This window comes from Melanerpes formicivorus, unplaced genomic scaffold, assembly GCF_026170545.1.
Source record: "Melanerpes formicivorus ecotype bairdi unplaced genomic scaffold, bMelFor1.0.p_v2 SCAF_121, whole genome shotgun sequence".
In the NCBI taxonomy this organism is placed as follows: Eukaryota; Metazoa; Chordata; class Aves; order Piciformes; family Picidae; genus Melanerpes; species Melanerpes formicivorus.
In genome coordinates this window covers 2284-142285 of record NW_027142473.1, presented here as the reverse complement: position 1 = coordinate 142285, position 140002 = coordinate 2284, and the positions used below count along the sequence as shown (strand labels likewise).

The 140002-nt window shown below is 53.1% G+C and overlaps 4 protein-coding genes and 1 pseudogene across 6 annotated transcripts in view; 2 read left to right on the top strand and 3 right to left on the bottom strand.

Moving 5' to 3' along the window:
* Positions 1-2133, bottom strand: part of ATOH8 (atonal bHLH transcription factor 8) — a 28122-nt gene extending 25989 nt beyond the window's left edge. The window contains exon 1 of the mRNA XM_068167681.1: positions 1447-2133. Within this exon, the coding sequence (XP_068023782.1) occupies positions 1447-1845 (399 nt within the window). The 5' untranslated portion in view covers positions 1846-2133. The remainder of the gene's footprint in view (positions 1-1446) is intronic.
* A 27535-nt stretch (positions 2134-29668) lies between these two features.
* LOC137456322 (protein unc-80 homolog) lies at positions 29669-78791 on the bottom strand. The gene is made up of 4 exons (XM_068167651.1): positions 78714-78791; positions 62195-62343; positions 60020-60186; positions 29669-30007 (listed from the first exon to the last, which is right to left on the bottom strand). Exons 2-4 carry the CDS (start codon positions 62258-62260, stop codon positions 29995-29997), a joined length of 246 nt encoding a protein of 81 aa, XP_068023752.1. The 5' UTR covers positions 62261-62343; positions 78714-78791; the 3' UTR covers positions 29669-29994.
* Positions 56111-58162, bottom strand: LOC137456326 (uncharacterized). Its single transcript, XM_068167659.1, has 2 exons — positions 58114-58162; positions 56111-58020 (listed from the first exon to the last, which is right to left on the bottom strand). The coding sequence occupies exon 2, from the start codon at positions 57628-57630 to the stop codon at positions 56431-56433; it is 1200 nt and encodes a 399-aa protein (XP_068023760.1). The 5' UTR covers positions 57631-58020; positions 58114-58162; the 3' UTR covers positions 56111-56430.
* On the top strand, positions 70994-77786 carry LOC137456304 (bile acid receptor-like; annotated as a pseudogene).
* Positions 78792-79321: 530 nt separating the features above from the next.
* On the top strand, positions 79322-102619 carry SYCP1 (synaptonemal complex protein 1). Of its 3 annotated transcripts, XM_068167612.1 has the most exons (30): positions 79322-79488; positions 80768-80855; positions 81026-81072; positions 81217-81273; positions 82076-82240; positions 82956-83023; positions 83177-83250; positions 84836-84894; positions 85909-85978; positions 86545-86618; positions 87442-87550; positions 88410-88504; positions 89127-89311; positions 89854-89921; positions 91354-91415; positions 92491-92595; positions 92722-92825; positions 93272-93389; positions 94241-94311; positions 94951-95032; positions 95875-95937; positions 97865-97981; positions 98600-98710; positions 99224-99316; positions 100233-100307; positions 100558-100617; positions 100762-100941; positions 101187-101330; positions 101708-101794; positions 101877-102619. In XM_068167612.1, exons 1-30 carry the CDS (start codon positions 79378-79380, stop codon positions 102018-102020), a joined length of 2886 nt encoding a protein of 961 aa, XP_068023713.1. In that variant the 5' UTR covers positions 79322-79377; the 3' UTR covers positions 102021-102619. The 3 variants fall into 3 exon arrangements, with proteins under 3 accessions (XP_068023713.1, XP_068023715.1, XP_068023714.1); XM_068167614.1 differs by lacking the exon at positions 89127-89311 and having other exon boundaries at positions 89861-89921; XM_068167613.1 differs by lacking the exon at positions 100558-100617.
* The last annotated feature ends 37383 nt before the right edge of the window (positions 102620-140002 follow it).

The window sequence follows — 140002 nt, the reverse complement described above, 5'->3', positions numbered from 1 at the left end:
CTGAGTCTCAGCCTGCACTTCCTACCAAGGCAGGGGCTGGAAGTCTGCTTGCAGAAGTAGATGACTGGGAACAATGAACTCACAGGGCGCAACTACCCAACACACAGTTGGGTAGGGCTGCAGGCCCAGCTCATTGGGAAGAGCTGCAAGCATCCCACCTATGATGGGAACAAAGCAGAGGTCCTCTAAGCAGAAAACAGGACCAAGTCCTAAAGCAAACACACTTGGGGAAATGGCTTGGGTAAGTAATGTCTGAAAGAAGGTAGCCAAAAGCCTGAGTGTGTTACTCCCATGGGGCTGGAGGCACCATTCTGGGAGGAATGATGTTCAGTATCTCCCACAGACTCATCTGCAGCTCAGCCTTCCAAGATGGGCAAAGACAGAGAGGCTGGGACAGCTGGGCTTGTGCAGTGACAGCACATCTGCCTCTGTCACTGAGCTATGACAGGCTGCCCACACACAGAGAGGAGCACAGGGCTCAGTAGAGGGGCCAGGGCCAGGGCACTGATCCACCCTTGTGGGAACGGACCTGGATCTCTCTTCACTTTCCACAAGTTGGGAAAGTGATGGGGGAATTTTGTCCAAAACTACATTTACTTTTCAGAAGCTCCACTCTGCCAGCAAGAACATGTCTATTATTCTCCAGAGATGACCACGAGTAATTTCAAGACCTCTCACCCTAAAAGGTCTGTACTGTACACAGGACAGTCAATATAACCGCAAACTTAACTAGCAGGGAATCACAACGTAACTCGAGTATCCCGGGCAGATGTAGGGGACACAGAAAATTTCAGAGGTCGCTGCAAGTGCCTCAAGGGCCCTGAAGGATCAGACACCCTGCAAAACGCTAACGGGAGCATGCTGCTGCGCAAACTACCAGTGATCCTTTGAGGCAGCCCACCCCAGCAGGACAGCGCCGAAGTACTTGCGCTCTTGATCCCGGAGCATCGTCCACCTCACAGCTTGGCCAAGTGCCTCTCCCCACCCTGCTTGCTCACTCCCAGTACTCACGGGCTGTTTCGTTTCTCACACTTCCCCGCCCCCCTCCCCGGGCAATCTCTCTCCAAGGGGAAAAAAAAAAATATAGTCCAAAAGTTTCTAACTGCAAGCAAATAAGCAAATTAGAAGCCCTTATTTATTTATCTGGAGTGTTAACACAGTTCTAGGGTTGGTACTTCCAGGCATTTTGAGCCGACTTCCCCTTCTGTCAGGCGGCCACCGCAGCCTCCCGCTTTCGTGACCTGCCCTGGCCCCGGCGGAGCCGCGCTCCGCAAGCCCCGCTCAAGCCTCGGCGCCACTCGGGTGGTCCCGCAGGGGCAGCGGCGGCTGGGAGGCGGCAGGAATTTGCAATGCGGTGCCGGGCACCACCCACCGACCCTCCCCATCGCCCGCCCGCGAAGCCGCGGCTCCCGGTGGGGCCCCGACGCGCCGGCCGGCGGCAGGTACCTGCTTCCGCAGCGCCTCGAAGGCGGCGCTGATGGTGTGGACTCGGGTCCGTTCGCGGGCGTTGGCCAGCAGCCGTCGCGTCTGCTGCAGGGCTTTGATCTCCGGGGAGACGCCGGACGCTTCGCCCGGGCGCGGGGAGGCGGCGGGCGGCGGCGGCGGCGGCGGGCGGGCGGCGGGCGGCGGTGCGGCGGTGCAGGCGCTGCGCGGCTCCCAGGCGGGCGGCGGCGCGGCGGGGCGCGGGGGGGCCCCGCGGAGCGCCGTCCGCCTCCCGCTCAGCACTTTGAGTTCCACGCGAAAGCCTCCGCAGCTCTGCTTGCGCCGCAGTCGCCTCAGCCCCCCGAGCTCGGCGGCGCAGAGGCGCGGCCACGGCTCGCCCTCCGCCAGCGGCGCGCTCCGCATGGCGCTAGGCGCTCCGCGGGTGCGCTCAGCAGCGGCTGCTCCGCCGCTCTGTTCGCGCTGCCGCCGCCCCGCAGCCGCCGCCGCCCATCTGCGCCCGCTCGGCCCCGGCGGGCAGCGGGAGCCCCTGCGGGCAGCGGGAGCCCTGGCGGGCGGATTTCTCAGTCCGTGCGTGCGTGCGTGCGGCCGCTCGCCCGCCCGCGGCTCTCCGCAGCCTGCCCCTGGGCGCCGGAGCCGGCCCGGCGCGCAGATGAGCGGCTTTAAAGAAACAGGAAGGCTGGCTTTTTTTTTTTTTTTTTTTTTTTTTTTTTTTTTTTTTTTTCTTTTTTTTTTTTTTTTTTTCCCTTCCCAAAACAGCTGTGCTGCCAATCTCCTTTGTTCCGTGCCCCCACCTCCCCTTCCCCCCTTCCCCCTCCCCTCTACTCTCCCCCTCCCCTCTACTCTCCCCCCTCCCCTCTACTCTCCCCCCCCCTTCCCTCCCACCCCACTCCCACTTTCTTCTTTAATCTGCCTCTTCCATGCGATGGAAGAGAAATCCTGCCCCCCGGAGACTCCGCGACGCACCGTGTGCGCTGCCCCCCTCCCCCCCGCCGCCTCTCCGAGGAAATCGGCGATTTGCTTTGGTTTCCAACCTCCTTTGTGCCGCTTTCCCCCTCGTTTCCCTCATCGAGATCCTCTTCTGCGAGGTGGGGGGGTGCCTGACTTAATGTTGCCTTCCTAAATGTGCCCAGCAGCGCTGAGGATTCCCCGGTGGGATGGAGACCCGGGGGAAGCCGGGGAAGCTCCAGCCCCTCGTAGATCCCCTCCCAGCGCCGCTTCGCCTTTCACGGCTCCCTGAAGCTTTTGGCTGCTGTTTTGCTACTTTATTTTTTTTTAGAATAAACCAAACCAGGTTGGAAGAGACCTTCAAGATCATCATGTCCAACCCATCAACCAATCCAACCCACCCAAACAGCTAACCCATGGCACCAAGCACCCCATCAAGTCTCTTCCTGAACACCTTCAATGACGGCGACTCCACCACCACCCCGGGCAGCACATCCCAATGGGCAATCACTCTCTCTGTGTAGAACTTCTTCCTAATATCCAACCTGAACCTCCCCTGGCGCAGCCTGAGACTGTGTCCTCTTGTTCTGGTACTGGGTGCCTGGGAGAAGAGACCAACCTCTGCCTGTCTACAACCTCCCTTCAGGTAGTTGTAGAGAGTGATAAGGTCACCCCTGAGTCTCCTCTTCTCCAGGCTGAGCAACCCCAGCTCCCTCAGCCTCTCCTCACAGGGCTGTGTTCCAAACCCCTCACCAACTTTGTTGCCCTTCTCTGGACACGCTCCAGCAAGTCAACCTCTTTCCTAAACTGAGGGGCCCAGAACTGGACACAGTACTTGAGGTGTGGCCTAACCAGTGCAGTATACAGGGGCAGAATGACCTCCCTGCTCCTGCTGGCCACACTGTTCCTGATGCAGGCCAGGATGCCATTGGCCCTCTTGGCTGCCTGGGCACACTGCTGGCTCATGTTCAGCCTGCCATCGACCAGTACCCCCAGGTCCCTCTCTGCCTGGCTGCTCTCCAGCCACTCTGACCCCAGCCTGTAGCACTGCATGGGGTTGTTGTGGCCAATGTGCAGAACCTGGCACTTGGATGTGTTCAATCTCCTGCCCTTGGACTCTGCCCATCTGTCCAGCCTGTCGAGGTCTCTCTGCAGAGCCTCTCTACCCTCCAGCAGATCAACTCCTGCCCCCAGCTTGGTGTCATCAGCAAATTTACTGATGATGGACTCAATGCCCTCATCCAGATCATCAATAAAGATGTTAAAGAGCACAGGGCCCAGCACTGATCCCTAGGGCACACCACTAGTGCCTGGCTGCCAGCTGGCTGTGGCACCATTCACCACCACTCTCTGGGCTCGGCCATCCAGTCAGTTCCTAACCCATTGCAGTGTGCTCCCGTCCAAGCCAGGGGCTGAAAGTTTGGCCAGGAGTTTGCTATGGGGGACGGTGTCAAAGGCCTTGCTGAGGTCCAGGGAGACTACATCCACAGGCCTCCCCACATCCACCAGGCGGGTCACCTGATCATAGAAGGAGATCAGGTTGGTCAGGCAGGACCTGCCCTTCCTAAATCCATGCTGGCTAGGCCTGATACCTTGGCCATTCTGTAAGTGCTGTGTTATTGCACTCAGGATGACCTGTTCCATGATCTTGCCTGGCACTGAGGTCAGGCTGACAGGCCTGGAATTCCCTGGCTCATCCAACCGGCCCTTTATATGGATGGGCACAACGTTGGCCAGCTTCCAGTCCTCTGGGACCTCTCCAGTGAGCCAGGACTGCTGGAAGATGATGGATAGTGGCTTGGCCAGCTCATCTGCCAGCTCTCTCATCACCCTAGGATGAATCCCATCTGGTCCCATGGACTTGTGGGGATCCAAGCTGCTAAGGAGAGTTCCAACCACCTCCTCATGGAACATAGGGAAACTGTGCAGCTCCCTGGCTCCTTCTGCTAGCTCTGCAGGCCAGCTGTCTGGAAGACATTCTGTCCTTCTAGTAAAAATTGAGGCAAAGAAGGTGTTAAGTATCTCTGCCTTTTCCTCATCCCTTGATACAACATTTCCCTCCATGTCAATCAGGGAGTGGAAGTTGTCCTTTCCTTTCCTCTTGCTATTAATGTATTTACAGAAGGACTTTTTGTTGTCCTTCACAGTAGAGGCCAGTTTAAGCTCCAAGTGTGCTTTTGCCTCCCTAATTTTCTTCCTACAAGACCTAGCAACATCCTTAAACATTCTATGGGTTGCCTCCCCTCTCTTCCAAAGGTGGTACACCCTCTTTTTTTCCCTTAGTTCCATTAAAAGTTCATTAACCATCCAGGCTGGCCGTCTGCCCCAGCAGCTCACCTTCTAGCACATTGGCACAGCCTGTCCCTGAGCCTTCAACAATTCTTCATTGAACTAGGTCCAGCTCTCCTGGACCCCTTTATTATTAAGGGCTTTATCCCATGGAACCCTCTGAATTAGTTCCTTGAGTAACCCGAAGTCTGCCCTCTGGAAGTCCAGAGTGGAGGTCTTCTTGCTGCCCCTCTTGGCTTGACCAAAACCCGAGAATTCAATTATCTTGTGGTCACTGGACTCCAAACACCCTCCGACCACCACATCACCCACCAGCCCTTCCCTGTTGGTGAAGAGGAGGTCAAGCATAGCCTTGGCCCTGGTAGGCTCTCGCAGCACCTGGGATAAGAAGCTGTCCTCCATGCATTCTAAGAACCTTCTAGACTGTCTCCTCTCTGCTGTGTTGAGATCCCAGCAGATGTCAGGCAGGTTGAAGTCGCCCATGAGAACAAGGTCCGGAGATCTTGAGACAGCCCTAAGCTGCCTATAGAATGCTTCATCAACATCTTCTTCCTGGTTGGGTGGTCTATAACAGACTCCAACCAGGGTGTCTGCCCTGCTGGTCTTCCCTCTAATTCTTATCCACAAGCATTCAACCCGATCATCCCTAATCTCCATCTCAATGGCATCTAGTGCCTTCCTGATGTACAGGGCCACCCCTCCATCCCTTCTTCCTCGCCTGTCTCTCCTGAAGAGCTTGTAACCGTCAATTGCTGCGCTCCAGTCATGTGAGTCATCCCACCATGTCTCTGTGATGGCAACTACATCATAACTTTCCTGCTGCATCAAGACTTCCAGCTCCTCCTGTTTGTTACCCATGCTTTGTGCATTAGTGTACCTGCACATCAGCTGGGCTGCTGGTTTCACCTCCGACTCTAGCTTGTCGCCCCCAGACTCTTGTTTGAGGGGACTAGTTTCAGCCCCTTCCCCCTTCGAAACTAGTTTAAAGCCCTGTCGATGAGACCTGCCAATGCCCTTCCCAGGATCTTTTTACCTTTGGGGGACAGGCCGTTCTCATATACAGTGACCTTTCCCCTTCTCTGGGACAGATGTACTCTATCTGTTACCAGCTGGCCTGGTGCAGTAGAAAGTTTCCCAATATCAAAAAAACCAAAATTCTTTTGACTGCACCAGCCTCTAAGCCACTTGTTAACTATAGCTGCTGACCTGTTCCTTACTGTATTCCCTCCTGCAGTTAAGGGTATTGATGAAAAAATTATTTGTGCCCCTGACCCCTCAACCAGGTCTCCCAGGGCCCTGAAGTCATCTTTGATAGCCCTGGGAGTTCTGGTTGCAACATCATCATTCCCTAACTGCATAACTAGTAAAGGGTAGTAGTACAGAGGGCTGCACTAGTCTAGGCAGCCTACTGGTAAAGTCATTAACTTGGGCTCCTGGCAGACAACAGAGTTCCCTATGAGATGGGTCAGGCCGACATATAGGGCCCTCCATTCCCCTCAGAAGGGAATCACCAATAACAATTACCCTCCTCTTTTTTTTGAGGGAACAGGTCCTGATGCCAGCGGAAGGCTGTTTAACCTTAGGCTGCTTTGCCTTAGGCTGTTTAACCTTAGGCTGCTTAGCCTTAGGGAGAACCCCAGATGGTGTGTCCTCCGGCATCAGGACCACCTCACCCTCGGTCTCCAGTGCTCCATATCTGTTTTCCAAGAGCAGCAGGGAAGGTGAGGGGAGGCAAGGAGGTTTAACTTTGCGTCTTTTGAGAGGAACCCGCGTCCATTCCCCTCTGCTTTTTGAATAACCAGCCTCTGCTGGGGGAGCCTGCACAGCCTGCTTACTCCGATTCAACTCTTTCCTCTTCTGATTCACCTCTTTCCTCCTTTGGTCCATCTCCTTCCTCCTCTGGTTCATCTCTTTCCTACATTTCCTTACATTTCTAAGGCTAGCCAACTTATCCTTCAGCCTGGCCACCATATTAAGCAGATAGTCAACCTGCTCACACCTTATACAAGAGTTGCCCCCACTACCCTGCATCTCAAGTGCCAGGCTCCAGCATTCTCTATAGCCAGATACCTGGACAGCTACGTGCTTCTGTTCTACCTCGGTCTGGGTCGACACTGATGTTTGTAGGGAGATTTTGCTGCGAGTTACAACCATGGCTGTCCCTGGCCACAGCACCTACTGCCAATTAAAAAAAAAAAAGAAAAAAAGTGGGGCGGCGCGTGAGAGCACAAGAGAACACAGGAGAGCTGCCCGGCGAAGAGAGCCCCCGAGCCGCAGCAGAGCCTTTTAAATTCAGCTGCTCCCGCCGCTGGGATCACGAGTCTGACCACGTGAAAGGGCGGCTGCTCCTTCCTCGCGGCAAAACTCGGCAGCGATGGCGATTCCCGCAGCCCGAAAAGGAGAGCAGCGGCTGGTCCCCGGCGGTTGCTGGTCTTGGTCTTGCTGCTTCGGACCCGCTGGGAAGAATTGCTCTGCAGCAAGGGGTTTCCCTGTTTTTTTACAGGGACAAGAAGAGAGCCCAGACGCCTGGGTAATTGCTACCAGCCATAGGCTGCCTGCTGCTGGCTCTCTGAAACCCACACCGGAGGGAGCAGCCACAGCTCAGCAGGGCCAGGGGTCTTTGCAGAACTAGCAGGATAGGAGAGAGGGATGGAGACATGCAGGGACTTGCCTAAGGTCACACACAGAGCTGTGGCACGGGTGAGAATGAACTGCATCTCATGGGATTGTAGGAAAATTTAGAACAGAAGGGATCTCAGGAGGTCTTCTGTCATTTTTAAAAGTATCTCTTATCTAGAAGAAGTTGTGCCTGCCCATGACAGGGGAGTTGGAACTAGAGCTTTAAGGTCCCTTCCAACCCTAACCACTCAATGATTTAGGCACCTGGCTTGTGTTTTCAAATTATCTTAAACTTCAAGTCATATTGAGAATCAATTGGACACAAGCTATGAGATGCTTGAATTCACTGCAGAGAATGGACGCTGGCTCCTAACGCTCCTCCTCCCACAGCCTGTCAACCCTGCAGCCATTGGCGCTCTATGGCAAGAGAAGAGGGAGCTTCTATTGACCTAGTTGAGGTCCACAAAGCAAAACACGCTGTCTGGTGGCTGATGCCCTCTGCTTTGTGCTACTGTGGTCAGTTTGCTCCACAGCAGACAGCAAGGACCTCTTCAGGCTGAGGAACTAAAAGTTTTGGAGACCAAACTAGAGAGGATATGTTGGGTCTTGGTTCAGCACTCTCACAGCCGTGCTGCCTCCTCCATTAAATCCTCTGTCCCAGGTATCATTGCAGTTTGATTTTTACAGAAGGACTTTAGGTGAGTTAATTGAACTCAGAAGTGCCAGACTTGCCAGTGTGAGTGGCATCACCCTTCCTTCCTGCCTTGTGGTGGTGTAGGCAAATCCTCAGCTAGAGCCTGTGAATTATTTCAGCTAATGCCAGGGCATGCCCCAGTGATGTTTTTTTCCAGCTTTGGAGTTCATCTCAGTTCCTCTAACTCACAGAGGTAAGAGCCAAAAAAGAGATTTTTGCCTGACCTGGTTTCTCCCAAACCTCCAGTGAGCTGCAGTAGCAACAGCCCCTCCAGCAGGGCCTTTCAGTCAAAGCCTACATGGCTGCTCTTCTTATGAGAGGGAGGATTAAACCCAAGAGCTAGGGCAGATTTCAGTCTGTTATTACATTTTGCCTACCTAAAATCCCTGTGCTGCTCTAGCTTGGCTGTGTGGGCTAAATCCACTTTTGGGGTCAATAGATGAAACCCATTAAAACCAAGGGAATTTGTAGCCAGTTCTATATTTAATTGTTCACATCTTGCCCTTAAGGCACATATATTTTCTGTGTGCTGGTTATATAGCCCCCTTAGCTGTAGCTGCATTACGGAGTGCTTCCAAGAGGAAACCTAAACCTATGTGTCCCTAAGTCACATAAGTGCCTGTGAGAGCATCCGCTTCGCTCATTTTAGTAGCCTTGTGGAGATGGGTATCACAAGAGAGTTGAGGAGGCCCAAATCAGGGCTGGGTCACGATGGTCTTTGTACCTCACAATGAGGTACACACAATGGAGCCAACCACTGTCTGTGCCCTGTTTACAGGTGCAGGGCACAGACAGCCAGTTTTTACAAACCTGCCCTGTGTGCATACAGCCTGCAACGTGTGCATGTAAAACCCGCACTGTGTGCATACAGCCTGCACTGTGTGCATACAAGCCTGCACTGTGTGCATACAAACCTGCCCTGCATGCATACAGCCAGCATTGTGTACATACAAACAACCACCGTGTGCATACAAACCTGCACTGTGTGCATACAAACCTGCACTGTGTGCATGCAAACCTGCTCTGTGTGCATGCAAACCTGCTCCGTGTGCATACAAACCTGCACTGTGTGCATGCAAACCTGCTCTGTGTGCATACAAACCTGCTCCGTGTGCATACAAACCTGCACTGTGTGCATACAAACCTGCACCGTGTGCATACAACCTGCACCGTGTGCATACAAGCCTGCACTGTGTGCATACAAACCTGCCCTGCATGCATACAGCCAGCATTGTATACATACAACCACCGTGTGCATACAAACCTGCACTGTGTGCATACAAACCTGCACTATGTGCATGCAAACGTGCTCTGTGTGCATACAGCCTGCACTGTGTGCATACAGCCTCCACCGTGTGCATACAGCCTCCACCGTGTGCATACAAACCTTCACTGTGTGCATACAAACCTGCTCCATGTGCATACAAACCTGCACCGTGTCCATTTAGCCTGCACCGTGTGCATGCAAACCTGCTCCGTGTGCATACAGCCTGCACTGTCTGCATACAAACCTGCACTGTGCATACAGCCTGCTCTGTGTGCATACATACCTAGCCATGTCCATACAGCCTGCACCGTGTGCATACAAACCTGTTCCGTGTGCATACAAACCTGGCCTGTGTCCATTTACCCTGCACCGTGTGCATACAAACCTGCACCGTGTGCATACAGCCTGCACCGTGTGCATACAGGCTGCACTGTGTGCATACAAACCTTCACTGTGTGCATCCAAACCTGCTCCATGTGCATACAAACCTGCACCGTGTCCATTTAGCCTTCACCGTGTGCATACAAACCTGCTCCTTTTGCATACAGCCTGCACTGTCTGCATACAGCCTGCACTGTGCATACAGCCAGCACTGTGTGCATACAGCCTGCACCGTGTGCATACAAACCTGGCCCGTGTCCATTTAGCCTTCACCGTGTGCATACAAACCTGCTCCGTGTGCATACAGCCTGCACTGTGTGCATACAGCCTGCACTGTGTGCATACAGCCTGCACTGTGTGCATACAGCCTCCACCGTGTGCATACAAACCTTCTCTGTGTGCATACAAACCTGCACCGTGTCCATACAGCCTGCACTGTGTGCATACAAACCTGCACCGTGTGCATACAAACCTGCACCGTGTGCATACAGCCTGCACTGTGTGCATACAAACCTTCACTGTGTGCATACAAACATGCTCCATGTGCATACAAACCTGCACCGTGTCCATACAGCCTTCACTGTGTGCATACAAACCTGCACCGTGTGCATACAGCCTGCACTGTGTGCATACAAACCTTCACTGTGTGCATACAAACATGCTCCATGTGCATACAAACCTGCACCGTGTCCATACAGCCTTCACTGTGTGCATACAAACCTGCACCGTGTGCATACAGCCTGCACTGTGCATTCACCTGCTGCCTCTTCAGCAGTTAAAGCAATGCAGAGTGTGCAGCCTCTCGTTATCATCTGATTGGATTGCTCCCCTTTACCCTGAGGGTGGTTGAAAGTAAAGCTTGCTTGAGACTAAAGAGAAGGGAGAGAGATTGAAACTGCAGTGAAGTAATCCATACAGCATTTACCAGCTGAAGTTATTTAGTCAAAAGTTACTCTCTAAAATAATTTCTCTGCAGAGTTAACCCCATCCTTCAGTGCCAGCCATGGCAGTCCCAGAGCCATTGGCACGCTTTCCACCTGCAGTGGAGATGGACAGTGATGCCTGCAGCACAGCAGCAGGGCTGTGCTGAAGTAGGGCAACAAAACTGGTGATGGGTCTGGAGTACAGCCCTGTGAGGAGAGGCTGAGGGAGCTGGGGTTGCTTAGCCTGGAGAAGAGGAGGCTCAGGGGAGACCTTCTTGCTCTCTACAGCTCCCTGAAGGGACATTGTAGCCAGGTGGGGGTTGGTCTCTTCTCCCAGGCAAGCAGCACCAGAACAAGAGGACACAGTCTCAAGCTGTGCCAGGGGAGGTTTAGGCTGGAGATGAGTTCTTCCCAGCAAGAAAGATTGGCTCTTGGAATGTGCTGCCCAGGGAGGTGGTGGAGTCATCATCACTGGAGATGTTTAGGAAGAGCCTGGATGAGGCCCTTGGTGCCAGGGTTGAGTTGATTAGATGGTGTTGGGTGATAGGTTGGACTTGATGATCTCAAATGTCTTTTCCAACCTGGTTAATTCTATTCTATTCTATTCTATTCTATTCTATTCTATTCTATTCTATTCTATTCTATTCTATTCTACTCTACTCTACTCTACTCTACTCTACTCTACTCTACTCTACTCTACTCTACTCTACTCTATTCTAAGTAGGATCAGTGGTGTGGGGGGGAAATAAACAACAAACTCCCTGTTTTTATAGCTTTAGGAAAATACACCTTAAAAATAATAATTTTGAGATTATAGACAGGAAAGGCAAAAAAAGTGAGAAAAGGCTGCTGAAACACATCTGTTATCTGTAAAAAGAAGAAGAAAACCCTCCAGCACCAGGAAAAGCCTGCAGCATTGCTAAATACCCATGCAGTGTACCGTGGGAGGTGCAAGAACCAGGGAAGTTGGTGGTCTCCCATCATCAGGGTTTTAAAGCTATTTGGAGACTTGTCACGTGCATAGGCAAGATTGTAGGCTCTTGGCTGATATGAAACTGAGGAAGGATATTGAAGTGAGGAAAAAAAGAAGAAATGCTCACTCCCAATGTATTTCGGGGTCATGTCTGTTGCTGACTTCAATCTGGATTTCTTTTTAAAGTCTTGGGTTTTACTTGACAGTCAATATGCACTCCGAGGGAAAATGCTTAAGACAGGCTGCAGCTTCATGTTGTTCTCTTAGACTGAATGATGATATTTAATCCTTTCCTCCTCCCCTCTTTCCCCTCCCCTCAGTGCACATCTTGGTGGAAGCCCCTGGGTGCTTGGGAGGCTTGCAGGTGGGTTTGGATGTATTCTGCTACAGATTGAGAGGAGCAATCTTATAAAACCCATTTTTATTTAAAATTGTAACCCCCCTGGAGTTCTCAGGCCCAGTGGAAGTGTTACATCACTTGGACTAATGCCTCAGTGCTAAGGCAAGGTATAATATATGTCTACACTAACCTGCCAGGAGGCTTACACAGATTCACAGATTGACATCTGGTCGGAAGAGCCCTTTGATGGTCATCTTGTCCAACCTCCTGCAGGTAGCAGGGACACTTCCAACTAGAGCAAGCTGTCCAGGGACACAACCAGGCTGATCTTGAATGTCTCCAGGGACAGAGCCTCAACCCCATGCCTGAGCAACCACTTCCAGATTTCACCGCCCTCACTGTACAGAATGTCCTCCTGATGTCCAACCTAGATCTCTATCATTGATTCTGGTCAGTGAGAGCAAGCTTGTTCCTTTTCAGCTGTTCCCCCCCATCAGCTGATATTCTTGGTCAGCTTCAAATCCTGTCCAATTCTCTCTGCAGCTCCCTGAAGGGAGGTTGGAGTGAGGAGGGGGCACAGCCTCTGCTCCTTGGTGGCAAGGGACAGGAGCAGAGGCAATGGTTCCAATCTGCCCCAGGGGAGGCTCAGGCTGGAGCTCAGGAAATCTTTCTGCCCTGGAAGGGGCCTCAGAGATTGGCAGAGGCTGCCCAGGGCAGTGCTGCAGTGCCCATCCCTGGGGGTGCATCAGCAGCTGTGGAGCTGGTGCTTAGGGCCATGGCTTGGTGCTGAGCCTGCAGTGCTGGGTGGAGGCTTGGGCTGGATGAGCCTGGAGGTCTCTTCAAATGGATGTGCTCTGGGATTCTGTGATTCCTGCACTCTGAAGTACTTGGCCAACTCTGTAAAACAAATGGACAAAAGCCTGGGATGTCGTAGTTTGGGCTGGGTGCCCTCTGCTACCGGGGTGTTTCCTGTGTCCAGAAGTCCAGCCCAGTGGGTGGACACAGGAAATTAGGTTATTTCCTACCATGATCCCTTGCACCACTATAAGTTTCACGGCGGGGTCTGGCGCTTCCTCTTTCCTTCCTCTTCGCCACCTCGTAACTGGGGGAGAGATCTCCTGGCCATGGGCCTGGTTAGGCCCAAGGCCACAGGGGGATGGGCAGTCTCAGATCTGGCCATCTGAGACTAGTTTGCCCCAGCCCATTACAGATGTCTTTGGATAAAGATGTCTTCAGTGCCATGCTTAGTGGCAAGGGCCAAGCAAAACCAGAATATTAAGAATCTCTGCAGAGAAAATGTGGCAAGAAAGAAAAGAAAAAAGATGAGGTGTGAGAATGCTGAAGTCTTTCACTTGACATTGCTTTGGTCTAGAAAAAGGACAGTGGACCTTAAACAGAAAACAGGTACAGGACAGTACAGAACACAGGTACAGCACAATCTCAGTTTTAGTTCAGACCTCAGTATTGACTGATGTACCTGATGGCTGTGCTACTCTTCAGTGAGATCTGGAGAGGCTGGACCACAGGGAACCTAAGCACCTGAAGAGGAACAACCCCATGCACTAATACAGATTAGGGCTTGACCTGCTGGAAAGCAGCTCCATGGAGAAGGACCTTGGAGTCCTAATGGACAGCAAGGTCTCCATGGGACAGCAGTGTGCCCTTGTGGCTAAGAAGACCCGTGGTCTCCTGGGATGTGTCAAGAAAAGTGCGTCCAGCAGGTCTGGGGAGGTTGTCCCCCTCTACTCTACCCTGTTGAGGCCCCATTCTGGGCTTCCCAGTTCAAGAGGGACAAGGAAATACTAGAGAATATCCAATGGAGGCTATGAGGATGATGAAGGGAGTGGCACATCTGTCTGGTGAGGAAAGACTGAGAGCCCTGGGGCTGTTTATTGTGGAGAAAAGAAGGCTGAGAGGGGATGTGATCATTGTCTATCCGAGGGGTGGGTGTCAAGAAGAAGGGGCCAGGCTATTTCCAGTGGTGTGATAGGATGAGGGACAATGCATACAAACTGGATCCCAGTAAGTTCCACCTCAACAAAAGGAAGAATTCCTTTGCTGAGAGGGTGCTGGAGCCCTAGGGTGGGGTGCCCAGAGATGTTGTGGAGCTTCCTTCTTTGGAGAGATTCCAAACCCATCTGAATGTGTTCCTGTGTGGCCTGCCCCTAGGTGATCCTGCTTTGGTAAGGACTCAGTGATCTCCAGAGGTCCCTTCCAACATCACAGAATGGTAATTCTATGATTCTATGATTTTTGGAGTTTGGACAGAAGTTTACTTTTGTGGGTGAGAGCACAGCAAGCACTTGTCTACCAGATATTTTTTAAGGGTGGCTGTTTAATGTGGCTTGCAAGATCCCAAGAATTCCCACTGACTCAGTGGTCACAGCAAAGGAAGTGCAATCAGAGACACATTTATTATAGACTCTGTTCAGATGCTCTGTTCAGAGCTTTAAATGGGGAAAGGGAAGAGTGCTGCCACTGAGAGCTTAATTTAAATGAGCTGAGTACCCATATCTCCAGTGGGCAGTTATCACCATGGTGCAGAAAGGGAGATTTTGAGAATGTAAATTCTCAGGGAGTCTCATCTTCGTGACCTGCTAAAGTTCATTCTTTTCTGCACTTAAGCCCTTCACCAGAAGGACTGAATTTGTTATTAGAGTGTATTAATAGTGTACTTGTTATTTTCCAACACAACTTCACGTGGCACCTGGTTCCTGGTTAAGTCTGAGCTTCACATTAATTCAGAGGCACGTTGGTGAATCCCAGAACACATCCAGCTACAAGAGATCTCCAAGCTCATCCAGTCCAGCCCTCGACCCAGCACTGCAGGGTCCCTAAACCATGTCCCTAAGCACCAGCTCCACAGGCTGCTGGAACACCCCCAGGGATGTTGACTTCAGCACTGCCCTGTGCAGCTACTTCCAATCTCTGGTAACTTTCTCTGTGAAGAAGTAGGCCATGGGAGTCGAGAATCATCCTCTGTAGGAGTTATAAAACAAAAAGACTGTAAGAAACTAAATTAGTAAGAAGCAGGTTGAGTGGAGAGACTTCTTACCTGTGTTACATCATCTCAGCTTCTGGCAGTCAGCAGCTAAGGGAAGCAAATCCTAGACTAAAGACTGAGTTTAGGCTATGGTGTGGGTAGCTCTGCTGGCCTAGCCACCATTACTGCTTTAAGCCATTTTATACTCCTTTGTACTTTTTTCTGCACGTGGCAATGAGTCTCCTAGCTCATTTGCCAGGACTGTCTGTTCTGAGCTATGATCATGTTTGATGTTCTGAGAAATGGTGCACAATTGTTTCCTATTCATCTTCATGCAACTTGTGACTCCACAGACCGCTCTCAGATCTCCTCTGTCTTCTTTTCTCTCAAGATGAAGGATTTCAGCCTATTTAATCTCTTCTCATCTGGGAACTGTTTCCTATCTCTAGTGTCTTGTTGCCTTTTCTTGCCCTTTGTAGTTCTGTTTTGTCCTGAATGAGATCGGTGCACTGGAGCTGTGTGCAAAAATCCTTTATATTGCTCTGAAGTATTTTCCTGATGCATTAAGTTTAGTCCTTGCCTTTTAAATCCCCACATAGCATCCAACCCACAGTAGCTCTAACTCACAGCACTCAGAGCTCATTACTGGGCATGTATCCCTAGGATTGCCTTTTTCTCATTACTTCTATTGCTCTGAATGTCATCTTCATTTTTTTGTGTGTAGTCACTTAGCACTGCAAGTCCTTGTGATGGTCTGAGCCTATCCAGTTGACCACAGAGCACCGAGCATCTGCTTGCTCACTCCTGCTCCTCTCTGGTGGGATGGGGAGGAGAGAATACAAGAGCTTGATGGTGCAAAGGGGGGGGGGGGGGGGGGGGGGAGGGGCGCTCACCCACCAGTTACTCACCAGAGTCACAGCCTGCTTCAGGATCAGTCCCTTGCTCCAGCATGTGGTCGCCCATGGGCTGCAGACAGTACTCAACCACTGATCTCTAAAGGCTGTGGGGGCTTGGACTGTGAGCTCAGCATGGGCCTCAGGGGAATGGCTGCTCTGGTGTCCCTCCTTGCCCCTTCTTCCCTGACCTGAGCATCCTCGTGTTTGTCTCTAGGCTCTGTCCCACTCTCCAAAACAAAAGAGCTCCCAAAACAAAGGGGGTTGTCCAGCAGGTTTTCCCCTCTTAAAAATGGTATTGCAGAGGTGATGATCGTCTCAGCATTGGCCAGAGGAGGGTCCACTTGAGAGCTGAGGAAGCTTCTCAAAGCCCCTTCCCCTGCTACCAGCCCCCACTGAAGCACAAACCCAGCACAAGCCTTCTGAATTTCTTTGCTCACAGTTTTAGTTTGCGCTACTTCAGATGGTTTAGCATCATCATTCATCTCTCTGCTTTTAGCTTCTTACACCTCTTCAGAATTAATGTGTGGCTGAGCACCAGAGCTCCCAGCAACATAGACCCTCATCCAGTCTGGCAGATAGGCTCCCTTTGTTATGAAACCTGATCATTTATTCCTTGTTTGGTCTCCCAGCTTTAACCAATTGTTGACTTGCAAGAGGACCTTATCCTTTTTAAGAATCACAGAACAGATTAGGCTGGAAGAGACCTCAGAGCTCATCTGCTCCAGCCCCATGCTATGGGCAGGGACCTTTCAACTAGCCCAGGTTACTCAGGGCCTCATCCAACCTGGCCTTGAACACCTCCAGGGAGGGGGCATCCACAAGTTCCCTGGACAATCCATGCCAGAGTCTCACCACCCTCGTAGTGAAGAATTTCTTCCTATATCCAAGCTAAACCTGTTCTTCAATTTAAATCCATCTCCCCTTGTCCTATTGGGGAACACTGTCCCGAAAGGACAAAAAGCCTCAGAAATGCTCTGAAGCAGACCATGGGGCAGGAGCCAGCAGCTCTGGTTTTTTCAGGTAAATGCCCATGTTGCCCAGGCTTGCCTGAACATGTCCTGCAGCCCAAGTGGGCCAGGTGTGTGTGCCTTTGGCCACCTTTGGAGAAAAACCTTTCTATAGGTTACAGTGTCAGGGTTTTCTCTCTCATTCCGTGTTGTCACTGGCAAGCATTGTCTGGGGAAATCTGTAAGTACCAGCCCAAAGAGCCAGAGCCTTGCCTTGCAGTTGTCCACGCTCTGGAAGGAACCACAAGCTTCGCTTGGAAGCTGAGCTGTGTTTCAGTTTACCCAGACAGGACTGCAAAGACTCTTTGCTGGTTTCAGCGTTGTAAAGCCCAGCAACAGACAGGCGTCTTGCCGGGCCGAGAGGCGAAACTCCAGAGGAGCTGAGTCCCTGGCACAGTTTGATTGGAAGAGGCAACAAGTGCCCTGCGAAGGATTGCAGCAGAGGAACCTCCTCTCTACAAAGCTTTCAGCTACAAATCCTTCAGGAGTAAATCCTGCCTCAGCAATAAGCTGCAGACACCAACAGAAAGTGAAACTCTGCTCCTGCAGCCTCCACGTGGTCGAGGCCATCTTGGTTTTGTTTAAATCCTCATGCGTGCCACGAGGCACCAGGATCAGTGAGGGATTACAATATCTGATTTGTATAAGCATCTATTGAGGGTTTGGTGCCCCAGGGAGTCCTGGAGCTCCCCCCTTGTGAGCCATCGCCAGCTCCATCGCCGAGGTTCCCTCTCTTCACAGTTTCCAGTGCTGTTTGTTGTGTCTGGATTTTTGTACTTATTGTTTAAATTGTTAGTTGTTCCTGCTGGGGAGGGATCTGTTCCACCACCCAACATCTCCAACCTGGAAATAGGTTTTATTTAATATTTTTTTAAATTTTTATGATTAATAAAGTATTAATATTTTTATGACTGGCTCTGCTTATGGACTATTCAATAGCCATCATAACAAACACGCTTGTAAAAACGTTCCTCTGCAGCTTTCCTCTAGGATCCTGTAGAATAGCCTTTCCCACAGAGGGAAAAGTGTTTTAGGAAGGCAGTTGCCAGGACTTTAAACTAGATTTGAAGGGGGAAGGGGCTGAAACCAGTCCCCCCAGGCAGGAGTGATAAGCTGGAGGTGATAAGATGGAGTCAGGGGTGAAACCAGCAGCCCAGCTGATGTGCATGTACACTAATGCATGAAGTATGGGCAACAAACGAGAGGAGCTGGAAGACTTGTTGCAGCAGGAAAGTTATGATGTAGTTGCCATCACAGAGACGTGGTGGGATGACTCACATGACTGGAGCACAGTAATCAATGGCTACAGGCTCTTCAGGAGAGACAGGCAAGTTAGAAGGGGTGGAGGGGTGGCCCTGTACATCAGGGAGGCACTAGATGCCATGGAACTAGAGATCAAGGATGATCAGGTTGAGTGCCTGTGGGTGAGAATTAGAGGGAAGGCCAACAGGGCTGACATCCTGGTTGGAGTCTGTTACAGACCACCCAACCAGGATGAAGAAGTTGAAGAATTATTTTATAGGCAGCTAGAGGCTATCTCAAGATCACCAGACCTTGTTCTTATGGGTGCCTTTAACCTGCCTGATATCTGCTGGAAACTCAACATAGCAGAGAGGAGGCAGTCTAGGAGGTTCTTAGAGTGTATGGAGGATAGCTTCTTATCCCAGGTACTGTGTGAGCCTACCAGGGGTAAGGCTCTGCTTGACCTCTTTTTACAAGCAGAGAAGGGCTGGTGGGGATGTGGTGGTTGGAGGCTGTCTGGGGTCCAGCGACCATGAGATAATTGAATGTTCAATATGCACTCAAGCTAAGAGGGGCAGCAACAAAACCTCCACTCTGGACTTCTGGAAGGTGGACTTCAGGTTACTCAAGGAACCAACTCAGAAGGTAACTTGGGAAACAGCTCTTAAAAACAAAGGGGTCCAGGAGGGCTGCAGCTGCTTCCAGAAAGAACTCTTGAAGGCTCAAAGCAGGCTGTGCCAATGTGCCAGGAGTTGAGCCCCGGGGCAGACGGCCAGCCTGGGTGGGCAATGAGCTGAGTGAATTAAGGGAAAAAAAGAGGAGGTATCATCTTTGGAAGAAAGGAGAGGTGATGCATGGAAAGTTTTAAGGATGTTGCTAGGTCATGCAGGAAGAAAATTAGGGAGGCAAAAGCACATTTAGAGCTTAGCCTGGCACTGCTGTGAAGGACAACAAAAAATCCTACAAATGTATGAATGGCAAGAGGAGGGCAAGGACAACCTCCACTCCTTGCTGGACACGGAGGTCAGGCTGACAGGCCTATAATTCCTTGGCTCACCCAAACGGCCCAGGAGATACAACCTCAACCCAGAAGGATGTTGAGGAGCAGAGAGGAGCACTCCTTGAAGCAAACCTACAAGAAAAGTCTAAGCTGTCTGTGGACTGGGTTTTTTTTTTTGCCTCCTGTCTACAGAACACAAATTTCAGTCTGAAGTCAGCACGGGTATGGAAAACATTTTGGGATGTAGCCAAACAGTACAGGAGAGAGAGTGGCAGAGACTGCAGGTCCTGTGGATAACTCTGAGGATGAGCTATGAGCAGTCCCTGGCAATTCCTGGTTGTTTTTGATTGCAAACTTGATATTCAAAGCAAGAGCAGCACTGGAGATACCCAACATAAGTGTTTGGATAATATTCTACCTCTGGTATTTCTTAACTTCTCTAACTGTAAGTAGATCAACCTGTTCCTAGGTGTTCAGATATTTTCTTCAAATGTGCTCACTGCTGCTTGAGTCTTGTTCAAAGGAGGAGCATCCTCCAGCAAAGCTGCAGACAGCACACTTCTAAATTACATCTTGCACTTTAGGTGTGAATTAAACCCACCATGTCATTGCTTTGCAGAGGCTTTTGGAGATTTGCCAGTGATCTCAGGCACAGAAGCAGTGAAGGATATGAAGTGTCATATAGTGTTAAGTGAAATTTCTTGTGTCTGGAGATAATACAGAAACCCTAAGTTGAATGGACCCAGAAACTGCTGCATTGTGATTCTCCCTCTGTACTGAATGTCAGGATGGCTCAAGTAAAGGTCAGGGACCCACTCTACCACCCTCTGTTCCACTGGTGGCTTATAAAATATTTCAGTCTGCATTGAGTGGGCTGTATGTGAACACTCTGACTAGTTTAGCAGATGTCACCATGGATGTCTACCATGGTCTGATGTCTTGTCCTTTGAGAGCCGTTCAAAGAGCAGGCAGGAAATTGCACTGCTGAAAACTAAATTGGATATTAACATAGCAGAAGGAGCTGATAATGTTTCTCTTTGTGATCCTGGGCTGAACTGATCAGCAGCTAACCTTAGCCATTCTGAAATGGGAGCCTACTGAAATATGTGGTGTGGACTTCAGTCCAGTTTTCACATGGATATTTTTGTTCTTGTGCTTTCCACCCACTTTTTAGCTGAGCCAAACACAATGCACAGTCAAGCAAGACACGGAGGATCTTTCATTTTAGCATTCACTCTGACTTACAACCAGTTTTCTGCTACTGATTGGTCCTACAGACGTTCAGAACCCCTGACAGGGTCCTGGAGGACTCGTCTGCTTTCACATCTGCAGGTACATATCATGGTAAGTATTAAGTCTGGTCACAATCAAGGTGAGGAAAGCCATAGAATCAGTATAAAGATCTATTGCTGAGCTCACCTGGGACTGAGGGTAAAAATAGATTTCTCTTTTTAAAGGTCCAGATGACAGTGTTCCAACTGAATGACAGTGTTCCAACTGACAGTTAAAATGCTTCCTGTGCACTGAACTGAGTGTCCTGGATGAGGCATTAACAAGACAGCTAAATCTGTTTTGAGCCACTGCCCCTCTCTCCTCCTTCTCTGTTACAGGGTCCGAATTGAGGTCGAGGACCCTAATATATTGGCAGGTGCCATTAAGGCTGCCTGAAGGGGGGTGGAGGCTGAACCCAATCCCCAGGCCTCACGTTTCAGAGAGGCGACTGCAGGTGTCAGATGCCATGAGAGAAGGCATGTGCAGGTTACTCGCCACATAAACATTGTGAATGGCTTGGTGGGATGTGAATGGCTGATGTGCCATTGGGCTCTTCCCTTTGCAAAGAGGGAATTGATAGGGGAGACCTCGTATGCTTTTTGCTTGTTACGCTCATTCCTCGCATGCTTGTTACTGTCTTACCTCTCTCCCCTGTTTGTTGATGGGATTCCAGGTGGTGACAAGCACCCCATTTGCTTTATCTTCGGGGTAATTAGTTTCTTTTGTTTTAGCAGCACAGTGCTGGAGCTGGGCCTGCAGCAGCCTGCTCTCTCATTTCCTCTACTCTTTGGATACTGCCCTTCGGACTATACCTACGAACTGGAAACATCTCTTTGTTCAGCAAAGGTTTTGGTCGGTAGCAGCTCGGCGGTTTGTGAGTGAAATACAGCAATTTCCCTGGTTATTCCCAGGGTTTGTAGCCTGTTACCTGTTGGTCAGCTCTGCTGTGAACTCGAGGCGGTTCGCTTGTGCCACCCGAGGCAGCAGTGCTGTTTGGCTTCGCGCGCATAGGGAGATTCCAGTTTGTTCCTCTGTATTCCAAGTTCTGATTGTTCTAGACTGTTATTCTACTGTTTATCAGCCTGCTAGCGTGTGTAAGCAGCCTGTCATGGACTGGGCAGATGAACCCAAATCAAATTGGCTTGGGAAAACGATTTGTGACATTTAATAAATCACATTCATCTTTTATCCTATTTCTGACCAATAAATTTATCAACTAAGCCTCTAAGCTGGGCAAGAGAGCACTTCCAGGGCGGCTCCACAATGGTTACCTCTCGCTTTTTTCCTAACAGAAATCAGGAACAATTACAGATCAAATACCTATTTTTTTTTAAGGGTCTGATTTTGGCATCAAATGTAGATCTTCACTAAATCTCTTCACCTAAAAGCAGGAAGTTTACTTTCAGCCCCATTTTTTTTTTCCAAATAAAATTAGAGTTTTTGTGAGAGAAGAGGAAAACTCCATTTTAAGACCAGCTGATATCCATTCACTCTTCCAGATGGAGAAGAGCCTGAATAATGGCATTTAGAATTGCCATTTGGTGCTGAGAGAGCTGGCAGATGAGCTCCAAGCCACTCTCCATCATTTTCCACCACTCCTGGCTCACTGGAGAGGTCCCAGATGAATGGAACCCGCCAAGGTGATGTCCATCCACAAGAAGGGCCATTTGGATGAGCCAGGGAATTATAGGCCTGTCAGCCTGACCTCAGTGCCAGGCAAGATCATGGAACAGGTCATCCTGAGTGCAATCACACAGCACTTACAGGATGGCCAAGGGATCAGGCCCAGCCAGCATGGATTTAGGAAGGGCAGGTCCTGCCTGACCAACCTGATCTCCTTCCATGCCCAGGTGACTGCCTGGTGGATGTGGGGCAGGCTGTGGATGTAGTCTGCCTGGACCTCAGCAAGGCCTTTGACACCGTCCTCCACAGGAACTTCCTGGCCAAGCTGTCAGCCCCTGGCTTGGACAGCAGCACTCTGAGCTGGGTTAGGAACTGGCTGGAGGCTGAGCCCAGGGAGTGGTGGTGAATGGTGCCACAGCCAGCTGGCAGCCAGGCACCAGTGGTGTGCCCTAGGGATCATTGCTGGGCCCCATCCTGTTCAGTATCTTTATTGATGATCTGGAGGAGGGCATTGAGTCCATCATCAGTAAATTTGCAGGTAACACCAAGCTGGGGGCAGGAGTTGATCTGTTAGAGGGTAGGAGAGCTCTGCAGAGGGACCTCGACAGGCTGGACAGATGGGCAGAGTCCAAGGGCAGGAGATTGAACACATCTAAGTGTCAGGTTCTACACATTGGCCACAACAACCCCATGCAGTGCTACAGGCTGGGGTCAGAGTGGCTGGAGAGCAGCCAGGCAGAGAGGGACCTGGGGGTACTGGGTGACAGCAGTAGAACATGAGCCAGCAGTGTGCCCAGGAGGCCAAGAAGACCAAGGTGTGGCCAGCAGGAGCAGGGAAGTCATTCTGCCCTGGACTCAGCACTGGTTAGGCCACACCTGGAGTCCTGTGTCCAGTTCTGGGCTCCTCAGGTTAGGAAAGATGTTGAGATGCTGGAAGGTGTCCAGAGAAGGGCAACAAAGCTGGGGAGGGGTCTGGAGCACAGCCCTGTGAGGAGAGGCTGAGGGAGCTGGGGTTGCTTAGCCTGGAGAAGAGGAGGCTCAGGGGAGACCTTCTTGCTCTCTCCAACTCCCTGAAGGGAGGTTGGAGACAGGTGGGGGTTGGTCTCTTCTCCCAGACCCCCAGCACCAGAACAAGAGGACACAGTCTCAAGCTGTGCCATGGGAAATTTAGGCTGGAGGTGAGGAGAAAGTTCTTCCCAGCAAGAGAGTTGTTAGCTGTTGGAATGTGCTGCCCAGGGAGGTGGTGGAGTCACCATCCCTGGGGGTGTTCAAAGGGGACTGGATGTGGCACTTGGTACCATGGTTTAGTAGTCATGAGGTGTTGGGTGACAGGTTGGACTTGATGGTCTTTGAGGTCTCTTCCAACCTTACCCTTAGTAGGGTCCTTTCTAGGTATGTTTGGCTCATGCCTATCGTGTGTCTTCACTCCCTGCCATGGGACATGTCTGAAATCTCCTGTAACAGTTTCTGACAAGGTCCATTAACTGTGGAACTACCTTTGGTGCAAAACACATACTCATGAAGACTCTTTGAAAGCTTCTCTTTCTTAGGTGGACTCCAAATAGCAGGGTACACAAATGGAAAAGTAATCTACTATATTGCCTCAGGTCACAACGATGACCCTTTTTGTGACCAGCTACTTCTGGTGCTCAGTGCTGACAAGAGAGTTCATTCCCACCAGAGTGTAGCATTCTGATGTGCTGCCCATCTCTGACTATGTATACCAAGCTGAGATGGTTGGTGGATCACACATCAAGATGCCTTGAGCAGGCAGGGTTATTTCACTCTCCTCAGTGCCAAATCCCATGAGATGGATGAATCCCAAAATTAGTATGGCTAGAATGCTGCTGAAGGGATTTGAGAGTATTTCTCCTTGGACAGAGGGGTTTGTGCAATGTCTCTGGGGGAGGAGAAACCTAGTTCTGCAAATAATAGTTTTGTACATCCTTACGTGATGGTGGCTATGGATGTCCTATTTGTGACTGCTCATTAGAAGTTGTGGCACGGCATTTCAGGACTTTAAGTTCTTTCAAGTAGTGTGTGCTCCTCACTGGAACTGAGCCTCCAACCCTGAAGTTTACAACTAAGAAGTGCCTGAGAGAATGCTGGGTCCTTCAGCTATCACTTCTCCAAACACTGATCATCCCCCAGAGCTGCAGCTAAGTGTAAGGCATGGTGTCCCAAACCATGCAATGATACTGTGAGCCTGCATCATCTATCCCAGCACCCAAAGGATTTGGGTATGTGTCTCCATCCATGGCCTGCTTGCAGTACTTGGGGTCCTTGTTTGATCACTTGGTTCCACAAACAATCTTGCTCCCTCCGCAGGAGGAATGACCCTTTTTTCATCAGCTGATTTTGGATCTTCTCAGTGGAAAGCAATCCAAGCAGGGAAGAGCTCTTTAATCCTGTAATGGGTTGGGGCAGACCCCCTCCCCACCACTCGCAGAAATGACGACTCAGACAAACAGATTGCAAAAGTGATGGAAAGTTTAAATAGAGAACAGTGAGTGTGTGCAAAGAACTAGAAACACAGTGACAAGAACCCCAAAACAGACCCAGAAAGATCCCATCCCCACCTGAGGGTGCACCCAAAACCCCCAGGGCTCCTCCTTCCCCCCCCACTGCTAGGCTAGTCTCAGCTGGCCAGATCTCAGACTGCCCATCCCCCCGTGGCCTTGGGCCTAACCAGGCCCATGGCCGGGAGATCTCTCCCCCAGTTACCGGGTGTTGGGGAGGAAGGAAAGAGGAAGTGCCAGACCCCGCCATGAGACTTATAGTGGTGCAAGGGATCATGGTAGGAAATAACCTAATTTCCTGTGTCCACCCACTGGGCTGGACTTCTGGACACAGGAAACACCCCTGTAGCAGAGGGCACCCAGCCCAAACTACGACAAATCCCCATCAGCACAGAGCTGTCCTGAGTAAACTGACTCACAAGGTAGGCCACTGAAAGTGTCTGCATGAAAAGGAGGTGTTTGATTTGTCCTCCTGGGGCTGATGCACAGCATCTCTTTTGCTGCTCAATTCTCATGTGTCACAGAGCATTGCTTGCTTACATGGCATGCAATTGGCTTGGCCACCAATGCGTTGGCTTTCTGGGGGCATCTGGTAGAAGTGAAGTGGGAAGCCCAAACTTGAAGGCATCCTTCCCTACTTGCCAGAATTAATCATTAAATCATCTGCTTTTACAAACTATGGGCAGCTACAAGCACTGTTGGAAGGGGAGAATTCACTCTCCTTCTGTCTCCATGCAGCCACAAAGGGCCAGATGCTTGCCTGGTGCCACTGCAGTGGTTTGCCAGCAAGATGTTCACTCTTGCCAAAACTAAACTAAAAATATTTTGGTGGTTTGTTTGGTTTGTTTGTTTCTCCTCAAAGATGATCTCAACCAAAGTTTCTTGATATTTTATAAAGTACCTTTGGGGAGGAGTGAAGAACATCTCTTGCTATATCTGAGAGTCTACCAAGAGATTACTCCCACTAGCCTGCCCTAGCCAGACAGGGTGAGTAGGGCAGGAAGAACAAGGAGGCTTCTGCACGCAATCACAGAACCACAGAATCATAGAATGGTCTGGGTTGGAAGGCACCTCCAAAACTCATCCAGTCCAAGCCCCTCTGCAGTCAGAGGGACAACCTCAGCTAGATCAGGTTGCCCATAGCCCTGTCCAGCCTCACCTTGAATATCTCCAGGGCTGGGGCCTCAACCACCTCCCTGGGCAACCTGCTCCAGTGTTCCACTACCCTCAGCATAAAGAATTTGTTCCTCACATCGAATCTCAATCTGCTCTGCTCTTGTTCAAAGCCATTGTCCCTGGTCCTGTCCCTGCAGGCCTTTGCAAACAGCCTCTTTCCATCCTTGTAGCCCTGTTCAGGTACTGTCAGGCTGCTGTTAGGTCTCCCTGGAGCCTTCTCTTCTCCAGGCTGAACAATCCCAGCTCCCTCAGCCTCTCCTTGTAGCAGAGCTGCTCCAGCACCCTGATCATTTTTGTGGCCTCCTCTGGACCTGCCCTATCAGGTCCATGTCCTTCCTGTACTGAGCGCTCCAGAGCTGGACACAGCACTGCAGTCTCACCAGAGCAGAGTAAAGTGGGATGTCCCTTTTTAGTACAGGATATCTTTACTCCCTGGCATGCAGTGATCTGCCAGGAAATGTCCTGAGTCCATTTAACATGAAGTTGTGCTGCTACACTTGGCTACAGATGAGCTAAAATTATCAGATGTGGTTTTGTTCTGTTGAGTGCTTCTTCTTGTAGGAGGAACTTAGTGAGAAGATTATTTTGTTTAGACTGAACAAATTCTCTAAGCACAAGTTCTTGAGAAGTTCCTAAGCACAAGTTCCTTCAGCAAAGTCAAATATGGTGACAAGCAGTATCTGGCAAGCAGAGTCTTTGATTCTCTCATGTAATTTCCTTTTTTAGGTGGAAGCAAAATGATATTTCTGTTTTTCTCAATTATCAGGACAAGAGAGCTTACTTTAATGCCAGGCTGCAAAGGCGGAAAGGCACAAATGCAACAGAACACACAAAATCCCCATCGGGCTGTGGACATCAAAATACAGAATAAGGACTTGAGGTGCAGAATAACCATGACTGGCACATGGCTTACTAACTCTACCTATCATGTGATCAGCCCTTAGCTAGTTATAAACATGATATTAAAACAATTAGTGAAACCAGATGGATTGCACCCAGAATGTGGTGAGGCTGTGGCCTGAAATAAAGAAGGAAGATACACAATGGCCTGGCATTAAAAATCATCTCTGTGCCAGAACCAAGAACTGATCAGGGAAAGTGGTAAAAGTCACAGTGCTGTGCACATGATGCCTGAGAAATAATTTTTTCTGTGTCTCAAGGCACCAAAATCTATTTCCCAAGAGTCTGTGGACCATGCTGGACTTTTCATCCTGATGCTATCTGTGTTAATGAGATGGTGCTTTTTTTGGGGTCAGCAGTGAAAGAGGAGAGGCAATGTGAAGACTATCACCCATTGAACAGTTCTAACAAAGGGGCTGGACATGACAGGACTCTTCCTCTGGGTGTGAAGTGTTATGCAGAGCTGGTGCCTAGGCTGGTGCAAGAGGGAGCAAGGAAAGGCAAATGCAACTTTCTCTATCAGTGCCTACTTCCCTGACCCTATTAGATGCTATCCCCCATGTTTTGAGTTTTAGCTGTCTGATGCTGCAGCTGTTTCCACTGGATGCTTTATGTGTCCTCAAACACCTCAGTGACCTCACATCTTGCATTCTTCCTCCCTACATTAGCTTTCAGGAATCCCTGCTGGTCTCATCTCCAGTTGGAGGACCCCAAGCATTCATTAACACAATCAGAAGATCCTTAGAAGTCCATCAATTTAAGAGGCTGGTCCAGGAGCACCCATGAGCCATGACGCAGGCTGGAAGGACAGGATGGAGCTGAACAGGCTGCATGTGGCTGAATCCTGCCATGCATCTGCATCAGTGCTGGCTGCTGGAGAGCTGCAGGGCTGTCAGCAGGGCAGCTGCTGCGTCGCCTTGCTGGGGAAGGGAGCAGGCAGGGATCTGGTATCAGAGCACTGCCGCCGGCTGCTCAGAGCCGGGCAGTCAGGGTTGGACAGGTGCACGCCGAGCCCTGTGTTACAGCCCAGCTGAACTGATATGTCTGGCATCTAGCACTGTCCTCATGCCTGGCCCCCCGGGCTGACAGGCCAGCGCTGCACAGCCGGTGCTTCCCAGCGCGGCCGGAGATGGAGACTACACAAACACAGGGAGGTGGCTGTGGTGGAGCTGTGCCAGGGACAGATTTGGCCCTGTTTTGCAAAGCAGCTCTCGATCGTGCCTCCAGCTTCATCTGTGAGGTCTCCACCAACCTAGTCCGTGCCTGCATCTCTCTTCCATCCAGCTTCCTTCTGCCAGCCAAACTGTGTCACCATCCTCTTCCACCTGGTCCTCTGGAGATGCTGTGCTCTCCAGATACAGTCCCCAGGCACGTCCCTTTGCCCAGTCTTGTCCTCCACAAGTCCTGCTGAAAGGACTGTACAGATGCTGAAGCATGAAAGCTTGCTGAGGGCTGGTTGCATCTAGCCTAAACAGGCCATCATGGGGAAATTACCCAGCAACTTCTAATGAGCCCACATGGTGTAGCTGAGCTCCTGGGCTGTGCACTTGGCTTTGGTTGTGTTTTGAGGGCTATGTACGTTTGCAGTGATGCACAGACAGAAATAGGCTGAGTCCACTCCTTTCTGTCCCAAAAAGGAACAGGCTCTCTTCAGAAGCCCTATCCTTGTCTTGAAGGCCAGGACAACATGCTTTGCTGATGAGGTGACCTGAATTTCATCACCCCCATATCACTTTTGGTTCTTGGCAGACATGCGAGTCCATTGCTTGTGACTGCTCAATGCTTTAAAAAGGCTGCTCGTCTCTTGGAAAAGAAGAAGAACTTAAAAAATAAGCCAAGACTATTATTTCCATGTTCCAGATGGGGGAACTGAGGTGCAGGAAACAGAGCTGATTACTCCAAGAAGAGCTCATTTGTGTCTGTCTCCTGGAGCACGGGGCTGGGTGGCAGAGCTCACTCTGACATCCTGCAGGGCAGTTATGTCCCCACTGAATATTTCCTCACTGCCCATCAGTGCTGCCCTTGAACCACCCTGAACATGGGAAGATGGAGGTGCCATCAGGCAGGTGATTAGGTGCCAGGGCTGAATGGACAACCACAACATCTAGAATGGTGTGGTGGTTTGAAGTTTCCCCCCCAGCATTAACTTTGCCAGACCAACTCAGTCAGAAGCAAATGAAGCTGTATTTACAAGCAAGAACTACACTACAGTGGAATGCAATGAATGTGCACAACATACCCAGGAGTTACAATATCATACAGGTACTTACAATTAGCAAACAACAGAAACCCTGCCCTGGTCAGAGACCAGGGAAGCTGTTCCACTGCCCCCCCTTTTCCCTTGTCCCAAGAGAGAAAAGGAGCAGATAAAAAGCAGTGGGTTAGACTTAACTAAACAGCTCAGCCGAGGCCAGCTGACAAGCAGGTTCATCTCTCCCAAGTGAAGCAAAACATCAGAGATCAGGAAAGGAGAGAGAGAATTGTTATGGTACAGCCTGTCTCATCCTAGATATTTATCCAATTAATTTGTTTAGAATAATCTGGTTTCCTTTTTACACCCACTAGTGATTTATTTATATTTTTCTATTTTTCTGCTCAAAATCTGTAACTAAATTTTAAAGGCATAGCCTAAACCCACCACAAATGGTTGTATGGACACTCTGATGTGATCATTTGCAAGGAATAATAACCTAAAAAAGAAGTTAGGGAAATGATATTTTGTTTGGCCAAGGTATTGTCAGGAACAAAAATGATCAGGGGGTTGGAGCAGCTCTGCTACGGGCACAGTCTGAGGGAGCTGGGGGTGTTCCACCTGGAGAAGAAAAGGCTCTGGGGGGACCTTAGAGCTGCCTTCCAGTACCCGAAGGGGGTTACAAGAAGGATGGAGCGAGACTGTTTGCAGGAGCCTGCAGGGACAGGACAAGGGACAATGGTTTGAAATGAGAGAAGAGCAGATTTAGATGGGATGTAAGGAGGAAGTTCTTTGCCATAAGGGTGGTGGAACACTGCAACGGGTTGCCCGGTTGAGGCTCCATCCCTGGAGATATTCAAGGTTAGGCTTGACAGGCCTCTGGGAAACCTGATCTGCAGGGAGCTTGGGCTGGATGACCTGTGGAGGTCCCTTCCCACCCAAACCATTCTATGATTCTATGATTCTATGATTCTATGATTCTATTTCACTAAAGATACTTTACAGCAAACAAGTTATTTGTGCTGTTTTGCCATGCATGCTCTTTGTGAGGGTCTCTTTCTGCCCATGAGAATGAAAAATAACACAGCAGGGAAAAGCTTGCTGTCTTACAGTAGAAGGATCTGGGGCAGGGGAGTCTTCTCAAGGGGCTGCTGACTGACCTGAGAATGCAATCCGTTTTAGCTGAAGCACTTGACCAGTGATTTCATGGCAAGGTCTTGGTCCAAGTATGAATCTTTTTGAGATGAAAATGACTGCAAAGAAGGATGATGAAGAGCTGGGATGTTTGGTGCATTCTGCCCTGTAGCTGGATCAAGATCCAAACCTAGGAGGAACATGTCAATAGAAAGGACTTGATGAAACGTGGTTGTTTTCCACAGATTGAGCAGAAAAGTGTTGAAATGTAAATAAATTACCATAGGAGGTAAAAGGGAAAATAATGATGAGGTCTAAATAATCCCATTGGTCTGATACCTAATATGAAGTTAGTTGTACAAACCAACTTTCTCTCTTTTTGACTTCTTCGCTCTAGCTAATAGCAGCTGGTGCTTTTGCTTGGCTGGTGCTGACCTTGGCTGTGTTCTTGTTGTGGCTAGGTACTAACAAGCTACCATCTGCTCTTCTCTTTCTCTTGTCCCATGTACAGGGGGAAGGGGTGGAAGAGGAGGAAGCTGTTGGTAACCCTCTGGTTTTGTCCAGGGAGGTTCTTGTGTTGATTATAAATTGTAAATACATGTAAATTTTGTGTATTTTGTACATATTCATTGCATTCCCTATTTCTAGATTGTAGTTTTGCTTGTAAATGGAGCTTCATTTGCTTTCCAACTGAGCTGATCTGGCAAAATTTTATGTTGGGGCTATTTTCTCCAAAGTAGTTGGGGGATAATTTTCAATCCACCACATCAAGCCAACAGAGTGATCAAGCTAAAATCATTGTTGGACTAAGTGCTCTGAAATCCAGAAGAGGGGAAAAAAAGCTGCATTTCAAGTGGGGAGTAAGTCCTGAGCTGAAGTTGCAGTTCAAAGCCATCAGGCTCCACTTTGGGCAATGCAAGGGCAGCTGTGAGGCTGGGGTACAACAGCAGAGTACAGGTACAGACTCTGCTTAGGAAACCCACCATGGACCTCTACCTGCTGACCATAGCGTCCAAAGCTCTACAATTTCTCTGCAGTTTCTTCATGTATTGATCTTATCTGCCTGTGTGGAAGATGACCACTGCTCTGGCAGTCTCCTTGGGCACCTTTATCCTGTGGAACAGTGGCATTGTTGTGGCAGATGTGTGGGTGCTGTTTTTAACTGTGAAAATGCTTTGGAGTGGCACTGAACCCAGGGGACTTGGATTCCCAGCTCCAGCCTGCTCCCTGGGCTTGTTTTCACAGTGGCTCCCTTCTCTGTTTTCCCTGTATGGATGGAGAAGACAACAACAAGGGCAATTTTATTGCCTGTTTTACCTCTGGAGCAGGTGCTGGTGACTGTGCTGCACACAGCTACTGGCTGAATATTGATTTCCATTGTCAGCAAAAACGGCAAATCCCTAGTGGTGGTGGTTACTGTGAGTCAGGCCACCAGCCACCAGCTTCCTCAGAGCCACCACTGCCATGGCACCTTCCCTCCCAGTGGCAACTGGCCTCTGCATGAAGCCTGGCACTGGGCACAAACAGTACAGCAATGCAAAACTATGGATATGCAGACAAAAAAGGATGCTAGGGCTTTGTCTTCTCGTGTGCTGTGGGGAGTTAGTGAACATTCATGGAATCATAGAATGGCTTAGGCTGGAAGAGACCTCAGTGATAATCTATTCTCAACTAGCCCAGGTTACTCATAGGCCTCATCCAACCTGGCCTAGAACATCTCCAGGGAGGAGGCATCCACAGCCTCTCTGGACAATCCATTACCACTCTCATAGTGAAGAATTTCTTCCTCAGATCCAATCTAAACCTATTCTCCTTCAATTTCAATCCATCTCCCCTTGTTATATGGGGGGACACTCTTGTAAAAAGTTCCTCTGCAGCCTTCCTGCAGGCTCCTTTCAGGTACTGGAAGGCAGCTCTGAGGTCCCCCTGGAGCCTTCTTTTCAGGCTGAACACCCCCAGCTCCCTCAGCCTCTCCTCACAGTAGAGGTGTTTCAGCCCCCATCTTTGTGGCCTCCTCTGGACTTGTTTCAACAGCTCTGTGTCCCTCTTACCTCGGGGACACCAGAACTGGATGCAGTATTTGAGATGGGGTCTCAGGAGAGCAGAGTCAACATTTTTCATAAGGGCAAGTTTTTGTCTTCTGCCTACTTTCCCCATGCCTGTAAGCACATTAACCTATTGCCTCCCCAAAATACAAAGTCTATTCTCTGCTGTTTGGTACTTGTTATCAGAAGAAAAAAATGCTCTTGTTTGCTGGGGAGTGATTTTGGAGTCAGGGGCACTTCTGTCACATCATCCAGCCTTGTGCCTTCCTTGGGGCGGCCCCAGCAAAGCCAGTGTGCAGGACTGCATCTTTGCCTTATGTGCAGAGGCAGCAGCAGCAACGACTGAGCCTAATCCATCCAAACACCATTTGTTCTGTCACCGTCGAGCAGCCCACAGGGGTACTCCTGCAGGAACGTGCCCTCGCACAAATACCTTTCCCCAGCTCCCTGGCCCCTAAATCTGCTGGGACTCTGTTTGCCTGGAGAAAAAAAAAGTAAAAAGCAACATACACACCCCACACACAAGGGGAAAAAAAAAGAAAGAAAAAACCCCAACAACTCTGAAGGCATCCAGTTGCTCCTGGGCAAATTGCCAGCAATTGAGTGACCTGCTGCTTCCCCAATATTGCATTCCGCTGGCATGTCTCTAGCCCTGGCTGACGCCAGCCATCCAGCTCCCCCCAAAGCAAACATTTCCAGTTGGCATCGCTGCCTTGTTTTTCTGAAGAACTGATTCATGCCTCCCTTACAAACTTTTACTATATCCATTTTAAAACTTTTTTCCCCTGCTGTGTGGAGCCACTGGGTAAAGGCTGCTGCAGGGATTGCTCCTTAGACAGAAAAAAATGAGAGAAGGGGGGGTTTGTTTCCACCTCCCTTTGTAGTGAGCATGATAAATGCATTCAGAGCACTCCTTGCGCGCAGCGTGGAAACCTTCTGCTAAAAGAGTTATTCTGTTCTCATTCACAGATAATTGCTCCCCGAGGGGCCAGGGCAGAGCCAGGAGGAGAGATCAATAATCTGGGAGGACATGGATACAAGTATCTGGCTGTGGTGCTGAGTGCCTGCTTAATTTATTTGGGATAAGCTGTTCCTCAGCACTTTTCAGGATTAGACCCATTGTAATTCTGTTATTTAAGGAGAGCAGAAGTCAAATGACAACAGCAAGCGAGGCCGGCGCTGCGGCCACAGCGCTGCGGCCATGGCGGCGCTGGAGAGGAGCACATGCTGGGTTATTTTTTACACTATGGAAAGAATGAGCTTTTGGGACACAAAGTCCTCCCAGCTGGCAAGAGGGTGGCAGGAAGGGAGTGAAGGGACAGCCTGGCTCCACGGTGGCAGCCCTGACGTACAGACTCAGGTTGGGGTTGCTGCTCAGCCAGCTGGGATGATGCATGGCAGCAGAGAGGCTCCCCTGGAAAGGGCATGGATTCACCATTTTGGTTGGAAAAGCCCTCTAAGATCATCCAGTCCAACCATCAACCCAACACCACCATTACCATTAAACCATATCCCCAAGTGCCATGTCTGCATATTGTTTGAACACCTTTGGGGGATGGTGACTCCACCACCTCCCTGGGCAGCTTGTTCCAATCCCTGACCACTCTTGCAGCAAAGAAATTTTTCCTCATCTCTGACCTAACTTTTCCCTGCCACAATTTCAGGACGTTTTTGTCTTGTCCTATCACTTGTTCCTTGGGTGAAGAGACCAACCCTCACCTCCTTTCAGGTCTTCCTTCAGCCTCTTCTCCTCTAGACTAAACACCCCCAGCTCCCTCAGCTGCTCCTCCCCAGCCCTCTTCTCCAGACCCTTCCCCAGCTCTGTTGCCCTTCTCTGGCCCTGCTCCAGCTCCTCAAGGTCCTTCTGGGAGTGAGGAGCCCAAAACTGAACCCAGCACTCAAGCTGTGGCCTCCCTGGGCTGAGCCCCCTGGGCTGAGCCCAGTGGCACAATCCCTGCCCTGCTCCTGCTGCCCACAGCACTGCTGCTCCAGGCCAGGCTGCTGGTGGCCTTCTTGCCCGCTTGGGCACCCCCCTGGCTCATCTCCAGCTGCTGTCACCCAGCACCCCCAGGGCTTTCTCTGCTGGGCAGTTTCCAGCCACTCTGCCTGAAGGATTCTCAGGGTTGTTGTGACCCAGGTGCAGGACCTGGCTCTTGACCTTGTTGAACCTCCCACAGCTGACCTCAGCCCAACCATCCAGACCAGCCAGATCCCTGTGTAGATTCTTTCTTCCTTTGGGAAGATCAACACTCCCATGCAATTTGGTGTTGTCTGCTTCCTGAGGACGCCCTTGATGTCCCCATCCAAACCCTTGATGAAGAGGTTAAAGAGAACTGGCCCCAGTGCTGAGTCCTGGGGAACACCACCGGTGATCAGCCACCAGCTGGAGCTAACTCCATTCCCCAGCACTCTCTGGGCCTGCCCAGCAGCCAGGTTTTCACCCAGGGAAGTGTCCACCCATCCAAGCCAAGGCAGTTTCTCTATGAGGGTGCTGTGGGAAATGGTGCCAAAGGCTTCACTAAAATAGACAACTGCACAGCTTGTCCCTCACCTTGTCACAGGAGATCAGGTTGGTCAAGCAGGAGCTGCCCTTCATCAACCTGTGCTGACCGGACCTGATCCCTGGCTGCCCTGCACATGCTGGCATCAAGCTGACCTGCACCATGACCTCCCCTGGCACCCAGGGCAGACTGACAGCTCTGTAGAGCCCCAGGTCCTCCTTCTGGCCCTTCCTGTAGATGGGCAACACATTTGTCAACCTCCAGTCAGCTGGGAGCTCCCTAGCTTGCCAGGACTGCTGGTCAATGATGGAAAGTGGCTTGGTACACTTGTGTGTGTCTGAGTGGTGCAACAGGTCACTGGCCATCTCCTCTTGCACTATGGAGGCTTCTTTGTGCTCCCCATCTCTATCTTCCAGCTCAGGGGGTAGGTAACCAGTGAACAGCTGGTCTGACTGCTAATGACTGAGGCAAAGAAGGTGCCGAGCCTTTCCCTCATCCTTGATCACAGGGCAAAAATCTTTTAAAGGGTGGCTTGCACTCAGGGAGTGCTGCTGCAGGGTGAGGAGCTAAGTGGGACCCACCAGCTCCTCACCCAACTTGTGGGGGTTTGATCCCATCTGCTGGATTCAACTCTAGACTCCTCAGCACAGGAAAGATATAGACCTGTTAGAGTGGGTCCAGAAGCAGCCACAGAAATGCTATGAGGATGGGATGAGAGACTTGGGGTTGTTCAGCCTGCAGAAGAGAAGGGCAGACCTTCTGTCAGCCTTTCAGTACTTAACAGGGGCCTATAAGAAGGATGGGAACAGTCTTTTTAGTGGGGCCTGTTGTGACAGAATGAGGGGTGATGATTTTAATCTAAAAGAGGAGAGATTTAGATCAGATATAAGGAAAAAACTTTTTATGCTGAGAGTGGTGAGGCACTGGAGCAGTTTGCCCAGAGAGGTGACAGATGCTCTATCTCCAGAGGCATTCAGGGTTGGGTTGGACAGGGCTCTGAGAAACCTGATTTAGTTGAAGAGGACCCTGCTTATTTCAGGGGTAGTGGACTAGACCTTTAAAGCTCCCTTCCAACCCAAAGCATTCTATGATTCTACAAAATTATTTCAGGAGAGAAGAGTCAGGAAGATTTGAGAGCTTTGGAGATGCATAAATAAAGTATAGCATCATTCTCTTGAATTTGTACTTGGGGAGGATTAATGCTGATTTGCAGTTTGGGGATTGCAGCCGTCAATCAAGGATATCAACCCAGGGAAGTTCTCCCTTTGAAGATCAGTAATTGCTCCAGTCCTCCCCTTCTTGTGGACTATTGAGTAATTCTCTTGGCCAAAATGGCCCAGTGCTCATTTCATAGTGGCAACCAAAAGAAAAACTGACAGCCATGAGGTAGCAAAGACAAACGGTGGAAGGGAGAGATGTAGGAAGGCAGGTCCCAGATTGTGCTTATTGGAAGTGATGACAGCAAACTCGTTTCTCTGGCAGAATGAAACCTGAAGGGGAGCATTTTGCTCTTTCAGACTGTTAATGTAAATAAAAGGCACATGGAGGGACGCTGGGAGGTTAGCAATCAATTAAGAGCAGTTTTCATAGTATCATAGTATCATTCAGGGTTGGAAGGGACCACAAGGATCATCTAATTCCAACCCCCCTGCCATGGGCAGGGACACCCCACACTAGATCAGCCTGGCCAGAGCTTCATCCACCCTGGGCTTAAACACCTCCAGGGACAGGGCCCCAACCATCTCCCTGGACAACCCATTCCAGGGTTTCACCACTCTCATGGGGAAGAACTTCCTCCTCACCTCCAGCCTGAATCTCCCCACCTTCAGCTTCATTCCATTCCCCCTAGTCCTATCACTGCCTGAGATCCTGAGCAGTCCCTCCCCAGCCTTCCTGTAGGCCCCCTTCAGATACTGGAAGGCCACAATGAGGTCACCTGGGAGCCTTCTCTTCTGCAGACTGAACAGCCCCAACTCCTTCAGTCTGTCCTCATAGGAGAGGTGCTCCAGCCCTCTGATCATCCTCCTGACCCTTCTCTGGACACCTTCCAGCACCTCCACATCCCTCTTGTAATAGGGGCTCCAGAACTGGAGGCAGTACTCCAGGTGGGGTCTCACCAGAGCTGAGTAGAGGGGGAGGATCACCTCCCTTGCCCTGCTGGCCACACTTCTCCTGATGCAGCCCAGGATCTGATTGGCTTTCCAGGCTGCAAGTGCACATTGAGAGCTCATTTTGAGCTTTTTGTCCACCAGCACCCCCAAGTCTCTCTCCTCAGGGCTACTTTCCAGCCATTTACTGCCCAGCCAGTATTTGTGCCTGGGATTGCCTCGACCCAGCTGCAGGACCCCTGTGTGAGGTGGGAAGCCTGTAGGTGATAGAATACGACACAGGAATGAGGTGCTGTGCTGAGGCTCTTGGCCAGCGCAGAGACTCTAAACATATCACTTAGCTGGGAGCAGCACAGCACTGGGGTTACCCCTTTGAGTTACAGTTTCACCTCCTGTGAACACTTCAGGGATACCTTTAAATTAATAGAAACAAGTGATCCAACTTCAGCAAAAAGAAGAATGGCATGAACCTTTCCACTGACCTTTCAAAGTCTTAAGCGGAGGGCCTAATGTGATCTGCCTGCACTCCTGCAAGGCATTTGATGCGGTCCCCACAATATCCTGCTGGCCAAGGTAGACAGATGGATTTGCTGGGTGGATGTTCATTGGGTAAGGAATTGGCTGGATGGTCACATCCCGAGGGCGGTGCTCAATGGCTTGACGTCCAGCTGGAGAGCAGTGACAGTGGTGTCCCTCAGGGGTCCTTACTGGAACCTGTGCTGTATAATATTTGTGTTGCTGATTGGGTGTTTCAGTGATAATGCTGTAATGCTATGATGTTATATGTGAATTCCTCAAACTGTTTCCATCTAATTTGAATGTCATCATCAAGGTGTAACACATCATCAAGGTGATTGTGTCTCACCAACAAACCCAAGGTTAAATACGCCACAAAAAGGGATTGCTTTCAGTCCATGATATCAGAGGCATTAGGTGAAGGGCCCATAACCTCTGCATTTCCAAGTTGTCCAAACCATGGTTTTCAGTCTACACTGCTTTTCACTGGTACTTTATTAGAATAAACTTTATTAGAATAAACCAAACCAGGTTGGGAGAGACCTTCAAGATCATCATGTCCAACCCATCAACCAATCCAACCCACCCAAACAGCTAACCCATGGCACCAAGCACCCCATCAAGTCTCCTTCTGAACACCTTCAATGACGGCGACTCCACCACCTCCCCAGCAACCCATTCCATAGCGCAATCACTCTTTCTGTATAGAACTTCTTCCTTCTGGTGGGGTGAAGCATGGCAATGGCTGCACCTTGGTGTTTCCATCCATGCTGCTGGCTGTTGCATGAATGTGTGGCAGTTATACCAAATCTAGGAAGCAGCATCTGCCAGAGATGTGCTTTTCTCCACCAAGCCTGATCTGACCTGCCCATGTATAAGGGAATTATGGTTTGGATGGATCCATGAGCTGCGTCTGCAGCCTGGTGGGAGGGGGAAGCTGTAGTTAGAGAAGGCTCCAGCCCATACTGCATAGGGCATGATACGGCTAAGCCCCTGTGGTGCTGATGCCTGGTGAAGCTGTTTCCCTGACAATAGCAGCTGCCTTGCAGGCAGGAGGAGGAGTGGTGCTCGCTGCAAAAGGCTCCTTGGGGCTAAGCCCAGGGCAGCCCTACTGCCTACCAGCCACAACAGCTCCAGCTGTTGGGCAGTAGCTGCTGGGTGTGGCTCGGCTGTGTGCCCTTCTGTGGGCCTGCCTGTGCCATGCCGGCCACCTGGAGAGACACAGTTGGGGAGCATCTCTTATGGCACCAATACTATGAAAATGTTGTTTCTGCAGCATAAATTTGGGCTTCCTGTAAGCACCTGGGTCTTGTACAGCCCGCAGTGTGGAGCCTCACTGCTGAGCTGACAAGGAGCAAAAACTGTCCTCTATTGTCCCCGTTGTGCTGACAGCATCTGTGCCTGGTTCCCCAAGACACTCCAGATCCTTGGGGCACCTGGCAGGAGAAGGGCTGATACTTGGGTTTCTCCACAAGAACCTATCTACTCATGGCATGGTTCCTCTTGATACAATGGCCTGTTGATAGTAATGCTGAGGCCATCTCTGAGATGGAGAAGGGCAGCCCAGCACTGTCTTCATAAAGACACAACCACCTTCCTTTCTATTCTGGACATCATAGGACATATACCCAGTTTCACCTTACTGGGGCCAGCTAAAGATGTAGCTCTCTACAGTTAATGACATGAGAAAACCTCTTGCTGTGTGTGGGCTGTTCTGGCCTCCCCCATATTTTCTTCTCCCAGCATGTGCTCCAGCCAAAAAATTGCTAGTTGATAGCAGACTCGGAACTGTGCAACTCCCTATTCAGTTTCCTAAGTGTCTGGTGGTTGCCAAGCGTGGTTTCTTTACTTTGGATGGGTCAAAACCACACTTCCAAACACCCCCCAGGTCAGATCTGAGCTGTGGTTTGAAGTCTGTTGTTCAAACCCATCCCATAGATGATTTTAGTATCCAGCACTTTCCTGGGGGGCACATAAACACTACTATAACAGGCCTGAAGCTTCGGAACCAGAATACAAAAGAAACTTTTAAAAAAGACACTTAAAAAAAATAGAGATATCCTCTGGTTGTGAAGTCAGTTTCACGTTCTGGGCACCCTGACTCATGGGCTTGACAGCGTGCTTCTGGCTATGACAAACAACTTCTCGCCACCCAAGAAAGAAGAGTGATGGGCACTGTCAACAGCCCATGCGAAACACTGCTGAGGATATAGATGCTTGGTGCAGATTATGCTGCTGTGTCCTACACAAATAAATGGGACGTGGAGAGACCTGAGGTGCCGCGGCTCGGAGCCGCCCCGGAGCGTGCTCCAGCGCCACCTACTGCTCGGCAAGGCTCTTCCTGCAGGAACGCTGAGATTCAGTCACCAGCTACAGCAATACCAGGAGCAGTTCGGAGCACCGTGGTACACAGCCATCAAGTGATGATTATCTTAGACTATATTCCAGGAGAAGGTAAGCATTAAATGGGGTTGTGGGGTAACAAAATGGGAGTGTTGGGGCTGGGAAGGGAAGGTGAACATAGCAAATCCAGGCAGAATCATAGAATCACAGAATGGTCTGGGTTGGAAGGGACCTCCAAAGCTCATCCAGACCAAGCCCCTCTGCAGTCAGCAGGGACATCCTCGGCTAGATTAGGTTGCCCAGAGTCCTGTCCTCACCTTGAATATCTCCAGGGATGGAGCCTCAACCGCCTCCCTGGGCAACCTGCTGCAGTGTCCCAGCAGCCTCCTGGGGCAGAATTTGTTTCTCACATCCAATCTAAGTCTGCTCTGCTCTGCTTTGAAGCCATTGCCCCTGGTCCTGTCCCTTTGTGAACAGTGCCTCTCTTGCAGGCCTCCTTCAGGTACTGGCAGGCTGCTATTAGGTCTCTGTGGAGCCTTCTCTTCTCCAGGCTGAACACCCCCAGCTGCCTCAGCCTGTCCCCATAGCAGAGCTGCTCCAAGCCCCTGATCATTTCCATGGCCTCCTCTGGACCCACTCCATCAGGTCCAGGTCCTTCCTGTGTTGAGGGCTCCAGGGCTGGACACAGTACTGCAGATGACGTCTCCCCAGAGCAGAGCAGAGGGGCAGGATCCTCTCCAGCTCTGGCCACACTGCTTTGGATGCAGCCCAGGCTGCCCTTGGCCTTCTGTACTGCAAGCTCTCACTGCTCATCTCCAGCTTTTCACCTATCAGCACCCCCAAGTCCTTCTCCTCAGGGCTGCTTTCTCTCCCCTCCTCCCCCAGCCTGTCCTGACAGTGAGGATTGTTCCAGCCCAGGAGCAGGACCTGCACTTGCTCTTGTTGAACCTCATGAGGTTCACCTGGGTCCACCTCTGCAGCTTGTCCAGGTGCCTCTGGATGCCATCCTGTCCCTCTGGCACATCACCAGCACCACTCAGCTTGGTGTCCTCTGCACACTCCTGGTGTTGGCTCAATCCCACTGCCTCTAGCAGCGATACAACTATTATACAGCACAGGTTCCAGTAAGGACCCCTGAGGGACACCACTGTCACTGCTCTCCAGCTGGACTTCCAGGGGTGGTGGTTTGAGGTGCTGGGCAGCTGCATTTTCTGTCACCAGGTTTATGGTCATTTCATTAGTGTGATTGTTGGTACCATGATTTTATCTCCTTTCTGTTGTGCTGTCAATCTCTCCTCATCCCAGCTGCCATGGTTTGTCATTTTATTTCCCATTCTCCTCCCAACCCTGCGTGGCCAGTGGGGTAGCAGTGCTTGGGTGTAGGCTAGAGCTCAGCACCCATGTATTCATTTTCTTCAGGTGACTTTTTTCCTGGAAATCTACAAGTGAAGCTTTTTACAGCTTCATGAAATTTCAACAGGAAAGCAAGTCAAGCCCCAGGCCAGACACAGCAGCCTGCTGCCTAATTTGTGTCAGCACCAGGGGCTGCAGGAGGGCAAGGGGCTTGTACTGGAGATGTAGCCCACACTTCAGGCACCTGGGTGAGAATGGGACACTGCCTCTCCATGCAGCCTGTCCCATCACAAGTGCTGCTGGAAGCCTCTTGTGAAGTAAAACGCTCCCAAGCCAAACTGTCACAAGGAAAGAGGGTTGAAGAAGGCCTAGACCTCCTCATCTGAGCTTTGTATGACACCAGTTTTTGCTCTCATGTCTATCTCATCATCTTCATTTTCAAGCTCTGTGTGTAAAAGGGACTCCAAGGTTGTAATAGCCCAGCTCACAGTTGTGGCAAAAAGTTAGGTGGCCAGGGGCAGCTGACTCAGCTCCCTTTCATTACACCAAATTCCAATCCTATGGAGACTGGGATCTCAATCATGGAATCATGGAAAGGTTTGTGTGGGAAGGGACCTTGTAAGGTCATCTAGTCCAACCTCACTCCAGTCAGCAGGAACATCTACAACTTCTGTCTCTGGTGCCAAGTAGGGATGAGATCTCTTGTCCTGAGTGGTGTGACTGAAGGAGCTGTCCTGGAGTTGCCTCAGGGGAGGTTTAGGTTGGACATTAAAAGAAACTTTTTCATGGGAAGGGTTCACAAAGACTGTAACAGGCTTCCCAGGCAGGTGGCTGAGTCCCCACCGCTGGAGTGGCTTCAATGCCTTGTAGATGTGGTGCTGAGGGGCATGGTTTACACCAGCCTTGGTAAAGTTAAAGAGTGGTTGAATGGAAGGCCTTGAAGGTCTTCTCCAACAAATCTAATCAAATTTCAGTATCCAGGAACATGTGGGCATGGCACTCTGGGACATGGTTTAGTGGCCAGGGTAGTGTTAGGTTGATGGTTGGATTGGTGATCTTGAAGGTCTCTTCCAACCCAAGCAATTCTATGATTCCAAGACAGCAAGAAGCGCAGACCCATGTTGGTTCTTCTCCCATCCTCCCTACAAGGGCTAGAAGATATTTTGTAAAGATTACAGAGGTCTTTTTATCAGAGTTTGATAGCAGGTAGGGTGCCAAAATTAACTGTATAGACCCACACAGACACAAAGAGGAAGTGGTTACAGGCACTGCACATGATGTCTTTTAAACCAGATGGGGCAAAAGGCATGAAAATGTGCTGATGGGGGAGCAGTAAGAGATGAGGAGTACATGGCCAAGCAGCTTCTCACATAGTGTAGTATAGTCTGACTGCACTAAGCACTAGGTGCAGTACTCCAGAGTTGGTTTCACCACTGCTGAATAAAGGGGAATGATCACCTTTTGGCCTGCTGGCAGCACTATCTAATGCAGCCCAGCACACTGCTGGCCTTCTTGGCCACAATGGCATGCTGTGGGATCCTGGTTGGCTTGCTGTTCACCAGGACCCCCAGGTCCTTTTCTTGTCAACCTGCTTTCCAGCTAGGTGGCCCCCAGCATGTACTAGTGTGTTGAGGAATGGCTTGAATCTAAGGGACATGGTTCTATGGAACAACTACTTGAGCAAAATGTGTAGGCGGTTCTCCATCTTGTTGTTTACTGCTCACAGTTTGCTGAAATGCCTTAACACTATGACTTGTGAAATGCCTTCTCACTATGACTTGCAACTATGAAAGCTGTGTTGCAAGGTAATGGGAGTTATCGTAATAGCACATAGACCAAACCGCAACTGTAACCCTGGCTGAGATGCTATATAAGCTGTGCTCTTGAACAATAAAGTTGAAGCTTGCTTATCAATCATATTGATTGTGCGGGTCTTCCCTCGCCGTCCTTGCCATAGGATTTTGTCCTGACACTAGTGCATGGGGCTGCTCCCCCTGGGGTGCAGGACTTTGCCCTTGTTCAACTTCCTGAGGTTTCTGTTGGCCCATTTCTCCAGCTTGCTGAGGTCTGTCATAGTATCATAGTATCAGTCAGGGCTGGAAGGGACCACAAGGATCATCTAGTTCCAACCCCCGTGCCATGGGCAGGGACACCCCACACTAGATCAGCCTGGCCAGAGCCTCATCCAGCCTGGGCTTAAACACCTCCAGGGACAGGGCCCCAACCACCTCCCTGGACAACCCATTCCAGGGCTTCACCACTCTCATGGGGAAGAACTTCCTCCTCATATCTAGCCTGAATCTCCCCACCTCCAGCTTCATTCCATTCCCCCTAGTCCTATCACTACCTGAGGTCCTGAGAAGTCCCTCCCCAGCCTTCCTGTAGGCCCCCTTCAGATACTGGAAGGCCACAATGAGGTCACCTGGGAGCCTTCTCTTCTGCAGACTGAACAGCCCCAACTCCCTCAGTCTGTCCTCATAGGAGAGGTGCTCCAGCCCTCTGCTCATCCTCCTGGCCCTTCTCTGGACACGTTCCAGCACCTCCAGATCCCTCTTGTAATAGGGGCTCCAGAACTGGAGACCGTACTCCAGGTAGGGTCTCACCAGAGCTGAGCAGATGGGGAGAATCACCTCCCTTGACCTGCTGGCCACACTTCTCTTGCTGCAGCCCAGGATCTGATTGGCTTTCTGGGCTGCAAGTGCACATTGAGAGCTCCTGTTGAGCTTCTCCTCCCCCAGCACCCCCAAGTCTCTCTCCTCAGGGCTGCTTTCCAGCCAGTCACTGCCCAGCCAGTATTTGTGCCTGGGATTGCCTCGACCCAGCTGCAGGACCCTGCACTTGGTCTTGTTGGACCTCATGAGGTTGGCTTGTGCCCACCTCTCCAGCCTGTCAAGGTCCCTCTGGATGGCCTCCCTTCCCTCCAGGTGTCTGCTGCACCACACAGCTTGGTGTCATCAGCAAACTTGCTGAGGGTGCACTCAATGCCACTGTCCATGGCACCCACAAAGATGTTGAACAAGACATATCATACACCCCTCCCAGTTTCCTGCAAGCTTGCTAAGGGTACACTTTGCCCCATCATCCAATATGCTAGTGAAGGTGTTAAAGAGGCTCAGTATTTACCCCTAGGGTCCAACTTCTAGTTGCTGGCCTCCAACTGGACTTTGTGCCACTGATCACCAACCTCTGGTTCCAACTGCTCAACCAGTTTTCAATCTACATTGCAGGCTGCTTATCCAGCCCATATCTCAACATCTTGTTTGTGAGAATCTTTTGGATGACAATGTGAAAGGCCTCATGAAGTCCAGTTAGACAACATCTACTGTTAATCCTCTGGGACTGAGGCTTTCTTCTTTTATGAGGATCTCTTAAGAAAACCTGAGTCAAGACTTTGAACCACAGCAGCTATGGTCTAAGAAAACTCCAGTGACAAGGGAATGCAGGTGACTGCTGAAACACAAGTGTCAGGAGAACAGAAACCAAACTGACAACAAGAACACAGTGTGGAGCTACATCCTGTCAGGACTATTGCAATGAGAGAAACACATCTGCATAGAACGGATGTCGCTGTTTGGGCTACCGGGGCTAAACCCCTCGGGACAGAATGTAGGTTACGCCCCTCTTCCCCCTCCCACTCCCCCTGTAGGGAAAAGGTAGGCAGGAGAAGTAAAAGGGGCAACAAAAACCTTGAACGGAATTCAGAAGTTAAGAAAGTAAAAAATTAAAGGTGTTTCGGGAAAAATTATGTGCAGAGATACAGGGGAAGAGGATACATACAGGTCTGTACAGAAGCAGATCGCAGGTGGCAATGGATTCCGTGGATGTAGGCCCCACACATGGAGGTAGGCTGGGACCACTTGGCAGCCAACCACGGGGGCAGCAGCTCTCAGGCAGGCAGGGAGGCAAAGGGCAAGGGTGAGCAAACTGGAAATTCCTCCCTCTTATATAGAGGCAGGAAAAGGGGAGGGAATAACCTGATCCCATGACACCCCCGGGGTCGAATTCCCACCCCTGGGGGTCAGGGTGACTCCCTCTGGGGTCAGATTCCCTCTGAGGGTCAGGTTCCTGCTCACCTAGGGGGTTTGGGTTTCCACTCACCCACCTGGTGGCTCTTAAACCACAATACTGGAGCTCAGGCTGGTTGGAAAAGGTGCCAAGCATCCTCAGCTTTGGAAGTTACACCCTCCCAGTACTATGCAATAATTCTCATTGAAGATCTAGGACTCAGGATTTCTCTTCTGGTTCTGCTTCTTGAGAGAGAGAAGGGCCATCACCTTGGGCCAGCACTGCTCTGCAGGCTGACATTGCTTATTACATTTAAAAAGCGATCCCCAAGATACTGGGGAAAGGTCTGGAGAATAAATCTTATGAGGAGTGACTGAAGGAGCTGGGGCTGCTTAGTATGGGGAAGGGAAGGCTGAGGGGAGACCTCATCACTCTCTACAGCTCCCTGAAAGGACATTGTGGAGAGGTTGGTGCTGGTCATTAGTGACAGAACCAGAGGCAACGGCCTCAAGCTGCACCAGGGGAGGTTTAGACTGGACAGTAGGAAAAATGTTTTCCCAGAAAGAGTGGTCAGGCACTGGCACAGGATGCCAAACCTCTTCAGATACAGTGTGAGGACCCTGGGTGTGTCTTGGATGGTGAACTTCTTGGAGGCTGCAGCCATGTTGTCACAGCTGGAACCCAAGCAGAGAGCTCATGCTGAAATGCAGCCTCTCTTGCCCCAGAAGGCCAGACAAGCTCTCGGGTCTCACCCCCCCTGCCGCTGTCTGAAGGCGCCTCAGCCCCATGAGGTGACATGACAAAAAGCTGAGCCTTCTGAAGGCCATCTGTAATGTAGGGGAGAAAGTGACTTCTGCTGCAGACATCTTGGCCTCTCACTGCTTTGCTGCTTCTGATTTCAGGGTAAGTCTGATGGTGCATAAACCTTCCTTTCTTTTTCTCTCTTCTCTTGGGAGGGGGTGGAGGCTCGGGATGCAAAACAGGGCGGTACAAAACACCCTGCTCCAACCTGAAGCCAGGCAGCAGAGGTGGTCAGCCTTTGCTTGCCTAGGAATTATTCCCACTCCCATATTTCAGGATGAAAAAGAGCCACCACCTTCCTGGGAGAGGGTCTAAATGTACCCCCAAATCCCTATGGTAAAACTGTGGCTGGAATGCTGGGTGGCAGGAGGGGAAAACTGGTGGCAAAATCTCAAGCAGGTGGCAAGGAGCTATTCTTGCAGCTTATCGGAGTTTTGCACAGCCCTGAGCACTTTGGGCACACCCTGGCACCACTGTAAACTTGCCTGTTTGTTCCAGCACCATGCGTGCCTGCTGGGTCTCTTGCATGCTGCAAGTGTGGTAGTTTGTGCTGAGGCCAGGTGTGCCCTTAGGGACATGGGCAAGGAGGAGCTGAGCTCTCCCCGTGTCATCCCAGAGGCAGCAGGTGGCTGCCCTGGCTGCACATGGGTCAAGCCAGGATCTGGGTTAGATGAAGTGCTGGGTAGCCAGGGATGCAGCCAGAGCCACACACAGCTTGGAGCAGCAGCAGCTTTGGCCCAGCTCCCAGTGCCTGTTGCAGGGGTAGCAGAGGAACGAGAAGTGCCTGCAGGGCACGCAGGAGGAAGCTGCAGGGAAGAACAGAGCACTTCTCGTCTGATGTGGAGGCCGTTAAAAACTTGATTCTTTCTCCAGTCTCACAGCTCTGCAGCGCTGCCGGGACGCGCGGTCTCGGCGCAGGGCCTGCCGAGGGCGCCAAAGGTCTGCGGTTGCCAGCGCAGGCTGCGGGCTCGGCCAAGCCACAAGCAGGCAGGCGCGGAACTTGCTGCTCTTCCTGTCCCCGTGTCCCAGGTCTAGGAGCCCCAGATCTTGCCCAGGTTGTCTCACTGCTGTGGGACTCGTGGTCTTCTCTCTCTGCTTTACTGCTGTCTGGGTGTCTTTGCTGCTGCCATCATTTGGCTGCCCAGGGATGCATTTAGCATGCAGAAAGTCCACCAGGGCTGGACCAGGTACCCTGATGGCTTCTCCAACCTGTCCCTCCTCCAGTGGACCCAGAAGCCAGAGATCTCCTCAAGGAACTGCAGGTGAAACGCAACAATGTCCTGGATGAGCTGAGCCAAATCTTTGCCACCAGGTACACCTGGCTGAGAGGATGTGGGTTTGGGGGTCAAGGAACTGTAGTTGGGGCCTGGCTGGGGGCTCTGCTTGGCCAAACAGGTCCTGGGCATGGCTGTGGGAGATGCTGAGCTGACTGAGCACTGTGCTCCCCAGTTTCCAGCCACGCCTTGAGGAGTGCTGAAGCAGATGGGTGACATCCTGGGCCAGGTGAAGGGCACTGGCAGTGTCCCTGCCAGCACCTGCAGCAGTGTTGCACAGGATGCTGACAATGCCCTTGTTGTGGTCTATAAAAGGATAAATTAATGTTCAATAAATGGGGCAATTAATTTAAAAAAATTATTAATAAAAAAGAATCCCACAAAAAACAAACATTAATCAAAACCTATTTATAGATTCAAGAGATTGGGTCGTGGAACAGATCCCTCACCAGGAGGAACAAGTAACAATTTAAACAATATGTACAAAACTCCAGAAACAACAAACAGCACTTTAAAGAAAAGCAACCTCGGCACTGAAGCCGGTGATGGCCCCAACGATGGGGGGGAACTCGAGAATTCCCTAAGGCAACAGACCTTCAGTAGATGCTTATGAAATCAGATATTGTAATTACTCACTGATCCTGATACCTCGTGGCACACATTAAGATCTAGACAAACCAAAATGGCCCTGACCACGTGGAAGCTGCAGGAGCACCGTTTCACTTTCTGTTGGTGTCTGCAGCTTATGACTGAGGCAGGATTTGTTCCCAAAGGATTTGTAGCTGAAAGCTTTGTAGAGAGAAGGTTTCTCAGCTGTAATCCTTTTGTAGCAGCACTCACTCCTTTCTCCAGTCAAATGAAACTGTCCTGGGGACTCAGCTCCTCTGGGGTTTCGCCTCTTGGCCCGGCAAAACGCCTGTCTGTCCTTTGGGCTTCACAACGCTGAAATAGCGAGGGGTCCTTGCTGTCTTGTCTGGGTAAACTGAAACACAGCTCAGCTTCCAAGCGAAGCTTGTGGTTCCTTCCAGAGCGTGGACAATTGCAAGACGATGCTCTGGCTCTTTGGGCTGATACTTATAGATTTCCCAAGGCAATAATGGCCAGCAGCAACACAGATCTAGGGATAAAACCCTGGTATTGCAACCTGTAGAAAGCCTTCTTTCCAAACGTGGCCAAAAGCAAACCAGCTGGCTCATTCTGGCTCTGAGACATGTTCAGGCAAGCCTAAAGAACCAGATCTACTAACTTCTGCCTCATTGTCTGATTCAGAGTAATTTTGAGGCTTTTTGTCCATCCAGGACAGCCCTGCAGCCCATCATGGAGCTCCTGGACAGCGAGTGAGTGTGGGGCCAACAGGAACAGAGACATTTCTCAGTGACCCTGACCCACCCTGGGAGTGTGGAGGACCTGCAGGGTCTTTAGTTACTTTGATCAGTTTCACAGAGTCAGGTTTCTGATGAAACAAAAGTGATCTTTAGCTGCCAGGGGCAACTTTGTCTGAGCAGAGACTATTGGAGTCACTCTGGGGTATGCATCTTTCAAGTTTCCAAGCACCTTCTCCTCCCTGTCTAAGATGATTGAAAACCGAAACTACTTTGTAGGGTGGGTTGTGTTTTAAACATCACAGAATAGCTCAGGTTGGAAGGGGCCTCAGAGATCAACCTCCCCATCATGGGCAGGGATGCCTCTCAAGTAGACTCAGCTGCTCTCTCCCCTTTTCCCCAGAGAGGGTTAGAAAGAGAGAAAGAGAGCAAACGTTAATTAAAAGCAGTTAGGCGGTTATGTGTTAGAAGAGGACTTATCTCTTCAGTCAGTCTGGCTGAAAGCCCAGAAAGCTGCAAGCTGCCGCAAGGAAGAAAGACTGAGACTAGTCCCACTGGGAATCAAAACTTAAGGCAGTGCTTCTGCTTCTCCACCAATGAAATTAGTTTAGACCTGTCTTTTGTTTATAAACATTCGGCCATAGTGTCCCTTTGTTAAAGGCACCGCCTCAAACGGTCACAGCTGGGAGCAGAGCTGGGAGCAGGGCTGGGAGCAGAGCCGGGAGCAGGGCTGAGCGGAGCTGGGAGCAGGGCTGGGAGCAGGGCTGGGAGCAGAGCTGGGAGCAGGGCTGGGAGCAGAGCTGGGAGCAGGGCTGGGAGCAGGGCTGGGAGCAGAGCCGGGAGCTGAGCTGGGAGCAGGACTGGGAGCAGGACTGGGAGCAGGGCCGGGAGCAGAGCCGGGAGCAGGGTTGAGAGCAGGGCTGAGAGCAGAGCTGGGAGCAGTGCTGGGAGCAGAGCCGGGAGCTGAGCTGGGAGCAGGGCTGGGAGCAGGGCCGGGAGCAGGGCTGGGAGCAGAGCCGGGAGCAGGGCTGGCAGCAGGGCTGGGAGCAGGGCTGGGAGCAGAGCTGGGAGCAGGGCTGGGAGCAGGGCTGGGAGCAGAGCTGGGAGCAGGGCTGGGAGCAGAGCCGGGAGCTGAGCTGGGAGCAGGACTGGGAGCAGGACTGGGAGCAGGGCCGGGAGCAGAGCCGGGAGCAGGGCTGAGAGCAGGGCTGGGAGCAGAGCTGGGAGCAGTGCTGGGAGCAGAGCCGGGAGCTGAGCTGGGAGCAGGGCTGGGAGCAGGGCCGGGAGCAGGGCTGGGAGCAGAGCCGGGAGCAGGGCTGGCAGCAGGGCTGGGAGCACGGCTAGGAGCAGGGCTGGGAGCAGGGAGGATGGAGACCTGAGTGCCGCTGTCCCACACCGCAGTGCTGAGAACATTGCCGGCGCAAAGCTGCTGTTTGGGGCAGGATTGGAGGGAGGAGGCTGCCCCAGCAGCCAAGCGGAAGCTCTTGTGCTGGGGGAGAGGTCCCTGGAGCTGCAGCACTTCCTACGGCGGGACCCCCGGAGGAGCTGGAGCCCCTTCTCTTCTTTCTGCCTCCACAGCTGGACAAACTGCTCCCTGAAACATGAACTGTCTCTGGGTCATCTTTATTGCCATGGGATGCTGCTGTGTCTGCATCCAGGCTGGGGTTAAACGTGGAGGGGAGAGAGGCTGCCTGTGTCACTGCTGCCAGCCTGCTCCTCCTCCCCTTGCACTTGGGCTTTGGGATGTTTTTGCCTTCGATTTTCACCTGTGCTGCCCCATCTGCAAATGAGGGACGAGAGGATTTCTTCTCTGCCTAGAAAACTCTGTGCAGGCTGAGGATGAAAGATGCAGCAGATGCCTAGGTAGAACTGACTGCAAAGCTACCCCAGCCCAACTCTTCTTTCCTTGCATTTTAAAGCCCTAGGTGATTTCCTGAGAAGCAGCAATTCCTTCAGATATCTCTTGAAAATCCAGAGGCTGGACTGCTTCAGGAAGTGCAGGTAACTAAGGACAGGTTGTCCAACCTTGCCTCTGGACTGAGGGATGGGCAACAACTCAGTGAAGTCAAAGCTTCCTCAGCACCAGCAGGGGGTCCCAGCCAGTGCTGCAGCATTGCAGCAGCATTGCAGCAGCTGGTAGTGTTCCCTGTCCTGGCAGCCAGCAGTGCGTGTGTGCTGGGGTGCCGGCATCAGGCTGAGCCTGCCAAGGTCAGGCTGTAGGCTGCATTCCTGCTGCTGCTTCTGGTCAGTTACCCTTCTGCAGCTGGATGTCTCTGAGCTGAGTGTTTCTGTTCTTCCAGAGACTGGGCCCCATTGTGGGAGTGGGGCAGGCACACAAAGATTTATTTGCCCAAGAAGGTTTGGAGGACTGAGATTTAAGCAGCTTGGTTGGGACTGAGGTTTCCTGAGCGTTTCAAATCTCTCAGGGAGGATCCAGGAAGGCAGCTGGTGTCCTGGATGGACAAAAAGCCTCAAAATCACTCTGAATCAGACAATGAGGCAGAAGTTAGTAGATCTGGTTCTTTAGGCTTGCCTGAACATGTCTCAGAGCCAGAATGAGCCAGCTGGTTTGCTTTTGGCCACGTTTGGAAAGAAGGCTTTCTATAGGTTGCAATATCAGGGTTTTATCCCTAGATCTGTGTTGCTACTGGCCATTATTGCCTCGGGAAATCTGTAAGTATCAGCCCAAAGAGCCAGAGCGTCGTCTTGCAATTGTCCACGCTCTGGAAGGAACCACAAGCTTCACTTGGAAGCTAAGCTGTGTTTCAGTTTACCCAGACAAGACAGCAAGGACCCCTCGCTATTTTCAGCGTTGTGAAGCCCAGAGGACAGACAGGCGTTTTGCCGGGCCAAGAGGCGAAACCCCAGAGGAGCTGAGTCCCCGGGACAGTTTCATTTGACTGGAGAAAGGAGTGAGTGCTGCTACAAAAGGATTACAGCTGAGAAACCTCCTCTCTACAAAGCTTTCAGCTACAAATCCTTTGGGAACAAATCCTGCCTCAGTCATAAGCTGCAGACACCAACAGAAAGTGAAACGGTGCTCCTGCAGCTTCCACGTGGTCAGGGCCATTTTGGTTTGTCTAGATCTTAACATGTGCCACGGGGTATCAGGATCAGTGAGTAATTACTATATCTGATTTCATAAGCATCTACTGAAGGTCTGTTGCCTTAGGGAATTCTAGAGTTCCCCCCCATCGCTGGGGCCATCACCGGCTTCAGTGCCGAGGTTGCTTTTCTTTAAAGTGCTGTTTGTTGTTTCTGGAGTTTTGTACATATTGTTTAAATTGTTACTTGTTCCTCCTGGTGAGGGATCTGTTCCACGACCCAACCCCTCGAATCTGTAAATAGGTTTTGATTAGGGATTTTTTTTTGGGGGGGGTGATTAATAAAATTATTATTTTTTTTTTATTAATTGTCCTGCTTATGGAACATTAATTTATCCTTTTATAGACCACAACAGCTGGTCAGGATATGACCATCAACAGCCTGTGCTGGACACTGGGAAGTGTCCAGCTGCTGCAGAATCTAGAGATGGTTCAGAAAGGGTGAGAAGATGTTTTTTAGGGCTGTTGGCAGTGCCTCTTGTTCCAGCTTGGGTGTGGATCACTGGTGCCCCTCAGCAGAGTGGAGATTGATAGGCTTTTTGTTGATGAAGAGAGGTGGTGGCCATGCTGGTGAGTGGAAGAAGTTAACCTGGACCTGGTTAACTCAGGTGGACCTGTTAAGCCATGCTACTTGTAGGCTAAGGAAGCTGGAGATCATCTGCTGTTAGGATGAAGCCTTAAGTGTCTGCATCATTTCTTGCTGAGCTTGTTCCTCAAGTGGTTTCATGCTTTTATTTCTGCTGCTGCAGCCTCTGTAGTGCCTGTAGGTAGCCTTGAGGTTGGGTGTTAGTGAGTGAAGATTCTCCATGGAGAAATGCTCATGGGCACTGTGGTAATTTTGTGTCTGGAAGGAGTCATCTTTGCTGGATCATTTCTGTAACTGAAGCCAAGCAGAGCAGCCCTGAGGAACTCTGGTGAAAAACACTGGTTTTTCCCCAGGGAATGGAGCTCTGTGCTCCCCGAGTCAGCAACAGCAGCAGGGCAGCCCAGGTGTCCTCCCCTTGGGAAGGATGCCCCAGCCTGGAGACACTGTGGAGCCTTTGGGTTTGCTGTGAGTGGGGTTCTGGCTTTTCAAAGGTCTGTTGCTACTCCTTGCAGGTGAGCTGAGCCATGGCCACTGAGCAGAACCATCACTCCAAGGGGCCCTCTGAAACGCCTGAGGAGCTCCAGAGCACAGTGGGACCACCTGGTCACCAGCCAGAGAGGCAAAGCAGCCTGGAACTGTAAGTATCACAGTATAGCCAAGGTTGGAAGAGACCTCGAGGATCATCGAGTCCAACCTGTCACCACAGACCCATGACTAGACCATGGCACCAAGTGCCACATCCAATCCCCTCTTGAACACCTCCAGGGACGGTGACTCCACCAACTCCCTGGGCAGCACAATCCAATGACCAATGACTCTCTCGGTGAAGAACTTTCTCCTCACCTCGAGTCTAAACCTCCCCTGGCGCAGCTTGAGACTGTGTCCCCTTGTTCTGGTGCTGGTTGCCTGGGAGAAGAGACCAACCCCTTCCTGGCTACAACCACCCTTCAGGTAGTTGTAGAGGGCAATGAGGTCACCCCTGAGCCTCCTCTTCTCCAGGCTAAACAATCCCAGCTCCCTCAGCCTCTCCTCATAGGGCTTGTGTTCAAGGCCTCACCCCAGCCTTGTAGCCCTTCTCTGGACATGTTCAAGTCTCTCAATGCCCTTCTTAAACTGAGGGGCCCAGAACTGGACACAGTACTCAAGGTGTGGCCTAACCACTGCAGAGTTGTCGTGGGTTAGAGAGAAAGTCTCAGCCTTCTCCCCCCACAAAGAGAAATAAAAAAAAAAATAACCACAGCTAGCCAGCCGGAGGAGCAAAAGGGAAATGCTATATTTACAAGCAATTTTTAGGGAATGCAGGATATATACACAATTTACAGTATTTACAATATATACACAGAAATATACAGCAAAGTAAAAAAAACAATAATACAGGAATGAAATTCCCCCCCCTCTGGAGGAGGGTTCCCCCCCCCGTACCCCTTTCTCTCCCCTTTTTCCACAAAGAGGGTTAGAAAGTGAGAAAAAGAGCAATTGTTAATTAAAGCAGTTATAAATTAAAGCAAAGTGTTAGTAGGCCACACGCTTATCTGTCCAAGGTCAGTCTGGCAGAGAGCCTAGAAGCAGACGAGCTAGAAAGGAGGAGGGGAGAGTGAACTGAGGAAAGTCTCAGATGCACTCAAAACTTCAAGTTGCATTCCACCAATCTACCAATTAAATTCGTTTAGACCTGTCTTTTGTTTACAAAACATTCAGCCAGAGTGCCCCAGTACTGTCCTTTTCTTAAAGGCACAGCCTCAAATGGTCACAAGAGTACAGGGGCACAATGACTTCCCTGCTCCTGCTGGTCACACTATTCTTAATGCAGGCCAGGATGCCATTGGCCTTCTTGGCCACCTGGGCACACTGCTGGCTCATGTTTAGGTTGCTGTCGATCAGTACCCCCAGGTCCCTCTCTGTTTGGCAGCTCTCAGCCACTCTGACCCCAGCCTGTAGCTCTGCATGGGGTTGCTGTGGCCAAACTGCAGCACCTGGCACTTGGACTTGTTAAATGCCATCCTGTTGGACTCTGCCCATCTGTCCAGTCGGTCGAGGTCCCTCTGCAGAGCCCTTCAGCCCTCCAGCTGACTAACATCTGCTCCTAACTTGGTGTCATCTGCAAATTTACTGATGACTGACTCAATCCCCTCATCCAGATCATCAATGAAGATGTTAAAGAGGATGGGGCCCAGCACTGATCCCTGGGGGATGCCACTGGTGACTGGCTGCCAGCTGGCTGTGGCACCATTCACCACTACTCTCTGGGCTTGGCCCTCCAGCCAGTTCCTAACCCAGCTTAGAGTGTTGTGGTCCAAGCCACGAGCTGCCAGCTTAGCCAGCAGTTTGCTGTATGGGACGGTGTCAAAGGCCTTGCTGAGGTCCAGGCAGACCACATCCACAGGCCTCCCCACATCCACCAGGCAGGTCACCTGATCATAGAAGGAGGTCAGGTTGGAGAGGCAGGACCTGCCCCTCCTAAATCCATGCTGGCTGGACCTGAGCCCTTGGCCATCCTTCAGGTGCGCAGTTATTGCCCCCAGGATAATCTGCTCCATCACTTTCCCTGGCACTGAGGTCAGGCTGCCAGGCCTGGAGTTTCCAGGTTCCTCCATCCGACCCTTCTTGTGGATGGAGACCACATTGGCCAGTTTCAGTCATCTGGGACCTCACCGGTGAGCCAGGACTGGAGGAAAATGATGGAGAGCGGCTTGGCAGCTCATCTGCCAGCTCTCTCAGCACCTGTCGTAGTTTGGGCTGGGTGCCATCTGCTACAGGGATGCTTCCTGTGTCCAGAAGTCCAGCCCAGTGGGTGGACACAGGAAATTAGGTTATTTCCTACCATGATCCCTTGCACCACTATAAGTTTCGCGGCGGGGTCTGGCACTTCCTCTTTCCTTCCTCCTCGCCACCGGGTAACTGGGGTGGAGATCTCCCGGCCATGGGCCTGGTTAGGCCCAAGGCCACGGGGGGATGGGCAGTCTCAGATCTGGCCAGCTGAGACTAGCCTAGCAGTGGGGGGGGGGAAGGAGGAGCCCTGGGGGTTTGGGTGCACCCCCAGGTGGGGATGGGATTTTCTCTGGGTCTGTTTTTGGGTCTCTCTCTCTCGTCACTGTATTTTTAGTTTTTTTTTTCCTGCACGCACTCACTGTTCTATTTAAACTTTCCATCACCTTTGCAATCCGTTTGTTTGAGTCATTATTTCTGCGCGTGGTGGGGAGGGGGTCTGCCCCAACCCATTACAGCACCCTAGGATGGATCCCATCCGGCCCCATGGACTTGTGAGTGTCCAAGTGGCTCAGCAGGTCCCGAACTAATTCCTTGTGGATTTCCGAGGCATCACAACGCTCCCTGACCCCGTCACCCAGCTCAGGAGGCCACTTGTCCTGAACTCCTCCTGCCTTGCTGTTAAACATTGAGGCAAAGAAGGTGTTCAGGACCTCAGCCTTGTCCTCATCTTCAGTCACAGTGTTCCCCTCCAGGTCCAATAAGGAGTGCAGGTTCTTCCTGCCCTTCTTTTTAGTGTTAATGTATTTGTAACAATGCTGTTTATTGTCTTTCACAGAGGTGTTCAGCTTCAGTTCCAACTGGGCCTTTGCCTCTCTAATTTTATTCCTACATAATCTAACAACTTCCTTGAACATACCTCGAGAAGCCTTCCCCTCCTCCCAAAGGTGATACAGCCTCTTTTTTCCCCTTACATCCTCCAGGAGCTGCTTGCTCATCCAGGCCCAGAGCCTTCCCCTGGGCTCATCTTTTGGCACATGCCAGTTCCTGTGCCTTCAACAGCTCCTGTTTGAAGTAGCTCCAACCCTCCTGGACCCCTCGGTTCTTGAGGGCTGCTACCCAGGGAACTTTACAAATAAGTTTCTTAAACAGGCTGAAGTTTGCCCTCCAGCAGTCCAAGGTGAAGGTTCTGTTGGTGCTCCTCCCTAGCTCCCTGCATATTGAAACCTTCACTATCTCGTGGTCACTGCACCCTAGGCAGCCTTCCACGATCACACCTCCCACCAGCCCTTCCCTATTGGAGCACAGCAGGTCAAGCAGAGCCTGTCCCCTGGTAGGCTCACTTAACAGCTGTGTCAGGAAGCAGTCCTCCATGCACTCCAGGAATCTTCTGGACTGCCTCCTCTCTGCTGAATTAAGTTCCCAGCAGATATCTGGCAGGTTGAAGTCACCCACAAGGACAAGATCTGATGATCTTGAGACAGCCTCCAATTGCTTGTAGAATGTTTCATCTGCCTCCTCATCCTGGTTGGGTGGTCTGTAACAGACTCCAAGCAGGATGTCAGATTTGTTAGGCTGCCCTCTGATTTTAACCCATGGGCTCTCAACTCCCTCATCTTCCACCTCAAGTTCTGTGGCAGAGAGTGACTCCCTAATATACAGAGCCACCCCTCCTCCTCTTCTCCCTTGCCTGTCTCTCCTAAAGAGCCTGTAACCCCCCAGTGTAGCACTCCAATCGTGTTTGTTGTCCCACCATGTTTCTGAGATGGCGACTATATCATAGTCACCCTAATGGATCAGGACCTCCAGCTCCTCTTGCTTGTTGCCCAGGCTGCGTGCATTGGTGTACATGCATTGCAGCTGGGTTCCTGACTTCTCAATTGACCCTACCTTGTGCCCTACTCTTTCCTCTGCAGAGGGACTGATATCCTCACCCACCCCCTTCAGACCTAGTTTAAAGCCCTCCTAATGAGCCCTGCCAACTCCAGTGCCAGGACTCTCTTACCCCTTCTAGATAACTGCACCCCATCAGGACCCAGCAGGTTGAGTGCAGTAAAAGTCCCTTGATCAAAGAACCCAAAGTTCTGCTGCTGGCACCATCCCCTGAGCCAATTGTTGATGGTATGGGTTCTCCCATTCCTCTCAGTGTACTCCCCTGCCACTGAGGGAACTGAGCAGAACACCACTTGAGCTCCTGCCCCATCAATCAATTGTCCAAGGGCCCTGAACTCCTTCTTAATCGCCCTGGTGCCCTTCCTGTCAATCTCATCACTCCCAGCCTGTATTACCAACAGAGGGTGATAGTCAGAGGGCTGGATTAATTTAGGGAGTCTCCTTGCGATGTCCCTTACCCACGCCCCAGGTAGGGAGCAGACCTCCCTGTGGGATGGGTCGGGACAGCATATGGGTCCCTCAGTAGCCCCCAGGAGAGAGTCCCCAACAACTATAACCCTTCTCCTTTTCTTTGTGGAGCTGGTTGTTGTAGCTGGTGGGGACCGCTTGGCCTTAGGCTCCTTCCTGGAGCTGGTCGTTATAGCTGGTGGGGACCGCCTGGGCTTAGGCTCCTTCCTGGAGCTGGTCGTTATAGCTGGTGGGGACAGCTTGGGCTTAGGCTCCCCTCTGGATGGCTGCTCCTCAGCCTTCTCACCCCCACTGCCCTCGGCCTGCAGGGCCTCATACTTATTCTGCAAGGGCAGTGGAAGAGGAGGAGAGGGCCAGGATGGATTTCCCTTGCCACCCCTGGCAGGGACCTGTATCCATCCCTCTCCGTTTCCAGGGACCCTTCCCTCAGCAGGGGAGATCTGCAGAGCCTTCTCCCACAAATCTAACTCCCTTTCACTTTCCCTTATTGTCCTTAGCCTAGCTACCTCCTCCTTCAGCTCAGCCACTTCATCCTTCAGCTCTGCCACCATGCTGAGGAGAAAGTTCACCTGCTCACACCTGACACAGGTGTCCTCTCCCTCCCCCTCTATTCCAAGTGCCAGGCTGAAGCACTCTCTGCAGCTGGCAGCCTGGACTCCAGCATGCTGGTGAAGCAGCTCTGTCTGGGTAGATCGGCACTCGAACCAAACTGGCACCGCACGCACAGCCTGGGTGGGATTGAAACCTCCCATGGCTGACATCAGGCTTCCATTCCTGTGCACGCTCATGAGAGCATGATCCTGCCGGAGCCGCTGCCTGCCAGGAGTCCTCCCAACCCGCAAAACCCCGAAAGCAAGGTGGAAAGCCGAGCAGAATGCTCACAATCCAAGCGGAGCGGTCCCGAAGCAGTGGTCCCAATTGGCTATCAAACCAAAATGGCCCACTTCCCACCTCGGATGTACACAGACAACACAAACCATCAGCTCAACCAAGGGGATGGCTCATCTCACAGTCATCACACAGACACATGACAAGGAAACCAGTGCTGCTGAGTAACAAAGCAGCTTTAGAGAAGCATCCCCTCTTCAAGAAACTTACTGCCTCTCTCTACACCATGCGTGAAAAAGGCAGCAGCTCTTAGATCCAAATCCAGCCTTCAGTTCCAGAGGGATAGGGAGCTGCTTGAAAGAGTCCAGCACAGAGACACAACAATTAGGGGAGTGGTAAATCTTCCTCACAAGGAGAGTCTAAGGGAGCTGAGGGCTCTGTACCTTGGAGAGGAGGAGCCTGAGAGGTGACCACATTGCTGTTGGTAACAAGGTGCAGGGTGAGTGCCCAGAGGATGGAGCCAGGCTCTGCTGGGTGATGCCCTATGCCAGCACAAGGGGCAGTGGTGGAAGTTGAGGCAGAGTTCCATGGAAACAGGAGGAGAAATTTTTTTCCCTGTGAGGGTGACAGAGCCCTGGAGCAGGCTGCCCAGGAGGGTTGGGGCATCTCCCTCTCTGGAGATACTCAAAACCTGCCTGGATGTGTTCCTGTGTGACCTGCTCTAGGTGATGCTGCTCTGGCAGGGGGACTAGACCGAATGAGCTTTGGAGGTCCCTTCCAGCCCCTGACATTCCATGATTCTGTGCCATCAGCATGCATGATCTGAGCGTAATGCTTCTGCCCAATATTTTAACATGGCAAGCCTCTAAGCAACACAAAAAAATTCCTTTGATGAAAAAACACATCAGGATTAGATTTCTTTTGGGACTGGGTTTGTATACCAGGGTTCACCTACCAGATAAGCAGCACTAAGGATGTGATGCACATTAAAAGCTATGTGTACACAGTGTTTTGGGACTGATATTCAGTCTTGAGTAGAGAAGGCTCCAAGGAGACCTTCTTGTGGCCTTCCAGTACCTGAAGGGGGCTACAGCAAAGCTGGAGAGGGACTTTTTAGGTTGTCAGGGAGTGATAGGACTTGGGGGAATGGAAAAAAATAGAAATGGATAGATTGAGATTGGATGTTAGGAAGAAGTTCTTCCCCATGTGGGTGGTGAGACACTGGAAGAGGTTGCCCAGGGAGGTGGTGGAAGCCTCATCCCTGGAGGTTTTGAAAGCCAGGTTGGATGTGGCTGTGAGCAAGCTGCTCTAGTGTGAGGTGTCCCTGCCCATGGCAGGGGGTTGGAACTGGATGATCCTTGAAGTCCCTTCCAAACCTGACAGTTCTGTGATTCTGTGATTTTGCCCCTTCTCATGTTTCTTTCTATCAGTGTTTCCACTGCATCTTTCTCTTAGGCCTCCTGCATGACAGAGTCAATCCTTTTTGCTGCAAATCTATTATTGTCTCATCTGATTAAATTTTGAAGGAGACTTCTGTCACAGCACAGTTCTGTACATCAGGACCTATCAAGATAAAAGGCACAAGCCTTTGGACTTAGAAACAGAGAATCATAGAATGGTCCAGGCCAGAACAGGCTTCCAAAGCTCATCCAGTCCAATCCCCTCTGCAGTCAGCAGGGACATTCCCAACTAGATCAGGTTGCCCAGAGCGCTGTCCAGCCTCACCTTGAGTATCTCCAGGGAGGGGGCCTCAACCACCTCCCTGGGCAACCTCTTCCAGTGTTCCACCACCCTCATGGTGCAGAACTTGTTCCTAACATCCAATCTACATCTGCTCTGCTCTAGTTTGAAGCCATTGCCCCTGGTGCTGTCCCTGCAGGCCTTTGTGAACAGCCTCTCTGCAGCCTTCTTGTAGCCCCCTTCAGGTCCTGGAAGGTTGCTCTTAGGTCTCCCTGGACCCTTCTCTTCTCCAGGCTGAACACCCCCTGCTCCCTCAGCCTGTCCTCCTAGCAGGGCTGCTCCAACCCCTCTCCATCAGGTCCATATCCTTCCTGTGTTGAAGGCTCCAGACCTGCACACAGCACTGCAGGTGAGGTCTCAGCAGAGCAGAACAAAGTGTCAGAATCACCTCTCTGAATCTGCTGGAAACACTGCTTTGGATTGCAGCTCAGGCTGCCACTGGCTTTCTGTGCTGCCTGCTCATGTCCAGCTTCTCATCCACCAGCACCCCCAAGTCCCTTTCCCACAGGGCTGCTTTCTATCCCTTCCTCCCCCAGTCTGTACTGAGTGCAAGTAACCATACAGCCATGTGCAAATCAGTCATTTGCCTTCTTCCTCCCAGACACTCACCTCTTGCTCCCAGAAGGTTTCAGCTCCTGCTCCATTTCCTCCGTTTTCTTCCCTGGAATCAGCTTCTCGGCGCTGTCCAGCAGGGCACTGAGCACCACCCTCCGGAAGACCTTGCTGTGAGCTTCCTTGATGAACTGCACCAGCTGCTGGATGTCGCAGTACAAGCCCTGGGCAGCAAGACACCATGCAGGGGAACGAACTCAGCAAGCAGCAGGTGGGGTGGCAGTGAGAAGCAGCAGTTTGTAAGATACTTCAGCAGGCTGTTCCTTCCCCCAGCTCTTGTCCCACACCCTGTTCCTGTACAGGGTTTTGTTCCCTGGCTGGGGTAAGGAGTTCAGTTTGTCTTCCTCTAATTGCCTCAACATTGTTCACCTCTCCAAAATGTTTTACACCATTGTGAGCCTCCAACCACAGCAGGTGAGCTGGCTCAGCTTCCCAGCAGTGACAGCCTCCCTAGCACCTCTGTCACCCTCCACACAAACACATTCACAACTGCTCTTGCTGCCCATCCAGCTACTGCTGCCTCTAAGGGACAGAGGGAGGCACCTGAGCACCAGCACTTGGTGCTTGGACTTGGGCAAACTGCAGGACTTGGGAATGCTGCAGACTGGAGTCAGGCAATGATAGAGTCCAGATTGTGCCAACTGCTACTGTCCCCTAAATATCTGTGTGCTGAAAAATCTGAGCCAGATGCTGTAAGGAGTTCAGTTTATCTCCTGACTGCCTCAGCATTTTTCACCTCCCCAAAATGTTTCATGCTCTTGTCTCAGAGGACCACAAGCCCTGTGCTGACACTGGATCCCCCTGTAACCAGGACTCACATCCTCACTGTTTGTCTTCACACCATTATCTCTAGGGGAATCTCTTCTTACCTACAAGACCACAAACTCCTTGCTGATAGCCAGTGGATGCTGGGATTCACTGGGACAAGTCTTGGCGGACCTCCTCATGGACAGGATTCTCAAAAAGTGACTGACACAGCAGTTTCCCAAGGCATCTATCATACCATTACCACAAGTTCTGTGGCAACAGCAGCTGATAACCAGACAAGGCCACAAGTTCTGCTCTCAGGAGCGTTACCATGAGACCAAGACTGGCACAGGTAAGCACCCATGGGACCGGTGCTGACACCAGTCAAATGTGCCCAGCTGAATGGGGCAGAGTGATGGCCTGTGGTGTTGGAAAAGGTATAAAACCCCAGAGGCAACAGGGAGAGTTCAAAGCTTCCACACTTATCAAGCAGCAAGGCCTCATCCAGATCCAAAGACTCCAACAATTCAGCCTTTTCTGCTGCAAGCTTCCCCACCCATTAAGACCTTCAGGATCAGCTGGATCCATGGTGGTTAATTCTCTTTTTGCTTATTTCTTCCTCCTTTTCTATAGTTCCAAATTTTCCTCCTGTAAAATAAATTCAGGTGTTTTTCCCAAACCAACTACTCACTTCTTTCTTGGGTTCATTTGGGGGATCCATAAATGAACCACACCTGCTGCAAAAGTGGATTGAGAGAGCTGGGATCAAAAGCTGGACACTCCTTTTAGTGCACTCAGAAGCAGCAGACAATGAGGAGCAGTACTGTTCAGGAAAGTGTTCTGCAGTGGGCTTCAGCAGATGTAGAGGCATCAGAAAGTAAAAAAGATGCAAAATGTGGGAGCTGAAAAGGTGATTTAAAGCCTATCAGGCCGAACACCCCCAGCTCCCTCAGCCTGTCCTCATTGAGAGCTGCTTGAACCCCTGATCATTTCCATGGCCTTCCTCTGAACCTGCTATGTCAGGTCCATGTCCTTCCTGTATTGAAGGCTCCAGACCTGCACACAGCACTGCAGGTGAGGTCTCAGCAGAGCAGAGCAAAGTGGCAGAATCACCTCTCTGAATCTGCTGGAAACACTGCTTTGGATTGCAGCTCAGGCTGCCACTGGCTTTCTGTGCTGCCTGCTTATGTCCAGCTTCTCATTCATCAGCACCCCCAAGCCCTTCTCCTCAGGGCTGCTTTCTATCCCCTCCTCCCCCAGCCTGTATTGACAGTGAGGATTGTTCCAGCCTCATGTTTCAGCTAGGACTGCACAGCCTGCTACACTCAAGGGGTTTGGCTATTGAAATTAATTTTTCACTGTAAAGCCTTGCTGGTGACACTCAAGTGAAAAGGTAACTTTGCTGACATGACCTCAAGTGCTTACCAGGTTTTCTGGGCTGTGCAGCTCATGTGTGGTGGAAGCACAGAGAGTGACCAGCGACTTGAACATGGCACTCACGATAATCCCTTCCACACTCTGGGCTGTAGATTTATTGTCCACTGTGCTGAAGTTATTCCCAAATCCAGCCTTGTCTGTAGAGTACAAGCAAGCCCCCTTGTTAGGATGGTCTAGAAATGATGGCTTAAAGACACAAGTAAAGGGATTCAGATACAAAAGACAAAGGCAAGTATCACAGTACATTAAATTTTGTCAAGGACCTCCAGAGATCATCCAGTCCAACCCCTCTGCCAAAAGCAGGATCACCCAGGGCAGTCTGCACAGGAATGCATCCTGACAGGGCTGGAAAGTCTCCAGAGAAGGAGGCTCCACAACCTCTCTGGGCAGCCTCTGTCGCCCTCACTGGAAAGAAGTTTCTCCTCATGTTGAGCTGAAACCTTTTCTGTTCAAGTTTGTTTCCACCGGTCCTTGGCTGATTGCTGTGCACCACCCACAAGAGCTTGCCCCCCCTACTTGCCCCCCAGCCCTCAGCTATTGATAGACATTGATCAGACCCCTCTCAGCCTTCTCCTCTCCAGACTAAACAGCCCCAGGGCTCTCAGTCTCTCTTCACAGGGGAGATGCTCAACTCCTCTAATCATCCCTGTGGCTCTCCCTTGGACTCTCTGCAGCAGGTCTCTGTCTCTCTGGAACTGGGGAGCCCCAAACTGGACACAGTATTGCAGGAATGACAGCAGAAGGGAAGGGTGAAATAAATAAGGATGAAATCTTTCTAGAAACAGTTGTAGTAGAACAACAAACAAACAAACAAACAACAAAACCCCAAAACACCAAAAAAAACCCACAAACAACAAAACAAAAGGATTGAAAAGACCAAGACCACTCTGGATCCCTTTTATCCACATCCCTCATTTAGAGATGCCCAGCACAAGGCATAAAATTTGAACAGTACCTCCAGCTTTTCTATTAACTGTTCTGAAGTGTTGCAGCCACTGTTCTGAGGGCAGCTGCTGGATGCCTGCAGAGTGCAGGATTCCTCAGCTGATCAATTCCTTAGCACACTGCCTAGAGCAAAACAATCACATTCCATGGGTGCTAAGAACAAGATCCTCACCTTGGCACCCTGGAATTGGAACATGCTGCAGAAGCCATCTCCTTGACATGCTGCCACCTCTCATTGGGAACAGATTTTAGCTTAGATGTGTGGTTGAGGTTTACTGGTTAAAAGATTGATAACAAAGAGTATAAAACACAGCCACTCTGAGCTACAGTCACTTGGGTTAGGGTCCTAGGTTAGGGACAGCTGGGGGGGTTTAGGGCTGCTAGGGACTTCTGCTTCTGTTAGTTAGCTACTTCTGGCTTGGGCTTTGGTGTAGGGATGCTCAGGTCTTTGATGTAGGGATATGCTAAGGTCTTCTGTTAGCTGACTTGTCTGTTAAGGGCTTCCAGGACTTCTGCTGTAAGTGGGACTCTTAGAGTCTGTACTGCTGGGGATTCTACAGTGCAGCAATAAAGGACTTCTGGGAGGACTTCTGAGATGCACTGCCCTCTGCATTTCTCATTGCTATACAGCAACAGGGTTCCTGCCTTCATTCCTCACCTGATGGCCCCTGAATTGGGTAGAAGAACTACACTAAATGACAAGAGATGTTTGAAGAAGAATAGAATAGAACAGAATAGAATAGAATAGAATAGAATAGAATAGAATAGAATAGAATAGAATAGACCATGTTGGAAGAGACCTTCCAGATCATCGTGTCCAACCTATCATCCGACACCACCCAACCAAATAAACTATGCAACCAAGCACCCCATCAAGTCTCCTCCTGAACACCTCCAGTGATGGTGACTCCACCACCTCCCTGGGCAGCCCATTCCAAAGGGCAATCACTCTCTCTGTGTAGAACTTCCTCCTGACCTCCAGCCTGAATCTCCCCTGGTGCAGCCTGAGACTGTGTCCTCTTGTTCTGGCACTGCTAGCCTGGGAGAAGAGACCAACCTCTGCCTGTCTACAACCCCCCTTCAGGTAGTTGTAGAGAGCAATAAGGTCACTCCTGAGTCTCCTCTTCTCCAGGCTAAGCAACCCCAGCTCCCTCAGCCTCTCCTCATAGGGCTGTGTTCCAAGCCCCTCACCAACTTTGTTGCTCTTCTCTGGACATGCTCCAGCAAGTCAACCTCCTTCCTAAACTGAGGGGCCCAGAACTGGACACAGGACTCGAGGTGAGGCCTAACCAGTGAAGTGTACAGGGACAGAATGACCTCCCTGCTCCTGCTGGCCACACTGTTCCTGATGTAGGCCAGGATGCCATTGGCCCTCCTGGGCGCCTGGGTACACTGCAGGCTCATGTTCAGCCTACCATCAACCAGCACCCCCAGGTCCCTCTCTGCCTGGCCCTCTCCAGCCACTCTGACCCCAGCCTGTAGCACTGCATGGGGTTGCTGTGGCCAATGTGTAGAACCTGACACTTAGATGTGTTCAATCTCCTGCCCTTGGACTCTGCCCATCTGTCCAGCCTGTCGAGGTCCCTCTGCAGAGCTCTCCTACCCTCTAACAGATCAACTCCTGCCCCCAGCTTGGTGTTGTCAGCAAATTTACTGATGATGGACTCAATGCCCTCCTCCAGATCATCAATAAAGATATTGAACAGGATGGGGCCCAGCACTGATCCCTAGGGCACACCACTGGTGCCTGGCTGCCAGCTGGATGTGGCACCATTCACCACCACTCTCTGGGCTCGGCCCTCCAGCCAGTTCCTAACCCATCACAGTGCACTCCCATCCAAGCCAGGGGCTGAAAGTTTGGCCAGGAGTTTGCTGTGGGGGCAGTGTCAAAGGCCTTGCTGAGGTCCAGGCAGACTACATCCACAGGCCTCCCCACATCCACCAGGCAGTCACCTGGGCATGGAAGGAGATCAGGTTGGTCAGGCAGGACCTACCCTCCCTGAATCCATGCTGGCTGGGCCTGATCCCTTGGCCATCCTGTAAGTGCTGTGTTATTGCACTCAGGATGACCTGTTCCAGGATCTTGCCTGGCACTGAGGTCAGGCTGACAGGCCTGTAATTCCCTGGCTCATCCAACCGGCCCTTCTTGTGGATGGGCACCACGTTGGCCAGCTTCCAGTCCTCTGGGACCTCTCCAGTGAGCCAGGACTGCTGGAAGATGATGGAGAGTGGCTTGGCCAGCTCATCTGCCAGCTCTCTCAGCACCCTTGGATGGATCCCATCCGGTCCCATGGACTTGTGGGGATCCAAGCGGCTGAGCAGATCTCCAACTACCCCATTCTGGAACAGAGGAAAACTATGCTGCTCTCTGGCTCCTTCTGCCAGCTCTGCAGGCCAGCTGTCTGGAAGACATTCTGTCCTGCTAGTAAAAATTGAGGCAAAGAAGGTGTTAAGTACCTCTGCCTTTTTCTCATCCTTTGTTACAACATTCCCCTCCTTGTCCACCAAGGAGTGGAAGTTGTCCTTGCCCTTCCTCTTGCTATTGATATATTTATAGAAGGACTTTTTGTTGTCCTTCACAGCAGAGGCCAGTCTGAGCTCCAAATGTGCTTTTGCCTCCCTAATTTTCTTCCTACAACACCTAGCAACATCCTTAAATGTTCCATGGGTTGTCTCACCTTTCTTCCAAAGATGGTACACCCTCTTTTTTTCCCTTAGTTTTGTTAAAAGTTCATTGCCCATCCAGGCTGGACGTCTGCCCCGGCAGCTCACCTTCTGGCACGTTGGCACAGCCTGTTCCTGCACCTTCAAGAGTTCTTCCTTGAAGCAGGTCCAGCTCTCCTGGACCTCTTTGTTTTTAAGGGATGTTTCCCAAGGAACCTTCTGAGTTAGTTCCTTGAGTAGCCTGAAGTCTGCCCTCCGGCAGTCCAGAGTGGAGGTCTTCTTGCTGCCCCTCTTAGCTTGACCGAATACTGAAAATTCAATTATCTCGTGGTCACTGGCCCCTAAACACCCTCCGACCACCACATCACCCACCAGCCCTTCCCTAGTGATGAAGAGGAGGTCATGGCCCCTCAACACCCTCCAACAACCACATCACCCACCAGCCCTTCCCTGTTGGTGAAGAGGAGGTCAAGCATAGCCTTACCCCAGTAGGCTCGCACAGCACCTGGGATAAGAAGCTGTCCTGCATGCACTCTAAGAACCTCCTAGACTGCCTCCTCTCTGCTCCGTTAAGATCCCAACAGATATTAGGCAGGTTGAAGTCACCCATGAGAACAAGGTCAGGCGATGTTGAGACAGCCTTAAGCTGCCAATAGAATGACTCATCAACATCTTCCTCCTGGTTGGGTGGTCTATACCAGACTCCAACCAGGATGTCAGCCCTGTTGGCCTTCCCTCTAATTCTCACCCACAGGCACTCAACCTGATGGTCCCTGATCTCCAGCTCAATGGCATCTAGTGCCTTCCTGATGTACAGGGCCACCCCTCCACCCCTTCTTCCTTGCCTGTCTCTCCTGAAGAGCCTGTAGCTTTCCTGCTGCAGCAAGGCTTCCAGCTCCTCTTGTTTGTTGCCCATACTTTGTGCATTAGTGTACATACACTGCAGCCGGGCTGCTGGTTTCACCTCTGGCTCTAGCTTATCGCCCCCAGACTCCTGCCTGGGGGGACTGGCTTCAGCCCCTTCCCCCTTCAAATCTAGTTTAAAGCCCTATCTATGAGACCTGCCAATTCCCTTCCTAGAATCTTTTTCCCTTTGAGGGACAGGCCATTCCCATACACCCTGATCTTTCCCCTCCTCTGGGACAGATGTACTCCATCTGTTGCCAGCTGACCTGGTGCAGCAGAAAGTTTTTCAAGATCGAAAAACCCAAAATTCTTTTGACTACACCAGCCTCTAAGCCACTTGTTGACTACAGCTGCTGACCTGTTCCTTCTGGTATTCCCTCCTGCAACTAAGGGTATAGATGAACAAATTATTTGTGCACCTGACCCCTCAACCAGATCTCCCAGGGCCTTAAAGTCATTCTTGATAGCCCTGGGAGCCCTGGTTGCAACATCATCATTCCCTAACTGCGTAACTATTAAGGGATAGTAGTCAGAGGGCTGCATCAGACCAGGCAGCTTTCTGGTAACATCTCCAACCCTAGCTCCTAGGAGGCAACAAACCTCCCTGTGAGTAGGGTCTGGCCGATACATGGGGCCCTCTGTTCCCCTCAGGAGGGAATCACCAATAACAATTACCCTCCTCTCTTTTTTAAGGGAGCAAATCCTGATGCCGGGGGAAGGCTGTTTAGCCTTAGGCTGATTTGCTGTAGGCTGTTTTGCCTCAGGGAAAACCCCAGATGGTGTGTTCTCCGGCATCAGAATCACCTCACCCTCGACCTCCAGTGCCCCATACTTGTTTTCCAAGGGCAGTGGGGAAGGTGAGGGGAGGCAAGGAGGTTTAACCTTACGTCTTTTGAGAGGAACCTGCGTCCATTCACCTCTGCTTTTTGGATCACCAGCCTCTGCTGGGGGGGGCCTGCAGAGCCTGGTTACTCAGGTTCGTCACCCTTCTACAATCCCTTACATCTCTAAGTCTAGCAACCTCGTCCTTCAGTCTGGCCACCAGGCTAAGCAGACCGTTGATCTGCTCACACATTATGCAGGAGTTGTCCCCACTAGCCTGCATCTCAAGTGCCAGGCTCCTGCACTGTCTGCAGCCAGATGCCTGGACACCTACCTCTTGCTTATGACACCTCCCTACCTGCTTATATTCCCCCTCAGTCTGAGTCGAGACTGATTTTTAAAGGAATTATTGAAGCGAGTTACCACCATGCCCAGCCCTGCCCACGGGACTGACTGGAGAAAGGTTTAGAAAAAGTGTGGCGGCGCGCGCGTCCAAGTGAGAAGTCACAGGCTGAAATGGAACCGCCTGCGAGCTGCTGCTGGCTTTTTAAAGTGCCGTGGCACGCAGGGAACCCCAGCGATCCCGAGCACATGGAGAAACGGCAAGAGCCGATCCTAGCAGAGTGCCAAGATACCGCGTGAGTCCCACAGGTTGAAAAGGGAGCAGTTCGTGCTTTTCCGAGGCTCCTGGTCTCAGCATGCTCCCGACGGAGCTTACCGCTGAAAGGGAACTAATTAAGCTTGAAAAGAACTCTTCTGAACTAGAGGAATGCTGGCTTTGCAGGGTGCACAAGGAAAGCAAGCTTCCAGAAAGAGTCGTCAAAGGTCGAGAGGTTTCTGTGAACAACAAGCAACAGCCAAGATTTGTTAGGTGAGAGAAAAGACTTTCAAAAGCTGCAGGAGCTGCCATGCTCCAAAGCCCCAGACAGTCAACAATTGATGAATTCTTCCTCTGGGCATCTTACTCACAACAGTTTGCTTTTTGATCTTTCCTCTGAGATGTCTGGGATCAGAGGTAGGCTATTAGACCAGACAGGCTCCTGGAGTACTTCAGGGGCACTCTGTAAACAGCTGCTGCTAAGTTCACAGAGTCAGAGAACCTATTAAGATCCTTGAGTGCAACCATTCATTGGGACAAACCATTGAGCCAGACCATTGAGCCAGACCATGCAGAAATGATTGGTCCTTCTAATAGCACCTGAGATAATTTTTTTAACTTAAAAAAGAAAGCAGGTTTACCTACAGATGAACACACCTGCACAAGGAGTTGGAACTGCAGGCTTCTGCATCTCTGTGGTCCTCTTCTTGTCTATTCACAGTCACAGACTGCATCAGGATGGAAGGGACCCTCAAAGATCATCTTGTCCAACCCCCCTGCAGCCAGCAGGGACACCTCCAACTAGAGCAGGCTGCCCAGGGCCACATCGAGTCTGATCTTGAATGGCTTCAGGGACAGGGCCTCAACCACAGCCCTGGGCAGCCTGTGCCAGTATTTTACCACTCTCTCTCTAAAGAACTTCAGAACTTCTTATGTCCAACCTAAATCTCTCCTCCTCCAGTTTCAAACCATTGCCCCTCGTCCTATCACTCCAAGCCCTTCTAAACAGTCCTTCCCCAGCCTTCCTGTAGGTGCCCTTCAGACACTGAAATGTAGCTACAAGGTCTCCCTGGAGCCACCTGCTCTCCAGGCTGAATGTCCCAAATTCTCTCAGCCTATCCCCATATAGAGATACTCCAGCCCTATGACCACCCTTGTGGCACTCCTCTGGACTCACTCCATGTCTGCCTTGTTCTGGGAGGCCCAGAATTGGACACAGTACTCCAGGCGAGGTCTTCTCGTATGACAATGCTGCAAATCAATAATGCAGTTGTGTGCAGAGGGTGGGGAACTGGCAGACAGGCTACAGGGTAGGCATAAGCTCTGTTTCAAACTGGCAGCCAGGCACAAGTGGAGTCCCCCAGGGATAAATATTGGGCCCAAGCCTGTTTTATATCTTCATGAGTGATCTGGATGTTGGGGTCAAGAGCACCCTGATGAAGTTTGCAGGTATTCAGTCTGTTCCTGCTATTTGCTGCCTTACCTAGGGTAGCACTGAGGGTTTTAATGCTCAATTTTATCTCCATCTCTAATAAACCCAGGCTTAAAAAGGCCATGCCTGGAGTACTGTGTCCAGTTCTGGACCCCTGGACATCTGGATCTGGAGGTGCTGGAAGGTGTCCAGAGAAGAGCCACAAGGATGAGTAGAGAGCTGGAGCTCCTCTGTTGTGGAGACTGAGAGAGCTGGGGTTGTTCACTGTGGAGAAGGCTCCAAGGAGACCTTCTTGTGGCCTCGCAGTATCTGAAGGGGGCTACAGAAAAGCTGGGGAGGGACTTTTTAGGGTGTCAGGGAGTGATAGGACTCGGGGGAATGGAGCAAAACTAGAAATGGGTAGATTGAGATTGGATGTTAGGAAGATGTTCTTCCCCATGGGGGTAGTGAGACACTGAAAGAGGTTGCCCAGGGAGATGGTGGAAGCCTCATCCCTGGAGGTTTTGAAGGCCAGGCTGGATGTGGCTGTGAGCAACCTGCTCTAGTGCGAGGTGCATACCTTCGCTGCTTGCCCAGACAATAGCTGATGTGTATTGGGCAGAGACACTGGATAAGGACTCTTGGGAAGGTGCAAAGATAACATTGCTCACTGGACCACGGCTGGCCTCACAACAATGGACCAAGGCCACCCTTGGGAATATGCATAAGACAAGACCCATCAGGTAACCTGGAAAGGGAGGATGGTGAGACAATGGATTCACCACCAGGCCCTTGATTTCCTGAGGGACAATACTTGGACTAAAAACTGTATAAAATAATTGAGCAACTACTGGCTCAGCTGAAGAAAAACACAGAACCAAAAACACAGATGAAGAAAAACACAGAAGGAAAACACAGATGAAGAAAAACACAAGAGAAGGACAATGCTGCTGAGAAGGAAAACTGAGAGAATACCAGGAGAGGAAAAATGACAAAGACATTATCATGGAGCCTGGAACCCTCTCTCTGTGCCCTAAGTTGCACCTTCTGCAACTCATGGAGCTGAAGAGGCTGCCCAGAGTACAACATCTCTTCTACAGCCAAAGCCTCAGCACCCTTTCTCTACAGACCCAACATCTCCTGCAGCACCTTTCCTCCACAGACTCAAACTGTCTTGGAGGGGTGAGGGGTGTGGTAAAATAATTCCTTTCCTCTTCTCTCTCTCCCTATTCTGTCTCTCTCTCTCTCCCCCCTTCTGATCCATCCACTTTATTTATGTAATCAATAGTCTAGCTGTTGATATTTTGGCCTTGTTTGTGCCTCTAATTTCACACCAGGGGATATTCAAAAGAACTGAGTCTCTTTCCCTCTCTGGACCGAGACCTTCTTAAACCTCAGTCACACAACAAAGTGACCACAACAGTGCAGCTGGGAGCAGAACATGGCTAACATGTTTATCACTGACCCTGATGGCTATTGTCTGCCTGAGCCCATACAGTACTATGGTGAGTAATGCAAAATTTCATATTGTGAAAAAAGAGTACAGTAGAATGGGCAGCTGTGGGAACTCCCATCATTTTCTTCATTTGTCTTTATAAGCACCCACACAACACTGCCCAAAGTGTGACCAGGACATTTTTACTACATCTAAGATTCTACTTAAAAACATATCAGGTAGATTATTTTAAAAGAAAATATCAGACTTCCCTTCTGAAAATGTGTTCTTCTATTATTTATGATTAAATATTCAGTCTGTAAAACATTGTAAAATTTTCAAGTAGCTGATGTCAGGTTTTTACTTAATTTTCAATTTCTTCTGTATGTAGATGTTTTACCAGAGCACATCAACTATGAGCTGCAAGACACCAATTTTCAGACTGCACCTTACTGCCAATACTCCACAGTTCAGATCTCTCCTCCAGTATTACAGTCACAATCTCCTCAGTCCCAGTACAGCACCTATGGCCTGGACTCTCACTACAGCGATGGGCAGTCTATCAGCAGCTGTGAACTATCATAGTATCATAGTATCACAGTATCATTCAGGGTTGGAAGGGACCACAAGGATCATCTAGTTCCAACCCCCCTGCCATGGGCAGGGACACCCCACACTAGATCAGCCTGGCCAGAGCCTCAGCCAGCCTGGGCTTAAACACCTCCAGGGACAGGGCACCAACCACCTCCCTGGACAACCCATTCCAGGGCTTCACCACTCTCATGGGGAAGAACTTCCTCCTCATATCTAGCCTGAATCTCCCCACCTCCAGCTTCATTCCATTCCCCCTAGTCCTATCACTACCTGAGGTCCTGAGAAGTCCCTCCCCAGCCTTCCTGTAGGCCCCCTTCAGATACTGGAAGGCCACAATGAGGTCACCTGGGAGCCTTCTCTTCTGCAGACTGAACAGCCCCAACTCCCTCAGTCTGTCCTCATAGGAGAGGTGCTCCAGCCCTCTGATCATCCTCCTGGCCCTTCTCTGGACACGTTCCAGCACCTCCAGATCCCTCTTGTAATAGGGGCTCCAGAACTGGACACAGTACTCCAGGTGGGGTCTCACCAGGGCTGAGTAGAGGGGGAGGATCACCTCCCTCACCTGCTAGCCACACTTCTCCTAATGCAGCCCAGGATCTGATTGGCTTTGCGGGCTGCAAGTGCACACTGAGAGCTCATGATGAGCTTCTTGTCCACCAGCACCCCCAAGTCTCTCTCCTCAGGGCTGCTTTCCAGCCAGTCCCTGCCCAGCCTGGATTTGTGCCTGGGATTGCCTCGACCCAGATGCAGGACCCTGCACTTGCTCTTATTGAACTTCATGAGGTTGGCTTGTGCCCACCTCTCCAGCCTGTCCAGGTCCCTCTGGATGGCCTCCCTTCCCTCCAGCGTGTCTGCTGCACCACACAGCTTGGTGTCATCAGCAAACTTGCTGAGGGTGCACTCAATGCCACTGTCCATGGCACCCACAAAGATGTTGAACAAGACAGGTCCCAGGACTGATCCCTGAGGGACTCCGCTTGTCACTGGCCTCCACTGGGACATGGAGCCATTGACAGCCACTCTTTGGGTGCGGCCATCAAGCCAGTTCCTTATCCATCTAGTGGTCCACCCATCAAACCCATGTGTCACCAGCCTGGAGACCAGGATGTGGTGCGGGACAGTGTCGAAGGCTTTGCTCAGGTCCAGGTAAACGACATCAGTTGCTCGCCCCTCATCTATTAATTTCGTCACCTGCTCATAGAAGGCCACCAGGTTGGTCAGGTAGGATTTGCCCTTGGCAAAGCCATGCTGACTGTTCCAAATCACCTCTTCACTATTCTTCTGAGCGAGTAGTGACTCCAGGAGGATCTGCTCCATGATCTTTCCAGGCACAGAGGTGAGACTGACTGGCCTGTAGTTCCCTGGTTCCTCCTTCTGACCCTTTTTGAGTACCCGTGGGTGTATCCCGTCGGGTCCCATGGACTTGAACACTTTCAGGTTCTTCAGGTGATCACCAACCTGATCTTCACTTACCATGGGCAGTTCTTCCTCCCCGTCACTGGCATTGTCTTCCATAACATCAGGAGTGTGGCTGGAGGCCCTTGCAGTGAAGACTGAGGTAAAGAAGTTATTGAGTACCTCAGCCTTTTCCTCATCACTTGTGACCAAGTCACCATTTTCCTTTCTGAGGGGGCCCACACCTTCCCTAGTCGTCTTCTTCCCATTAATATACCTAGCAAGCCCTCTCTCATGGCTCCCCACATTGATGATGCTGGATACCAAGGATTAAACTGGCCACGGTTAAGCCACTCCTCATTGAGACTGAGGGGGCAGGAGGAGCTGTGTGTCATGTGTGGTGACTAGGCCTCAGGCCATCACTACAATGCACTGACCTGTGAAGGCTGCAAAGGTAAGAGGAGAAGCTGAGCTGTATCTTACCCAGGACTGTGGCTAAATATCTATGATTTAAGCAAACAGATTTAATCACTCTAAGCTGATATTTCTACACAGGACTTTAATTCATCTAAGAAAGCCTTTATCCAGACTCACATTTTTATAACATTTTTTGAAGAAATGCTTTCCCAGTGCCTGTTTAACACAGGTATTTCATGTATCTCATTTTTGCAATGATTATTCACAGGAACAGTGTCTATTTAAGCAAGTGCTGATTTTCCCATGACAATTTATTCTAGATTTACTTCACTGTCATTAATTTTACTTACTAATAAAATCAAATAAAACCCACCTGGATATGTTCCTGTGTGACCTGCCCAGAGTGATCCTGCCCTGGCAGGGGGTTGGACTGGATGATCTTTTGAGGTCCCTACCAACCCCTAACGTTCTGTGATTCTGTGAAGTAGTAATTAATTGCCACTTAGATTTTAATTTGCTATATGGGAGCTGCCTTGATTAGGTAAGGAAAAAGGTGATCAATATTTGTCAGAAAGCAAAAGATGTAACTGTTGTGAAAAACAACATTTAAAGTTAAGCTAATGTTTGCATTGTAAAAAACCAAAATAACTACCCAAAACCTCAAAAGACACTTTAATTCTTTAAACCATTATATGCTAGATCTCCCTAAATTGCCTCAGTCATAACCTGATCCTTCTCTGTCGGCTTCTTTGGCCGTAGTATCACCACAAATGCGGTGTATCGGTGCAAGAACGGTGGCCACTGTGAGATGGACATGTACACACGGAGGAAGTGTCAGGAATGTCGCCTGAAGAAGTGCAAAGCGGTGGAAATGCTTGCAGAACGTAAGTCCTCCCTCCATGCTGGCTACTTGACCTTTTCCAAGGACAACCCCTCAGTGGTATTGATCTAAACTTCAATTAGCTGCAGGAACATTTAACTGTACGTTCGCTTTGCGTATTTGGTATTTGCACATCAGCATTAGCTTTGCTGTTTCGTTAAATCTGCTTTCATTTCAACCCATGGGTCTCCCCTCCTTTTCCCAGTCTTCCTTCCCAGCTGGGAAGGGGTCACTGGATAATAGATCAATAGTTTAGGCCCAGATATGGGGTAAACATAGACAAGTCTATAGCACTTGTTGCAGCTTCATCTGCAAAGCCCACCAATGTTTGGGAAGTATTTTCTGAAGTTAAGAGAATTGCTATTCAAAGACATTACAAGAAAACAAAAGAAACTACTAAAAAGAGACAGCATTACGTCCTGAACTTTGGCAGGATGGCAGTAAGCATATCAGATGTGCTTTTGGGTTTAGAAAATAATAATAATTGATTGATTGCACAGTGTTGCTGTGAGGATAGCCTGAGGTAGCTGGGGTTGTTCAGCCCAGAGAAGACTCCAGGGGGACCTTAGAGCTACCTTCCAATACCTGAAGGGGTCCTACAGGAAGGCTGCAGAGGGACTTTTCATAATGAGGAACCTAGCAGTAGGACAAGGGGGAATGGTTTGAAGCTGAGGGAGAGTGGATTTAGACTGGATCTTAAGAAGTTCTTCAGTACAAGGCTGGTGAGACTCTAGAAAAGGTTGTCCAGGGAAGCTGTGGATCCTTCCTTTCTGGGGGACTTCAAGGCCAGATTGGATAAGACCTTGAGCAGACACGTGTAGTTGAGAGATGCATCTGCCCACGGTGAAGAGATTGGAGTAGATGATCTCCAAGGTCCCTTCCAACTTAAGCCATTCTGTAATGCATGAAAAATTCTCATAGTTGTGTCTCAGAGCCACATGCTCAACGTAAGACTGCAAGACCCAGGTTGTTGGTGGATACTGAGCACTAACATCCCTAATAACACATTGCCATATTGTCCAGTAAGCATAGTTCCTTCTAGGTTATGGGTCCTGTGATGAGAGGTTTGTGTTATACAAAATAATAAAAGTGTTTCTTTCCAGTTGTATATATTTGGAAATACCTTGATACACATTGCTGTGCTTTGCAGGTTTGCTGACTGAAGGACAGTGCAAGTCAAAGCGACAGAGAGCAGAGCCGTTTTCTTTGCAACATTAAACTGGAAGATGAGGGACTGAACAGTAAGCACGTGTCACCTACAACAAGATCTGCAAAAGGACAGTTCTTCTAATTAAAACATTTCTATTTTCATCTTTCACATGCACACACAAGTTATTGTCATTTGATTGGTTTATTTTTCTACAGATCTTAGAGAAGATGGAACTTACTCCATGGGAACGTCAGCTTCTTGAACCACATTACAGTATCACAGTATAACTAAGGTTGGAAGAGACCTTGAGGATCATCGAGTCCAACCTATCAACACAGACCTCAAGACTAGACCATGGCACCAAGTGCCACATCCAATCTCCTCCTGAACACCTCCAGGGACGGTGACTCCACCAACTCCCTGGGCAGCACATTCCAATAACGAATGACTCGCTCGGTGAAGAACTTTCTTCTCACCTCGAGTCTAAACTTCCCCTGGCGCAGCTTGAGACTGTGTCCTCTTGTTCTGGTGCTGGTTGCCTGGGAGAAGAGACCAACCCCCACCTGGCTACAACCACCTTTCAGGTAGTTGTAGAGGGCAATGAGGTCACCCCTGAGCCTCCTCTTCTCCAGGCTAAACAATCCCAGCTCCCTCAGCCTCTCCTCATAGGGCTTGTGCTCAAGGCCTCTCCCCAGCCTTGTTGCCCTTCTCTGGACATGTTCAAGTGTTTCAATGTCCTTCTTAAACTGAGGGGCCCAGAACTGGACACAAGACTCAAGGTGTGGCCTAACCACTGCAGAGTACAGGGGCACAATGACTTCCCTGCTCCTGCTGACCACACTGTTCCTAATGCAGGCCAGGATGCCATTGGCCTTCTTGGCCACCTGGGCACACTGCTGGCTCATGTTTAGGCAGCTGTCAATCAGCACCCCCAGGTCCCTCTCTGTTTGGCAGCTCTCAGCCGCTCTGACCCAGCCTGTAGCACTGCATGGGATTGCTGTGGCCAAAGTGCAGCACCTGGCACTTGGACTTGTTAAATGACATCCCATTGGATTCTGCCCATCTGTCCAGTCGGTCAAGGTCCCTCTGCAGAGCCCTTCAGCCCTCCAGCGGACTAACGTCTGCTCCTATATTGTGGCAGCACACCAAAAATACACAGTTCCCCTAGAGGAAGCAAAGAAGTTTGTACATATACAGAACAGTTGGCCTGCATTGATCAGTTAATATTATCCTAAGCATTGCACCTGGGTTATATCAGATGTCTAAATGCTCTTTCATGAAGCTACATGAAACTGCAAGTCCTGAGGCAAGTTTTCTCTGTCTCTCTGAGACAGCAGCTGTCCATGCACAAGTGCTAGTGGATTTCACAAAGAGACTTCCAGGTAAGTTTCTTCCTTTGGGAAACAGAACAGACTAGTGTGACTGTGTTTTAGAGGGAGAATCTGATGGCATGAATCCAGGAAAGATACAGGCTTTAAGAAAACTCTCTCATTGAACTGATTATTTTTTCTGCCCTAACTATCAAGGTTACCATTCCCTTGTTATGAGGACAAGTTAGAAGCATTCACTTCAGAAGCTTGAGATGAGATTTCTTTTCCATTTCTGACATGGAGTAGGGACATTTTTCTAAAGTACATGGACTTCAGAATACCATCTTGAGTGAATTACTTTCCTGACATATTCTCTGAAAGCCAGTTCAGTTTCCAATTTCTCATGCTCATAAATCCCCCAGATGTTCCTTCAAAGGAAAAGGCATCAGAGAGGGGACTAACCAGGTGCTCTTACTCATATTTTTCTTAAAGAAGGGAACTTGCAATTAAATTCACTACATTTTAATGTGCCAGTGATAGGATAAGAGGGAACAGACACAAACTGGAACACAGGAGCAATGTAGCAAATATAAAGTATTAGGATGTGATATAAATAAGATATTTGGAAAGAATTTTGGATGAAGTCTTACCTAGACCCAAAATTTTTACTTTGACCTTCCTGTGAATCTTGTGACACTAGACACTGGCAACTGCACTTTTTTTTGGGTCTAACCTGCCAACTAGCAAGAAAGATCCCTATCTACCAACAGTCTTTGGTACATATTTCTTTTAACTATGGCTTCTCCTTTCCAGTGAGGCATTTGTTAAAAACAATTTTATCAATGAATGTTAGGGGGTTTAAAGGCAGCCACAGTATTCACTGGTTCTTAACATGTATCTTTCCCTGCAGGATTTGAAAGTTTAGCGAGTGAAGATCAGATTGCATTGCTGAAAGGGTCGACAGTTGAGGCAATGTTTTTGAGCTCTGCCCAAATATACAACCAAAGAATTAGTGAATGCCAGCGATCAACAAGTGAAAGTAAGTTTGACTAGCAAGCTTTCTGCTACTCTAAGTAGAAGACTAGGTTGGAACAACTTCCATGCACTTTAATTCACTTAACCTCAAATAATTTCCTATTCAAGCACAGTAGTACTCTGAATAGTTTCATAGTTTCATAGTTTCATTCAGGGTTGGAAGGGACCACAAGGATCATCTAGTTCCAACCCCCCTGCCATGGGCAGGGACACCCCACACTAGATCAGCCTGGCCAGAGCCTCATCCAGCCTGGCCTTAAACACCCCCAGGGACGGGGCCTCGACCACCTCCCTGGACAACCCATTCCAGGGTCTCACCACTCTCATGGTGAAGAACCTCCTCCTCACATCTAGCCTGAATCTCCCCACCTCCAGCTTCATTCCATTCCCCCTAGTCCTATCACTACCTGAGATCCTGAGCAGTCCCTCCCCAGCCTTCCTGTAGGCCCCCTTCAGATACTGGAAGGCCACAATGAGGTCACCTGGGAGCCTTCTCTTCTGCAGACTGAACAGCCCCAACTCCCTCAGTCTGTCCTCATAGGAGAGGTGCTCCAGCCCTCTGATCATCCTCCTGGCCCTTCTCTGGACACGTTCCAGCACCTCCACATCCCTCTTGTAATAGGGGCTCCAGAACTGGAGGCAGTACTCCAGGTGATACTACCGGTAATTCCTATGTGCCTCCTATACACCATTTTTTCAAACCCACTACTACAAAAAATTAGTGTGCCTGCCTCCCACATTAATTGGATCCCTGCTTTCTTTCCATTACTCCCAAGTGTGACATTTCTAAATGAACAAATGGCTCAGTGGTGACCTGTTAGCGCTGGGTTAATGGTCAGACTTGATCCTAAAGATCTCTTCCAACCAAAATTATTTGACGGTTCTATGAAGTAACATTATGGTTATTTTCTTCCCTTTCTAAGGTGTAAAGGAGGAGTTTCTTACCGCACTGTTTCACGTCTACAGAAGCACGGGGGAACTCCAAGGGACAGAGACCGAATGTGCCCTCCTCGTAGGAACAGCCGTGTTTGTTTCAGGTAGCCTGGCAGCTGACTCGCCCTCGGGCGCGCTCGCCCCAGCTGCTGTCCGTCTCCTCGCACCGCGCCCTCAGCCACGGCAGCGCCCTGCGCTACCTTCCGCGGCCCTTCGCGCTCCCGCCCGCCGCCCCTCCGCGGCCCGCCCCGTTGGCCCCGCTCTCCCGCCGCGCCCCGCAGCTCGCCCGCTCCTGAGGAATAAGCGGCACGTAGAAGAGCTGCGGGAGCCGCTGCCGGCCGTCCCGTACGAGCGCTCCAAGACCCACAACGCTTCGCCCGCCTCATCGGGCACCTGACGGAGCCGCGCACCCGACGGAGCCGCGCACCCTCAGCCACAGCCACGCGGGGGTGCCGCTGACATGGAGGACGAAGGACCCCCGCGGGGCCCCGCTGCTTGTCGGGACCCGGGACCCGCGCTGACGGGGCCGTCGCGCGGCCGCGCTCCCGCCCTGCCGCTGCGCAGCCGGCGCGCGCCGCCTCCCCTCTCGTCTCGGTCGCGCGCTTCCGCCTCCTGCCTTCTTGTCTTCCCTCAGCAGCCGGCGAGTGCTCGCTCTAAGGCCTTTTTCTCCGAGGCCATGGAGAAGGAAAAAGCGTTTAAACTGTTCTTGCCGCCGTGCCTGAGCGGTGGGCAGGTGCCTGCGGTCAAACCCCAGACGGACACCCCGGCAGCGGTGGGGCTGCGTCAGGTAAATGCTGCGGCCTCCTGCCTCGCGCGATGGGGCTGTGGGGGCGGCGGGGGGGGGGGAGCGGGGAGAGAGGTGCGGGCCGGGGGGCGAGCCTCCCGGGTAGCCCGGCAAAGGCCCGCGCTGCCGTCCCGGGAGGCACACGCACCCCTGCGCGTGAAAGCGTGTGCCCTGCGCTCCTTTTTGTCTGCACACCGTTAAGGTTGGCGCTGGGGGAACATCTGAACGCGTCTTTTACAGACTTTTACTTGTTTTTTTTTCCCCTATCAAAAACAAAGAGAATAATCTCCTGGGGCTCTCGACGCGCGTTTTAGCTCTGCACCGCCGATGAGCAAGGTGCTTGACGTGGGTAATTCACAAGGGTAAATGGGAAGCGCAGCGCTGGGGGCCGCTTCACGGGCTTGGCTGTGTCGGTGCCCCCGCATGGAGCTGCGCTGCGCTGCGCCGTGCGTTGCGTGAAGGGAGCGGGAGAGGTTTTCTCGATGGCTGCTTATGAAACACCTTCAAGTCGCGGTGGTCCCAGGGGAAGTGAGTGACGCTATTTACAACGCGCATTTCTGTGGCTTTTAAAACACCTGCTAAAAATGAAATGCTTATGCTGAAACATCATCTGATCTGTTTTAGAGCTACTCTGGGGAATAAGGCAAAAAATAAATGTCAAGTATTGAAAACTTGAAAAGTAATTTGCTTAATGAGTTCTTTACCGTGAAACTGCGGGCAGCTATGAAATGGTTCATAAGTTGTTGTCATCAATAGCTCCCACTTTCATAGTTTCATTCAGGGTTGGAAGGGACCACAAGGATCATCTAGTTCCAACCCCCCTGCCATGGGCAGGGACACCCCACACTAGATCAGGCTAGACAGAGCCTCATCCAGCCTGGGCTTAAACACCCCCAGGGACGGGGCCTCGACCACCTCCCTTGACAACACATTCCAGGGTTTCACCACTCTCATGGGGAAGAACCTCCTCCTCACATCTAGCCTGAATCTCCCCACCTCCAGCTTCATTCCATTGGATCACAGTATTGTCTGTAAAGCAAACTACAAAACTCCAACAGTTAGAGAAAGGTCTCTCTGAAGTAAGAAGCAAGAGAGTTCCAAAGCCATCACAAATACCTTGGGCTTTGAAAATGAGAGGTAGTTTATTCACTGAAAATCCTATTTTCATATTAGCTGTACTTCCTTTTTTTTTTTTTTTTTTTTTTTCCCTTATTTCTTCCCCTGGGTTTTATAATCCTTTACAGATTTACCCACAAGAAACTAATTTTTTTAATCTGTGCAGGATTCTAACAAGTGCCCTGATGATGATGATGATAATTTGCCGTTTGTACTAATGAGTACACCAAACCATGGTGTAATCACCAATTCAGGTAAGGCTAAAATAAGCATTTACCTTGCACGGGCCTTAAAATTCTTCCTGTTCATGACATTTTTTATTGCTAGTTTAACAGTATCATTGCTCTAGCTGCTAAGTGCTCTAACTGCTAAATACACTTATTCTCTTTAGAAATGCAGTCATCAAAATTTCTTCATATTTCAGATGCGATTTCACAGCAAGGAAAACTTCCCTCTGAGGCAGATGAAGAGGTCAGCTAACTGTAAACTGCTCATCTAATTTCTGCTGTTGTCTTTTTTTTCCCAAAGCAGTGCTTAAAGCACTGTTCAGTAGATACATTGGGGCTAAAGGAAGTGGTCAAAGGGGGAATAACAATTTTCTGTCTCCTGTTTCAGGCTGAATCGCTTTGTGATTCGCTGAATATGACTGGGGATAAATGGTTAAATATGAAGGTATTTTGATTTATTTATGTTAAAATATGTTTTTAAGTGTCTGGGGAGATGAGAATTTTTAATCAGAATAAAATTCAGGCTCTGAAATTACTTTGTGAGACTGGTTCTGAATGGTCTGTTGCAAGGCAGAAGAATCTGAGGCACAGGATTTGGAAAACTGAAGTAGATTATCCCAATCGCCTTGTCTGGTTCTATTTTATCTATCAACCAATGGATTTGGTGGGGGGCTGGCCTCCATATTTGCATTCTTCCAGCATCTTCATCGACATTGTTCTGCTTTAGTAGAACTATTTTGTTAATTTTGTGTGTGTTCTAAGAGCTCAGGATTGTTTTTTCCTTCCTGCTTTGTGTAGGAGTGGAGTGAAAAACACACAGTGGATAGCCTTGGGCAGGACCTCTGAAGCTGCTTTTAGTTAGCTCATCAGTATCAGAGAGAATAATAGGAGGGAAATGGTATAAAGAACCTAACAGGGGAAAGCTTGGCTCCACTGGTAGTTATTGCAAAATCTGCATCAACTTACAGGAGAGTGCTGTTATCCATAGCTTGAAAACTCTTCAGTGATGTCAGTGGGGTATTTTTCACTCGTGTTTGTGTCTCTTAATTGTTGTGTAATGTCTATTGATACATACACAGTGGATGCACAGAGGCTTAAACTTTGGTTCCTGATTTTCTATAAGCCTGTGTCCACCATTTGTGGAAACGAATTCACACTTGTGATATTTCTAAGAGAGAAATATGTATCCAAGCAGTTATTAATTAAATATCATTTGAGGTGAAATTGTGGAACCTTTTTTTCAATAGAATGTAGAAACAGCGAATGAATTGTATTCAAAACTCTACAAAGAGGCTGAGAAGATCAAGTGGTGGAAACTAAGTGTAGAATCAGAATTAAAGCAGAAAGAAAGGAAGCTACAAGCAAATAGGAAGACTATCGAAGAGCAGCGTAAAGCCATCCAAGAACTGCAGGCCAGTATCCAACAATGCACACTGAATATGTAAAATAAAGAGAAAGTTCTTCCTCACTTAGCATTATTCATACGATTAAATATGAAGGAATGCTGCAGAGTTGACATTTTCCACATGACGACTGCAAAGAAGTCATTTTGGTTGTTAAATAGGTTTTTAACAACACAAATTGGATGTTTGTGTTATTTGCACAGGTGTCATATTGTGGTGGGTATTCATTTCATCCCCCTGGGATGTAAACTGTGGGCATGCACATTTGTGTTCAGCACATGCAGGATGCACTGCATTGTGCTTTCTCCCTGTTTCTTGTCACTGATAGACAGCTTTGACCCAGAAATACAGATCTTAAACAATGTGTTGGGTTTTTTTTGTGGTTTGCTTGCACTGGCTTTGGTAACCTCAGACATCTTTCGTGGTTTGACTTTTGACTTGACAAAATGGTGATTCTGAGAAGGGCTAAACACCTACAGTGTGTGATAGTAGCTACCAATTATAGAGCTGTAAGTGTTGGTTGCCGGTAAAGTACTGTTTATGATGATGTCTTTCATACAAACAGCAAGAAGAGATGTCTGAGTGTGTAATCTCAGATAAAATGTTTTGGTTTTTTTCGTGTCTGATGCATAAAACGATCATGTCAGATTTGATAAACCAGAGTGTTTTTCTAATGCATTTTTCAGTAACAATATGGTTTTGCCTTTGTTCCCCACAAAATCAGCTTGACAACCAAAAACTAAGTCTCAAACTGGAAGATGAGATAGGTGAAAAGAAAGATCTCTTAAAAGAGTAAGTAACACAGTAAAACAAATTGTTGTGAGAACCGTTAGTTTTTGTTTAATTGTAAAGGTGATCAGGATATTTACATTGTTACTACTTAGGTATGCAAAGTACCACTCATTGCTGTGATCTTTTATTGTGGTTTTTTCCCCCACCTTCTAGAAACAGCGCTTCCAGGCATCTGTGTGATCTGCTCAAGGAAACCTGTACACAATTCACAGAGAAGTCCACCAAATGTAAATGCTATTTACACTTTGCTTTCTGAAAGTAAATGTACTTAATGTCCTTCTCTGAATTCATGAAGGTAAAAAGCTGCTTTGCTGTTCAAATATCTGCTTGAGATGTGCTGCGTGTGGTTCTGCATCAGCACAAAAGCAGAAGTGATGCTGTAGATGTCACACAAGTATGTTTTAGAATATTGAGTGTAGAAAACCTCTGGATGTAGCATGACTGTTCGTTCGCTAAAAGTTCACGAGCCCGGGAGCTATTTAGGTACCTAAGCACTGATATAGGTTGAAGGCAGCATGAGCTACCCTGATTAGTCACTAGCAGCCACTCCAGAGAAGTGCAGGTCTCCTCAAGTCTTATCTGTCCCATCCAGATGCCTTGAATATAGAGTAGAATAGACCAGACCAGGTTGGAAGAGACCTTCAAGATCATCATGTCCAACCTATCATCCACCACCTAATCAACTCAACCATGCAATCAAACACCCTATCTCCTCCTGAGCATCTCCAATGGTGGTGACTCCATCACCTTCCTGGGCAGCCCATTCCAATGGGCAATCACTCTGTGTAGAACTTCTTCCTAACCTCCAGCCTAAACCTCCCCTGGTGCAGCTTGAGACTGTATCCTCTTGTTCTGGTGCTGGTTGCCTGGGAGAAGAGACTAACCTCTGCCTGTCCACAACCTCCCATCAGGTAGTTGTAGAGAGCAATAAGGTCACCCCTGAGTCTCCTCTTCTCCAGGCTAAGCAACCCCAGCTCCCTCAGCCTCTCCTCACAGGGCTTGTTCCAAACCCCTCACCAACTGCGTTGCCCTTCTCTGGACACATTCCAGCAAGTCAACCTGTCCAAGCCATGGGCTGATAGCTTGGCCAGGAGTTTGCTGTGGGGGGCAGTGTCAAAGGCCTTGCTGAAGTCCAGGTAGAACACATCCACAGGCCTCCCCACATCCACCAGGTGGGTCACCTGATTGTAGAAGGATTAGTCAGGTTGGTCAGGCAGGACCTGCCCTTCCTGAATCCATGCTGGCTGGGCCTGAGCCCTTGGCCATCCTGTAAGTGCTGTGTGATTGCACTCAGGATGACCTGTTCCATAATCTTGCCTGGCACTGAGGTCAGGCGGACAGGCCTGGAATTCCCTGGCTCATCCAACTAGCCCTGCTTGTGGATGGGCATGTTGGCCCTGAGGCCATGGTAGTGTTTAGGCAGTAGAAGCTACCGGGGTTACCTTTTCCATCTGGTCTGAGCAAATTGCTGGAGTTGGTGTTACCCTGTTTAAAGTAGTCACAGATTTGTGGGGGGAAAAAGGTCCAAACCAAAGGCACTGAGTAACAAATGTTCTTCTAAGCCAGGACAGCTGGATTAATTCCAAAAAATTACATTCTTGAGGTTTTAAAAGACATTCTCGACTTGGGATTTTTTTCCTATATGAAATTCAGAATTCTTGTTATAATCTTTCAGTTTTACTGACTCAATCCTGGATAATTCAGAAGTGTCAGTTTCTTTTTACCCTTCCCTGTGCTGTGTAAGCATAATGGCTTGGACAGCTTACCTTGTTTTTCAAGAGGAAAATGTTATGACACATTCTTCCTTGACAGATGAGCATGAAAGGGATGAAACAAAACGACTCTATGCGGACCTTAATAACAATGTTGAGGTAAGTGATGGAGCTGGTGAAAAGCATTTGTGCAAAGAACAGTCTCTGATAAAATGGTTAGTGCTGTCATGTGATGCAGGAATAAGCCTTCTGTTCCTTTTCAAGAATCATTTTTTGTATTATATAGAGAATGTAGCTTGGATAAAATGCAACAGTGTTTGGGATGTAGATCCATATGATCTGTGTGATCTGTGTAGTGTTCGTGACTACTATAACTTTTTTCCTTGTGTGCTCTTATTTCACCGATTTGGTGGTGACCCCAAATGACCCCAGTTGGGGAAGCACCCTCTGGAGAACATCTGGAAAGCTTCCCCTGCTAAAGCAGGGTCGCGTTTAGCAGGTTTACGCAGGGCTGTGTTCAGTCAGGTTTTGGGTATATTAGGGTTATTCCTATTGAATGCAAAGTGCAATATAAAATAAAGATGAGAAAAAAATAATTTTAGTTTTGAGTGTGACAGAATCAGAAAATTCCTTCTAGAAATGGGTGATTTTGTGTGAAATAAGCAGCATGAGCTGTGAATATTCCTTGACTTAAACAGAATTTCTGTCTGTAGGTGTGCAGTCTTGCCAAATAAATTCATTAATCCTGTTTTTGTTATTAAATATTCTGGTGTGAAAGATCAGATCTTGGTATATTTATAACAGAGAAATGTGGGGCGTTGTTGTTTAGGAGCGATGAACTTAATAAGCAGAGTACATGGTATAGCGGTTAAATACTGATTGCACATTGTGGCAGCTAACAAAAGCACAGCAGCTCGTCTCTCGTGTTAGGGATCTGCCATCACAGTCCAGTCAAAAGATTTCATCCTTGAAATTGTTTGGATCTTGAGTACAGAAATTCTTGAACTTCCAACTTGGAATATTCTAACCTTGTTAACTCAAAAGATGTGCTCTGAATCCTCCTACAAGTATGGATAAGCTTGTGATCCTGTTTGTTTATAAACCATAACCCTAGCTCTTCATGACTGGAAGTACTTCCTATTATATGAACTTTATACTGAATTTTACTTGTAGAGAATGACAAGGGCATTTCAAGAGCTTCGTGTGCAAGCAGAGAATAAGAGATTGGAAATGTCTTTCAAACGTGAGAATTCTGTTTCTTGGTTTCATGCTGCAGGCTTTTATTGCATACAGTTTCAGGCCAGAAAAATGAGAAGTGTTGGAATGGTGAACAATTCACATTGTGACAGGCTGGACCTCATGCTTCCTGCTTTAAATGCCAGGGCCCTTTTGTTTTTCTCCCAAGGCAGATTTGGGACTTGGTTTTTCCAACAGTCACTCAAAGTCTTATGTTTTGTCTGTGAGGTACACTCCAGAGATTATTACTATTTTTGTTGTTGTTGCAATTGGTTTATTTAAATGTTAATAGAGTCATGTATAGCTGCAGAACATTAAATACTTAATTTAGGCTGCCTATACATTTGTCACGTAGTATTTTTAATAAGAAATGAATATATGGAATAATGGACTGGCTCTGCAGAAAGCTGAGGCCAAAACAATTTTTGTTCTAAACATGACCTTGGCAATTACTCTTTAGGAAACAAATTGTACAGGTCTCAAATTCTAAGCAGTTTTAAATTGGAAATTGCATTTGACTTGGAATGCATTTTAGCTCATCTGTTAACTGTGGATCTTGCTGTATCTCCAAAGTAAAAGAAGCAGCAGAAAAAGTGGAGAAGTTTGAAACAGAATGCAAGCTGGAAATCAGTATGAAAGAGAAGCAGGTAAACAAGATCTTGCTGCTTCTTTAATGTTTTGAAAGTGCTTGGTTGGTTGTGACATACTTGGATTTTGGAGGGATTAATCCTGACCTTTGTTTGGTGTTATTTGTTCTCCTGTGTCATTAGGTTGCTGTATCATAAGAAGTGTCTTAGTGGCAGGATTAAAAATTGTCATGTAAACACTGAATACTTTGTTCTTTTTACATACACTTACCTTTATAAAGTGGTTTGTGCAGAACCACACAATTAGCAGAGCACTCATCATGCCTCCTAGTGAAGAAAAATATACTCCATATCTGGGAGAAAGGTTTATAATGTACATCAGGCCACCTGCTGGTAGAGAGTTTAGGAATCTGAGAATTTTTTTGTAGTGGTGATGAGATACCCATAATAGAAGAATGATTAAGTTGAAGAAATTAATTGTGAGAATAGTTTTTAGTTTGTAAAGCAGGACTCTCGGAGGCTGTGTCTTGTCTGTACATGGCAAGGTCAACAGTTGGAGGATGTGCTGGGAATGAATGTGATGTCGTAAAGAGTCAAGGAGTGTTTCCAGGACATCCATAAAAAGGAGCAAAAAAAAACCCACCTGGAGCTTCATTTGATTCAGATTGTGCTAACTTTAATGATATTCCTTTCATCTCTTGGAATTCATTTTGGCTTTGAACTGAAGAGTTTCTTGTGACGTCATTAATATTTGGCTAAAACCAATCACCTTATTTCACTTGAATGACAGCAGTTTCTGTGCTAATCATATGTGGAATACAAACGTAAACAGACCCTGTCCTTTTTCCTGGACTTCATTATAATACTGTTCTAATTTTGTTAGATTTCAGTTCTTACTGTACAGAGTGATGAAAAAGATCATATAATAAGAGATGTCAAGACTCAGCTGCAGGAATCAAAAAATAAGATTGCTGATTTAGTAGAAGAAAAAAGTAAGAGTTTTCTGTGTTACATTAAAATGTAATTGTAGAAGTACAGGAAACAGTATGGTTATCATTTTAACCTGTTACTAGGCACCAGGAGAATTTTGAGGCCTTGCAGGCCAAATTTTATTTGGCAGAGAAGCTGCTGATATGGGATCAAGATTAGTAGCATAATCTCCTTACATATGAAACCTAGGTCCTTATTTCATAACAAAGGCTTTCTCTTCAGGGTCAGGTTACACCCTGTTTTTGTTTAAACGTGGCAGCTTCATTAGGAGGGATTTTTCTTTTCAATAACCTCTAGTGTGAACATGCTCTATTACTGTAAAGGTATTATTCCTTTCCTGTAACACAAATAAATTTTATCAGGACCCTCCCCCTGTTCTCAACAGTTTTCAGTTTCTGTTGAACTTGTGTCGTAAACATGGCACAATAATGGATAAATGTGTGTTTTCTGGTTACTGGAATGATGTGTTTCAAATTATGTTACGGAAGGGTCTTTGGAGTCTTAATATTTTTTCAGCTGTCCAAAATCAGTATCCTTGTTCTGTTATTCAGCAAGGGATGTTTTGACATCTTTGCCAAATAACACCCCCAAAACAATCTTATTTGCAAACAGGCAAATGATTGATGGTGTTCAGGAGCATAACTATTTTGGAAGGGCTCTTTGTCAAGGGTGAGTCAAGTAGTGAAAGCTCTTGAAAACTATAGTGGGAAAAGAAATTGCCTGAGTTTTGCAAAATCGCCATCAGGTGCATTATGTAACTCGGTTAAGTTGAAGGAGTGTATTTCTCTGTAAAATGAAAATGCAAGCATTCTTTAACAAATATTATGCTTTTTTAATAAAAGCATGTCTCTTTTTGCTTAGGACATGAAGGAGAAATGTTAAAGGAATCCCAGATCAGTCAAGAACTCTTGAGGGAAGAACTGGAAGAAGCCAAAATCTCATTGCAAAAAAAAGAGGTACAACTGGCTTACAATTTTCCAGCATGTGGTGGTTTAGGCTGGGTGCTGGCCCGGATGCCACTGCACAGAACACACCTGGGAGGTCCCTACGGGTGGGCCCAGCCCAGAGGGTGGTCACAGGCAGGTATTCAATCCCATAATGCCCTGCTCCACTATAAAATGCCCATGCGGGGTCTCCACTTCCTCTTTCGTCCCCAGCTACAGCCTAGGTAAAATGGCATGAGCCGCCTCCCTTGGGCCTGCCCAGGCCCGAGGCTGGGTTGGGGGGGAGGAAAGAGCCCTGGGGGCGGGGTTTGGGTGTACCCCCAGGTGGGGATGGGATGCTTTTGGGCATGTTCTGGGATCTCTCTCTTTGTTACGGTGCTTGTGGTTCTCTGTAAAGCTTTCATTGGTGTTTGTTTTTGAATTGTTTTGCTATTTAAACTTTCCATCCCTTTTGCAATCCCTTTGTCTGAGTCGTTGTTTCTGCCCTGCGGTGGGGAGGGGGTTTGCCCCAACCCATTACACAGCATAAATAGATTAGATGAGTAGTTGCATAAATAATTACTGATACTTTAGATGTGAAATAATTGTAGCTGTTTATGGCAAAACATGTTTAGAAATCATATCATTTTTGAAGGTTACTCAAAAGAGCTTAGAAACCCAATTGCAGTCTGCAATGCAAGCATTAATTCAGGTCACCGGAGAAAAAGAAGCACAGGTGGAAGAATGTGAACAAACTAAGGCTATGCATGCATCAGTGATAAAGGAGTTTGAGACTTCCATTTCCAAGTTGAAAAGCTTGCTGCAGGAAGAGCAAAATAGGTACATGTCACAGTTTAAATGTAAAGAATGATCTTACAGGTAAAATACCCATGGCCCACGGCAGGGGGGTTGGAACTAGATGATCCTTGTGGTCCCCTCCAACCCTGACTGATACTATGATACCGTATCACTGAGAATAAATCATCATCTGGGAACAAAACATTAATCTCATGTCTGGGCTGGTATAGTTACTTGTTTGGGTTTTTTTTAAATCACTAATAGCTTTTTAAAACAGTCCTTCCCCTGTCTGGTTATTCAAATTGCTAGCACTGGAAGGTGGCTACGATGTTGTGTCTTTCATGATTTTCCATTAACAGCCCGCTAGATTTATGTATGCAGCATTTGTTCGCTTTTATGTCTGCTGTTCCAAAGCTGTAAAGGTGAAATACATTATATATGTTGGAGGCAGGTGTATCATCTGCCTGTTGAAAGGCAAATGTTGTTAAAATGCTGGTGGGTAGGATTTTGTCTTGCTGTCCTTTAAGTTGCAAATGCAATGCTTTGTACTATGCTTCTTTTTTTTTTAATTACCCTTTTCTGAGATTGAGGAAATCTGAAGATGAGGCAGAGCTACTTGCCACAGAGCTCAGAAATAAGTCTGCTGAACTGGGTAAGATTTGTAGAAAGAAAGAAAATGAGCTAACTATTAAACATGTTTTCTGCTATTTCCTGAGAATGGATTGTCCCAATGGCTCAGAGGAATGATTTTATAGCACCCTGTAACTGTCAGGAGTGCTTACAATCATTTTCACTTCTCTGACTCCCTTTTCTCTTGGAGTCATTGTAGCTGGCAACAATTGCATGACTTTGCTGTACAGACTGTGCATGCATGGGTCCTCCTAGAAGTAATTTTCATTTCTCTGCTGTCTTTCAGTTAGGACTGACAGCACTGCAGACCTGAGCAGTACATTCCAGGAATGACTTCTGTGTCTTGTAACAGAGACAGAGCGCTTGAATTAAGATTTTCTGCAGACCACTCTCCCCATGCTGGATGTAGAATCACACTGAGAGTGGTTAGATTTAAATATTGGTTTGGTAGCCTAGATAGGTAGTGTCTAGATAGGCACTAGCCCCCCATGTAATAATCTGTCTTGAGCACTGTTTACCCAGTGTGCTGCATGTGTCTCTAATCCTAACACAATAGATGAGTAGTAGGTCATTTGGTGTCACAGTCCCGTATCACAGTATCACCAAGGTTGGAAGAGACCTCAAAGCTCATCAAGTCCAAGCTGTCACCACAGACCTCATGACTAAACCATGGCACCAAGTGCCACATCCAGTCCCCTCTTGAACACCTCCAGGGATGGGGACTCCACCACCTCCCTGGGCAGCACATTCCAATGGCTAACAACTCTCTCGGTGAAGAACTTTCTCCTCACCGCCAGCCTAAACTTCCCCTGGCGCAACCTGAGACTGTGTCCTTTTGTTCTGGTGCTGGTTGCTTGAGAGAAGAGACCAACTCCCTCCTGGCTAAAACCTCCCTTCAGGTAGTTGGTAGAGAGCAATGAGGTCCTTGTAAGTATCGAGGACATCTGGACAAAAGTGTTCAAAAGTCAACTGCTAATGCTTGTCTGGAACAAAGGGAGATGTGACCTGTGAGAATTTCAGAGCAAATAAGAGTTTCGTGTGCAGTCCTTGCAAAAAGCACCAGAAATGGGCATGTGCAACTAGAAAACACTTGGAAGTTACCAGTGAGTGGTTCCCTTTTACAGCATCTCCATGTGAATATCTTGAGCAGGACAGGTTTTTCCTAGAAATCTGCAGATGCATCTATCCTTGGAAATGACTTGATCCTGGCAGTTCATTTCAAACCATGATTGTGGAAAACAGGCTGAATTTTAGTTTCTCTTCAGATGCACATTTGCTAATGCCTTTCTGAATGATTTAGCTGTACAGGAAGTCATCATTTGTCTTTACAATTTCTGAACTTAATCCAATGAGTTGTGAAAACTGGGCACTACAAAGGGATAAAAGCGTTATACTGCCTGCTAACTATGTAAACTTATTTCTGTTCAATTCCTTTTGCATTGCATGTGCTGTAGAAGAGATGACTCAACTAAAATGTGACAAAGAAATGCAACTTGAAGAGCTGTCAGAAACAGTGGTAAATGTTCTTTTTATTCTTCTCATGGCATTTGCTTTTCATAGGAAGACTCTTGCTTTACAAGTATCTTAAATGCCTTATATAAGCACAGTGTAATCTGTCTTAATGATGTTCATAGACTCTTTGACCTGGCTTTTAGATATCTCAGTGGTTTATTCTTTCTACTGTTTTTCTCATTTTGTTCAGCTTTTGGTTTTCCTTGTCCAGATTTCTTTCACACCTATTCAAATGCCACTTCTCTGGACATAAGGATTTGGATTTTCCATTTTTAGTTATGCCAAGTTTCCTCTTTATGAACCTTTTGGAAAAACAGGGTCGTTGGATTTTTTGTTGGCTTTTTTTTTTGTGATGAAAACTAGCTTAAACTCTCTTGGCATTTAATGCTGAGGCATTAACTTATCTTCAGTAGTAAAGACAATTCCTCCCGGGGCTAGCTTTCTTCATGAAGCTCTAAAAATGAAGGCTCATTTTGGTGTTCAAAGCTTCTGACACCACCCAGAAAGGCAAGGGAATTTGTGGAAAGGTTATCTGTGACAGAATGGAGAGATGAACAAGCAGTACCAAAGGTTTCATAGGTATTGCTCCACTGATCTGTTTGGATTATTTTGCTGTTTGTGGGTGTTAGTTATGGTGAGGTGTCCTCCCATCCTGCAGTGTTCAGTATCTAGAAAGCATTGTGTACTGTGATGATACCTGCCCCTTTTCAGAGAAAATATTGAAGAACCTGGAGAAAAGTCTTTCAAGTCATAACACCCAGTTCCATCTATTCCCATTATACTGGGTGCTCTTTTCTTACTTACAGGGAAGTTCCTGAGGCAGTTAGCTCTGGTCTTTGTGAACCTTGCCTAACTGTGACATAAGCCCATTTTTGTTACAGAAGCCTAAGCTATATGAAGAATCCTTTTAATAAAAGAGGATTTTAGTTGTGATCGTGTGTTTACAAGTATCACATGAAACTGCATCAGCTAAGATAAGACAAAATGAAACCAGGCTGGCATTGTATCACCTATGCTTGTTCCTTATAATAGCGCTCATTGAATTGTCTGAACTGACTTTCACTGATATCCTTAAACAGGGAAAAGTTGAAGGACTTCTTGTGAAGATGGCAGATCTTGAGGCTACGATAGAAAATTTGCATGAGAGAGAAAAAGAAATGAAAAATGTTCTGCAAATCAGAGAGGTCTGAATAAAGAGCGATAGTAGCATGCCGTTCTGAATGGTTAAGTTCCACATTAGCACTTGTCTAGAAGAACGGAAGACATCACTGAATGCTCCACTGAATGCACACTTTATTTTTCTTCTGCAGCAAGAAATCCATGACTTGAAAGTACAACTGGCTGCTACAGCTGAAAAGGAACAAGATCACTTACATCAGCTTGCAGCGCTAAATACAGACCTTGAAAAAGAGGCGTATGATACTTTTTCAATATGTAGGATTAGTTGAATGTTTTTGATGCTACATAATTTTGAGCCTGTGCACACTGTCTGACAGCTACTCTGTACTTGTATTTATAAATCAGATTTTCTCTGTTTCTACGTATGTAATTGTGCCATATCTCTGTGACTTGGTTGGTTAACACGAAGAGAAGGTTTGTGAATTCTTTGTTAGCCCTGCTTTGAGCTGGATATTGAGCTACAATATATTCAGCAACCATCATATCTATATAACAGTTGACTCTTCTTTTTCTTCCTGTAGCCTTTTTGCACGCTGTAATTTTGATGCAAAGCTTAAATTTGTAGATGCAGAGCTGGCCTTTTTTCAGTGTGAAGTAACATTTTGTATCACATAAATGTAACTGAAAAGGAACTTACCGAATGCATGTACTTAATTATTTTGACTATATGTTTTAAAATAGGTTAAAAAATGAAGAGTTAACAGTGCATATCAGTCAGCTTTTATTAGAAAAGGAACAAATAGCACAAGAGAAAAGTGATATGGCTACAGAACTCGAGAAACTGCAAGAAAGCAATGAGGCAAGTTGTCAACATAGCTGTTTTTAAAGGGCAGTATTCAATTTGACATAAAAATCCGCCAGTAAACTGCAACATGGCGTGGTTCTGTGGAGCATCTGAAGTGTTTTATGTGTTTAAAACAAAAAGAAAGTGCAGTTTACTCTTATGAATAAGGCACATCAAGAAAATGCTTAGGAAGTCTTGCCTGCATCAGGAACAGTGTGGCCAGCAGGAGCAGGGAGGTCATTCTGCCCCTGTACACTGCACTGGTTAGGCCGCACCTCGAGTCCTGTGTCCAGTTCTGGGCCCCTCAGTTTAGGAAGGAGGTTGACTTGCTGGAAGGTGTCCAGAGAAGGGCATCGAAGTTGGTGAGGAGTTTGGAACACAAGCCCTATGAGGAAATACTGAGGGAGCTGGGATTGCTTATCTTGGAGAAGAGGAGACTCAGGGATGACCTTATCACTCCCTACAACTACCTGAAGGGAGGTTGTAGACAGGTGGATGTTGGTCTCTTCTCCCAGGCAGCCAGCACCAGAACATGAGGACACAGTCTCAGGCTGTGCCAGGGGAGATTTAGGTTGGACGTTAGGAAGAAGTTCTATACAGAGAGAGTGATTGCCCATTGGAATGGGCTGCCTGGGGAGCTGGTGGAGTCGCTGTCATTGGAGGTTTTCAAGAGGAGACTTGATGGGGTGCTTGGTGCCATGGTTTAGTTGGTTTATTTGATTAGGTGGTGTTGGATGATAGGTTGGACGCTATGATCTTGAATGTCTCTTCCAATCTGGTTTGTTCTATGTAATTCTATGTATTGTAAAACTTTTAGCATGTCACTTTGAATTGTATACATTTTACTTCCATGGGTCTTTATTTAGGATAATAGAAAAAAAGAAGAATACACAAAACAGTTAGTTGAAAATCTGGAAGAAGCAAATGGCCAGCTAAGGCAAGTAAACACAAATATTTATGTACAGTACTATTGAAGGAAGCAAATTAGATTTCTGCACAGTTAAGTCTAAATATGTTCATTTGCTGCTGTGAATTTTAGGTTACACAGCTAACCAGAAACTATTTAGCATTGTTCTTGGCCATGTAGAAGTTTCTACAAATGAGTGATGGTTGCTACATGGTTTCTGATTGCTACTGGAACAATTTTTGCCCTAGCTTCATATTACATCCAGAGAAAGTATCTTGTTCTGCATTACCATCTTAGGTGTGAAGGAAATGAGAAGTTAGGGATTAAATGTAAAAATGTGAAATTGGTTAAATGTTGCTCTGTGAAGTCTCTGCACCACCATCCCAACTGGCAGCCTCCCATGTTTCATAGGTACATTATATTACAGATTACAATATCTTTATTCAGATAAGGGAAGATTTTTCCATGCTTACAAAAGATCTCTCCAGGTCAGACATGAACACACCAGTCACCTCACATCATTTTAGGAACATTTTCATTGAACAGCTTGTGCAGTTCTCACCAATATTAGCAGCTTTTTGAAGAAAATTAAGCATGGGTTTATTTAGCAGTAGTGAAGTTAAAGTTACTAAGTAAAAATGTACTAATGCTTGTTAATTTTGCATTTAGAAATGAACTGCAATCTTTGAAGGAGAAGATGGCAAAGAAGAGTGAAGAAACTAAAAGTAAACTGGATGAAAGAGAAAAAAATGTATGCCATCATTGTCTGCTTTATCATGAAAATTTCTAATATAACCTGTAGGACAAAACCTAATGGAAACTTACTTTCCTGCAAAACTGTGTGTAGGGATGTAATCTGCAACAGAGGCCTTCTTTCAGCGCTGCTCCCAATTGAGTCAGCATGTCTACACATGCTGAGCCCTCTCATTTTAAAAGGCAAGGACTTTCATGGGGATGTTTTTAAATGGAGGCTTTAAAATTCCAGACTTGTTAGATTTCAAGTAAACAGATATCCCTTTTATTTATTGGGTTTTTTTTAGTTCATTACCCATTTAGCCATAGATAGGGGATGAATCGGCCTGGATTAGCTTTCAATAAGAGCTTTAGTTTAAATATGTTCAAATATTTCTACTTTCTTCTGTACTTTCAAAACCCACCTGTTGCACTGACATTGTCTTGAATTTCAAACTTGTATTGTAAAAGTCAAAGACTTAGAATTATCATTCCAGGCAAAGAATATTGCAGATGAGATTTTAAGAAAGAAAAAGCAGCTGAAGATTCTAGAAAACAGAGCATGAGAATTCCTTTTTTTCCATGGACTGTAGAGATCTATTATTTTTTAAATTGCAAAGTTAGTTTTTTATTCTTCTTCTAAACTCCATGACCAGTGGGGAACTGGTTCACTGCTGTTAGTGTTGGTGATGCTGCAAAGCTCTTGCAGTACTTTATGGTTCAAACTCTGATTTGTGTAACCCATTAGCCTAAGTCCCATCGAAATGAATCAGACTTGCTCAGATGTTTTTTAAGAGCATTAAGTCAATGACACTGAGTAATTTTTTAGGAGTTTATTAATGTTTGAAATATTTCTTTCAGTCCAAGAACTTAAAGAAACAGGTGGAAAGTAAAACCAAATGCATTGAAGAGTTGCAACAGGAGGTATGTACAGTTTTTTAAAATCACAAATACATAAACCGTGGTATTCTGGGGTAAGTTACTTCAACAGCTTTTTCGTGCTGTACAGACAAATAAATGTAAATTACCTAAGTAATATATGGCATTTCCTTTCTTACCCTAACTGAGGAAACTAAGGAGTCACCTTTGGAGTTGCTTCATTTCTAACTTACCCTTACTTGGGAAAAATGCAATTACAGATATATCTTCAATGAACTTCTGCTCTTTTCATTTAGCACATGCCGTCATGGATAGACTTGTGATAATGACCTATTTCAGGTGCCAGGAGTGGAGGAGAGTTGTGCATTAGGACATATTGTTAATAACTGTACTGTAAAAATATCTAACTTGTGTTTTGTGGCAAAACATCTGCACTTTGTCAGCAACATCTTAGTTTTTCTTCCCATTCTTCCCATTGCCTCCTCTTTCATTATTCTCTGCTGTTGCTAGTGAGGAGTCTTTCATAAGGTTGAGAAGTAACGCTATTAAAGTCAGTAGTTGAGCCCTCTTATGTTTGGAGACTTGATCTTGAATCTGAACTGCACAACAGAGAGAGTAACTTGCTTGTTGAGAGCTGGAGTTTTGAAGATTCTGACCTACTCAATGCAGTTAAATCATTACATAATGACACAGTCTCAAGCTGCACCAGGGGAGGTTTAGCCTCGAGGTGAGGAGAATGGGCTGCCCAGGGAGGTGGTGGAGTCACCTGGAGGCGTTCAAGAGGAGATTGGATGTGGCACTTGGTGCCATGGTTTAGTCATGAGGTCTGTGTTGATAGGTTGGACTCGATCCTCGAGGTCTCTTCCAACCTTAGTTATACTGTGATACTGTGATAATTCTATTAACTAAAAGTAAAATGTTTGGCTTCCTTTATTTCAACAGAATAAGGGTTTGAGAAAGAAAATTACTGCAGAGAACAAGAAAACAAGTGTTTATGAAGGGAAAGTAGGTTTGATTAACTTTATGTACAAGAATCAAGAACAGTGTGGCCAGCAGGAGCAGGGAGGTCATTCTGCCCCTGTACACTGCACTGGTTAGGCCACACCTCGAATACTGTGTCCAGTTCTGGGCCCCTCAGTTTAGGAAGGAGGTTGACTTGCTGGAACGAGTCCAGAGAAGGGCAACAAAGTTGGTGAGGGGTTTGGAACACAGCCCTGTGAGGAGAGGCTGAGGGAGCTGGGGTTGCTCAGCCTGGAGAAGAGGAGACTCAGGGATGACCTTATCACTCTCTACAACTACCTGAAGGGAGGTTGTAGACAGGCAGATGATGGTCTCTTCTCCCAGGCAGCCAGCACCAGAACAAGAGGACACAATCTCAGGCTACGCCAGGGGAGGTTCAGGTTGGATGGTAGGAAGAAGTTCTATACAGAAAGAGTGATTGCGCTATGGAATGGGTTGCCCGGGGAGGTGGTGGAGTCGCCGTCATTGGAGGTGTTCAGGAGGAGACTTGATGGGGTGCTTGGTGCCATGGGTTAGCTGTTTGGGTGGGTTGGATTGGTTGCTGGGTTGGACACGATGATCTTGAAGGTCTCTTCCAACCTGGTTTGGTTTATTCTATTCTAATAAAGGTTTATTCTATTCTAATGAGGGTAAAGCACAAAGACAGAATCCAGTTTGAAGTCCCAAGTGGCAAGGAGGGGGTAGCCTCTTGGTGGCAAGTGACAAGACTAGAGGAAATTGTTTCAAGCTGCACAAGGGGTGGTTCAGGTTGGATGCTAGGAAATACTTCTCAGAGAGGGTTATCAAACTTGCCTCAGGCCGAAGTTTAATGAACTTTAAATAGGAAATAGTTCAATTATATATCTGGAGTATAGCAGAGTGATTCTGCTCAAAAAGAAGAGGTTAAAAAAATTAAACCATTGGCGTATTTGTTCCTGAACAAATTACATCTACAATTCTACATTCTCCAAAGGTGAATAAATTACAGCTAGAGATGGAAAATATGAGCAAGCAACATAAAGAAACAGTTGACACCTATCTTAAAGACATTGAAACAAAAAATGAAAATGAAAATAAGCTTCTGGAAGAGGTGAGTGTTGTTAATTTTTCCTGCAGCTTTTCATTTTATGTTTTTTTTCATCTATGTTATTTTTATGAAGCTGCAATGGCCAGAGTTCTTGCTCTTCCATAGTAGCCTTAAATGTAACTTCTTGTGTGTGCATGTGAGCAAAGCTTCAGTATGCTGAATCCTTAGGTTTATTTATTTGTATATGTCCTTAAGAACCCAGTTAATATGTTTGGGTTTTTTTTTATCAAGATATTAGTCACAGAAATTCACCTCTTGGTATAAACACAGTGTAAGTAAATTAGACTGTATTTTCTTTTCCACATCTGTATTTTTGTGCCCATACCTTTTAAATTCCAACATCAAAAAATGTTAGGGCACAGTGGTTGAAATGGCCTTGTGGTTTGAAATTACATTTCTCTGCTATGGAAGAATGGGTCTACTCTTAATCTAGGTTTATTTGCCTATTTTAACAACATGCATAAAAGATGTAGGATTCAAAGGCATCTTAAAAGCAAGGAAAGACTACACTAGATGAGATTACATACATTGCACCCCCAGGGTTAAAAAGAAAGGAAACAAAGATATTTTTTTTAAGCATTCTTAATTGTTCATGAATTAAACAAAACTTGTTGCTAACAGGTAGAAAAGATGAGGCTGCTTGCTGATGAGGCAACAATAGCACAAAGAGAAACTGATCTCCGATGTCAACACAAGATAACCGAAATGCTGGCACTGATGGAAAAACACAAGGTAAGAGATTTCCCTGTTGTTCGTAATGTGTGACATCAGGTTAACTGTGGCTTCTTTTGGGGACATAGTCTCAAGCTTCATCAGGGGAGGTTTAGACTTGAGGTGAGGAGAAAATTCTTCACCGAGCGAGTTGTTCGTCGTTGGAATGTGCTGCCCAGGGAGGTGGTGGAGTCACCGTCCCTGGAGGTGTTCAAGAGGGGATTGGATGTAGCACTTGGTGCCATGGTCTAGTCATGGTTCTGTGTTGATAGGTTGGACTCGATGATCCTTGAAGTCTCTTCCAACCTTGGCTATACTGTGAATATTGTGAAAGTAAAAAACTTTCAAACCCAGAGTATTACAAATTACAAAACGAAACTTCAGAATAAAGTTTCTGCTAAAGCATCAATGTTTGTTGGTAATTCATTCTGAATCTTAAGAAAAGCCCTATTTGAAAATATGAGTAGTAGATGTGTAATTGTAGCATTTAGTCAAATGGTTTGAGTTTGTTCATCTTTATTTTGTTTAAAACAGCATGAATATGATAAAATGGTTGAAGAACAAGATGCAGAGCTAAAACTTTATAAAATAAAAGAGCAAGAGCATTTATCATCAAAAAGATCACTGGTAAGGCACACAATTAAATTGAAGGCTGTTCTTAAAGTGTAATATAAATGTCAGACTGCTTTCTATTAAACACTTGGGAGAGGTTGTCTGCTTTAGTGCAACTGAACAGTAAAGATCAACCCACTAATTTCTGCTTACTGTTATTTTCTTATAGCTTCTATGATGTGCATTAAAACCCCAAGATGTTTCTAAAAATAAATTGGAGCAGCTGTGCTGTTCTGTCTTTTCCTGAGTTATGTCACGTTCTAACCTCACTGTCTGAATAACAAACTTTTGTCTGAAATAGTTGGATTCCACCCACTACCTTCCTGTTCATACAGGCCTTTAAAGTTCTTACCTTGAACAGTTCTGGTCAAGTACCTGGTTCTTGTTAGTACTTCAGCTTTTTTTAGAACAAACTGAAGCAAAAGTTCGAGTCTAGATTTGCATTACTGTTTTATTGCCCTTTTGTGTTTTGGCTGTTTTTTCTCTCCTGTCTGGGAAACTTTGAGGATTGTTCTAAGAGCCAACATCCCCTTAAGACTTTCACAAAAGTGTTTCTACTGCATCCACTTCAACTGCAGTATTTGACTGAGAATTCCCTTCATAGAGCTTTTATTCAGTTCAATTTTTTGAAGTACAAGGAAATGTGACTCAAGGCCGCATCTGTTTTGTGTTTGTTTTGGTTCTTTTTCGTTTGGTAACTGCTTCTTGGACCATCTGTTGTTCTAGAGATTGAATCCTTCTAGAAATGAATTATAGATACCTCTTAGCATGCCGACTTTGTCTGTTAGCTGTATTGAACTAATGGAAGTCTGTTTTGTTTACAATGCGTATTAATTACTGTAAGTAACTTCCTAATTACTGTTATTAATTATGGTTTGCTTCTTTCCAGCTTAAGCACAATTAACCCTATCTGTTATCTAATTGGGTTTAGGAAACTGAGCTGTCACGTTTGAAAAGTCAACTGTCAGCCCTTAAGGAACAACTTAAAGCAGAAATTGAAGAAAAGGTTGGGTGTTTTTTTTTGTTTGTTTGTTTGGGTTTTTATTAAATTTAGCAGTATGGGTGACATATTTGGCCTGGTCTCAGGCACTATAATGGTGATAACTGTGAAGTGGTGAAATTTGACTAAACCTGGGCTGTATATTCATTCAAGTTTTGTAAGATAGTGTGATCGTGGACTATGTCCTGTAATTCACCAAGATTCCCAACAACTGGGTTCAAATAAAATACTTCCTACCATGTAACTCTTTTTTTAGGAGAAGCTTGCTAAAGAACTTCCCCAAAATATGGTTCCTGAAAGTGAAAAAAAGCACCAGGTATTTTTAACTTAATGATGAATTGATTTTAGAACTTGGTAATATTTATGTGTGTGCAATTTAACTGAAGTTTCAGGATAAATTATGTACATTCAAGAAAAGCCATTGAAAGGCTTTTAATTTAAACCTTTTCTATTATTTTAGAAAATACAGACTTACTTTCCTGAGACTCCTAAACCTCCTTTACATCTGGACTCTGAATCTCTTAATGTAAAACGTAAAAAGACCCCAAATGGTACTCGTTTGAAATACAACATGATGGGAAAGGAAAAAATGCCTCCTTTGGTAGCTGAGGAAAATGCCTTGGGGAGTCCTTTGTTAGAGGTTTGTAACTTATAATAGTAAATACTTTTATTTTGTGACTGTATTTCTTCTCTGTTGTTCTTCCACAGCTTCCTGTTTGTTCTCTTTGATTGGCAACAAAAAAGATTTTTTTTTTGTCCTTTGGGTGTTCCATAGCACCTTCAGTGACCTGAATACTCAGTCTGTAAACTGGGTTATGAATTTGGGTTTGAATAATGTAATTACCACTGGAAATAGGATTTTAAATGCCTCTGTTTCTTCCCTAGACATATATTATAAAGACTCCTCCAAGACATCGACTGCAAAGTGAAAGCACGAATCTGCCTTCAGATCAGTGCGCAAGGAAAAAGCAAAAAGTGCTTCTACAGCTGGATGCTCAGTCAGATAGCTCCGAATGCAGTGACCTCCTGGTAAAAAACAGAGCCAGGAGTGTACTTCAGCAGTTCTTTATGCATGTTGCTCTATCTAAGAATGGATAAAAAGCACCTGGGGTTCTGCACCCAACACAGTATTTATGTATTTTTGTTTGATTGGTTCTCTCTGGAATGTATGTAAGTGTGCATCGTTTAGTAACCGGGTGACAGAGTGCCACGGTACAAAAATACATGTTAACTTCCATTAACTGTCAACATTTTACTGAATTGTTGAGGTTTCATAGTACCAAGTTTCTTTTCTTTCTTTCTTTTATTTTTTTTTAATTCTCCATAGCCTAATATTTCTAGGGGGGAAAGAAAATACATATTTTTAATATAATGTGAGGTAGTAACTTTTTAATTTTTAATTTCAGAGCATAATCTCAGAGGAAGAAATGCTTAAAAAATTGTACAAAGATTATCCTCAGGCTTCACAGGTCTATGCCACAATACCAGAAAAGGTACCTTAGCTTTCCTTTGTACCAAAACAGCTAAATAAATTGGTTATAGAAACTAACAAATGGCTTTGTTTTTTCGTCTTAGAAACCACCTGCAGCAAGTGTCAAAACTTCAGGCTCCGTACTGAAACTTTCAACCAGGAGGAAAATGCGTGAGGCTGAGTGGACTGCAGTTTCTAAAATAGACAGGAAAAGAAAAATTAAAGAAGCTGAAAAACTCTTCACTTAAAATTTACAAATGCCTAGCGCTGTAGCACTGATTATTACAACCCCAGCATTGTTCTTCTTTCAGAGCCAGTTTATATTGTTACAGTTTTTGTCATACTCAGCATGTTTAATACTACATTCAATTCCTATAGACACATACGTTCTATAGATACACAACTATACCCACCTGCAGAGCAGTTCCTGCATTTCATCTCCTGTGCTGTAGAAAGTCAGGGGAGCCATTAGCCCATTTAAAAATTTTGAAATAGTGTAACTACATAGAAAAGGAAAAAACTAATCTTTCTTCAGAAGTACTTGTTTTAAAGCAATTCAGTTTCAGTTCAAATTTACTCTTTCTTAATATGTAGTTCCCAAAAGGATTCTGTTTCATGAAGGATGCTGAGGCTGTTATGTGCTATTAGCTGATGCCATCTTGCTTTTTCATTCACTGTAAACATGAAGCTGCCTTTTCCAGATTTCAGTAGCTACTATTTCAGTCTGTTAAAGCAGTTTTGAAACTTTTAAAATGGAATTTTCAATAGAATTACTTTGTTTTAAAACGACATCACCTCTGTAAGGAATAAAATATGCACGCATGTTTTAAGATTATAAAAACAGTGCTAAGATGTCATTAAAATGTTTATCTGAAACTTAAAGTTTGGGACCAAATGTTGCTTTCTGTATTAGAATACAGATAAAAATCACCAGACAGCCTTCCTAAAGACTAACAGCTTCTGCCACGTAAGTGTAAGAATACTTTAGAGCCTCTCTACTCAGCCCTGGTGAGACCCCACCTGGAGTACTGTGTCCAGTTCTGGAGGCCCTATTACAAGAGGGATGTGGAGGTGCTGGAACGTGTCCAGAGAAGGGCCACAAGGATGAGCAGAGGGCTGGAGCACCTCTCCTATGAGGACAGACTGAAGGAGTTGGGGCTGTTCAGTCTGCAGAAGAGAAGGCTCCGAGGTGACCTAATTGTCGCCTTCCAGCATCTGAAGGGGGCCTACAGGAAGGCTGGGGAAGGACTTCTCAGGATCTCAGGTAGTGACAGGACTAGGGGGAATGGAATGAAGCTGGAGGTGGGGAGATTCAGGCTGGATGTGAGGAGGAAATTCTTCTCCATGAGAGTGGTGAAACCCTGGAATGTGTTGTCCAGGGAGGTGGTCGAGGCCCCATCCCTGGAGGTGTTTAAGAGCAGGCTGGATGAAGCTCTGTCCAGGCTGATCTAGTGTGGGGTGTCCCTGCCCATGGCAGGGGGGTTGGAACTAGATGATCCTTGTGGTCCCTTCCAACCCTGAATGAAACTATAATATCCATTTCTGCATGACTCCCTCACTGTTCTTGCTTTCACAACCACAATAATGTCCTTCAGAGCCTAGAGATGACAAAAAAAATAGACATCTTGAAACTTTACGAAAAAATCAAACCCCTGGAGTCATCCTGAAAGCTGTTTGCAAGCAATTTTCCTGTGACTCTGTAAGAGATGGAAGCTGCATTTCAAGCTATTGCTTGCAATAGACAGATTAGCTCTGAAAAATTAGCAGCCGCTCTATTTAAAATGCAAAGCGTAGCAGAAACACTTACGTATGATGATCTTATATCATCAGTGGAACTCTGCAACAGGATGGGTTTGGAAATAATTCCCCTACCAGAATACAAATCTTTTAGAACTAAATGTGATTGGCTTTGTCTGGTTTTCATCAGCATAGCTTCTAATTCTCTGATGATTTTATTTTGATATCCACAGTGCTATACACAGTGGTAACAAGACTTACTCTGCTCCTCAAGGTAACCAGCTCATGAGTCCTCATTGTGTTGTACTATGAACAGGGGAAGGGTGCGTAGGAATAACATGAGAGAACTTCTCATTGCTCCTCACTGTAGGAACAATGGATAGAACCATTGTAGGCATTGGTTAGGGGGCAGAGAATGCTATTCAATTACTTCTAAGGTGTGGTATGCGCTGAATTTCTCCAGCCCATTACAGAGACCCAAGAATTTAATGGTTGCTAGATATGTTTACAGAGATCATGTAAAACACTTGTAGAACATCAGCATACTGTACAGTTTTCATGCAATGGAAGTGTAAAACAACTGATGTCAGTGAATGGATTGCTTTAATTCAGAGAAAGGTTAAATAATTATCAGTGTAAATGGCTGTTGAAGAACAGGGCTACATTTCAGAGAAAGGTTAAATAATTATCAGTGTAAATGGCTGTTGAAGAACAGGGCTACAAAGCTGATGTCTATAAAAGCACACAAAAAAATTGTCACTGAATAGCCTGCAGGTCAATAATGGGGCAAAAAGCAAATTAATCCATAAGCATCAGGCTTTTAACTATGGGGTTTGGGAAATTATGGAAGAAGCCTTGGGTACTCACAGATTGCCACACTGGATTTTGTTGTCCTGCCAGGCTTTTAACTTGCTGCTCCCAGTAGGCAGAGGGATCTCATTCCCTTTGAGTGTTCAGACAGGTCAGTAGTGAATGAACTCTGTGGTCACATCCAGAAGGACAATCAAGGAGAAGTTCTTTTACCAGCTTAATAGTTTGTGTAAATTAGAGAAGAGATGTGACTGTGTATATCGCTCCAATGATGTTTAGTGCATCTCTGGCAGATGGGCAGGCTAATGTGATGCCAGCAAAGAAGAGGTTTTGTGTCCATACCAGTGTAGAGCTCACCTGAGTATGAGGAGGAGTTTTCACATGAGTCTCACCCAGGCTAATTTATTGTGCTTCCAGATACGTTAATTTTCATTCCTAATTACTTGCTCAGATATTTCTGTAATGCAATGCAGTGCAATCAGAGGCTGGGTAAAAGAGCTGCAGTGAATACATACGGTGCAGAGATTACAATAACTGCTCCCTTCTCTGGAGACTTTCAAACCCACCTGGGTGTGTTCCTGTGTGACCTACTCTAGGTGATCCTTCCCTGACAGGGGGGTTTGACTGGATGATATTTTGAGGTCACTTCCAACCCCTAATGTTCTATGTGTCATGTAACAACTCTAAAACTTCATGATACGAGTTCTGGAAAGATGGAACTAACAACACAGTCTGTTATAGAGCACCCAACCAGGATGAGGAGGCTGATGAATTATTCTATAAGCAACTGGAGGCTGTCTCAAGATCATCAGATCTTGTCCTTGTGGGTGACTTCAACCTGCCAGATATCTGCTGGGAACTTAATTCAGCAGGGAGGAGGCAGTCCAGAAGATTCCTGGAGTGCATGGAGGACTGCTCCCTGACGCAGCTGTTAAGTGAGCCTACCAGGGGACAGGATCTGCTTGACCTGCTGTTCTCCAATAGGGAAGGGCTGGTGGGAGATGTGATCGTGGGAGGCTGCCTAGGGTGCAGTGACCACGAGATAGTGAAGGTTTCAATATGCAGGGAGCTAGGGAGGAGCACCAACAGAACCTTCACCTTGGACTGCTGGAGGGCAAAGTTCAGCCTGTTTAAGAAACTTATTTGTAAAGTTCCCTGGGTAGCAGCCCTCAAGAACCAAGGGGTCAAGGAGGGTTGGACCTACTTCAAACAGGAGCTGTTGAAGGCACAGGAACTGGTAGTTCCCATGTGCCATAAGATGAGCCGGCGGGGAAGGCAACTGGCCTGGATGAGCAAGCAGCTCCTGGAGGAGTTCAGGGAAAAAAAGAGGCTGCATCACCTTTGGGAGGAGGAGAAGGCTTCTCGAGGTATGTTCAAGGAAGCTGTTAGATTATGTAGGAAAAAAATTAGAGAGGCAAAGGCCCAGTTGGAACTGAAGCTGAACACTGCTGTGAAAGATAATAAAAAGCATTGTTACAAATATATTGACCCTAAAAGAAGGGCAAGAAAAACCTGCACTCCTTGTTGGACCTGGCGGGGAGCACTGTGACTGAAGAGGAGGAAAATGCTGAGGTCCTGAACACCTTCTTTGCCTCAATGTTTAACAGCAAGGCAGGAGGAGTTCAGGACGAGTGGCCTCCTGAGCTGGGCAATGGGGTCAGGGATCAGTGTAATGCCCTGGAAATCCATGAGGAATTAGTTCAGGACCTGCTGAGCCACTTGGACACCCACAAGTCCATGGGGCCAGATAGGATCCATCCCAGGGTGCTGAGAGAGCTGGCAGATGAGCTGCCAAGCTGCTCTCCATCATTTTCCTCCAGTCCTGGCTCACTGGAGAGTTCCCAGGTGACTGGAAACTGGCCAATGTGGTCCCCGTCCACAAGAAGGGTCGGATGGAGGAACCTGGAAACTCCAGGCCTGGCAGCCTGACCTCAGTGCCAGGGAAAGTGATGGAGCAGATTATCCTGGCGGCAATAACTGCGCACCTGAAGGATGGCCAAGGGCTGAGGTCCAGCCAGCATGGGTTTAGGAGGGGCAGGTCCTGCCTCTCCAACCTGACCTCCTTCTATGATCAGGTGACCTGCCTGGTGGATGTGGGGAGGCCTGTGGATGTGGTTTACCTGGACTTCAGCAAGGCCTTTGACACCGTCCCATACAGCTAACTGCTGGCTAAGCTGTCAGATCATGGCTTGGACAGCAGCACTCTGAGCTGGGTTAGGAACTGGCTGGAGGCTGAGCCCAGAGAGTGGTGGTGAATGGTGCCACATCCAGCTGGCAGCCAGTCACCAGTGGCATCCCCCAGGGATCAGTGCTGGGCCCCATCCTCTTTAATATCTTCATTGATGATCTGGATGAGAGGAATGAGTCAGTCATCAGCAAATTTGCAGATGACAGCAAGTTAGGAGCAGATGTTGGTCAGTTAGAGGGCAGAAGAGCTCTGCAGAGGGACCTCGACCAACTGGACAGATGAGCAGAGTCCAACAGGATGGCATTCAACAAGTCCAAGTGCCAGGTGCTGCACTTTGGCCATGGCAACCCCATGCAGAGCTACAGGCTGGGGTCAGAGTGGCTGAGAGCTGCCAAACAGAGAGGGACCTGGGGGTGCTGATTGACAGCTGCCTGAACATGAGCCAGCAGTGTGCTCAGGTGGCCAAGAAGGCCAATGGCATCCTGGCCTGCATTAAGAATAGTGTGGCCAGCAGGAGCAGGGAAGTCATTGTGCCCTGTACTCTTCACTGCTCAGGCCACACCTTGGGTCTTGTGTCCAGTTCTGGGCCTCTCAGTTTAGGAAGGACATTGAGAGACTTGAACGAGTCCAGAGAAGGGCAACAAAGTTGGTGAGGGGTTTGGAATACAAGCCCTATGAGGAGAGACTGAGGGAGCTGGGATTGTTTAGCCTGGGGAAGAGGAGGCTCAGGGGAGACCTCATTGCTCTCTACAACTATGTGAAAGGCAGTTGTAGCCGGAAAGGGGTTGGTCTCTTCTCCCAGGCAACCAGCACCAGAACAAGAGCACACAGTCTCAAGCTGTGACAGGGGAAGTTTAGGCTGGAGGTGTGGAGAAAGTTCTTCACCGAGAGAGTCATTGGTCATTGGAATGTGCTGCCCAGGGAGATGGTGGAGTCCCCATCCCTGGAGGTGTTCAAGAGGGGATTGGACGTGGCACTTGGTGCCATGGTCTAGTCATGACGTCTGTGGTTACAGGTTGGACTTGATGATCTTTGAGGTCTCTTCCAACCTTAGTGATACTGTGATACTGTGATACATTAATCACAGGGCTAGTGGCTAATTGGGATCACTGGTATGTTAGCCTGGAGAACAGAAGAGTGAGAGGGCATCTAATAAATGTTTATAAATATCTGAGGGCTGGGGATCAAGAGAGAGGGGACAGGCTCTGCCCACTTGTGCCCTGTGATAGAACAAGGAACAATGGATATAAACTGCAGCACAGGAGGTTCCACCTCAACATGAGGAGGAACTTCTTCACTGGGAGGGTCACAGAGCACTGGAAGAGGCTGCCCAGAGAGGTTGTGGAGTCCCCTTCTCTGGAGACTTCCCAGCCCTGTCTGGATGTGTTCCTGTATGACCTGTGCTGGACTCTATGGTACTGCTCTGGCAGAGGGGTTGGACTGGAAGATCTCCAGAGGTCCCTTCCAATCCCTAACATCCTGTGAGCCTGTGTGATCCTGTAATTCATTCAAAGACTTCCCCCTCCATAGAAGATGAAGGATTTCTTTGAATAGATGATCCTTGAGGCCTGGATCAGGAACCCAGAAGAAATTTCCTTTACACCTACCTCCGTATTCACCTTCCCTTTCAATGTGAATGAGCTGTGTGCCATCTCCCAGCACAGCTTGAGAATGATACAGGAAAGCAGGCACACTTTTAAGGTGACACTTTTCATTGTTTTCATTTCTCTCCCATTTCATGCCTGCATTTCTCTAACTGTACAGCTCCATGATGTGGCTTTTGAAACTGGGAAAACAAAGCTGCCTGACATAAAGCCAGAATATGCATTTGCCACATCTCAGGCCAGAGACCCAAAGAGCTGGTTAGTAGGTATTTTGTAGTTTGTGCTGCAGACTTCTTGTGTTCATGTGCTTTTAAATCATTTACCTTGGATTGCTGGTGGACAAAAAGCTCAACAGGAGCTCTCAGTGTGCACTTGCAGCCCAGAAAGCAAATCAGATCCTGGGCTACATCAAGAGAAGTGTGGCCAGCAGGTCAAGGGAGGTGATTCTCCCCATCTGCTCTGCTCTGCTGAGACCCCACCTGGAGTACTGCCTCCAGTTCTGAAGCCCCTATTACAAGAGGGATCTGGAGGTGCTGGAGCATGTCCAGAGAAGGACCACGAGGATGATCAGAGGGCTGGAGCACCTCTCCTATGAAGACAGACTGAAGGAGTTGGGGCTGTTCAGTCTGCAGAAGAGAAGACTCCGAGATGACCTCATTGTGGCCTTCCAGTATCTGAAGGGGGCTACAGGAAGGCTGGGGAGGGACTTCTCAGGATCTCAGGTAGTGACAGGACTAGGGGGAATGGAATGAAGCTGGAGGTGGGGAGATTCAGGCTGGAGGTGAGGAGGAGGTTCTTCCCCATGAGAGTGGTGAAGCCCTGGAATGGGTTGTCCAGGGAGGTGCTTGGGGCGCCGTCCCTGGAGGTGTTTAAGGCCAGGCTGGATGAGGCTCTGTCCAGCCTGATCCAGTGTGGGGTGTCTCTGCCCATGGCAGGGGGGTTGGAACTAGATGATCCTTGTGGTCCCTTCCAACCCTGACTGATTCTATGATTCTATGGTTCTATTTTTTGAGCCTCCTGCTTGTCCTCCTGCTGTGACTGGCACCACCACTCTGAAGCTCGAGAAGGACAGAGCAGCAGCTATTGCTTCCTCCTCGCTCCATACCGCTGTCCACACTGAAACATCAAAGGCTGGTGAGAAGCTGCAACAGCCTCTGTTGCTAAAGCCACAAAAGAAAGCCACATGTGCATATCCTTCAAGTGTTTTGCTTGGCAAGGGTGATGTGAGAAGACCTGTGGCTAGGAACTGGCATTAAAATAGACTTCTGTGGCAACATATCAGTTCTTAATTAGCCAGGCTTTGCACATGCTTCTGGAGTGGAGAAGTTCTGCCTGTTTTATTAGTGCTTTCTTTTCTGAGCCCAAAGGTGCTTAACGTCTGCCCTACAGGTAAATTTCTGCAAGCCCCCAGCATTCAGAGCTCGCTTCAAGACTAAAGGGAGGGCAACAGCATCAGTAAGAAGTACTGTCATGCCTGCCTAGGGCCCAACAGTCCACACATTAAGTGTAAAAATGTATTTTATATTCCAGAAGGGATGGGAATTGTGGGGATACTCATAAGGAAGATGATGCTACAAAGCAAAGACTATCCTACAGTAGCAGGTTCCTCTGGGAACCTCCTCTGAAATCTATCACAGAGCCACATGAAAGATTTCAATGTCTCTCTTAGCTGTCTTGATTTATTGAACAAACCAACATATCTAGAGCTGCTCTGGAACTTGGCCTGGTATGCATTTTTAATGGGTCATGGCACTTGCTGCAAGTGCTGTGTGGTGGTTTGGAGAGAAGGGCCTAGCCTTCTCTCCCCCCACAAAGAGGAAGAAAAACCACAGCTAGCCAGCCGGAGAAGCAGAAGCAAAAAATGTGAGTGATGTAGTCAATCTGCCAAGCTTCACCATACTTGTACTTGGACCATCTGTCACCATACCACAAGGGCTTAAGTCGTTTTGCCTGCTTAATAGCAGCACAAATGTCACAGTCATGGATGACTTGTGTGATAGCATCCATGGAAATGTCTATGGATCTGTCATGAGCCCATTGGTATGTTGCATCTCTGCCTTGATGTCCTGACGAATCATGAGCCCACCGAGCTAAGAATATCTCACCGTGATGTTTCCAGTCGAGATCAAGATTAGAGTCCATGTCTACTTGAGAAACTCTTGCAGCTAGATCTGCCTGATGGTTGTGTTGCTGTTCCTCAGTAGCATTGCTCTTAGGAATGTGAGCATCAGTGTGTCTCACCTTCACTGGAATTCTCTTGACTCGATCAGCAATGTCCTGCCACAGGTCAGCTGCCCAAATGGGTTTTCCTTTCCTCTGCCAACCATTCTTTTTCCAGTTCTTTAGCCAACCCCACAGAGCATTGGCTACCATCCATGAGTTGGTGTAGAGATAAAGCTTTGGCCATCTCTCACGTTCAGCCACGTCGAGAGCTAGCTGGACAGCTTTTACCTCTGCGAACTGACTGGATTCTCCTTCTCCATCCTTCGCCTCTGCAACTCGGCGTGTTGGACTCCACACTGCAGACTTCCACCTTCGCTTGTTTCCAACAAGACGACAGGAACCGTCTGTGAACAGAGCATATTTCTTTTCATCATCAGAAATGTCATTGTAAGGAGGAGCTTCCTCAGCATGAGTTACTTTCTCCTCTGGAGGTTTAGCACAGTTGGTACCCTCAGGCCAACTTGAGATCACCTCCACTAGACCAGGCCTTTCAAGATTTCCCATTCGAGCTCTCTGTGTTATCAGAGCCATCCACTTAGACCATGTTGAGTCTGTGGCATGTTGTGGTGTGGAGCCTTTGCCTTTGAACATCCAATTCAAAACTGGCAATCTGGGAGTTAAGAGAAGTTGTGATTCAGTTCTAATTACTTCAGAAGCTACTTTTACTCCTTCATAGGCCGCTAGGATCTGTTTTTCTGTTGGAGTATAATTAGCCTCTGAACCTCTGTAACCTCTACTCCAGAAACCAAGAGGTCGTCCACGTGTCTCACCTGGAGCTTTTTGCCACAAGCACCAGGTTGGACCATTGTCACTTGCAGCCGTGTACAAAATGTTCTTAATGTCTGGACCATCTCGGACAGGTCCCAGACCCATTGCTTGAATTACCTCTTGCTTTATCTGGTCAAAGGCTGCTTGTTGTTCAGGTCCCCAGTGGAAACTGTTTCTCTTTCGAGTCACATCATACAGAGGTTTCACAATCTGACTGTATCCAGGAATGTGCAGTCTCCAGAATCCCACTATCCCCAAGAAACGTAGGGTCTCTTGCTTGTTGGTGGGATTTGCCATGGTAGAGACTCTATTTACCACATCCACTGGAATGTGTCGGCATCCATCCTGCCACCCGCGCTCCCAGAAACTGAATCTCTGTGGTAGGTCCTTTCACCTTGTCTCGCTTGATGGCAAAACCTGCATTCAGAAGAACATCAACGATTTTGTTACCTTTCTTGAAGACTTCTTCAGCAGTTTTACCCCAGACGATGATATCATCGATGAACTGGATGTGTTCTGGAGCACCGCCTTTCTCCAGAGCATCGTGGATCACTGCATGACAGATGCTTGAGCTGTGGATCCAGCCCATTGGCAGTCTGTTGAAAGTGTACTGGATTCCTCTCCAGGTGAAAGCAAACTGAGGCCTGCATCCCTCTGCTATGGGAATAGAGAAAAATGCATTAGCAATGTCTATGGTAGCATACCATTTGGCCTCTTTGGATTCCAGCTCATACTGGAGTTCCATCATGTCTGGTACTGCTGCACTCATAGGTGGAGTTACTTCATTTAGGGCTCGGTAGTCTACTGTCAGACGCCAGTCTCCATTCTGCTTCCGCACAGGCCACACTGGACTGTTGAAAGGTGAATGAGTTTTGCTGATGACTTTCTGACTCTCCAACTGACGAATCAGATTCTGAATGGGCAACAAAGAGTCACGGTTGGTTCTGTATTGTCTGTGATGCACAGTCTGAGAAGCAACCGGCAATTTAATGTCCTGTATCTTATGTTGTCCCACAACTGCAGATTCATCAGAAAGTTCAGGTCTGGCAGATAGCTTCAATTTTTGTCCATCAATTTCTATAGAAGCTACTCCAAAAGCCCATTTGTAACCTCTAGGGTCTTTGAAACGCCCTTCTCTCAGAAAATCAATTCCCAAAATACAAGGTGCATCAGGTCCAGTCACAACTGTATGCTTCCTCCATTGTTTACCAGTTAAACTTATATTAACCTCTACCTTACTTAACTCTTGAGATCCACCAGTGACTCCCAGAATAGTTATAGACTCTGATCCCTGATAATTTGATGGTATTATGGTGCACTGAGCTCCTGTGTCAACCAAGGCCCTGTACTTCCGAAATTGTGAAGTGCCAGGCCACTGGATGTACACATCCCAATAGATTCTATTATCTCTGTTATCCCTCTCCTCCCCCTGGCGGGAGGCAGGGCACCCCTAGTTATGGGGAACATGCGCACTTGTGCATTGCACATAGTTTGCAGGGTTATAACATTGCATGTTATAACTGGAGCCACTGTTGGAGCCATAAGAGACATTCTGGGGAACTGTGGAAGTAACAGCTACCCTTCTGGTATTGCTACCTCGGGTTCTGCCACTTTGCAATTCCCTCAGTCTCCTGAAAAGATTAGAAGTTGGTTGGCCATCCCAGCGGTTCATGTTCTCACCAAACTGATCACGCAGAGTTATCCAAATAGTTCTACGTGATTGCCTTGGTGGTCTGTTTTGGAATGACCTGTTTTGGAATGTCCTGTTTTGGAATGACCTGTTTTGGAATGACCTCCTTGGAGGACGTGTATTCCTCACAGATGAAACTTGTACCCACCTGGAGGAAGAATTGAAATTATCCCTTTGTGCCAATTGGGATATGGAATTTCTAAATTCATCTTTTAACTCCCTTATGCAATTCTGTATATCACCAGACATAGTTTTAATGGCCGAAACCAAAGAACCACGTGTCATGCTATCCTCCAATTGTCTCATTTGATCACTGAATTGGCCAACCGTAGGAGAAGCTCCACCATAACTTCTTGACACAATTCTGCTTGCCAGAATGTTTGCATAATTAGAAGGAGCAAGCTTGATGATCTTTTTAGCAAGACCAATACCCACAGGAATGTCATCAGGATTCAGAGTTTCATGTTCACCATAGAGTAGCTCTCTAACAGCAAATTCTCTCAAGCACTTAATTCCCTCATCTATGGTAGTCCAGGGTTTAGGATTCCATGGAAGATCATCTCGGGAAGGGTATCTCAGGGCAACCGCTATTAAAAGGCGTATCCACAGATTAACCTTACCGAGAGCTTCGCCTAGATGTCTATCTATTCCATTGTCCCTTGAGAGAGTTCCTAACTGAGCTGCTGACTTGTCTCCAACTGTTAGAGCTGAAGCACCTGTATCATAACACCTACTAAGCCAATCTAGAACTGGCTCCTTATCTGCCCTGGTGAAATCTTTACGGACATTAGGCAATTCCTCGTGGGGAGAAGAACACTCTGAAATATCATCTTCCTCCTCGTCTCCCTGAATTCTTTGTCCATATAATCCTGCTGTCATTCTCCTAAGGATCTCTTTAAGCTGAGAACCACCTTTGCCAGCTGCCTTCCTAACTTCATCTCTATCCTGCTTTGATCTCACTAGGTTAGCTAGATCTTTAAAACAAACCTTCTCTTCCTCCTGAGCAGGATCTTTTAGAGCAGAGGGCCCCTCACCAGGATCAGTCTCCACCTCTTCTTCTCCATCTTTGCCCTTTCCACCTCTAGTCTTTAAAGGAGCCACCTTAACTGGAGCTGTGTTTGAATTTATAGCCACCTTAATGGAAGCTGACAAGTCCTGAGATAAATCAGCTGCTGGGACAGTGACTTCCGGTCTCACCGAGGGAGTGGGTGGAAGTGACGTTGCTCCATTAATGGCCGACGGAGAAGAAGAAGAAGGAGAAGGAGTGGGAGAAGGAGTAGGCGCCATGTTGATACCAGCCGATGCCCTTGGCAGCTTGCCAGAATCAGCAAAGTCATTTAGAGCTGCTTTACCAATTAACTTTTTAGCCTTCTTTTTAACTGACACGGGTTCTCCACAGTCCTCGTCACTAGATGACTCTGGGACTGATCGAGAACCATGGCGTTTTCTTTTTGATCTAGTTTTAATAACAAAACAAGCTCTGGACACCTTTCTCTCTCGCCGCAAAGAAATCAGGAGATACACGATAATTATCACCAGCAGCAGAATTATAAACATGAGATAAATCACCTTTGGATCCCAGGCATCACCTAAAGTTACTCTTTCCTCCGGTGGAATCTTAAAACCCTTTATCTCAATTGGGAGAGTGGTGGAGGTAACATTCCTGTATCTCACTGGCCATAATAAATTAATACATTTTCCATACCATAATTTAACTCTATACATAACCCACATATAAATTGTCCGCACCAAATATTTACCCAGGTAATCCAAAATCAAACCCAAACAATATCTGTAAATCAGAGCCCCAAAAATTGAAAAGAATAATCGCTCCACAAACCACAATACCTTCATGTTTGCTAATTCAGCTGGAAAACACTAAATCAATCAAGTAATAAATTAAACTAATTATCTGCCGCACGTTGGGTACGCCAATAAAAAAACTGTGGTGGGTGGAAGGGTAAGGCCAAGAAGCCTCCTCCCTTCCCCCTTGTAAAGTAAAGGGAAAGAAAAATTGAAGGGAAAGGAAAAAAAAACTCACAAGCTGAATTAGCAAAGCAGTGGAGCTATATTTACAAAGCAATGTAGGGTATGCAGGGGAATATTTACAAATTTACAATATCTACAATATATACAAAGATATACAACAGAGTAACACAGAAATGAGAGTGACCCCCCTCGGACAGAGAGGGGTTCCCCAATTCCGCTCTCCCCTCTCTTCCCCCCCTTTCCCCAGAATGGGATAGAAAGAGAAAGAAAAGAGAGGAAAAAAGGTTAGAAGCAGTTCGTGTTAATTGGAAGGGAGTTAATACAGGCCTTTATCTGGTTTTCAAGGCTGAGGCCTTGGCAGAAAGCCCAGCACAAAACAGAGCTGCTGCACGAAGAAGAGGCGGAAGCAAGACTGAAAATAAAGTACTGGAAAAACCCAGTATACCCTCCTGCTGTCCCAGTTCAGAAGGTGCTTCCAACCATTCTTCCAATGAAATTACTTTAGATTATTCCTTCCGTTTACCAACTTCCGTCCACCATATTCCCTTCCTTAAGGGGGCAACATCAACCGGCCACACCCAGCCACAGCCCAGCCCCCGCCCTGGACCCAGCCCCAGTCGCAGCCCCGGCCCCAGCCCCAGACCTAGCCCCAGCCCCAGCCCAACCCCAGCCCCAGCCCTGCCCCACCCAACCCCAGCCCCAGCCCAGCCCCCAGCCTTGGCCCTACCCCTGCCCAGTCCCGGTCCATGCCCAGCCCCAGCCCTGCGCCACCGTCGTCCCCAGCCCAGCCCCTGCCCCAGCCCTACCCCTGTCCAGTCCCGGTACATACACAGCCCCAGCCCTGCCCAGCCCCAGCCCCAGCCCCAGCCCTGCCCAAGACTTGGTTCCAGCCCCATCCCCATCCCTGCCCCAGCCCCGCCCTCGGCCCCAGCCCAGCCACAGCCACAGCCAAAGCCCTGCCCTGGACCCAGCCCCAGCCCCAGCCACAGCCTCATACCCTGCCCAGCCCCAGCCCTGCACCAGCCCAGCCCAGCCCCAGCCCCTGGCCAGCCCCAGCCCTGGACCCAGCCCCAGCCCCACCCCTGGCCCCAGCCCCAGCCCAGCCCAGACCTAGCCCAGCCCTGACCCAGCCCCAGCCCTAGCCAAGCCCTGCCCTCAGCCCAGCCCCAGGCCCAGACCCAGCCCCGGCCTCAGCCCAGCCCTAACCTAGCCCTGCCCCAGCCCCAGGCCTAGCCCAGCCGTGCCCTCAGCCCAGCCCCAGCCCTGGACCAAGCCCCAGACCTCAGCCAAACCCAGCCCCAGCCTGCCTCTAGCCCTGCCCTAGCTCCAGCCCTAGCCCTGTCCCCAGCCTCAGCCCGTGTCCCTGCCCCAGTCCCAGTCCTGCCCCATCCCAGCCCCCAGCCCCAGCCCTGCCCTCAGCCCAGCCCCAGACCCAGCCTGGCCCCAGCCCTGTCCCCAGCCACAGCCACAGCCCAGCCCCAGGTCCTGCCCCAGCCTAGCCCCAGCCCTGCCAAGCCCTGGCTCCTGCCCCAGCCCTGGCTCCAGCCCCAGCCCCAGCCCTGCTCAAGCCTTGGTTCCAGCCCCAGCCCCAGCCCTGCGCCAACCCAGCCCCAGCCCAAGGCCCAGCCTCAAGCCTAGTCCTGCCCCAGCCCTGGCCCCAATCCAGCCCCAGCCCTACCCCTAACTCAGCCCTAGCCCCAGCCCTGTCCGCAGCCCCAGCCCCAGCCCCACCCTCGCCACCAGCCCAGCCCCAGCCCCAACCTTGCCCCCAGCCCAGCCCCAGTTCCAGCCCTGCCCCAGCCCTGCCTCTGCCCCGGCCCCAGGCCCTGCCCCAGACTCGGCCCCAGCCCAACCCCAGCCCAGCCCCAGCCCTGCCCCAGCCCCAGCCCCAGCCCCAGCCCCAGCCCCTGCCCCTGCCCCGGCCCCAGCCCTGCCCCAGCTCTGGCCCCAGCCCTGTCCCCAGCCCCGGCCCCTGCCCCAGCCCCAGCCCTAGCCCAGCCCTGCCCTCAGCCCCAGCCCCAGCCCCACCCTTGGCCCCAGCCCAGCCCCTGCCCCTGCCCTGCCCCAGCCCAGCCGCAGCCCCAGCCCAGCCCCTGCCCTGGACCCAGCCCCAACCCAGCCCCATCCCCAGCCCTGCCCCAGCCCTGCCCTCAGCCCAGCCCCAGCCCCAGCCCGGACCCAGCCCTGCCCCAGCCTAGCCCCAGCCCCAGTCCAGACCCTGCCCTGGACCCAGTCCCAGCCACCACCCAGCTTCAGCCCTGCCCCCAGCCCAGCCCCAACCCCACCCTGGACCCAGCCCCAGCCCCAGCCAAGCCCCTGCCCTGGACCCAGCCCCAGCCCAACCCCAGCCTCATCCCCAGCCCAGGCCCAGCCCTGCCCCAGCCCAGCCCCAGCCCCAGCCCCAGCCAAGCCCCACTCACGGCCCCATCCCCGGCCCCAGCCCAGCTCCAGCCACACCCCAGCCCCAACCCAGCCCCAGCCCCAGCCCCAGCCCCAGCCCCAGCCCTGCCCCAGCCCTGCCAGAGCCTAGCCCCAGCCCCAGCCAAGCCCCTGCCCTGGACCCAGCCCCAGTCCAACCCCAGCCTCATCCCCAGCCCAGCCCCAGCCCCAGCCCCAGCCCCAGCCCCAGCCAAGCCCCACTCACGGCCCCATCCCCGGCAACAGCCCAGCTCCAGCCACACCCCAGCCCCAACCCCAGCCCCAGCCCCATCCCTGCCCCAGCCCAGCCCCAGCCCCAGCCCAGCCCCTGCCCTGGACCCAGCCCCAGGCTAGCCCCATCCCCATCCCTGCCCCAGCCCTGCCCTCAGCCCAGCCCCAGCCGCAGCCCGGACCCAGTCCTACCCCAGCCTAGCACCAGCCCCAGTCCTGCCCCTGTCCTGGACCCAGTCCCAGCCCCAGCACAGCCCCAGCCCTGCCCCAGCCTAGCCCCAGCCCCAGTCCAGACCCTGCCCTGGACCCAGTCCCAGCCACGGCCCAGCCCCAGCCCTGCCCCCAGCCCAGCCCCAGCCCCACCCTGGACCCAGCCCCAGCCCCAGCCCTGCCCAAGCCCTGCCCCAGCCTAGACCCAGCCCCAGCCCGGCCCCAGCCCTGCCCCAGCCCAGCCGCAGCCACAGCCCAGCCCCAGCCCTGGATCCAGCCCCAGTCGCAGCCCCGGCCCCAGCCCAGCCCTAGCCCAGCCCCAACCCCACGCTCAGCCCCAGCCCAGCTCCAGCCACAGCCCAGCCACAGCCTTGGACCCAGCCCCAGCCCAGCCCCAGCCCCAGCCCTGCCCTAGCCCAGCCCCAGCCCTGGATCAAGCCCCACCCCTGAGCCGAACCCAGCCCCAGCCTGGCCCCAGCCCTGCCCTAGCTCCAGCCCCAGCCCTGCCCCCAGCCCCAGCCCCACCCTGGTCCCAGCCCCTGCCCCGGCCCTGCCCCAGGCCCACGCCAGCCTCATCCCCAGCCCCAGCCCTGCCCCAGCCCCAGCCCTGCCCCGGCCCAGCCCCAGCCCCAGCCCCAGCCCTGCCCCCAGCCCAGCCCCAGCCGCAGCCAAAGCCCTGCCCCAGCCCAGCCCCAGACACCGCCCAGCCCCAGCCCTGGACCCAGCCCCAGCCCCAGCCCTCTCCCAGTCCGCGACCCAGCCCCAGGCCCAGCCCCGGCCCCAGCCAAGCCCCACTTACGGCCCCATCCCCGGCCCCAGACCAGCTCCAGCCACAGCCCAGCCCCAGCCCCAGCCCCAGCCCCAGCCCCAGCCCATCCCCAGCCCCACCCTCAGCACCAGCCCACCTCCAGCCACAGCCCAGCCACAGCCCCGGCCCAGCCCTAGCCCAGCCCTGCCCCAGCCCCAGCCCCAGCCCCAGCCCAAGGCCCAGCCTCCAGCCTAGTCCTGCTTCAGCGCCGGCCCCAACCCAGCCCCAGCCCCGGCCCCAACCTCAGTCCCAGCCCTGCTCACAGCCCCGGCCCCAGCTCCAGCTCCAGCCCTACCCCAGCCCTGCCCCAGCCTCGGGCCCAGCCCTGTCCCAGGCCCAGCCCAGCCCCTGCCCTGGACCCAGCCCCAGCCCCAGCCCAGCCTCAGCCCCGGCTCCAGTCCCCGCCCCAGCCCAGCCCAGAACCCAGCCCAGCAACAGCCCTGGCCCCAGCCCTGGCCCCAGCCCCAGTCCCAGCCCCAGCCCAGCCCCAGCCCCACCCCTGCCCCAGCCCAGCCCCGGCCCCTGCCCAGCCCCTCTCCCATCCCTGCCCCCAGCCCTGCCCCAGCCGCAGCCCCAGCCCCAGCCTCAGCCCTGTCCCAGCCCCAGCCCCAGCCACGGCCCCAGCCCTGCCCCAGCCCCAGACCTAGCCCAGCCCTGCTCTCAGCCCCAGCCCAGCCCAGCCCCCAGCCCAGCCCCACCCACGGCCCCAGCCCCAGCCCCAGCCCAGCCATAGCCCCAACCCGGCCCCAGCCCCGGCTCCAGCCCTACCCCAGCCCTGCCCCAGCCCAGCCCCAGCCACAGCCCAGCCCCAGCCCTGGACCCAGCCCCGGCTCCAGTCCCCGCCCCAGCCCAGCCCTGCTCCCAGCCCCGGCCCCAACCTTAGTCCCAGCCCTGCTCACAGCCCCGGCCCCAGCTCCAGCCCCAGCCCTACCCCAGCCCCAGCCCTGCCCCAGCCCAGCCCTAGCACCAGCCCCAGCCCAGCCCCTGCCCTGGACCCAGCCCCAGACCCAGCCCAGCCCCAGCCCCACCCTGGACCCAGCACCAGCCCCAGCCCAGCCCCTGCCCTGGACCCAGCCCCAGACCAAGCCCAGACCCAGACCCAGCCCTGCCCCAGCCCAGCCCCACCCACCTCCCAACCCCAGCCCCAGCCCCAGCCCCAGCCCTAGCCCAGCCCTGCCCTCAGCCCAGGCCCAGCCCAGCCCCCAGCCGAGCCCCACCCACGGCCCCAGCCCCAGCCCCAGCCCAGCCCCAGCCCAGCCCCAGCCCAGCCCCAGCCCAGCCCCTGCCCTGGACCCAGCCCCAGCCCAGCCCCAGCCCCAGCCCTGCCCCAGCCCAGCCCCGACCCCTGCCCAGCCCCTCTCCCATCCCTGCCCCCAGCCCTGCCCAAGCCGCAGCCCCAGCCCCAGCCCTGTCCCAGCCCCAGCCCCAGCCCTGGCCCCAGCCCTGCCCCAGCCCAAGACCTAGCCCAGCCCTGCTCTCAGCCCAGGCCCAGCCCAGCCCCCAGCCCAGCCCCACCCACGGCCCCAGCCCGGGCCCCAGCCCAGCCATAGCCCAGCCCCGGCCCCAGCCCCGGCTCCAGCCCTACCCCAGCCCTGCCCCAGCCCAGCCCCAGCCACAGCCCAGCCCCAGCCCTGGACCCAGCCCCAGTTGCAGCCCCGTCCCCAGCCCGGACCCTAGCCCAGCCTCAGCCCCGGCTCCAGTCCCCGCCCCAGCCCAGCCCTGCTCCCAGCCCCGGCCCCAGCCCCGGCTCCAGCCCTACCCCAGCCCTACTCCAGCCCAAGGCCCAGCCTCCAGCCTAGTCCTGCTTCAGCGCCGGCCCCAACCCAGCCCCAGCCCCGGCCCCAACCTCAGTCCCATCCCTGCCCCAGCCTCGGGCCCAACCCTGTCCCAGGCCCAGCCCAGAACCCAGCCCAGCCTCAACCTCGGCCCCAGCCCTGCCCCCGCCCAAGACCTAGACCAGCCCTGCCCTCAACCCAGCCCCAGCCCCAGCCCAGCCCTGCCCTCAGCCACAGCCCAGCCCCAGTCCCGCCCCGGCCCAGCCCAGCCACAGCCCAGCCCCTGCCCTGGACCCAACCCCAGTCGCAGCCCTGGCCCCAGCCCAGACCCTAGCCCAGCCTCAGCCTCGGCTCCAGTCCCCGCCCCAGCCCAGCCCTGCTCCCAGCCCCGGCCCCAGCCCCGGCTCCAGTCCCCGCCCCAGCCCAGCCCAGAACCCAGCCGAGCACCAGCCCCGGCTCCAGCTCTACCCCAGCCCTGCCCCCGCCCAAGACCCAGACCAGCCCTACCCTCAACCCAGCCCCAGCTCCTGCCCAGCCCTGCCCTCAGCCACAGCCCAGCCACAGCCCAGCCCCTGTCCTGGACCCAGCCCCAGTCGCAGCCCCGGCCCTAGCCCAGACCCTAGCCCAGACTCAGCCCTGGCTCCAGTCCCCGCCACAGCCCAGCCCTGCTCCAATCCCCAGCCTCAGCACCAGTCCCAGCCCCCCCCCAACCTCGGCCCCAGCCCAGCTCCAGCGGCAGCCCAGCTCCAGCCACAGCCCTGCCCCAGCCCCAGCCCTAGCCCAGCCCTGCCCTCAGCCCAGGCCCAGCCCTAGCCCAGCCCTGCCCTCAGCCCCAGCCCCAGCCCCAGCCCTGCCCCAGTCCCTGCCCCAGCCCAGTCCTGGTCCCAGCCCAGCCTCTGCCCTGCCCCAGCCCCAGCCCCAGCCCTGCCCTTGACTTGGTTCCAGCCCCGACCCCAGCCCTGCCCCCAGCCGAGCCCCGGCCCCAGCGCTCAGGCCTGCCCCCAACCTGGCCCCAGTCCAAGGCCCAGCCTCCAGCCTAGTTCTGCCCCATCCCCGTCCCCAGCCCAGCCCCAGCCCCAGCCCCAGCCTCACCCTCAGCCCCAGCCCAGCCCCAGCCCCAGAACCGGACCCAGCCTCAGCCCTGCCCCAGCCCTGGACTAAGCCCCACCCGCAGCCCCAGCCCCAGACAAGCCCTAGCCCAGCCCTGCCCCAGCCCCAGCCCCAGCCCAAGGCCCAGCCTCCAGCCTAGTCCTGCTTCAGCGCCGGCCCCAACCCAGCCCCAGCCCCGGCCCCAACCTCAGTCCCAGCCCTGCCCCAGCCTCGGGCCCAGCCCTGTCCCAGGCCCAGCCCAGAACCCAGCCCAGCCTCAGCCTCGGCCCCAGCCCTGCCCCCGCCCAAGACCTAGACCAGCCCTGCCCTCAACCCAGCCCCAGCCCCAGCCCAGCCCTGCCCTCAGCCACAGCCCAGCCCCAGCCCCACCCCTGCCCCAGCCCAGCCCCGGCCCCAGCCCTGCCCCAGCCCCAGACCTAGCCCAGCCCTGCTCTCAGCCCAGGCCCAGCCCAGCCCCCAGACCAGCCCCACCCACGGCCCCAGCCCCGGCCCCAGCCCAGCCATAGCCCAGCCCCGGCCCCAGCCCCGGCTCCAGCCCTACCCCAGCCCTGCCCCAGCCCAAGGCCCAGCCTCCAGCCTAGTCCTGCTTCAGCGCCGGCCCCAACCCAGCCCCAGCCCCGGCCCCAACCTCAGTCCCAGCCCTGCCCCAGCCTCGGGCCCAGCCCTGTCCCAGGCCCAGCCCAGAACCCAGCCCAGCCTCAGCCCCGGCCCCAGCCCTGCCCCTGACCAAGACCTAGACCAGCCCTGCCCTCAACCCAGCCCCAGCCCCAGCCCAGCCCTGCCCTCAGCCACAGCCCAGCCGCAGCCCCGCCCCGGCCCAGCCCAGCCACAGCCCAGCCCCTGCCCTGGACCCAGCCCCAGTCGCAGCCCCTGCCCCAGCCCCAGACCTAGCCCAGCCCTGCTCTCAGCCCAGGCCCAGCCCAGCCCCCAGCCCAGCCCCACCCACAGCCCCAGCCCTGGCCCCATCCCAGCCATAGCCCAGCCCTGCCCCAGCCCCAGCCCTACACCGCACCCAGCCCCAGCCCCGGCCCAGCCCCAGCCCAGCCCCATCCCAGCCCCTGCCCTGGACCCAGCCCCAGCCCAGCCCCAGCCCCACCCCTGCCCCAGCCCAGCCCCGACCCCTGCCCAGCCCCTCTCCCATCCCTGCCCCCAGCCCTGCCCAAGCCGCAGCCCCAGCCCCAGCCCTGTCCCAGCCCCAGCCCCAGCCCCGGCCCCAGCCCTGCCCCAGCCCAAGACCTAGCCCAGCCCTGCTCTCAGCCCCGGCCCAGCCCAGCCCCCAGCCCAGCCCCACCCACGGCCCCAGCCCCGGCCCCAGCCCAGCCATAGCCCAGACCCGGCCCCAGCCCCGGCTCCAGCCCTACCCCAGCCCTGCCCCAGCCCAGCCCCAGCCACAGCCCAGCCCCAGCCGTGGACCCAGCCCCAGGTGCAGCCCCGGCTCCAGCCCTACCCCAGCCCTACTCCAGCCCAAGGCCCAGCCTCCAGCCTAGTCCTGCTTCAGCGCCGGCCCCAACCCAGCCCCAGCCCCGGCCCCAACCTCAGTCCCATCCCTGCCCCAGCCTCGGGCCCAGCCCTGCCCCCGCCCAAGACCTAGACCAGCCCTGCCCTCAACCCAGCCCCAGCCCCAGCCCAGCCCTGCCCTCAGCCACAGTCCAGCCCCAGTCCCGCCCCGGCCCAGCCCAGCCACAGCCCAGCCCCTGCCCTGGACCCAACCCCAGTCGCAGCCCCTGCCCCAGCCCCAGACCCTAGCCCAGCCTCAGCCTCGGCTCCAGTCCCCGCCCCAGCCCAGCCCTGCTCCCAGCCCGGGCCCCAGCCCCGGCTCCAGTCCCCGCCCCAGCCCAGCCCAGAACCCAGCCGAGCACCAGCCCCGGCTCCAGCCCTACCCCAGCCCTGCCCCCGCCCAAGACCCAGACCAGCCCTACCCTCAACCCAGCCCCAGCTCCTGCCCAGCCCTGCCCTCAGCCACAGCCCAGCCCCAGCCCCGCCCCGGCCCAGCCCAGCCACAGCCCAGCCCGTGTCCTGGACCCAGCCCCAGTCGCAGCCCCGGCCCTAGCCCAGACCCTAGCCCAGACTCAGCCCTGGCTCCAGTCCCCGCCACAGCCCAGCCCTGCTCCCAGCCCCAGCCTCAGCACCAGTCCCAGCCCCCCCCCAACCTCGGCTCCAGCCCAGCTCCAGCGGCAGCCCAGCTCCAGCCACAGCCCTGCCCCAGCCCCAGCCCTAGCCCAGCCCTGCCCTCAGCCCAGGCCCAGCCCTAGCCCAGCCCTGCCCTCAGCCCCAGCCCCAGCCCCAGCCCTGCCCCAGTCCCTGCCCCAGCCCAGTCCTGGTCCCAGCCCAGCCTCTGCCCTGCCCCAGCCCCAGCCCCAGCCCTGCCCTTGACTTGGTTCCAGCCCCGACCCCAGCCCTGCCCCCAGCCCAGCCCTGCCCCAGCCCCAGCCCCAGCCCAAGGCCCAGCCTCCAGCCTAGTCCTGCTTCAGCGCCGGCCCCAACCCAGCCCCAGCCCCGGCCCCAACCTCAGTCCCAGCCCTGCCCCAGCCTCGGGCCCAGCCCTGTCCCAGGCCCAGCCCAGAACCAAGCCCAGCCTCAGCCTCGGCCCCAGCTCTGCCCCCGCCCAAGACCTAGACCAGCCCTGCCCTCAACCCAGCCCCAGCCCCAGCCCAGCCCTGCCCTCAGCCACAGCCCAGCCCCAGCCCCGCCCCGGCCCAGCCCAGCCACAGCCCAGCCCCTGCCCTGGACCCAACCCCAGTCGCAGCCCCGGCCCCAGCCCAGACCCTAGCCCAGCCTCAGCCTCGGCTCCAGTCCCCGCCCCAGCCCAGCCCTGCTCCCAGCCCCGGCCCCAGCCCCGGCTCCAGTCCCCCCCCCCAGCCCAGCCCAGAACCCAGCCCAGCACCAGCCCCGGCCCCAGCCCAGACCCTAGCCCAGACTCAGCCCTGGCTCCAGTCCCCACCACAGCCCAGCCCTGCTCCCAGCCCCAGCCTCAGCACCAGCCCCAGCCCCAGCCCCACTCGCGGCCCCAGCCCAGCCCCAGCGGCAGCCCAGCTCCAGCCACAGCCCTGCCCCAGCCCCAGCCCTAGCCCAGCCCTGCCCTCAGCCCAGGCCCAGCCCTAGCCCAGCCCTGCCCTCAGCCCCAGCCCCAGCCCCAGCCCTGCCCCAGTCCCTGCCCCAGCCCAGTCCTGGTCCCAGCCCAGCCTCTGCCCTGCCCCAGCCCCAGCCCCAGCCCTGCCCTTGACTTGGTTCCAGCCCCGACCCCAGCCCTGCCCCAAGCCGAGCCCCGGCCCCAGCACTCAGGCCTGCCCCCAACCTGGCCCCAGCCCAAGGCCCAGCCTCCAGCCTAGTTCTGCCCCATCCCCGTCCCCAGCCCAGCCCCAGCCCCACCCTCAGCCCCAGCCCAGCCCCAGCCCCAGCCCCGGACCCAGCCTCAGCCCTGCCCCAGCCCTGGACTAAGCCCCACCCGCAGCCCCAGCCCCAGACCAGCCCTAGCCCAGCCCTGCTTCAGCCACAGCCCCAGCCCAAGGCCCAGCCTCCAGCCTAGTCCTGCTTCAGCGCTGGCCCCAACCCAGCCCCAGCCCCGGCCCCAACCTCAGTCCCAGCCCTGCTCACAGCCCCGGCCCCAGCTCCAGCTCCAGCCCTACCCCAGCCCTGCCCCAGCCTCGGGCCCAGCCCTGTCCCAGGCCCAGCCCAGAACCCAGCCCAGCCTCAGCCCCGGCCCCAGCCCAGCCCCTGACCTGCACCCAGCCCCAGCCCCAGCCCAGCCTCAGCCCCGGCTCCAGTCCCCGCCCCAGCCCAGCCCAGAACGCAGCCCAGCACCAGCCCTGGCCCCAGCCCTGGACCCAGCTCCAGTCCCAGCCGCAGCCCCAGCCCCAGCCCAGCACCTGCCCCAGCCCTACCGCAGCCCAGTCCCGGTCCCAGCCCAGTCCCAGCCCTGCCCCAGCCCTGTCCCCGGCCCCAGCCCAGCCCCAGCCCAGCCCTGCCCCAGCCCCAGCCCTGCACCGAACCCAGCCCCAGCCCTACTCCAGCCCTGCCCAAGCCTCGGGCCCAGCCCTTCCCCAGGCCCAGCCGAGACCCCAGCCTAGCCCCACCCTCGGCCCCAGCCCAGCCCCAGCCCCAGCCCTGCCCCAGACCAGCCCTAGCACCAGCCCCAGCACCAGCCCCAGCCCAGCCCCTGCCCTGGACCCAGCCCCAGCCCCAGCCCAGCCCCAGCCCCACCCTGGACCCAGCACCAGCCCCAGCCCAGCCCCTGCCCTGGACCCAGCCCCAGCCCCAGCCCTGACCCAGACCCAGCCCTGCCCCAGCCCAGCCCCACCCACCGTCCAACCCCAGCCCTGCCCCCAGCCCAGCCCCATCCCCATCCTGGACCCAGCCCCAGCCCCAGCCCTAGCCCAGCCCTGCCCTCAGCCCAGGCCCAGCCCAGCCCCCAGCCCAGCCCCACCCACGGCCCCAGCCCCAGCCCCAGCCCAGCCCTAGCCCAGCCCTGCCCCAGCCCCAGACCTGCACCGAACCCAACCCCAGCCCCAGCCCAGCCCCAGCCCAGCCCCTGCCCTGGACCCAGCCCCAGCCCAGCCCCAGCCCCACCCCTGCCCCAGCCCAGCCCCGGCCCCTGCCCAGCGCCTCTCCCATCCTTGCCCCCAGCCCTGCCCCAGCCCCAGCCCCAGCCCCAGCCCTGTCCCAGCCCCAGCCCCAGCCCCGGCCCCAGCCCTGCCCCAGCCCCAGACCTAGCCCAGCCCTGCTCTCAGCCCAGGCCCAGCCCAGCCCCCAGCGCAGCCCCACCAACAGCCCCAGCCCCGGCCCCAGCCCAGCCCTAGCCCAGCCCTGTACCAGCCCCCGCCCTGCCCCAGCCCCAGCCCTGCACCGAACCCAGCTCCAGCCCTACTCCAGCCCTGCCCAAGCCTGGGGCCCAGCCCATCCCCAGGCCCAGCCGAGACCCCAGCCCAGCCCCACCCTCGGCCCCAGCCCAGCCCCAGCCCCACCCCTGCCCCAGCCCCAGACCTAGAACAGCCCTGCTCTCAGCCCAGGCCCAGCCCAGCCCCCAGCCCAGCCCCACCCACGGCCCCAGCCCCGGCCCCAGCCCAGCCATAGGCCAGCCCCGGCCCCAGCCCCGGCTTCAGCCCTATCCCAGCCCTGCCCCAGCCCAAGGCCCAGCCTCCAGCCTAGTCCTGCTTCAGCGCCAGCCCCAACCCAGCCCCAGCCCCGGCCCCAACCTCAGTCCCAGCCCTGCCCCAGCCACGGGCCCAGCCCTGTCCCAGGCCCAGCCCAGAACCCAGCCCAGCCTCAGCCCCGGCCCCAGCCCTGCCCCCGACCAAGACCTAGACCAGCCCTGCCCTCAACCCAGCCCCAGCCCCGGCCCAGCCCTGCCCTCAGCCACAGCCCAGCCCCAGCCCCGCCCCGGCCCAGCCCAGCCACAGCCCAGCCCCTGCCCTGGACCCAGCCCCAGTCGCAGCCCCTGCCCCAGCCCCAGACCTAGCCCAGCCCTGCTCTCAGTCCAGGCCCAGCCCAGCCCCCAGCCCAGCCCCACCCACAACCCCAGCCCCAGCCCCATCCCAGCCATAGCCCAGCCCTGCCCCAGCCCCAGCCCTGCACCGCACCCAGCCCCAGCCCCGGCCCCTGCCCCAGTCCCCGCCCCAGCCCAGCCCTGCTCCCAGCCCCGGCCCCAGCCCCGTTCCAGCCCTACCCCAGCCCTGCCCCAGCCCTACCCCAGCCACAGCCCAGCCCCAGCCCCGGACCCAGCCCAGCCCCTGCACCGGACCCAGCCCCAGTTGCAGCACCGGCCCCGGCCCAGACCCTACCCCAGCCTCAGCCCCGGCTCCAGTCCCCACCCCAGCCCAGCCCTGCTCCCAGCCCCGGCCCCGGCCCCAACCCCAGCTCCAGCCCTGCCCCAGCCCAAGGCCCAGCCTCCAGCCTAGTCCTGCTTCAGCGCCGGCCCCAACCCAGCCCCAGCCCCGGCCCCAACCTCAGTCCCAGCCCTGCCCCAGCCTCGGGCCCAGCCCTGTCCCAGGCCCAGCCCAGACCCTAGCCCAGCCTCAGCCCTGGCTCCAATCCCCACCCCAGCCCAGCCCTGCTCCCAGCCCCGGCCCCAGCACCAGCCCCAACCCCACCCTCGGCCCCAGCCCAGCCTCAGCCCCAGCCCAGCTCCAGCCACAGCCCTGCCCCAGCCACAGCCCTAGCCCAGCCCTGCCCTCAGCCCAGCCCCAGCCCCAGCCCAGCCCTGCCCTCAGCCCAGGCCCAGCCCTAGCCCAGCCCTGCCCTCAGCCCCAGCCCCAGCCCCAGCCCTGCCCCAGTCCCTGCCCCAGCCCAGTCCTGGTCCCAGCCCAGCCTCTGCCCTAACCCAGCCCCAGCCCCAGCCCTGCCCTTGACTTGGTTACAGCCCCGACCCCAGCCCTGCCCCCAGCCGAGCCCCAGCCCCAGCGCTCAGGCCTGCCCCCAACAAGGCCCCAGCCCAAGGCCCAGCCTCCAGGCCAGTTCTGCCCCATCCCCGTCCCCAGCCCAGCCCCAGACCCGGCCCCTGCCCCAGCCACAGCCCTAGCCCAGCCCTGCCTCAGCCCCAGCCCTAGCCCCAGCCCAGCCCCAGCCCCAGCCCTGCCCCAGAACAGCCCCAGCCTCCCCCCAGCCCCAGCCCTGGCCCCCGCCCCAGCCCAGCCCCAGCCCCAGCCCCAGCCCCAGCCCTGTGCCAGCCCAGCCCCAGCCCCAGCCCAGCCCCTGCCCTGGACACAGCCCCAGCCCTAACCCAGCCCTGACCTCAGCCCCAGCCCAGCCCCAGCCCCAGCCCTGCCCCGGCCCAGCCTCAGCCCCGGCACCTGTCCCCGCCCCAGCCCAGCCCAGAACCCAGTCCAGCACCAGCCCTGGCCCCAGCCCTGGCCCCAGCCCCAGTCCCAGCCCCAGCCCCAGCCCAGCCCCAGCCCAGCACCTGCCCCAGACCTACCGCAGCCCAGTCCCGGTTCCAGCCCAGTCCCAGCCCTGCCCCAGCCCAGCCCTAGCACCAGCCCCAGCCCATTCCCTGCCCTGGACCCAGCCCCAGCCCCAGCCCAGCCCCAGCCCCACCCTGGACCCAGCACCAGCCACAGCCCAGCCCCTGCCCTGGACCCAGCACCAGCCACAGCCCAGCCCCTGCCCTGGACCCAGCCACAGCCCCAGCCCAGACCGAAACCCAGCCCTGCCCCAGCCCACCCCACCCACCGCCCAACCCCAGCCCTGCCCCCAGCCCAGCCCCATCCCCACCCTGGACCCAGCCCCAGCCCTAGCCCAGCCCTGCCCTCAGCCCCGGCCCCAGCCCAGCCCCTGCCCTGGACCCACCCCAGCCCCAGCCCCAGCCCCAGCCCAGCCGCTGCCCTGGACCCAGCCCCAGCCCAGCCCCAGCCCCAGCCCAGCCTCAGCCCCAGCCCAGCCTCAGCCCCGGCTCCAGTCCCTGCCCCAGCCCAGCCCAGAACCCAGCCCTGCCCTCAGCCCCGGCCCCAGCCCAGCCCCTGCCCTGGACCCAGCCCCAGCCCCGGCCCCAGCCCAGCCCCTGCCCTGGACCCACCCCAGCCCCAGCCCCAGCCCCAGCCCAGCCGCTGCCCTGGACCCAGCCCCAGCCCAGCCCCAGCCCCAGCCAGCCTCAGCCCCAGCCCAGCCTCAGCCCCGGCTCCAGTCCCTGCCCCCGCCCAGCCCAGAACCCAGCCCAGCACCAGCCCTGGCCCCAGCCCCAGTCCCAGTCCCAGCCCCAGCCCAGCCCCAGCCCAGCACCTGCCCCAGCCCCACCGCAGCCCAGTCCCGGTCCCAGCCCAGTCCCAGCCCTGCCCCAGCCCTGTCCCCGGCCCCAGCCCAGACCTAGCCCAGCCCTGTTCCAGCCCCCGCCCTGCCCCAGCCACAGCCCTGCACCGAACCCAGCCCCAGCCCTACTCCAGCCCTGCCCAAGCCTCGGGCCCAGCCCTTCCCCAGGCCCAGCCGAGACCCCAGCCTAGCCCCACACTCGGCCCCAGCCCAGCCCCAGCCCCAGCCCTGCCCTAGCCCAGCCCTAGCACCAGCCCCAGCCTAGCCCCTGCCCTAGACCCAGCCCCAGCCCCGGCCCCTGCCCCAGTCCCAGCCCCAGCCCAGCCCTGCTCCCAGCCCCAGCCCCAGCCCCAGCTCCAGCCCTAACCCAGCCCTACTCCAGCCCAAGGCCCAGCCTCCAGCCTAGTCCTGCTTCAGCGCCGGCCCCAACACAGTCCCAGCCCCGGCCCCAACCTCAGTCCCAGCCCTGCCCCAGCCTCGGCCCAGCCCTGTCCCAGGCCCAGCCCAGAACCCAGCCCAGCCTCAGCCTCGGCCCCAGCCCTGCCCCCGCTCAAGACCTTGACCAGCCCTGCCCTCAGCCACAGCCCAGCCCCAGCCCCAGCCCAGCCTCAGCCCTGGCTCCAGTCCCCGTCCCAGCCCAGCCCAGAACCCAGCCCAGCACCAGCCTTGGCCCCAGCCCTGGCCCCAGCCCCAGTCCCAGCCCCAGCCCCAGCCCCAGCCCCAGCCCCAGACCAGCCCCAGCCCAGCACCTGCCCCAGCCCTACCGCAGCCCAGTCCCGGTCCCAGCCCAGACCCAGCCCTAGCCCAGCCCTGTTCCAGCCCCCGCCCTGCCCGAGCCCCAGCCCTGCACCGAACCCAGCCCCCGCCCTGCCCCAGCCCCAGCCCTGCACCGAACCCAGCCCCAGCCCTACTCCAGCCCTGCCCAAGCCTCGGGCCCAGCCCTTCCCCAGGCCCAGCCGAGACCCCAGCCCAGCCCCACCCTCGGCCCCAGCCCAGCCCCAGCCCCAGCCCTGCCCCAGCCCAGCCCTAGCACCAGCCCCAGCCCAGCCCCTGCCCTGGACCCAGCCCCAGCCCCAGCCCAGCCCCAGCCCCACCCTGGACCCAGCCCCAGCCCCAGCCCAGCCCCTGCCCTGGACCCAGCCCTGCCCCAACCCAGCCCCATCCCCACCCTGGACCCAGCCCCAGCCCCAGCCCAGCCCCCGCCCTGTCCCAGCCCTGCTCCCAGCCCCGGCCCCAGCCCCGGCTCCAGCCCTACCCCAGCCCTGCCCCAGCCCACCCACAGCCACAGCCCAGCCCCAGCCCCAGCCCAGCCCCAGCGCCGGACCCAGCCCCAGTTGCAGCACCGGCCCCGGCCCAGACCCTAGCCCAGCCTCAGCCCCGGCTCCAGTCCCCGCCCCAGCCCAGCCCTGCTCCCAGCCCCGGCCCCAGCCCCGGCTCCAGCCCTACTCCAGCCCTGCCCCAGCCCAAGGCCCAGCCTCCAGCCTAGTCCTGCTTCAGCGCCGGCCCCAACCCAGCCCCAGCCCCGGCCCCAACCTCAGTCCCAGCCCTGCCCCAGCCTCGGGCCCAGCCCTGTCCCAGGCCCAGCCCAGAACCCAGCCCAGCCCTGCCCCCGCCCAAGACCTATACCAGCCCCTGCCCTGGACCCAGCCCCAGCCCCAGCACCAGCCCAGCCCCTGCCCTGGACCCAGCCCCCAGCCCAGCCCCAGCCCCAGCCCAGCCTCAGCCCCCGGCTCCAGTCCCCGCCCCAGCCCAGCCCAGAACCCAGCCCAGCACCAGCCCTGGCCCCAGCCCTGGCCCCAGTCCCAGTCCCAGCCCCAGCCCCCAGCCCCAGCCCCAGACCAGCCCCAGACCAGCACCTGCCCCATCCCTACCGCAGCCCAGTCCTGGTCCCAGCCCTGCCCCCAGCCCTGTCCCCGGCCCCAGCCCAGCCCTAGCCCAGCCCTGCCCTCAGACCCAGCCCCAGCCCCCAGCCCTGCCCCTGCCCCAGCCCAGGCCGCCCAGCCCAGCCCCAGACCTGTCCAAGACTTGGTTCCAGCCCCAGCCCAGCTCTTCCCCCAACCCAGCCCCCAGCCCAAGGCCCAGCCTTCAGCCTAGTCCTGCCCCAGCCCCAGCACCAGCCCAGCCCCAGCCCTGGACCCAGGCCCAGCCCAGCCCCAGCCTGGTCCCAGCCCCAACCCCAGCCCAGCCTCAGCCTCAGCCCCAGCCCTAGCCCAGCCCTGCCCTCAGCCCAGCCCCAGGCCTGGACCCAGCCCCAACCCTGCCCCGGCCCCAGCCCAGCCCCAGCCCTATACCTGCCCCCAACCCAGCCCTGCCCCAGCCCCACACCTGCCCCAGCCCCAGCCCTAGCCTTGCCCTGCCCTCAGTCCAGCCCCAGGCCTGAACCCAGCCCCAGCCCTGCCCAGAACACAGTCCCAGCCCCCACCCCATCCCTGCCCCCACTCCCAGCCGCAGCCCCAGCCCTGCCCCAGCCCCAGCCCCGGCCCCAGCCCCGGCCCCAGCCCAAGGCCCAGCCTCCAGCCTAGTACTGCTCCAGGCACAGCCCCAGCCCAGCCCCAGCCCCTGTCCCCGGCCCCAGCCCAGCCCTAGCCGAGCCCTGTTCCAGCCCCCGCCTTTGCCCCAGCCACAGCCCTGCACCGAACCCAGCCCCAGCCCTACTCCAGCCCTGCCCAAGCCTCGGGCCCAGCCCTTCCCCAGGCCCAGCCGAGACCCCAGCCCAGCCCCACCCTCGGCCCCAGCCCAGCCCCAGCCCCAGCCCTGCCCCAGCCCAGCCCTAGCACCAGCCCCAGCCCAGCCCCTGCCCTGGACCCAGCCCCAGCCCCAGCCCAGCCCCAGCCCCACCCTGGACCCAGCACCAGCCCCAGCCCAGCCCCTGCCCTGGACCCAGCCCCAGCCCCAGCCCAGCCCCAGCCCCACCCTGGACCCAGCCCCAGCCCCAGCCCAGCCCCAGCCCCACCCTGGACCCAGCCCCAGCCCCAGCCCTAGCCCAGCCCTGCTCTCAGCCCAGGCCCAGCCCTGCCCCAGCCCAAGGCCCAGACTCCAGCCTAGTCCTGCTTCAGCGCCGGCCCCAACCCAGACCCAGCCCCGGAACCAACCTCAGTCCCAGACCTGCCCCAGCCTCGGGCCCAGCCCTGTCCCAGGCCCAGCCCAGAACCCAGCCCAGCCTCAGCCTCGGCCCCAGCCCTGCCCCCGCCCAAGACTTAGACCAGCCCTGCCATCAACCCAGCCCCAGCCCCAGCCCAGCCCTGCCCTCAGCCACAGCCCAGCCCCAGCCCCGCCCCGGCCCCAGCCCAGCCACAGCCCAGCCCCTGCCCTGGACCCAACCCCAGTCGCAGCCCCGGCCCCAGCCCAGACCCTAGCCCAGCCTCAGCCTCGGCTCCAGTCCCCACCCCAGCCCAGCCCTGCTCCCAGCACCAGCCCCAGCACCAGCCCCAGCCCCAGCCCCACCCTCGGCCCCAGCCCAGCCCCAGCCCCAGCCCAGCTCCCAGCCACAGCCCTGCCCCAGCCCCAGCCCTAGCCCAGCCCTGCCCTCAGCCCCGCCCCAGCCACAGCCCAGCCCTGCCCTCAGCCCAGGCCCAGCCCCTAGCCCAGCCCTGCCCTCAGCCCCAGCCCCAGCCCCAGCCCTGCCCCAGTCCCTGCCCCAGCCCAGTCCTGGTCCCAGCCCAGCCTCTGCCCTAACCCTGCCCCAGCCCCAGCCCTGCCCTTGACTTGGTTCCAGCCCCGACCCCAGCACTGCCCCCCAGCCAAGCCTCGACCCCAGCGCTCAGGCCTGCCCCCAACCTGACCCCAGCCCAAGGCCCAGCCTCCAGCCTAGTTCTGCCCCCATCCCCGTCCCCAGCCCAGCCCCAGCCCCAGCCCTGGACCCAGCCTCAGCCCTGTCCCAGCCCTGGACTAAGCCCCACCCGCAGCCCCAGCCCCCAGCCCAGCCCTAGCCCAGCCCTGCCCCAGCCCCAGCCACAGCCCAGCCCCAGCCCCAGCCCCACCCCCCAGCCCCAGCCCAGCCCCTGCCCAGCCCCACTCCCATCCCTACCCCCCAGCCCTGCCCCAGCCCCAGCCCCAGCCCCAACCCTGGCCCCAGCTTTTCCCACCCCCAGTCTACCGCTGCCCCGGCTCCAGTCCCAGCCCTGCCCCCAGCCCAGCCCAGCCCAAGGCCCAGCCTCCAGCCTAGTCCTGCTTCAGTGCCGGCCCCAACCCAGCCCCAGCCCCGGCCCCAACCTCAGTCCCAGCCCTGCTCACAGCCACCGGCCCCCAGCTCCAACTCCAGCCCTACCCCCAGCCCTGCCCCAGCCTCGGGCCCAGCCCTGTCCCAGGCCCAGCCCAGAACCCAGCCCAGCCTCAGCCCCGGCCCCAGCCCAGACCCTGGCCTGGACCCAGCCCCAGCCCCAGCCCAGGCCCTGCCCTGGACCCCAGCCCCAGCCCAGCCCCAGCCCCAGCCCAGCCTCAGCCCCGGCTCCAGTCCCCGCCCCAGCCCAGCCCAGAACCCAGCCCAGTACCAGCCCTGGCACCAGCCCCCAGCCCCAGCCCCAGCCCCAGACCAGCCCCAGACCAGCACCTGCCCCAGTCCTACCGCAGCCCAGTCCCGGTCCCAGCCCAGTCCCAGCCCTGCCCCAGCCCTGTCCCCCGGCCCCAGCCCAGGCCTAGCCCAGCCCTGTTCCAGCCCCCCGCCCTGCCCCAGCCCCAGCCCTGCACCGAACCTAGCCCCAGCCCTATTCCAGCCCCGCCCAAGCCTCGGGCCCAGCCCCTTCCCCAGGCCCCAGCCGAGACCCCAGCCCAGCCCCACCCTCGGCCCCAGCCCCAGCCCCAGCCCAGCCCCAGCCCCACCCTGGACCCAGCACCAGCCCCAGCCCAGCCCCTGCCCTGGCCCCAGCCCCGGCCCCAGCCCAGCCCCCAGCCCCACCCTGGACCCAGCACCAGCCCCAGCCCAGCCCCTGCCCTGGCCCCAGCCCCGGCCCCAGCCCCAGCCCTGCCCCAGCCCTGGCTCCTGCCCCAGCCCCCGGCCCCACCCCAGCCGCAGCCCTGCCCAAGACTTGGTTCCAGCCCCAGCCCAGCCCCTGCCCTGGACCCAGCCCCAGCCCCAGCCCAGACCCAGACCCACCCTGGGACCCAGCACCAACCCCAGCCCTGCCCCCAGCCCAGACCCCATCCCCACCCTGGACCCCAGCCCCAGCCCCAGCCCTAGCCCAGCCCTGCCCTCAGCCCAGGCCCCAGCCCAGCCCCCAGCCCAGCCCCACCCACGGCCCCAGCCCCAGCCCAGCCCCAGCCACAGCCCAGCCCCAGCCCTGGACCCAGCCCCAGTTGCAGCCCCGGCCCCAGCCCAGACCCCTAGCCCAACCTCAGACCCGGCTCCAGTCCCCACCCCAGCCCAGCCCTGCTCCCAGCCCCGGCCCCAGCCCCGGCTCCAGCCCCTACCCCCAGTCCTACTCCAGCCCCAAGGCCCAGCCTCCAGCCTAGTTCTGCCCCATCCCCGTCCCCAGCCCAGCCCCGCCCCAACCTCAGCCCCAGCCCAGCCACAGCCCCAGCCCTGGACCCAGCCTCAGCCCTGCCCCAGCCCTGGACTAAGCCCCACCCGCAGCCCCAGCCCCAGCCCAGCCCTAGCCCAGCCCTGCCCCAGCCCCAGCCACAGCCCAGCCCCAGCCCCCAGCCCTGCCCCAGCCTCGGGCCCAGCCCTGTCCCAGGCCCAGCCCAGCCCCAGCCCAGCCCCGGCCCTGGACCTAGACCAGCCCCTGCCCTCAACCCAGCCCCAGCCCCAGCCCCGCCCCCGGCCCAGCCCAGCCCCAGCCCAGCCCCGGCCCTGGACCCAGCCCCAGTCGCAGCCCCGGCCCCCAGCCCAGACCCTAGCCTCGGCCCCAGCCCCGGCTCCAGTCCCCCGCCCCAGCCCAGCAAAGAACCCAGCCCAGCACCAGCCCCGGCCCCAGCCCCAGACCCTAGCCCAGCCTCAGGCCCTGGCTCCAGTCCCCCGCCACAGCCCCAGCCCTGCTCCCAACCCCGGCCCCAGCACCAGCCCCAGCCCCAGCCCCACCCTTGGCCCCAGCCCAGCCCCAGCCCCAGCCACAGCCCTGCCCCAGCCCCAGCCCTAGCCCAGCCCTGCCCTCAGCCCAGCCCCAGCCCTAGACCAGCCCTGCCCTCAGCCCCAGCCCCAGCCCCAGCCCTGCCCCAGCCCCAGGCCCGGCCCCAGCCCAGCCCCAGACCTGTCCAAGACTTGGTTCCAGCCCCAGCCCCAGCCCCTTCCCCCAGCCCAGCCCCAGCCCAAGGCCCAGCCTCCAGCCTAGTCCTGCCCCAGCCCCAGCACCAGCCCAGACCCAGCACTGGACCCAGGCCCAGCCCCCAGCCCTGGACCCAGGCCCAGCCCAGCCCCAGCCCTGGTCCCAGCCCCAACCCCAGCCCAGCCTCAGCCCCAGCCCTGACCCAGCCCAGCCCCAGCCCTGCACCCAGCCCCAGCCCCAGCCCAGCCCCTGCAATGGACCCAGTCCCCAGCCCAGCCTCAGCCCCAGCCCAGCCTCAGCCCCGGCTCCCAGTCCCCGCCCCCAGCCCGGCCCAGAACCCAGCCCAGCACCAGCCCTGGTCCCAGCCCTGGCCCCCAGCCCGTGTCCCAGCCCCAGCCCCAGCCCCAGACCAGCCCCAGCCCAGCACCTGCCCCAGCCTTACCGCAGCCCAGTCCCGGTCCCAGCCCAGTCCCAGCCCTGCCCCAGCCCCTGTCCCCGGCCCCAGCCCAACCCCAGCCTCAGCCCTGTTCCAGCCCCAGCCCTGACCCAGCCCCAGCCCTACTCCAGCCCTGCCCAAGCCTCAGGCCCAGCCCTTCCCCAGGCCCAGCCGAGACCCCAGCCCAGCCCCCACCCTCGGCCCCAGCCCAGCCCCAGCCCTGCCCCAGCCCAGGCCCTAGCACCAGCCCCAGCCCAGCCCCTGCCCTGGACCCAGCCCCAGCCCCCAGCCCAACCCCAGCCCCACCCTGGACCCAGCACCAGCCCCTGCCCCAACCCCTGCCCTGGACCCCAGCCCCAGCCCCACCCACCGCCCCAATCCCAGCCCTGCCCCCAGCCCAGCCCCATCCCCACCCTGGACCCAGCCCCAGCCCCAGCCCCAGCCCTAGCCCAGACCTGCCCTCAGCCCAGGCCCAGCCCAGCCCCCAGCCCAGCCCCACCCACGGCCCCAGCCCCAGCCCCAGCCCAGCCCTAGCCCAGCCTCTGCCCCAGCCCCCCGCCCTGCACCGAACCCAGCCCCAGCCCAGCCCAGCCCCAGCCCAGCCCCTGCCCTGGACCCAGACCCAGCCCAGCCCCAGCCCCACCCCTGCCCCAGCCCAGCCCCGGCCCCTGCCCAGCCCCCTCTCCCATCCCTGCCCCCAGCCCTGCCCCAGCCACAGCCCCAGCCCCAGCCCTGTCCCAGCCCCAGCCCCAGCCCCAGCCCCAGTCCTGCCCCAGCCCCAGACCTAGCCCAGCCCTGCTCTCAGCCCAGCCCCAGCCCCATCCCTGCCCCCCAGCCCCAGCCCTAGCCCAGCCCTGCCCTCAGCCCAGCCCCAGCCCGATACCTGCCCCCAACCCAGCCACTGCCCCAGCCCCACACCTGCCCCAGCCCCCAGCCCTAGCCTTGCCCTGCCCTCAGTCCAGCCCCAGCCCAGCCCCAGCCCAGACCCAGTTGCAGCCCCCGGCCCCAGCCCAGACCCTAGCCCCAGCCTCAGCCCCGGCTCCAGTCCCCCGCCCCAGCCCAGCCCTGCTCCCAGCCCCGGCCCCAGCCCAGCCCCTGCCCTGGACCCAGCCCCAGCCCCAGCCCAGCCCCAGCCCCACCCTGGACCCAGCACCAGCCCCAGCCCAGTCCCTGCCCTGGACCCAGCCACAGCCCCAGCCCAGACCCAGACCCAGACCCAGCCCTGCCCCAGCCCCAGCCCCACCCACCGCCCAACCCCAGCCCTGCCCCCAGCCCAGCCCAGCCCCATCCCCACCCTGGACCCAGCCCCAGCCCCAGCCCTAGCCCAGCCCTGCCCTCAGCCCAGCCCCAGCCCCAGCCCAGCCCTGCCCTCAGCCCAGGCCCAGCCCTAGCCCCAGCCCTGCCCTCAGCCCCAGCCCCAGCCCCAGCCCTGCCCCAGTCCCTGCCCCAGACCTGTCCAAGACTTGGTTCCAGCCCCAGCCCCAGCCCAAGGCCCAGCTCCAGCCTAGTCCTGCCCCAGCCCCAGCACCAGCCCAGCCCCAGCCCTGGACCCAGGCCCAGCCCAGCCCCAGCCCTGGTCCCAGCCCCCAACCCCAGCCCAGCCTCAGCCCCAGCCCTGACCCAGCCCAGCCCCAGCCCCTGCACCCAGCCCCAGCCCCCAGCCCCAGCCCGAACCCTGGCCCCAGCCCCCGGCCCCAGCCCAGCCCCAGCCCCATCCCTGCCCCCCAGCCCCAGCCCTAGCCCAGCCCTGCCCTCAGCCCAGCCCCAGGCCTGGACCCAGCCCCAACCCTGCCCCGGCCCCAGCCCAGCCCCCAGCCCCTGCCCAAGACTTGGTTCCAGCCCCAGCCCCAGCCCCAGCCCCAGCCACACCCTCGGCACCCAGCCCAGCACCAGCCCCTGTCCCCGGCCCCAGCCCAGCCCCAGCCCAGCCCTGTTCCAGCCCCCGCCCTGCCCCCAGCCCCCAGCCCCAGCCCCGAACTCTGCCCCATCCCCGGCCCCAGCCCAGCCCCAGCCCCATCCCTGCCCCCAGCCCCAGCCCTAGCCCAGCCCTGCCCCTCAGCCCAGCCCCAGCCCTATACCCTGCCCCCCAACCCAGCCCTGCCCCAGCCCCACACCTGCCCCAGCCCCCAGCCCCTAGCCTTGCCCTGCCCTCAGTCCAGCCCCAGCCCAGCCCCAGCCCCAGACCCAGTTGCAGCCCCGCCCCAGCCCAGACCCTAGCCCAGCCTCAGCCCCGGCTCCAGTCCCCGCCCCAGGCCAGCCCCTGCCCTGGACCCAGCCCCAGCCCCAGCCCAGCCCCAGCCCCACCCTGGACCCAGCACCAGCCCCAGCCCAGCCCCTGCCCTGGACCCAGCCACAGCCCCAGCCCAGACCCAGACCCAGACCCAGCCCTGCCCCAGCCCAGCCCCACCCACCGCCCAAACCCCAGCCCTGCCCCCAGCCCAGCCCCATCCCCACCCTGGACCCAGCCCCAGCCCCAGCCCTAGCCCAGCCCTGCCCTCAGCCCAGGCCCAGCCCAGCCCCCAGCCCAGCCCCACCCACGGCCCCAGCCCCAGCCCAGCCCCAGCCCAGCCCCTGCCCTGGACCCAGCCCCAGCCCAGCCCCAGCCCCAGCCCCAGCACCACCCTCAGCCCCAGCCCTGCCCTGGCTCCAGCCCAGCCCCGGCCCCACCCCAGCCGCAGCCCTGCCCAAGACTTGGTTCCAGCCCCAGCCCCAGCCCCAGCCCCAGCCACACCCTCGGCACCAGCCCAGACCTAGCCCTGCCCCAGCCCCAGCCCTGCACCGAACCCAGCCCCAGCCCTACTCCAGCCCTGCCCAAGCCTCGGGCCCAGCCCTTCCCCAGGCCCAGCCGAGACCCCAGCCCAGCCCCACCCTCGGCCCCAGCCCAGCCCCAGCCCCACACTGGACCCAGCCCCAGCCCCAGCCCAGCCCCAGCCCTAGCACCCTGGACCCAGCCCCAGCCCCAGCCCAGCCCCTGCCTTGGACCCAGTCCCAGCCCCAGCCCAGACCCAGACCCAGCCCTGCCCCAGCCCAGCCCCACCCACCGCCCAACCCCAGCCCTGCCCCCAGCCCAGCCCCATCCCCACCCTGGACCCAGCCCCAACCCAGCCCTAGCCCAGCCCTGCCCCAGCCCCAGCCACACCCAGCCCCAGCCCCAGCCCCAACCCGACCCCAGCCCAGCCCCTGCCCAGCCCCATCCCCACCCTGGACCCAGCCCCAGCCCCAGCCCCAGCCCAGCCCTGCCCTCAGCCCAGCGCCAGCCCAGCCCTACCCCAGCCCTGCCCCAGCCCAGCCCCAGCCACAGCCCAGCCCCAGCCCCGGACCCAGCCCCAGTTGCAGCACCCGCCCCCGGCCCAGACCCTAGCCCAGCCTCAGCCCCCGGCTCCAGTCCCCGCCCCAGCCCAGCCCTGCTCCCAGCCCCCGGCCCCAGCCCCGGCTCCAGCCCTACTCCAGCCCCTGCCCCCAGCCCAAGGCCCAGCCTCCAGCCTAGTCGTGCTTCAGCGCCGGCCCCAACCCAGCCCCAGCCCCGGCCCCAACCTCAGCCCCCGGCCCCAGCCCCACCCTCGGCCCCAGCCCAGCCCCAGCCCCAGCCCAGCCCCAGCCACAGCCCTGCCCCAGCCCCCAGCCCCAGCCCAGCCCTGCCCTCAGCCCAGGCCCAGCCCTAGCCCAGCCCTGCCCCTCAGCCCCAGCCCCAGCCCCAGCCCTGCCCCAGTCCCAGCCCCAGCCCAGTCCTGGACCCAGCTCAGCCTCTGCCCTAACCCAGCCCCAGTCCCAGCCCTGCCCTTGACTTGGTTCCAGCCCCGGCCCCAGCCCTGCCCCCAGCCGAGCCCCGGCCCCAGCGCTCAGGCCTGCCCCCAACCTGGCCCCAGCCCAAGGCCCAGCCTCCAGCCTAGTTCTGCCCCATCCCCGTCCCCAGCCCAGCCCCAGCCCCAGCCCCAGCACCACCCTCCGCCCCAGCCCTGCCCTGGCTCCTGCCCAGCCCCGGCCCCCACCCCAGCCACAGCCCTGCCCAAGACTTGGTTCCAGCCCCAGCCCCAGCCCCCAGCCACACCCTCGGCACCAGCCCAGCCCCCCGCCCTGCCCCAGCCCCAGCCCTGCACCGAACCCAGCCCCAGCCCTACTCCAGCCCTGCCCAAGCCTCGGGCCCAGCCCTTCCCCAGGCCCAGCCGAGACCCCAGCCCAGCCCCACCCTCGGCCCCAGCCCAGCCCCAGCCCTGGACCCAGCCCCAGCCCCAGCCCAGCCCCAGCCCTAGCACCCTGGACCCAGCACCAGCCCCAGCCCAGCCCCTGCCCTGGACA

Bases quoted from the DNA above. Each gene is read 5' to 3' on its own strand.
- SYCP1 (XM_068167612.1), top strand. From the start codon at position 79,378: ATGGAGAAGGAAAAAGCGTTTAAACTGTTCTTGCCGCCGTGCCTGAGC. The intron at 89,312-89,853 runs GTACATGTCACA...CCCTTTTCTGAG, and splicing joins CTGCAGGAAGAGCAAAATAG to ATTGAGGAAATCTGAAGATG. The intron at 94,312-94,950 runs GCAAGTAAACAC...TTTTGCATTTAG, and splicing joins GAAGCAAATGGCCAGCTAAG to AAATGAACTGCAATCTTTGA.
- LOC137456326 (XM_068167659.1), bottom strand. From the start codon at position 57,630: ATGAGCGTGCACAGGAATGGAAGCCTGATGTCAGCCATGGGAGGTTTC.
- LOC137456322 (XM_068167651.1), bottom strand. From the start codon at position 62,260: ATGTTCAAGTCGCTGGTCACTCTCTGTGCTTCCACCACACATGAGCTG. The intron at 60,187-62,194 runs GTAAGCACTTGA...CTTGCTGCCCAG, and splicing joins TGCACAGCCCAGAAAACCTG to GGCTTGTACTGCGACATCCA.